General features: G+C 40.5%; 2 protein-coding genes across 2 annotated transcripts; one reads left to right on the top strand and one right to left on the bottom strand.

Moving 5' to 3' along the window:
- The first annotated feature begins 14,299 nt into the window (after positions 1-14,299).
- lrfn5a (leucine rich repeat and fibronectin type III domain containing 5a) lies at positions 14,300-80,897 on the top strand. The gene is made up of 9 exons (XM_063908176.1): positions 14,300-14,392; positions 51,676-51,899; positions 54,162-54,290; positions 54,415-54,595; positions 55,671-55,826; positions 55,970-56,229; positions 58,634-59,101; positions 77,846-78,119; positions 78,979-80,897. Exons 2-9 carry the CDS (start codon positions 51,703-51,705, stop codon positions 79,900-79,902), a joined length of 2,589 nt encoding a protein of 862 aa, XP_063764246.1. The 5' UTR covers positions 14,300-14,392; positions 51,676-51,702; the 3' UTR covers positions 79,903-80,897.
- Positions 80,898-138,942: 58,045 nt separating this feature from the next.
- On the bottom strand, positions 138,943-140,892 carry LOC134880942 (zinc finger BED domain-containing protein 5-like). Its single transcript, XM_063907989.1, has 2 exons — positions 139,505-140,892; positions 138,943-139,366 (listed from the first exon to the last, which is right to left on the bottom strand). Exon 1 carries the CDS (start codon positions 140,816-140,818, stop codon positions 139,508-139,510), a length of 1,311 nt encoding a protein of 436 aa, XP_063764059.1. The 5' UTR covers positions 140,819-140,892; the 3' UTR covers positions 138,943-139,366; positions 139,505-139,507.
- Between the last annotated feature and the right edge of the window lie 3,287 nt (positions 140,893-144,179).

Genomic DNA, 144,179 nt, shown 5'->3' on the forward strand with positions numbered 1-144,179 from the left:
ATGTAATGAAACACAGTATAAAATCAAGAAGAAAATTCTATTTTTTTCTGGCATCAACTGCCAAGTAGATAATATATAAAACGAACATCTTAACTCCATCAGAATTTCAATAAAATACCAATAAATCATATTTCTTTGAACGTGGCGGACCTTACCTCCATAACACATGAGCTTTGTTCAATGAAAGGGTCAAAAGGCAGTATATATGCAGTAAAAACACAAATGATGACATGGATATGGAGAAGTGATTTACCAGTTACTAAGCAACGGCGTTGGGTTATGTTAATATCAAGCTGCCAACCAATATTCAAGGCCGGACTCTGCTCTGATCCGCAGTTAGCTGAATCCTTGAACCTGTCTGTAATGAGGAAGAAACACAAACCTTCTTGCAACTTAGACGAGACTGAACTCAGTTGCTAACAATGGACTAAATGAGACTAAACGGCAAATATTAGCTGCCTTTAGATTAGCCCTGTTGACGTAAAATCATTTGACTGTGGGGCAGTTTGTTTACAGCCTAAAGTTAGCTTTTAATTTCTGCCTATAGAGTGCTGCAGGAACGAGTCCTAAACCCCGGAAGTCATTTAGCATTTTACCACTTCCGGTTTCCTCGTTTCTGAGTCAGCAAGATTTCTCCGTAGGATTTTGGAAAATAGCTCGAAATAAGGTCTGTGGTTGGCACAAATGTAATAGACGGATCACGATTCATTCTGCGACATAAATCCATCGGCAGTGACCTTAAGTTTGCGTGACGTTGAAGTCGTGCGACCCTGCTGTACCCTGTCTGTAGTTCGTTTATAGCATGGCGTTAGCGTTTTGCTTGTGGCGATTAGATTTATGCTTGGGAAATTCTAAAAGTAGGGTAGCCATCTTGAGATTATCCGGCTGAACAAAACGTGCATTTATCAAACAGGTCCGTTTTCTACAGATCTTATTTTTTACAATATTCCAAAATCCTCTGGAGAAATCGCATTGCTTTTTTGTCGAAGGAACCCATGCGCATTTTTCTTTTTCGGGTCGGCTTACGAAAATACGTCATCCCTGCACCACCCTATTGCAGTTATGCTTTAAAAATCACAGAAGGGTGTTAATATTATCCTGCTGAACAAAACAAGTAAGTACCATATGCGTTGTTTGCCACAGGTCTTATTTTCTCTCGATATTAAAAAATTCAATGAAAAATTCTCAATGCTTTTCTCGAAGGAGTCCTAGTTATGTGAACTTCTGGTGAGTAGGACAAAAATACATCATAATTGCAGCACTCCTCTTTCAAGCAACACATCTAGCAAAAGGTGGGAAAAACAAATACAAATAGAACTTGTCTTTCTTTTGGTTCAAGCACATCTGCATCTTTTCTATACGGTGTGGAAGCAAATAGAAATAAAGAGAAAAACAAGCTGTGTGAACTTTGCACTCATGGCGTTATACAATTATCCTTTGTGTTCCAAATCCTCCTCGGTGTGTTCACATGCAACACCGACATCTACATGTGTAGTTTTTACTTTAAATGTACTTCTAGTGTTATACTTCACAGGTTGTGACCAAAAGGTGTGTTTTAGGTTTGCAATGGATCTGTGAAAGTCTGTAAAGCCAGCGCGTTGGCTTCTTGCTGTGTGTCTCCGGCTGCCTGTGCTTGTGTGGAAGGGGCTTGAGTGAATTTAAGTCGCTCGCAATGGGATTTCAGAAGAAGCCCTGGAACTTCACTGTGTGTCGGCGCTGAATGTGCATGTGTGGGAGTGATGCTGAAGTTTTTAAAGAGTTGGGCGCCCACTTTCTTAAGACTCCTTACATTCTCAGATTCAGTTTGTGTAGGACTTGCCAGGAATGGCATGAATCTAATTCCCAGTGTCCACATAGCCTCTTCCTCTGGCTTAAGGGCAGAACCTCCTCCCTAAGTTTCATCAATAAAGACACTTTAAAATTCTTCTGTGACAACGACATCTTGAGTTCATAATACACAGTAGCTTTGGCCCTTGATTTTACCTATGTATATTGTGGTGGAAACTTCTGAAGCAATGGAGACGAAACTCAGTGAGACACTGAGAGCAGGAACTTGATGGCAAAACACTGTTGGGTTTATTCGGAGTTACGGCCGAAGAATTGACAAGACAGTTACTGTAGACACGAGTTGCCACAGCTGTTGCCAAACCAATTCTGAAGATCTCGACAATAGGAAGAGGTTTTAACTAGTTCCAAATGGATAATCAACATTCTTCAAACGCCAGACTAAACAAGCTCAGACAATTCGTTTAACTTAAACTGTCCTCCAGGTCACAGATAAGGTGTTTACCGGAGCATCTGTGTCCAGATAAAGTGGCGCTAGCTGTCCTAAACAATAAAGCCAATCTTAGGTTAGCTTGAGCTTGTACGAACTGTGGGAACAACAAGGCTTTGGAAGCCCAGGCTGCCCCTCCTTAATCAAAATAACAGCACCTGCAAGGCCGTAAAGCCAGGTCAGAGGAGGACAGAGAGAAAGATGCAAATGAGTTAAAGATTTACAATCTTACACAAACTATTCCTTCACATATATGGGCTTTATACTTATTTGACCATGTTTTCTCACCACAAACACCAACAGGAAGGTTCTTGCTTTAACACTTTGTATTGCCTGACAGCCATGGAGCAATAGAACGTTACTAGAAAAGTGCAATGCACATTTTAGCAACATCTAGGGGCCAATCTGTTAAAACAAAAAACATGCTTTTGGTCATTGTTGTTGTTGTTGTCCTCCAATTTCTACAGTGAGGGCACTTCTCTGAAACATTGAAACATTTGTAACTTGAAGAGTTACAAGTGTTTGCTAAATTCTCGCAAATTGTCCGCATGCGACGGTACGCCCACACATCTCCCTAGAAGCCATTGTAAAAAAGACCAAGGCGCTCTGTGGACCCGGGTCTTAAGAAGGTATGGCTCCATGGCTTTGACTCTCATGTGAGCAAAAACCCTGCATACCATTGTTTCTCATCAGGACTATATTGTAGGATTATGTGCTTAGAGGGACGCTGGCGGCTCTGAGATTATTCGTCTGCTGGTAGACAATCCCTCGCTCAATTCACCACAATATGTACACTTACACAGCCTCAAGGCTTAGTGCAGTTACTGGCCTATATGTTGGGTCAAAAGGACCTGAATCGGCCTTTTGACTTCTGTTTTTCTGAATACAAATGATTATTCCATAAAAGAACAGACGGTAGCAAATGTTGCTTTGAACATTGGAACCCTCTTTTTCTGTCATCAGTTATATAAATGTAATTTGTGGTTTTGTAAGATTGCTGCTTGACTGCCCTCTTAATAGATGCCTGGCACAATTTTGGAATGCTAACCACCGACAAATATGGATTGAAAAATAATATTTCTTTACGTAAAACCATGTTGAGAAATATGTATGTTACTAAATCTATGAAACAATGCTACGTGTCGACCACTAGAGTCACACACAGATATAAACTATCCATTTATGTATATTTTCTGGGACAATACGAAGTATCCATTATCCAAACCCAGCCTGACTGCACTGACGCTGTTCCAGTTGACCCTGTTGCTTTGTCTAGCAGCTCGGGCAGCAGTTACTGCACTTTGGCTCGGTAATCCAAAGATCCCTTACTTTCACCCCCACGTCCCTGTCACAGAAACAGGCTGGCTAGCCTTAGCTAAAGCTTTCTGTTTTTTAAAACAACACTTTTTGTAAACTTGCTACACTTTATTGCCAACTTTTTATTATTATTTTTTATTATTTTGTGGATGTGTGTTAAATCAGTTAAATATACAGATTACCATCCAGATTCAAATAATTGTTTAACCCCTCCCCTTCATTTAAATCTCCATCCCTTATGTCTCATTTATTCCTCTTTGTTGCACTGAAAGGATACATCAGATCTACAACTTGTCAAACCCTTTAAGCGCAATTGTGATTAACTTTAGACAAACGGTAACATGGATAACGTTGGACACTGTTCAAAATAAACGTGGAAATAAAATAGCACTACATGTTCTATAGTTATATTTTCACTACAGTTTCAAATCTTGACACATGGAATACAAAGAGGGGTTTGATCTTCCTCCGCTTCCCACCATGACAGGGGGTGGATGGAGCCCGATGCACTGAGGGATGATGGGAAGGGAGAGGGAGTGTGGTGGGCAGAGATGGATGGATAGAAGGATATAAAGAGAAAGAGAGGAGGGGGGGGCAGTAGTCATAGGAATAGAGGGATGAGGGATGACAAACACAGAGATGAAAGATGTTCCAACTGGAGAGACCCCCACCACACACACACACACACACACACACACACACACAATATGCTGTCATCTGGTGTTTACATTTCTACACAGAGCTATGGGATATAAAAAGCATGATGTAAGGCTGGGAATGATGGGAAATGATTATTGTTTTCTCATGGGAGACGGCTGTCAGAAAAACCCAACCCAACATCTCTACTATGACATTTAAAAACATACACATTATATACAAGATTGAAAAGATATACAGCTGTGTTCCCATGTATTGGTCAATTGTTGGAAACATTTATTTAACAAGAAAAAAAAAGGGAAACGTTTAAACAGTCAATCTCATTTACCAGCCCACGGAAAGGTGGGTGTCAGGAAAAACCAAACATAGTTTTTCTAACATTTAAATACAAACTCAATGCAACATTGAAAGATATAAAGCCAGGTTGCAATCTCGGGTAACATTTATTTGTGTAAGTTATTTTGGTAATTTTTGGAGTAATTTATTTCAATAAAATGCGGTAGCACATTGTAAACAATGTCATTTATCGATTAGGGGCCACTCTTACGATCCATTAATCATTAATAGGTTATTTTATTAAAGTATTTATGAAATAAGGAGATAGAATACTTGCGTCCAATCAGCCAAGAGATTGTGTCAAAACAATATAATCTCACAGGTTTTATATAACATAATAATAAGGCAAATAATAATAAGTAATACTTTTCCTTTTTATTTTGGAACTAAATCCAAGTCTGTTTCTTTCCAAGTCAGTCAGTAATGCATGTTCACACTTCTGCAGTCTGATAATATGTAAATGAGCACTCAGGCAGTCGCTGTGTAAGTGCACTACATTCAAACAGCTGGTGTTTGTTGTTTGATCTTAGTAAGACGTACTTTTATTCATCCCCCTGGGGAAATTCAGGAGTTTATGCAGCAACAGTTAGAGAAAAAAAAAACAGATTCTCACAACGATCAAATATATATATATATACAAGTAAGTAACGATTTTAAAACAAACTGTTAGAACAAAAAATAGTTAAGTGGCCCCGTCCCGCAACTGGCTGGGGCACCTGCACCGTACGCCGGCGACCCGGGTTCAATTCCCCACCCGTAGTCCTTTCCGGATCCCACCCTAACTCTCTCCCCCACCTTCCTGTCACTCTCCACTGTCCTATCTGAATAAAGGCAAAAAGCCACCAAGAAAATAACATAGTTAAGTATTAAGAGGGCATATAAGCGTTTCGTATTGTTCAACATGTTTATGTGTGCAGAACAAAGTTCAGGTCAAAATTATTGATACTGCTGTCAATGGTTTAAAATCCTCTATGAACTAGTGATTAAACCTACAGAAAGGCTTGCAACTACTTATTGTTATATGTTTTAATAGTGCTGCACCATTCTTAAAAGATGACTCACTGTTTGGTCTGATAGTGCAACTGCGACTGATTCATGATAATGGAGATATTCACATTATTCATTTGCTTCACCTAAAGTACATTAAAACGATCAATCAATTTAAAGAGGATCTGTACCAATGAAGGAGTGTATAATACATGTTTGGAATACTGTGTATGTTTGTAAGCCAGGATATCTTTGCATCTCCGCAATACTTCATTTCAAATTGTACATTTAGCCTTTAAATAAGGAAAAGGATTAGGGCCAGATGTGAAAGCATATTGGGATCTGAACAAAAGTTCATTTCTTTCAGATCTGACATCAACTCTATGTCTAAGATCTAAGAAACAACTCAGAACCCTGAAACTCAAGTAAGAATTCTGACCTTAATCTCAGAATGTTTACTTTCCCAGAATTCTGATTTAAATTTAGGATTCTGATTTTTTTTTCTCAAAGTCAGAATTCTAAATCTTCTTTAATCTCAGAATTATGACTTCGATTCATAATTAAATGAAATGAATCATTAGAAATCTGGGGAAAAATTCAGAGTTCTAAGTTTGAGTCAGAACTCTCTGGGATTAAAGTCAGAATTCTTTTGTTTAACAATTCTCGTGCCTTCTTGGATTTGAGTATTGCACTAGTCTAATAACATTTTGTTTATTTAAGCAGACGGAGCCCCTACATTATTTGCATTGACTCCAGAAAGTTGCAGCTTTGGAGCTACGCTACACCCACGCCAGAAATCCAGTCATATTATTCTGGTTCACACTCTCCTGCACACTCTGAGTTGTGTAACTTCCATTGGTCACCACACCTCAGTATTATACATTGAGTGCATGTGTGGGAGCAGTGGCAGCACTAATGACCCTTACTCTTTCCAGTTGACTGTATATTATTAAAACCTGTAGTGTTTCTCTCTCGATGTGTAAAGATAACACAGATTGCAGTTTAAAGATAAACTGAGTCAGTGCCTTCTTTAATGTCCCTGCTGCAGTAAAGAATAAAGGGGTAAATGGTGATAATAAAATAAAGGCTTCCAGGCCAAGAGTAGTAAAGTAAAGTAGTACCGCTATTGCCTTTAAACAACAAAAACTCTTCTTCCAAATTGTTCCATTTCTGCCCCGTAGGCTTCAGGAGATATGTCATATCACTTCTTGTATTTAAACTGTGACACTGGATATAAATAACGCAGAAATATGTATAAAATGCTGTCACAGATGATGAAGATGATCCAAAAACAGATCAAACATGTGAGGAATGCCTCAGGTTTAGATGTCACAACACGTTTGTTGACTTAACCGGGCTCAACTTTTCCCTGATAGCTAATGCGCTACATGTTAGAAATATAGTGAAATGCTTCACATCCTCTTTTATTAAGTGTCTCTTAATGTTTTATGTTTCTCTTCATGTATGACTCACACACCATTACATCACATTACATGTCATTTAGACAATGCTTTCATCCAAAGCAACTTACATTCACTTCAATACCGTACAGGAACAATTTGGGGTTCAGAATCCTGCCCAACTCTTCGACATGTTGACTGCAGTGCCTGGGGATTGGACTGGTGGAGCCCATTTACTCCAGAGTAATAATATCATATTAATCGGTTACTGTCATATAACTGTTCTTAACAAATAATATATTTCAAGCGAATTCAAGCAATTTCCGAAAGATTTCCGGTTCCAATTTGTATGTTCTGCTTCTCCTGGGACATGTATCCATTCTTTAATGTTCAGAAAGCTCTGTATTCTTCTCTTACTGCCTGTGCAGCAGCACCTTTCTGCTCTGATTGGTTAGCTCTGTTGTGATTGGTCAACGGCATAGCAATGTTACGCCCTTTAGACTATCACATACAATGTGTTGGAGCGCTAGCCAATAGAAGTGAGTGTTACATAGTGATGTCACAATGTTTCAGAAATAAACAAATGAGTCCAATGGAGGGGTGGGTGGCTGGAGCTTTTGGATTTTAGCCTTTGCAGACAATTTACATGCATTAAAACCTATATAACACACACAGGAAAGGGAAAACCCCAAAAAGCAGAATAGGTCATCTTTATGTATTAAGAGAATATTCAATATTTTGTTATTCGGACACTGAGAAGTTGAACTAGTAAGCCAAATGTATATAAACTCCTATGCATTTATTTAATCTCAGAACACTGGTCACCTTTGGTTTGTATTCTGCAGAAATATTTATTCGAGCCCCTGTTTGGATAAAACAACAACGCTGAAGCTCCCTGCAACTTCTTTGAAGGATCCTTTGAAGAACTATTAAAGATGGTGATATTTTCTACACCTGATATTTTTCTTTACACCTGTACAAATATGTACTTGACTTTGCTCCTGTTTGTTTTGATAAGCTCTGAAATGAATAAAAGACGTGGCCATTAATTCCCTCCGTACAGTCCTGCATAGAATAGGAAGATTAAGCAGGGAATCTGCAGTACAGTGCACATTCAATGCAAACACACACACACACGCACGCACACACACACACACACACACACACACACACACACACACACACACACACACACACACACACTCACACACACAAACACATAGAGACACTATTCTCCTGCTTACTGACCTGTTTCAATAATTCAAAAGAGTGACTCGCTGGCTGCCTGGCAATGGGCTCTATCCATGGATCCGGTCAACTGTTTCACACACACACACACACACACACACACACACACACACACACACACACACACACACACACACACACACACACACACACACACACACACACACACACACACACACACGTACAAACTCTCACATATGCATACTGTTTGTACTGCTCTGCAGTTTTACATCCAAGCAGCTATACACACTGAAGAAGCTTTGATTCCATCAGGAGAATGTGTGTTTGTAGCTGTGCGGCATATTTTCATATCCAATGTTCCATACATTGCAGTTTTAAAACCAATGAGCAAATTGTGTTAGCCAGTGGCAGATAATTGGCTTTGTTCAGGCGCGCGTGCAAACTCAGTTTTGTATTGTCTTTGCACCTCTGGCAGGATTTACAGTGTGTGTTTGAGTGTGTGGCTGTCAGGTGATCAGTATAGTGTATGGCAGGTGTTATTATTTAAAGACTGGATTAAAAAAACTAAGTGCTTTCCATACGAAGGACACAAGCACATGGTTAACGTAGATAACACATGATACTGTATCCCCTTTTGGTTTAAATTAAAGATAGTATTTAGGAACACCATTTTTGTGGCCAACCATGATTTTTTGGGAAAGATAGAAACATGCTTCATCGGGCCCGATTAAAACCTCCCAAGCGGCGACTGAACCCCAGTAAGTGGGCTCTACGAATACAAATAACTGGTGGACATGTACCCAGATTTACGGCTGTAAGAACTTTTTCGTGCAATATCAACAGTTTCTTGCTCCTTGGCAAGGCAATTGTATTTATCTGGCAGCTCCCCTGTTACACGGTTTGGACTAAACCCTGTACAGTTCATTTCAACACGAGGCAATTCAAAGTGGTTTACAAGAATATAAGAAACAAGACAAAGTGAAACAGTATAGAACAGTCAAGAAAACACACACAAATAAAAAAAACTTGAATAGACTAAAACCCGTAATAAATACAAGAAGAGTTACAATACAGTGTCAGGCGTGCATAATTATTTGATTGGATTATAGCCAGCGGCAGACCTCCATATAAAATAAGTAAGCGTTGCAGTGGACCTATATTTTTTCTGGGATTTTTTTTTCAGATATATATGGAACATAATAACAGAACGCTGAATCTCTATGTTTAGTTTGAACTCTGGGAACGCTGTCTTGCAAAGCCTTTAATGTGATGCAGCAACAACAGAAGGTTAATGCAGTTCCGATACGGATGGAAGCATTATAAAGGCTGGAAGTACAAACTGGAACGCAGCAGTGAAACTAAATTGCAAATCCCACAGATTCTTTGAAATCAGAGTATTCTCTACCGTCTCCAGTGAAGACACACATTAGTTTATCCTCTGAGGACACAGCTAAGGGGATCACTGTTTGAGCGTGGTCCCCCCCTGCTGCTATCATAGTAGGACCCCTGCAGCACAGCATGGTTAATACTGCCGACCCTGGCCCGTGGAAAAATCTCATCAGTACCTCGACTTAAAACATTCACTAGCAAAATATGGTTGGATCGTTACAACCCTATGACTGATGTCATGTCGCTTTAATTGGTTGGTATAAAACATGTGTGTATCCAAACACTATCCATGCTGTGGGCTTTAAACTAAAGAACACACAATCCAGCAGATGTCCTGCGGCTCTGCAGCCTACTTAGAGCCTCTCATAGTTTGGAGTTACATAACACATTAAATAATTGAACGTGATTCTTTTTTGGGAGACATTTTCCCATGGACGCAATTGTCATTCCTGTTTCACGTGGGGATTCTTTGAAGCTTTTAACTTTATAAAGAACCCATGTTGAGTCAAGTGACTGCGGCATGCACCCCAGGTACCAGGACTCATTAAAAAATACAAGCGTCCCGGCAAAGTCCAGACTATTACTGAGTGTTTTCACCCTTAAGACGTAGGCTCATTACACAGCACCGGCTTTGTCTTCCCATTGGGATTCCAGCACAACATATATATGTAGAGATGTGGTGTGGTTTGTGCTCTCATGAATTTAATCAAGTTTTTCATTCTGCTGCCGTTGTCAGAAACAGCAGTTTGATGCTGACTGCACACAAATGGTTTCAAATAACAGCAGACATAGACGGTACATTTAAAGCATGGACAGGTGGAGTGGACGATATGGAGCAAGTAAAATATCACAACGATTTTATTTTAACCATATACCTTGATATCAATATGGCAACGATATAAGAAAGTTGACTATTAGTGCTTTTATAAAATATTTACGCATTGACATTTTAGAGAACATTTGTTGGTAATTAGATAAGATAATATTTACTTTACTGAACCCAATGTGGGACATTTTTCATCACAGCAGCTGTTAAAATCAAAACATTGCACATAATGAGAGTAAACAATAAACAAACACTAAATACAAACATCTCAAAATAGAAAGTAACATAGTGAAATCTGTAGACTATCGGTCAAATAAAAACTATGATGGGCCAAATTACAGCAAACAAACTATAACAGCAGGACCTTATTACATTAAGTGTGCAACACATAGCATTTTCAATATAAATGTAAATGTTCAATGTACAGTGGGAAGAAACATGATCAAATACCAATATTATAGTATATACTGTACATATAATATAATAATGTGGAAATAATGACTCGTGGTTCAAAGATTTTGGAATGGTAATCATTTTATAATAAGATCTTCGGAAAAAAACACTAATGCTAGACCGTTTGTTCAGCAGGGTAATCTCTATAGATTAATACCACTTTTGTTACTTCTGAAACATGAATGCAATGTATACAAGTTAAAAGCTAACGTGAGGTTATAAAGAACTACATTGCAATCGCATGGCTTGGCATGACCACCTCGAAGCTAAAAGCGACTCCTGTTAGCTGTGATGATGTTCACTCGTCTCATTTAGCCGCTTGTTAGCAACCACTCTTTTCTAATAGCCTACAAGGTTTGGAAATTCACTCAGGAAAGCTGTCAGATAAATAGAATTGCCTTGCCAAGTAGCAACATACGGAAGCGTATCGCTGCCACACACAAAAAACCGGAAAAGGCTCAGTATCACGTTATTTTGTGATAATGAAACAAAACCAAACGAGAGGCATAAACTAAATGCACTATGGCTTGTTTGTACGATTCGATTAAACTGTACTTTAAGCTTGGTTTGAGACATGGTGAGATCCTAAACTTATTGAGCACAATGTATGATATTAATATCAGTATGCATACTTTGAGGAGGATTTTGAAATGCTTGGGGTCATAGGCGGTGCGTGAGGCTCAAGTTTGGGAAGGCTAACCGACTGTTTCACCTGACGCTGCCTGGAGGACAACGTCATTATGAAGGCTACGCATACACACACACACACACACACACACACACACACACACACACACACACACACACACACACACACACACACACACACACACACACACACACAGACGTGATATTGTCACGTAATAACGTGAAAATAATATGGTAAAAACGTGAACATTTTCACGTAATTACGTGATACTGAGCCTTTTTTGTGTGTGTGTGGCAGCAATACGCTTCCGTAGCAACAAACTCTTGACGGTGCACGAAAAAAAGTCGTTACAGCAAGAAATCTGCGTTATTTGTATTCGTAGAGCCCATTTACTTACTAGTACTATCTTCAATTTAAACAAAAAGGGGACACAGCATCATGTGTTATCTACTTAACCATGTGCTTGTGTCCTTTGTATGGAAAACACTTAGTTTTTTTTTTATCCAGTCTTTACATGATAACACCTGCCATACACTATACTGATCACCTGACAGCCACACACTCAAACACACACTGTAATAACTAACCACAGACCTTATTTCAGGCATCTAACTAAAAACATTTGAGGGATTGGAACCTCAAGTGATATGAATGCTAACTCATTTATGGGTTTTAGGACTCATTCCTGTACCACTAATTGTAATTGATCTTTACTGTAGCCTATTACTTTAGACAGGTGAGACACCGTATGTCACAGGAGATTGACTTCTATTTTTCTGTTTGTGTCCATAAATAGCTGCCGCAACACAAATAGGGTGTAGAGTTACATAACGGCCTTGGACCAGTTTCTGCTGTGCCTGCAAATCCGTAGACCACTTTATCCACGTCTGTCGTCGTACTATGCTCTATCAGGTTCATATTCAGGGTGGAACATCATTTAAAATCTTGAAGGAGTTCATAAATAAACAACTGTTTGGAGAAGGCATAGACAATAATTAATTCAATAGATCAATATTTCAGGAAGCTGCGTTATTTGGCTGCCATGCATGTTAGAAACTGGGTTGTTTTCTTTTTGTTTCTTGTGGAGTTATAGTGGAAGTTATGCTCATGGCCTTGCTTGCAGTAAAGGGTGTGGCCCTCCATATGAACACCAATCAATCATTAGGCTGTCTTGGCAGGTTTGCTGACATACACGGTCTATTTTACCTCCATACACTTTTAGTTATGGCTTTCCCCGTGTCGCCAAGGTCATGTTGAGAGTGAATACTTTATAAATCATAGACTTTACCCACTTCATGTCAACTATCCATCTTTCTGTCTGGTGTTCAAAGTCAACTATGCTGTCTGATCAATCCAAGCATTACAGGCTTAAAATAACTTGTTGTACTCATGCCTTAATGCCAATTGAGAATAGTAATCCAATAGAAAGATTTAGGAAAGGTTACTTTTTCTGCACAGGATCAAACGGAGTGCATCTGATTGTGTTGCTCTCACCAGATTCCATCATCGGCTGACTGTGATAACTCTTTGTGTGTGTGTGTGTGTGTGTGTGTGTGTGTGTGTGTGTGTGTGTGTGTGTGTGTGTGTGTGTGTGTGTGTGTGTGTGTGTCTGAAAGTCGACACCACCACACTATTGATGTGAGAGCAATCTCCAACTCCCCTCTGCATCTATCTTTATCTCCTTCCGTCTTTCTCTTTTTCACTCTCACATCCATCCCTCTCTTCCTCTATCTGCTTTTTATTAATTTGCTAACAACCCTTCCTGTCTCCCCCCCTCTGCCTTTCACTGTTTCAATCCCAATGCTCCTTCTTCATTTCATTACCCGCCCTGTCCTGCCTGCTCACCCTCCCTTCCACCTTACTCTTTGCCCTCATTCTTTTCCTCCTTGCCTCATTTTGATCCCTCCATCCTGCTGGCTCAGCTGGTATAGAAGCACCCTTTGTTTCAACCGTGTCCTCTATCCTTTGAAGGAGAAAAGCTAGCGACTGGAGGGAGGGAGGGATGCGGAGAAGACGTGAAGCATGGACAGGGTAGGAAAGCAGAACATCCAACTGGGCAAATGGAATAAAAAGAAAGAAACTGGTGGGAGGAGGTATGGAAATGGGGAATAGGACAGAGGAAGGAAGGAAGAGGGTTGTCTTTGGATCAATGGGAGGGGTTGTTCAATTCATCACATCACATCCACTACAACAGCATGTGAGGCCTGTGTGTGGGGGATCACCTCAATTTGGTTCAATAATGCTTAGTTGAAGCGACTTTGTTCTCAACCAAAGGAAAGAATATTTTAGCTTTCCAATTATATAGTCAGGATTAAGTTTACCCTAGCGAAGTTCACCTTTGATGTGCTGTTAAGTGAAAAGGTGCAAATACAATAAAAATGTAACAGGTTGTGGCATTGAGCCTCTGATGGAGAAGAATAGCATGGAAGGAGGAAGGAAGGTTATCTCTGGATCAATGGGAGTGGTTGTTTAATTCATTGACATCCAGTTGAACAGCATGTGTGGCTGATTCCCCACCACTTGGTTCAATGATGTACAGTTGCAGTGCTTTTGTTTTCAATTAAAGGCCCAAAGAAGTTTACTTAAGAACAAATCAAGCAGTACAACTATAAAGTTAGGGTTAAGCTAACCCTAACCGTAGCAGAACACTTTTACTGTGAGGCAGTCCAAGTTCAAAACACTAAAAATGTAACACGTCTTGGCATGAAGAAAGGGATTGACATTGTGTGTTGACTGATTGCTTTCTGAATCCAACAATAACACATTTTCTTCTTTATGTCCTATCCTTTAGTTGAAAACAGAGATTCTGGACCTTTACCCTCATCTATGATGTTATAGCCGTGGTAACATGTGAATCCTGAAGCAGAGTGCTATCCGCTTTTACATCTCTGAAGGTAAGGTCCTTTTAATTCCTTTATTTTTCTTGAAATGAATGTGATTAAAGGATCGTTAAATCACACTCTCTTGATGTCTGTATGCTAAGTACAATACTTTAACTCTGCTGGCTTAGATTAGCATAAAGTCTGGAAACAGGTGGGAAGAGCTAGCATAGCTGCCCAGACTAAACTAAATCCAACTTCCACACCCCTAAAACTAACTGAATGAACACATTGTGTTTTTTATCTACACAAGTAACCAAAAGGCTAGTTGTTTCATGGGAAGTTTTTTGTACCGAACCAAGAAACTGTTTCAGGACACAAACCCTTATAAAACCACACAAGGTATTTCTGTAAATGTAAACTTATTTCTTACAGTATTCTGCTCAGGGTTCTTGTATTAAAGGTTTCCTCGTGGGACTAAACTCTTTTAGACGGCACTCTGGCACTCACTGGAGTTTTGAGTTCATGTTGTCAAGGGAAACCGGTCAGTCTGGGTCAAAGCAGGCTACCTTAATGGAACCAGAGATCTATTGGAAAAAGGAGATGTAGTGGAAACTACGTTAGCATTTGGCTCTGCTGACATTGTTTACTTGTGGAAACCTGATAAGTGTAATTCAGTTCTCTGTGAGTTTGGCATGCAGATTGGAGCAGTCTGATTCTGCATCTCTTAACTCCCCCTGAATGTTTTCAGGCAGAAATATGTTAGCTTGAAGAATTCACATAGAATTTTTCTTCTGGCAGAAATCCAACACTATCCTCCTTAGCCCCCGACACTCTCTGCTGACTTTTCCCTATTCCTCTCTTCAGCAAGCTGATCTACACTTCTAACCTCTATGTCCCTCTGGGCTGTGGCTGACAGCTGAACTCAGCTGTAAGAGACAGCTGCAAAGTAAAGATGGGCAAGGTGAAGGGTGGAGGGATAGGGGGAAATGAGAAGGTAGAAGTTGGTTTTCCAGAGAAAGGTGTCCGTCCAAAATCCTTTTATTTGTTTGTTTTTTTAAGAAAAGACCAAACTGAAGCATTCTTAGACTGAACAAAAGTAGTCCGAGTACAGATCTTTGTGGAACTCCAGATTCAGTGTCCATGTATGGACCTCTTTCTGTCTGTCTTTCTGTCTTTCTTTCTGTCTTTCTTTCTGTCTTTCTGTCTTTCTTTCTGTCTTTCTTTCTGTCTTTCTTTCTTTCTTTCTGTCTTTCTGTCTTTCTTTCTTTCTTTCTGTCTTTCTGTCTTTCTTTCTGTCTTTCTTTCTTTCTGTCTTTCTTTCTGTCTTTCTTTCTGTCTTTCTTTCTTTCTGTCTTTCTTTCTTTCTGTCTTTCTGTCTTTCTGTCTTTCTGTCTTTCTGTCTTTCTTTCTTTCTTTCTGTCTTTCTTTCTTTCTTTCTTTCTTTCTTTCTTTCTGTCTTTCTTTCTGTCTTTCTTTCTGTCTTTCTTTCTTTCTTTCTTTCTTTCTTTCTGTCTTTCTTTCTTTCTTTCTTTCTTTCTTTCTTTCTTTCTGTCTTTCTTTCTTTCTTTCTTTCTGTCTTTCTTTCTTTCTTCTTTCTGTCTTTCTTTCTTCTCTCTTCTTTCTTTCTTTCTTTCTGTCTTTCTTTCTTTCTTTCTTTCTGTCTTTCTTTCTTTCTTTCTTTCTTTCTGTCTTTCTTTCTTTCTTTCTGTCTTTCTTTCTTTCTTTCTTTCTTTCTTTCTTTCTGTCTTTCTTTCTGTCTTTCTTTCTTTCTGTCTTTCTTTCTTTCTTTCTGTCTTTCTTTCTCTCTTTCTTTCTTTCTTTCTTTCTGTCTTTCTTTCTTTCTTTCTGTCTTCTTTCTTTCTTTCTCTCTTTCTTTCTTTCTTTCTTTCTTTTTTTTATCAGACCAAACAAAACATTTATAGACAGAACAAAAGTGTTCTGAGTACAAAGCTTCTATGTACAATTGTGATACATGGTGTTAATTACAGATACATCTGTAATCTCTGAATCTTCCTCACATTTTTTAAAAACCCAGTGGATTACTTAAAGGGAAAATTGATGATAAGATACATGCGATATTGTTAGTGTGTTTGTGTGTGAGTTTTATACATTTATAACAAGGCCTCAGGCACATTAGAAATCGGCTCTGACCCTAACAAATCTCACACTTCTGCATATAAAGGCTGTTTGCTGAGATATAATCATGGCTGGAGGTGGAAGCTTCTCACAACATATAATCCAGTGCTCAAAGGGTTAGACAAATCAATGAGCTGGGTGTGTGAGTTTTTTATTCAAGCCTTCCTCATTGGTTATGATCATCATCAACAGCTTTAGCTCTTCATTAGAGTATTTTCACAATAAAATTAAAAATCGCAAATATAAAACGGTTTATAGTTCTGTGGGTTGTATTATCCTTTAGTCCACCACAGGCTTGTCTTCACTATACTTCCTCATATTGTCACCACATGTCCCAACTAGACCTGCCATGAACTGTTACATTTGTGACTTGTAAACATTGGGAAATCATCAGCTCTAAGAACACTCAAAAGGACAGTTACAATAAGCAGGCAGATAGGAAGTAAGGCGTGGAGAGAGTCACAAAGGTCTTACATGGTATTGAACACTAGCTTTCATTCGATCTATAGATGTATTGATTATTCAAATCAATAGGAAAATATTCAACTACTATTTTAACAGTTGATTAAGAGTTAAATGAGTTTTTTAGGCAGAAATGACAACCATATTAAACTACATTTCTCATGAGTTTAGCACCATTAGTAAGACACAACATGGTCATTTGTTTATCATGTTCTGCTATTCTAACAACTAGGTGAGTAAAGAATCAACGTGAAATGAATCAGCAGATCAATGACATCATCAGGATTGTTCGTTAAAGCTTTGGAAATCTAGTTTGACAGGCAAACTGGTAAAGGCACTTATTATCCACCAGTTTGTGCAGCAACATACAGATCAATCCAATAGCCAGGGCTCTAAAAAAGTACACATTTGATGGTGCTAAAATATATAAAGCATGTATTTATTAGTGTGTTTCTTGGCTGATAATCATCCGTCCTGTGAATGTGCAGACACCGAGAGTGAGTGAGGGATAGTAGCTTCAGGGAAAAAGAGAAAAAGAGAGATGGGAGATCAAACACTAGCCTCTGTTTGTTTTATCTCCTCTAATGAACAAAGTGCCACACTTGCAATGCTTTGGAGTTCACTCAGAGCCCTGCACGCCGACAGGGGAATTCAACCCGCAACCCTTACAACTTCTGAGAACTTGAGCTAATGCTCTCATTAGAGCTATGTCACCCTCGTGTGTATGAATGTGTGTGTGTGTGTGTGTGTGTGTGTGTGTGTGTGTGTGTGTGTGTGTGTGTGTGTGTGTGTGTGTATGTCTGCTGAAACCTTCAACTTCTACGCTAAACACATCAAAGTCATGTCTCCTGTCCCCTTCTCTCTTTGATGGATGGAGAGAAAAAAGGAAGGATGGATAAAAAGGGTGAATACGGAGAAAGGGATGAATGGAAGTTGTAAGGAGTTCAGAATGGATTTCCGGAGGTGGGGGTGGAGGGCATACGTGAAGTGGAAGTAGACGGATGAAAGGGGAAGATGGATGGGTTGAACTTTCCGTCACCTTCTGCAGAGATGGCCCTTTAAGGTGCAGATTTAGTCACATTTTCACAGCACTTCTAATCCTTTTTTCTTCTGTCCCTGCACTTTGAAGAGAGCCATCCCTTTCTATGTTTTCTCCCTCTCATGCACTTTTAACATTTTCCTTCTGCTTCCATGGTTTCTCCTTCTCTCCGATCTCAAAATACCTTCAGTTTTTTTGATACATCTCTGCAGGCTCTAGCTCTTTTTGAGTTGTTTGTCCAATTTTCATGAATGTGAATCTCTGGTACCCCCTCAGGAAATAGCCTCAAATTTGGTTAAAAAAATGCCAACAGGATCGCTTACCTATTAGAGCTGGTGACTCATGTGGTTTCCAACCTGGAGGCTATCTCTTGTGGCATCCCCTTAAACTTCTCCTTTCAAATCTGTCACTCTGATAAAGCATATTAAAATATCTAAAAAACACTTTTTAAGGTACACAAAGTGTTTTGTCCTTCACATGTGGGGTGTTGACTGTTGTGTTGTAAAGCAACATGTGAAAACCTCTCAAGTTTGTGTTAACCACTCATGTTATTTCAGGCATCCAACCACAAACCTGTTCTTAAAGAATCTTGACTTCACCAGAAGTGTTAAAATGCTGACTCATTGTCTGATTAAAGGACCTCCAGCACCACTACCACTTAAGAATGAATTGATTAGAATGTGGTTGCCCAAGGTCAAGGACAAGGTGACCTTCAATACCATTTTTTGGTCCATAAATCAAAGATTAATGAGGTAATTATAACGTAACACAAGTCTGTAACAGGCTGAAGTAGGCATACAACCGAAAGGTGGCCATTTTAGTTTTTTCTTTTGACGCTAGCCTGTTTCCCCTTTAAAGGTATTTTCCATTTCACATTCAGCCTCACATTCATCTCATCCTCTGTTCCATTTCCATCATTTGCCCACTTTCAACCTCCTCATTACCTCATTCTCTGGCACTCTATCAGTGTGTGTGTGTGTGTGTGTGTGTGTGTGTGTGTGTGTGTGTGTGTGTGTGTGTGTTCTCTCCCAGAGAGTTGAAAGACTGGAAATCCCTTGGGGGCAGTTTGGCAGTTGACACCCGCTGAGCGGAAATCCAGGGTCTGGGTCACCAAGCTCAACCCCACCACCATCCTCTGCTTCCCCCCCTGTGGGAGAACAGGTGTGATTTAGCTGGGAGGGGGTGAGGAGAGATAAAAGGGAAGGAAACAAGGGGAGAAAATATGGAAATGTGAATACATAAGACTCACACCCCAAGGTATTCAGTTAGTCACGCTTAAATCTCGCTCTCGTTCACTTCAGTTGCCTCTGTGCAGGTGTTAGTCATGCTTAACACTCCCACAGTGCCTCCTCTCTTTCTCTTTGTTTTCCTTACACACCAGCCCCAGCATGACACCTGATATAAGATGAACACAATCACACAGAGATGCAATTGTAATGCGGAATCAGACATTTGTCCACTAAATGCAATAAATTAAGATTTGAGATGTCTAAAAATGCTCCATCCTGTTGTCCCCTCTGGTTCCAAAAATCCAAATGGCGACGGCCAATATGCTAAAATAGAGGCATCAATATCGTACCCCGCAACTGGTGGTGTCACATCCACATCTTTACAGTCAATGAACATTAGTTTTGTTTACACAGCCAGACATACTAGATGTTGAACCTATTATGCCTATATTTACAGCTTGCTTTGTGCAAACGCATGGAGTGTGCTTTTATATGTCCAGGTAACTGATACCCCTCTGCTTTATTAGGGCTTTTTCTTCTTGTTTAAGAGATTTTCTGAAAGTATTTCACACAAAACCCCCCTCAGTATTTCGTTATGTTTTGTATAGGAGGTGAGCTTCTGTCTCTATCACTTCCCAATCACACCGCACACAGTCATATTATTTCTGACTTCCTCTCTAAAATTCCCCCTATCTCTCCCATTGTTCCCTAGCCAGTGGCAGTGGGGGGAAATGGAGTGTGTGAAATAGGATGTGAGGGTAGCCATACTTGTTTATTTTATCCTGAAAGCCCACAGTCTGGCTGGAAACCACTGATGGGTGACAGAAATGGACAGAGACATTGAGGTTAGGGACACAGACGGAGGCTGGTTTTCATTTCAGTTCGTTTCTTTTATCCTGCTGATGACAATTCGAGCTACAGAAGGTTTTGGACTGGATGACTCAGGCACTCGAGAAAATACAGACAAAAATAAGGGCGTAATATATTGTGTGAAAGGCCTTCTCAAACTGCATCACAACATTTTATAATTGCTGGTCAATTGCCTACTTTTTTGCAAGGATCATAGTGTTCTATAATTCTATGTTTTTAATTCATTACAATCTCTTTTAAAATGCCATTGTAAATATATGAATACACAAGAATATGACTAGTTAGTTGTGCCTGATTTAAAGTATGTTATTAAGCCATGTTTAGAATTGTCATATGAGACAAAAAAGAGTAAATGTGTGGACGGCTAGTTTTCCAAGTCAAATATTGAACTGCTATACATACTGTTTGATTGAAATGTAAACATAGCGTTTTCAGGATTGATTGTAATTTGCAATTAAGTATTCAATTGCTTGAAACATGTTTTTATTATAGCCTATATTTGGCAGCATAAACACAGTTTTTCATGTTTCTTCGACTTCTCAAATACTGCGGTCCATAAGTAAGAATCGCAATGCTCCCTCGTCAAAAGCAATGTGATTTTTCCATTGGATTTAAGAGTATTGCAGAAAATAAGACCTTTGGCAAACACATGGTTATGATACTTCCATGTTTGGTTCTCCACCTATCAACACCACCGTCATTTTGATGCATAAATGCAATCCCAAGAAGTAACAAGGTAAGACCCTCGTTAATCTAAAGGCAGCCAATGTTCTGCATGATGACGTCAAGCAGTCTTATTTGTTCCCATGTTGGAAACCGTTTTTATGAAACATGGAAGCTTGAGCATTCACAGCCCGGGGATTCACTGAACAAAATGCTCATAACAAAACATGAAAATCTCCTTAGCTTGTGTTAACCACAGACCTTATTTGAGGCATCCTAAAAAATGGTTGACTTCAATACGAAGGAACCTGAAGTGGTGAAATAACTCCAGGTTTTAACACTCTGCAGTTCCCCCCTACACTCTGTGAAGTAGAGATTACATGTTGAACTCTTACTGATCCGGCACATTTCTTAGAAAGACTTTCTCAAAGTGTATCTTCCCTCTCCAGTCGCCTCCCTCGCTCCAGCTCTGCCTCTGTTTCCATCTCTTACGCCTATCTCTCTTTCTATTCCTGTCTCTATCATCCCAGCTTTACCTCCCTCTGCTTCCGTCAGCGTCAGATCCATCACTTGGTCTTCTCTGTTGTCCTCACCTGTCTGACAGTGTGCTGCTGGTGACGTGACTACGTCTGCATCCATCTTTATCAGCGGCACGACCCTAAGTGACTCAGCTGCATTCTCTGTATGGGTGTGCAGTGCAAAGTCTGTTACAATCGTATGTGCATTTTCAATGTGTGCATAAAAAAAGGTTTACAATTGGAAAAAATATTTAACGCTTGGCTAAGGCTGAAAAGTTGGGCTATCATTCAAAGTAAAATGCTACAAAATGCAATTAAAAGACGAAAAAGTAATGTCATCGCCAACACAGATCATCGAGTTTTGAGGTTTAAAAAAAAAAAAAGTTTGTTCAAATTTGAAATTGAACCTGGCTACAGTGGCAGTGATACTATGACATATATGTAGAACTTCATAAAGCCCCTATCATAAACTTTAGACCCCACATCGTTCTGTTTTCACACAATGGGCATCACAATCACACCTCATACTTCCTCTGCAGTTGATAAACAACTAACACATTTTTTGTGCACCAATTGAATTCAATGAATCTGTAACTGTTCTATTCCCCCCTGGCTCAAAGTCAGTGTTCTTTTAAAATCAGATTTTGGTTAGCACAGGCTCACAAGATGTTCACGCTTTGTTATACCAAATATAATAGGGCAGTAAACATCCCGCTAAGCTTTGCTAATTACATTGTTGGAACAGTTTCACAATCATACCCAGTAGTTTCACCTCATTTGCGATTGACTGGTGCAGGAATTCTATTTATTTCATTATTTAAGTATTCTTGCAGGTCCAAAATCCTATTTAGCATCTCCCTCGACAAAACGCCCATGGGATTTTCCCGTTGGATTTTTTATTGTAGTGGAAAATAAGATTTGTGAATAATACACATGTATGATTCTTACACGTCTTGTTCGGCAGGATAATCTCCACATATTCACTTTTTTAATTTAATTTCAAACTGAAATGTTATGGTAAATATAGGTCAATATTGGCTGGAGTTCAGTATGGGGACATGTAAAAGCTTCAGACATTCACCAGTGGGGTTTAACTGAAGTATACCGAAACGTGAAAATCTTGTGAGCCTGTATTTTATATTCATAATGTCGTTATACAGCAACAAGAGGAATGTGCTGTATTTATTACCTGTTGGGATCTTTAGCTTGGCTGTTTCAGTAATGCACTTCAAATCCTCAACATTTGTGTTACTCAGCTGCCCCCATTTCCCTATTGAGAACTGATGTGTAGATCTGGACAGCTTGCAGATGCTATCCTTCCTTCCCTAAAGCTAAAAGCATCTCGACCAACATGTCTGCCGCTTTTATATACCTCTTTGGTGACTCACACTCTTTTTCTCTTCTTAGATCGCTTCGTTTTCCTCCTGCTCGGTCAATCCTACCTCTGATTGTTTTCTTGGGTTCATCTCTTCATCACCCTCTCTTTCTTTATTTTTTACCTGTTCGTTTACTGGAACTTTTATGTTCAACATTACAAGCTTTCTTTCTTTCCTTCTTATTCATCTTTTTGTATCTCTGCGTTCTACTTCTTGGTTTTCCTACTCAATGTGAGTCGGTATACCTTCTCCTCCTTCTCTACCCCTTTAGTGTTTATCTTCTCATCGCTGTCTTTCCGCGTGTAAAAATAGATGCTCCTGCACATCCCCAATTCCGCACTGAAAACATGTGTTGTGCTGGATTCAGCACATCTTCGGTGGAGATGTGTTCACTTATGGAGATTAGAGGATAACACTGGTGTTTTCTGGGTTCATTTGGTGGTCATTTCGCCCTAATTAAATTTGCATTTTACCTAGCATACTGCTAAAATATGGCCCTAATTATTTGTAGTGTTTTTTATTTATTTTAGCTGCAGTACCTTTTAGTGGTTGAAAAGCTGTTCCGGAGGCTTTCTCTACACCGCCACTGTGTGAAAAGCTGGCCTGAGCTAAGTAGATAATGCTCATCTCTGTATCTGTACCCATTTCCACAGGGCACCCCTAAACAAACCTTCACACACAGCCTACACACAACACAGAGAGACAGAAGGCTGATGTATTCTGAATGGTTGTTAAGGAAAAGTAGGAGTGTAATAATTTGCTTAGTCATTTTCCAAAACAGCGTTAGCTTTGATTACTCCATATGTTGGAACAGCGTACAAATGTCTGTAGAAAAGAGGATACCTGGCATCTAAAGAGTTTAAAGGGCATACTAAATATAACATAACATAACATATACATATATCATTTTGATTTTAGCTTCAACAAAATATTGAAACAATACTGCTCTTTATTTGTATGTCTTTTGAATAAACAGAACTGGATACAGTGTTCCTCAGTGGCACATAAAGCCAAAATAGCCTGACAAGTATAAAAAACACCCAAATACTCGAGGGCAAGAATACCTGGATCTTGTCTCAACTCAAATTAACAGAGAAAATATAACTTAGAATTTGGATTTCAAAGCATTTAACAACTTGTAGGAATTATCTAAATAAGGGCTATAGTGTAGTGCTTGTACTGGGTGGTCGATTTCGCAAAAACAAAAAGTTACCTGCTGACTTGCAGATATCTCTTTCCCAATGTAAGTGAATGGCCAAATGTTAATTTGTTCAGCCAATGACGTTACGTTATGAACGTGTAGTACCAAAGTTTGGCCACTACAACCATACCCGACTTTATTTTTGTAAAGAAGTCAGGTGGTTGCAGGCTAATGGGGGACAGGTGAAACAAATAAGTTCAGGACAATCAAAAAAGGCGGGAAAACACACACGAGCAGGAATTAAAGCCAACGTAACTTTTCAAAAATATATCAGGATACAGATACTCCAACAAGTAAACATAACGTAGGATTGTTTCTGACTCGTCAAATCCAAACGTGTCCAATAACGCTAGAACTTTGTAAATTCAAAAACCTATTTAAAGGTATTTGATAAAATATTCAGTTTCAATCCAATTTTTGTTGGTGTTTAGCATTTCTTATTTTTTTTAGAATACCCCTGGTGGAAAAGGGTTAGATAGCAATTGTAAATATAAAGTTGATATTTAATCAGAAATGGATGGACACAAAGAGATGTTGAATAAGAAATTGCTCCACTGCATCTCTAATTTGTCCTCACTCTCCCTTTTCTTGTGTTTCTCTTCATCTATCGGTCCCATTACGCCTTTGTTAAACGCTGATGTATGTGGAACACTAAGACAGGAAGTGCTCTGCGGTTGTCCAAATATGGACGGAGATGACTGTACTCATTTGAGAAATATGATGTCAATTCTCTCTGCAGGAAATATGCTGCCTACGCTTTCTTAATGACTTGTGTTTGCGTGTGTGTGTGTGTGTGTGTGTGTGTGTGTGTGTGTGTGTGTGTGTTTTCTGTAAAAACCCAGCACTTAGCAAACAGACTATTTGTCAGCATTCACCAAAAGAGTTGAAGTACTACTTTATGTCAAAGCAGATATGAATGCATTACAGTATAAAGATGAGCAGCTTCTTAAATCCCATCATTATCCTAAAGGGCTCGATGTATGCAAAGCTGCTTTTGTTTTACTCATATGTTGACTTATCTATGCATTCCAGAAAAAAAGACCTTGCAGTATGATTATTTCATCTGGTAAACAAACATGTCTAACTGATGCAGTGGGTGGTAAGAGCCGAGAGATGAGGTGTGAAGTTTCATTTCAGGTAATTAGAGGTAATATCACATTATTTTGTTTTGATACCACAAAGCTCTGCATGCTAACCAGGAATAATGAGGCGAAGAATCACTGTAGGTGTTTTGATAAGATCCTTAGGTAGATCATTCCACGATACAAATAATCAACTTCTCGTTAATTTACCATTGATGAGTCACATTGTTTTTTCCTAAGGGAAGATATTTCCTTACATCCAGCTATCTAGTTTTGTGACTTTAAGCTGAAAGAATAATCACGTATCATCACGTATTACCTGCTAGAGGTCTGTGGTGGTGTTGATATCTGAGACATTGCCTGGATTTACTTTTTTTTGCAGTTTTTTGGGACATTTTTGGGCGACAACCTCTATTATCACTTAGCCAGGAAGAAGCTTAAGAAAAAAAAAAGATGAAATGCCAAGCAGACAAAGCTTGTTCCAGAAAAGAGTGAATGTGGGGTGAAGGAGAACTTCTGACCCTAACCATAGTCAGGGGCCGACTGTTTCTGGTGTCATTGAGCTCGAGGAAGGGGCATACTTTAAATGTTGTGTTGACAAGATGTACTCATCTACTAGAAAATGTAAACATGCAGTTGCCCTAAATTATGAGCTTTAATTGAATAAAAAAAAGCCTTGTTTGGTACGGATCCACTTAAAAAACAACGATTTGATTTAAGTTGCAATGGTTACTAGAATAATGTACCAAAGAAAGGTCACCCCCTTTCATAACGGGAATTGCTTTCATCCCTAAAGTAATAGCAATAACTACATTATTTCAAATTGTGCAGCCCTATTTGTAAGGTAACACAACATTACATTTGCAAGTTGACTTAATGTGTGCTTTCTAACTGTTTTCAACTGTAAGTAAATATATAAGTTTAGGTCAGGAGTCAGCAGGTATCCTCCACCACCAGTTGGTGATGCATCATTGGCTCCATTGCACTTCCTTCTGCACATTTTCCCTTTGCTTTCCCACAGGCACAAGGCTTACCATAACCGCCTGAAGGCAACCTCAGTGGTCCGTAGGGTACTGCTCAGTCTGAGATGCCAGAGGCCCTTTTGAACTGGGCACATTAACAGCAGTTCCACTGTAGCAGCCTTGACTAACATCATGAGGCCTAGGAGACAGAGCTTGATCTTCACCGCTAAACTGAGTCGTCTAGTCCCTGAGTGGCACCTCAAGAACTCAGTCTAAGAATCCACCACTGCTTCTGGTGCATCTGCAGTGCACAGCTTAATGTTGCAGTAGTTCCACAAGAGATACCCCTCAAGCTTTGTTGACATGGCAACAACTCGTGGTCAATGTCATTCAAAATCCAGATTATATTGCAAAACTGGGAGAAATGACCACTACCATGAACCTGAGAAAAGTTGAAAGGCCAGAACATTTAATTCCTTACATTTTCGAAATAGATTTTGAAAATACCCAATAACATTCTGCATAAGATAATGCCTTGAAGCACCGTTCAGCAGTGCAACCTGTTAATATAACTCTGAAACGGTTACAAGTGAGTGCTCGCTCAAAGTTAAACACTTTTCCTTTCCAAGAACAATTAGAGAGTGGAACTTGAGGAAGTGTCAACGCAGAGTCCATTGAATGCTGCTGGCAAGAGTTAAGAAATCCCTCGCTGAGCTTGATACCTTTTGGTTCTGCTCAGTATTCATCTATCCATATAGAAGTATGGTCAAAGATTTGTGTTCGGTTCCAAATTAGAAGTATATAAATACCATCATTCTTGAAGATATGAGATCAGATCTTAGCCCTGTTTGTCGCCTAGGGCACTGTTTCCATTAAAAAAAGTGTGGAATGAATCAGTATTGATAGCTCTAAATGTCTTTTAGCCAGTCGGTGTTCGTGTGTGTGTGCTGTGTTGCTTTTAATGTGTTAGAGACTTATCTTATCAATAGCCACTGGCTAATCACCAGAGTATCTAGGTTAAATACAGATCACCACTGTATAGTGTGTGTGTGTGTGTGTCTGTGTGTCTGTGTGCGTGCGTGCATATGTGCGTGCGTGCGTGTGTGTTTTAGCTCCTGTATAAAAGTGCCTTCACTCCACTGTGTTTGATCGCTTCATAATACCTGGGAGTGTGACTAATCTAAATGTATCCATCCAAAGCTACTTGTCACTTCATAGTCATAGAGTCACTCACAGACTACTGTCAAAGATTATGTGTGTGTGTGTGTGTGTGTGTGTGTGTGTGTGTGTGTGTGTGTGTGTGTGTGTGTGTGTGTGTGTGTGTGTGTGTGTGTGTGTGTGTGTGTGTGTGTGTGTGTGTGTGTGTGTGTGTGTGTGTGACAGCAGCAGGATTGAAGTCACCGCCGTTATTTCTGGAAAGCGTTTCAGTTTATCTATAAATAATCCCGTTGGAACTTGTCACAGTTATTATTATGATGAGAGTAATTAGCCATTTTAGCATCAACGGGCATTCCTCTACTCCGGGGAGAAGAGTGTTTGAACACTTTCAGCACTCATCTTTGCAGTGAATTTACCTCAAATATAACTTTCCAACAGGGCTGTGTGATTTTCAGTACCTCAAGATTATACTTTTGCGCTGTACTTGAGTACATGTCTGTGGCTACAGCGTGCAGGTCGAAAACCTTCAATTAAATTGTTGATATAATAATAACGTACATTTTGTATCAAGCAATCATATGGGTCCCCTCCCATATTCATAAGATTGTTAAAATATTTGTTTTAAATATCCCTTTTAAGATACATTTAAAATATATAACAATTGTGTGACTCATTTCTGATTCATTGTGAGTTACAGTAACCATGGATTTATCGTATTGTAAAAATATATTACAATATATACATTATCGCCATAAATGGAAAATAAATGCTGGCACAGTTTGGTTTGGGAAACAAGAATATATATATACCAAACACCATCAAACTTCTGCTATTGTTTTTTTTTTAAGGAAGCAGAACAATCTTTTAGCATAATCTCAATAACATTTATTTGGAGGAAACTTTTATAAATAGAATAAAAACACCTTAGAACCAAAACATTATAAGGGCTTTAACCTTAACCTCACTTGCACTTAAACCACATGTTTATGCTTTCTTCTATTTCTATCTGTTTTTTCTAATTGATTAAATCATGTTTTAGCAGCATTTTACTTTTAGAGTTCTACAAGAGTACACGTTCTTTTGAAATCATATATTTATGCATGTACGCTCTTTTCCATCATCTAATTGAGTCTTGCTCAAAGGATCCTTGGCTGCAGCTGGGGACAGAAAAGAGTTTGTTCGCTTGTAGGTTCTCTATCTATATTTAAAAACATGTTGCCGTTTTGCGGTGGGCTTTTGGGGGAAGAAACAACTGGAAAACAGCAGTTGACCCGACCAAAACCCCAGTCTGTTCACTTTGAAGCACTCCGTCTATTTTTATTGCTATGACACGATGGGACCAGTGAGCAAGGTAAACATTGAGAGGAAGCTTTATGCAACTTTAATACGCCTTTTATTATTCCTCATCTCTCTTGCTGTGATTCACCTTTTCCCCCTTACCCTTTTCCATGTCCTTTCCTTTGTCCGTGTGCACATTTCTTAAACATTAATGGTAGTGCTTTCTTTTTTTAATGCTTTAAACGTGGCATTTGTGTGTATGTGAATGCGTGTTAAATGTACTGCCTGTAAATAATGAAAGAGAGCGTTCTTGTTTGGATCCGCGTGAATTATTAAAGTGAGTCTGCACGCACACAAACGCACCGCTGCGATGCCACAGTTGCACCTGTCTCTTTCCGTCCGTCTATGAGACTCTTCTCTTTCGCTCCATGTGTCTCATTTCTTATTGAATACCTCCGTTTGAGAATGACGAGGTCAAGACCGCTTTTGTCAGGAAGTAAACATCTCAGTGGGTTGGCTTGGAACCAGCAGTTTTGGAATCTGTTTCAAACTCGACCAAGTCGAAAGTGCATCCTCCAAAGAGAAAAGTCTTTATTTAGTAACTGTGAGAATAGGAGGGGGGGTAAAGTTCCTGTGGAGGAGTCAACACATACTAGTGTTCTGTTCTTTTTATACATTTTCAAGTTGTCTTTTATACTTGTCACAAATCCGGGCCCTGCTTTTATTTGACAATCTTTTTCGGGTAGCATTTTGAATACTCCTATTTGTTCTTTGCTCACCGTGAGGCACAGAGCCTTGCGGTAAAAAACAGCCAGTTAAGTTTAGTTCCTATGGTTACCTCCTCTGCTAGCTTGAGGTACTACATACAGCTGCCATCAGATAGGTTGTGCTTCCGAAGGTCAGCGCTAACAAGGTCAAAGTTGAAATTACTTGACGCAAGCAGTAGCTTTACTTGGGCCGTGTGCGACGCGGAGGGTAGCCCCCTCTGACTAGAACATGCTTCAATGTTCAAAAAGTCTTTATGTTCTTTATCTTTTCACCCTCTGTCTGAAAACCATAGCCCAGTCTACTCTGATTGGTTTGCTGACCGACTCTGTTGTGATTGGTCAACCGCTTATAGATGTGTCAGAAATGTCCCGCGCCTTAGCCAATGATGTATAATGTGTTGGCTTGCTAGCCAATAGAAGCGTGACTGTTATATAGTGATGACATTTTGTTAGGAAAGTAAATAAAGTGGTCCACTGGAGCTGTTTCAGGCAGGGGGGGAGAGTGTGTGGGAGAGAAACTTCCTCTGGAGGGAACACAGGGATTTTAGCCTTTGCAGACCATTTAAATGCACTAAAACCGAAATAACACACACATATTAAAAACATTATTAAAAAACAGTCTGTGTACCCTTTGGCGTTGTAGAGTCATTGTTAATTACCAGCAGTTCTTATATAAAAGAACAATCTGTCAATCATGAGAGTCCCCATGTTTCTAACATTGCTGTTTGTTTCCAAATATGGAGAACATAATGGTGCGCCTTAGAGCACAATGAGATGTAATAGTATTGTGTGGACCAAAATATGCTTTATCTTTTCTAAATTGCAATCTAACATCTTGACTATTACGTTATTTGGCTACATTCCTAGATGTACCTGCACTGCTTTGTGATTAAATAACCTCATGAAAATGTGTATTTTTGAATATATCTCAGGATGATGACCGTTCAATTGGGTTTTTATCTCATTCAGGAACTGTTGAATGAAATATGAATGGGTAATGTCGCAAATAACCAGGTTGTTGGCCTTGTGCAAATTCAAAGCCTGTTGGAATTGATGATGAAATCTAGTTAGACGGAAATAGAACATTAAAGTAATTCACATTCAAGGTAACAGTCAGAACTAGAGGGGGCTGTAGGGGATTGTCTGGATGCTTGTTAGAGTCTGTATCTGTTTGATTGCGTCTGCACCAACACAGGAAAAAGTCAATAATCGACATGTGAGGGGTGGAAGAAGCTGCTCTTCCTGTAAGAAATATCCTTTCTGTGGGATATCCCTTTGAGAATTCATCCGTTTTATTCTTAATTGTTTGGAAGATGAAACATGGCTGCTTCTCGGTTATCATTTCAGCCTGTCTCTCCGCCTAGAAAAACAAGACTATTTTCAGACGCCACACACACACACACAAACTGACAATGTCTCATTACAAGCAAATGGCATAATGTGTTTCCCCATGCCCTCCCACAATGCTTTGCTCTGTTGGCCAACCTCATTTACCGATCTGCATACAAACAATCAAAAAACAAGGTCTTTGTGAAAGGTTTGTGCGGATATGCATATGTGCGCTGTGCTTTGTGTATTCTTATGTAAGCATGCGGCCTCCTCTAGCCTGGAGGTGATAATGATGGAAACTGTTTGTCATCCTCCCACCTATCTTTCTCTATCTCTCCTTTCTCCTTGTCTATATCCTGTTCTTTTTTTCCTCCATTAAATTTTAAATGTGCTTTATTGGCAAAACAGAGGCATTTCCAGACTTAAATATACACACAAGAAGATTCATTTGTGTATGACTATCCAACACATGTATAAAATGTGTATGAAGTGGCCTTGTTGGTATAACAGTGACACCATGTCAGCTGTTTAGCTTACATATAGTGGGGGCGGGCGAATGATCACCACAATGCGTGCAACAGAAACTTGGAGAAAATGCCTTGATGTGTCTGAATGAGGACTGCAACTATTTGGTTCAGAAAGAAAAGGAAAAGAAAGGAGGAGAAAATATCTACGTCATTTCAAATCCAACGTAATGTCTTTAAATGTGTTGTTTTCAAACCCCAAAGACACCTATACATGTTTTATGTTGTCTTTATTTTCTAAGTGCAACTTAAGATAGACACTGAAGGTGGAATGAGTGACGACAATGTACAGCTCGGATTTGAACCTGGGACGCTGCTAACGACTCTTTTATTGAAAGTTTTATCTTCTCAATCACTAGTTTTAAACAGCATGATGTTCATGATTGAAATGGACAATAAAGATGGGTGGGGCTACCTTCCGATTGAAAGGTTACTACCACGTAGTTGATTGGGTGTTGTTCAATTTTTCAACTAGTTTATAAAAGTTACTTCCATTATGTTGGTCGCCTAAAAGTGTTCAACAGTGGAACATATTTAGCTTCAGCATTTTGTGTCATCTCTGGTTCCAAAAAAAAGATTGCCATCTTGTTAGTTTTGGGGACCAGAAGTGACACGTTGAGCTAAACTAACTGAATGCTTGAACATGTTTTAAAGTGACCAAAGTGTTAGCATTGACATTCATTAGCAGAAAACATGTTGTAAAAAGGGTTTAAGTTCTAAGACACATGGAGAACCCCTTAACCTAACAGTAGTAACCCAACAACCAAAGGTAGCCACGCCCTAAAGCATACCCTTCTTTATCATTATCATAATTATATGTATTTATTATTTATATTTAAAACTTAATGGGAACATGTTTTAAAAAATGTAGTGTCAAAGAAGACTAAAAACCATAAATTAAGACCTTTTGAAAACTCAAATTGTTCATGATACCAATGTATGCTAACTGATGATGTTTGGTGCGTCTAGTGACAAATGTGTGGCTAACAACATCCATCCTAAACGAGGAATCTCGTTAAGTTCAGACACTTTGAAGTAGTTATTCGTCAGTTATCATTTGTATGAGTTGCCAATATTGCTTTTGTTTGAGACATTTCAAAAGTTGGCTCAAATGTCCTCGACACGATGAACAAAGATGGACAAAGCATCCTCTCTCATCTCCATCAGTATTTGGTTTCTTGCTTTGCCTACTACTTCCCTCCATTACTGTCACTGCCTGTCTCTGAAATATTCTATTATAAAAGAGCCTGACCCAATTTAGACTGCTTGAATAAAATATTCATTGCCCATTCCCAATTCATGATTAATACTTTACTGTTTCACCCCAGGGAGCCCATTATGAAAATGCATCTGTCTGTCTCTTATTTTCAACTAGTTTTGGGTAGTTTTTCTGATCTTATCCATAGTAATCTCAGTTTGGAAGCTTCTTTTTTCAATGTTATGAATATTCTTTCAAATCTTACTGAACTTGAAGAAATCTCTGTTGACATGTCTGGATTTTGATTTTTTTGGACAAACATGAATCCATTTGACTTTATGCAATAAAGCTCAATGTCAAAGCTCCGGAAATGTACTGAACATATGTATTGAATCATAAACACACTGTGGAGTTTATTGAACTGGATCCACCACCAAACGGAATGCTGGGTACTAAGGATGGCTATTGCGTTATTCCTCGCCCAAATACTCCATTGATACATGTATGCCAAGAAGGTCAGGAGGATTGGCAGGAGGTTGGTTGAACAAAGATGAACACATGAGAGGATAATATAAAATTGATGTTGACTAACTGCATAATTCACTGTTAGAATTCTTTTTTTTAAAGTATCATATCTCAGGCTTCTGGTGATTGGCAGGCTTACTGGATACAGCTTGCACTCGTTTTTATGAAATAGATTTGTTTTTATGAACTACTGTACATTCTGTATGTAAAACATGTCTACTGATTAAGCCCATCATCCCTTATGGTATGTCCTAATTTGTTCATATGGAACACTCACTCACTGTTCCTAGGACATGGACTTCAAACAGCTTAAAATACTTCAAACACATACATTTACTGTACACGGTATTTTTAGCAGAGTCTGTTACTTTTGAAGTCATTTACGGGTCAACCAACTGCAAAGCGCCATGTTCATTATTACAAATTCAGTAAAAGATGTTCTGAAGTAAACATTACTGTGTCTCTACAACATCTAATGGCATATTAAAACGAATGGAAACAAATCATAGAATGCCTGTTTGAGCTAAATCATGTTTTTTAATGGTGTAAATAATGCACCCAAAATTCTTACTTTTCGCTGATATGATGCAATTACTATCTTGAGATGTTGTTTGTGTGTGAATTAGGGTTAGGGTTGTGTGTGTGTGTGTGTGTGTGTGTGTGTGTGTGTGTGTGTGTGTGTGTGTGTGTGTGTGTGTGTGTGTGTGTGTGTGTGTGTGTGTGTGTGTGTGTGTGTGTGTGTGTGTGTGTGTATGAATGAATGAATGTCTGCCACATTTGCTCTCAGTAGGGACCCGGACTCTGATTGCTTGAATCCGAATATCTATACACACAACAAGTATATGAAAACCAGCAAAGTGCTTTCCCTCGTATAAATGTCGAAGAGAGAAAGGTACATTTGTTTCTGACAAGATAAATGAATGGGATGTATTTTGCACAGAACACATCTCACTCACTCTTTGTGCTTGTGGCAGGGGAATGTTTCCATGTGCTTTGTCAGTTGGGATGACCGGGCGAAATAAATGGTGTCATTGTATTAACATCAAACACTTCTTTGCCTGTTAGGTGATGAAAACATATACTACAGTGAAGAATGAATCATTACTGGTGACAGTATTATCTCATCGGCGCTGTATCCCATGGTAGATGTAGAAGTAGATTCTTGGATGTCTTACAAAGGACACCGAAACCAAAATTTGTGGATTCAAATCTGTTTATTTGCACTAAAATAGACACAGGTCAGATATTCTTCATGTTGCAACATCGGTAGCTATTTCTTTATTGAAGTGGACCAAAGAGTTCTTCCTATTATGGTTATGTATCATCTGTTACAGTGTGGACTAATATAATGAACTTTAGGTTTTAGGCACCGTTCAAGTCCCTACAATGCCTGCAAATGCCTGTTGTAGACAGATATATGTTTGACTGAATCAAACAACACTTAATAATACATCCTATGAAAAAGACAAATTCAGCTAGTACTACCTATGATATTGATCTGTATTTTAAAATGTACAGTACCATAGTAATCCTGCTTGTAGTACCCTTATTTTTAAAATACCACTGTTACTTTTCCTTTGTATAATGATTACTTTACATCTTATCTTTTTCACTCCCCAAGCCTGTCCCTCTGTCCTTTACACATAGATTTAATATATATATATATATATATATATATATATATATTAATATGAGATACATGTGTAGTTTAAAATACATTATATATGTAATGTAGGCATGGCAAAACACATCAAGGTTGTCTGGGATGAAAAGAGAAGAAAATCGTTGGCTTTTTCAGTGTAGTCTCATGGAGGACATTGCACTATGCATATAACACCTTTGAAGACATTTTCACACCTATTTGCTTTGCAGCAGCGGCTCTGACCCTGGAGTGGTTTGCTTGCTGTAGCTGTAATCACAGTGAGACCTTGCTGACCGGCTGCTGGTGTGTCTGTACATTTCCATACAAACCTTGAAGCTATGCTGGAGTGAGAGAATGAATGGATAAAAAGAACACCTGCAGGAAGCTGATAGGCTGCATTTTTCGTTATCCACAGATTGTGTGAATATCCTCACATGAACAAAAATCTTGCTATCATGGGAGAAAAGTAAAAAGTACATCATGATTCAAACAAAAACAGGAAATAAATACATCATTTTTTATTAATTTATAGTTTATTTACATTCTGTTCATTTCAATACTTTGATTTCGGGGGACTTTGACGGTTGGCTGAGTAGCTGGGAACATGGAAGATAAGTCACAATCAAAGTTATTTATTTGTAAGTGGCTTACTGTATAGCAGTGCAGATATTTACAATGAATATGAATTTTATCGTAATATACTTATTATTATATTACACTGTCTGATTTTGCACCGGAACGGCAATATTGGGTAAATAGGGTTGGTGTGTGTGTGTGTTTATCTTTGGACCTTGTGTGGGCTAACGCTTGACAAACGACCTTTGCTGTGAGAGTGTTTTGTCTTGTGAAGACATTTTGGCCAGTCCACATAAAGAAAATGCTAGGACTAGCTCCTTTGGTCTTAATGAACATTTGTATGAATTGTCCCTATGTCCCTATTGACATAGAACACTCAAAAGAGTATGTGTGTGTGTCCTCTGTGGCAGGGACCCTATAATTACCTCATACAATGCAGGATGGGATTGGATGTTTTTGCTATCATGAATCTCAATTATTTTGGCCACGATGATATATTGTTAAAAAAAAATCCCGTACCTTATTGAAATTGTGATGAACTACAGCGGCAGAAAATATGAAGTGTTTTTAATAAGCTGGGAACTATTAGTAAATGACATACTGCCCAAGTTCCTTACAGCTCCTAATAGAGCCTTTAAATCCTATTATTTCCTGCTTTCATGTTTTGAAACACAGTGGGAACAGTTTGTACAATATTTAGTTATCTGTGAGGCTTCTTTCTGTGCTCTGGCAAATACAACAACTGAACAAAAAATATATATATTTTTAAATGTATCCACAAACAGCCAGTAGACATGTTCCTCTGACAGTACAGACAATCGCTTTAACAAAACACATACTGTGTGTGTCTGTGTGTTTGTGTCATGGCGCAAACCATCTGCTTTGGGAAGTTAGCTCTTACTACTTCTCCAAGTCCTCTTCTTTTTGCTTGAGCTAACAGAATATAATCCCCATCTTTCTATTGAACGCATTACACATGCATGCACAGAGCCTGCATGTTTTGCTTTGCTTGATATCAGAAAGCACCTTAAGGCTCATATGTTGTAGTTACTTCCTGTTTGTGCGCTGCTGCCAGAATTTGGGAGTAGCTGATTACATGTAATGTTGTATCTCCTTTCTGTAAGCTGTGAATCTATACGCCTTCTGCCTGAATCTGCTTTATGGTTTTCACTCTCTTTAGCTAATTTGTTATTTTTTTAATTCAATAGATTAACCTATATGTTCATAATCTAAAATGAAGGATTTTCTGTCAGCTCTACAAGTAAACCTCCCAACCCTGCGCTTTAAGCTAATGCTAATTGCTAAAATCCATTTTATGTTCACATTAAAAGAATGCTGTCATTCTATACTGCAGTAAGGCTAAATACTTCTTTTATGCAACTGTTTTGTGCGCCCAACTAAAACACGGATGCCCGGCCTTGAAAGCATTGAAGAGGAATTCTGCACTGCCTACAGTTGCACTAAATCTCTTTATTTTTTATCAGCTTTACATGTAACATGCTACAGCTGTGTACACTTGAGTAGTGTGTCGGTACATTAGCTATGGGAAATTATCGATTCAGTCTACCATGGCAAGTAAATAGGGCAGCACAGAAGGGATTACACCAATAATTTGCTTTTTTATAGCTTCTTTAACAGCTTTCACAAGGCCTAAGTCGCCTGAAATGTACAGAAAAATAATAAAAGGTGAAAATGGAAAAAGAAAAAACAAAGACTCCTTGAGGATTGTGCTATACAGAAAAAAAGCTTTGTGTGAGTAGGGAAACAAGCTTATAGTGGAAGCTCAATTTGAGGTGTTGATAGATAGACACCATTAATAGGATAATGATTGTGTGGTCTGAAAAGCTGCCTGTGGAGACTGCGCTTTATTAAGCTTGCCAGAGAGAAGGGAGTGATGCACTTGCACATTCATGTCTTGGAAATGGTGTGGCTTCACACATTTAGTTAGATGGTACTTATTTGGGGCCTTTAATAGAAATGTTAAAAAAAGAACAAAAACCTGAAACTCTACCTCTTCTTTGCTGGCCAGATGAGTCTGTACTGAAGTACACATTGTAATGTTCCTAGTGACAATGTCAACATAGAGATGTCTTACTGGTTAGAACTACTCAAAAAGTACACCTTATGAACAACATCAACATTTTATTCGTTCTACAGGTTTTTGGTGAGAAACCAAACATGTTGACCTTGTGATGGCACTCACCAAAGTTATTACAATCTAATCTAAGTGGAACACACATATCCAAACTAAATGTGAACGTTTCCTAAGAATACTTTTACATTTCAAACTATCCAGTCATCACTAGTTTGATATTTTGGCTTAGAAAAAAAAACAAGGGGAAAACTTACGTCAGAATCACTATAAATCTTCTGTTAGCATAACAAAAAGTATGTTGCATTAACTATGGATGCTGCGATTGATAGGCCCTTAACCATTATTTGCAGATTTTAAGTTAGAATATGTGATTGGGGATTCTCAACGACTGAGTTTAGGTCTCTGTAATCAATAATTCCACGTTGAGGATAGCTAGTTAACGTTAGCTGTTAGCAGCTGGTGGGCAGAAGAGTCCAAAATGGCTAAATAAAATAATAAAAGCTCGTAGCTAATACTCTCTTTAGCTTTTATTGAGTTACAATATGATGCGTTGAAGCTCTTTTCAGTAAAAAGGAGAATTCGGTAAAGGTAAGTTATAACATCATTTTAATATGTTGATATGTATTCTTGCAAATTGTACCTTTTGACGAGAAGCTTGAAGAAATGCACTTGTTTTATTCACAGCAATATAAAATACACATTGAAAAGTACATTGTAACCTCTTTAACTTCCTAACACTAGCTTTAAGCAGCTTATAATACATGCTTTAAACTACTAACACCTACATTTTCCAATATTGAAATAAAAATACAATCATATATTTGCTATTCATTTGAAATATGCGCAAATACCCACCGTAGATGACAGTAAGAAAGTAACAAAATAACAGTACGAATTTTACAGTACGATTTGATTTTATAGGACGGTTCCAAGGCGGTAAAAAAAAAATACTGCAGCTGTGTACCAGCTGTTCCAACAAAAAACAGTATTGTCTCATCAACAATCGGTATAGGAGGCATATAAAGTGAATCTAATCCTATGAATTACACATGTATCTGTTTCCTATATTAAAGTGTATGTCACGTTATGGTTAGGGTTATGCAGTTGAAATAGCATTTATCTAGGCCAAATGATCGACTGCACACAACATAATCTGATAGGTAGTAATGGATGGATTCAGACATGTTTTGAAAAATAGTCACGTGATGTAATGGTGCGGAAATATCGTTGTAGACCAGATATTACACAGGACCGCCATGATTCAGGCCCTTAACGCACCGCTCTTAGTTTCTCGCCACCAAGATCTCATATTACAAACCTCCCTTTCTCTTTCCCTTTCCCTCCTCTACTGCTTTTGAGCCAGTCATACTCATAATGCTTATGAGTATGACTGGGTAAGTGTTTATAACTTGATCCAAAATCAATACTCAAGTGGTATCTCCGTTCGTCTGGTGTTCTGCGTGTGCATCAAGCATGTTTTTGTGTGTAAGGTTTGAGTTTGTGTGTGTGTGTGTGTGTGTCCATCTGTGTGTTCTCTCATTCTGCAGTTATTAGTCTGACCTTGGCGGTGATGGTCTCATATTCCTGGCAGCTCATGTACCCATCCAGCTGGCTGTTTCTGCCTTTGATTGGTTTGATTTCATCCATTAAGTCCAATTCAGTCATGGAGAGGATATATTGATGAAACATGCTTTGCAGGTCGATATTAGCAGAGTGGATGGAGTGGTATTGCCTTTTTTTATAGACCCCTCCACTGGATAGCAATGTTCCAATGTGCAACTACGACAGGTATTACTAAGATGGTCAGATGAATACTTTGCATTTAGATTCGGAAGGTTGCTGCATTTAGCCTTTTGAAAACAAAAAATGTAAGAGTAATTGGGTAAGAAATGGATTAAAGATGTGTTTCTCTGCTGCAATTGTTAGCGTAACAAGCTAGCTTGCGTACTATATCTACAACAAAAAAACTACCAAAGTCAGTTAAAAAATTGTTCAAGGCAGCATATAAGGTATATAAGCAGCTCATGGATGATTTCAGTTTTGAAGATTAAGTTAGTCCTTCTCTTTATTTAGGAAATGTACAGTTTAGCAACCCAAGCCACCATCCAATCAAAGGCCACAAGGCTTATGTAAGGATAGTATAACTAAACAAAGTACATTCTTCCTGGAAAATAGGTTGAATAGAACGACTCCATGTATTTGTTCATTAATTAGTGCATATTTGAGACTCATTTTACATGATTCTCACCTTTTAAAACAAATAATGTCATAACATAAAAGCCAGTTTGTGTTTTTTACAAAAGAATCTGCTAACTTTAGCTTTATAAGCTAACCAAATTAGCCTGCCAGCTACAGCTGATGACATTTGAAAGCAATGGTAGACAGATAGAAAGGAGATACTGCATTTTGTTATTCTAACAAGATTTGTGAGTGGAGAATACGCCCCTTAAATCATTTTAAATTGCATATCTGTTTTCCCTGGGTCTTTTGGAGCAATTTTCCAGAATTGTGTTCGTCTGTTACAAGCTTTTGCATGCACAAAATGTATTTGGCTTCTGGTTTGAAACCAAAAAACACATTTTTGCTGTTGCCTGTGTGTTGGTAGCTCATGTCCTTACTTAGGTGTGTATGGGATTTCAAAAGCTTGCCCATTTGTGGTTGTGTGTATTTGGTCTTGCTCAGTGCAGCGTTGTCAAAGTGCACTAATTGAATAAAGAGTAATTGTGATGCATTTAGGCAGCTGCTGACCCCTGTTGTTGTAGTGGGTAAAGCTATTAGCTTGAGTGTAAGGTTTACTCCAGTGGACACACACAAAAACAAAACCAACGAGTGGAAGCAAGAGAACAGGAAGGCGGCCGGTTAGTTAAGTGGATCAGGTGCTTTTTTCCAATGCATTAGATGCCAGTACAAACAAACAAAGGTACAAGCTGAAAGGCAAAGAAGAACATGTTTACCATTAATTCACTTGAGAAAATGAAAAACAGCAGCTTGGAGGTTTCTCCAGCAGCAAAACAATATACTATTTCCTCCATGCTTTGAATTGAAATCAGTGCAACGACTAAGTGTACTCGCGCTTTGCAAAACCTTTGACTTGATTGTCTCAAATCTTTCCTAAATGTCTGCTGTATTTCAATTGCATCTCCTGAAAACACTGAATTGCATTATTGAGGTTTTTTTGTTTTTTACAAAGAAACACAACCAACAGGTTCCACTAGAAATACGGGGCAGCAGTTCCCCTCTTCAACTAGGTCTATACCATCTAAAAATCCCACAACTATCTAATATTTCAACACGATTTACAAGCTATCACTTCTGTACATCCTGTTGATAATGTCTTTGAAAGTATGAAGCTTTCAAGGTTAGGGTTGGGTCCCAAATAGCTGTCAGTTTCCTTTAATGAAATAATAATACATTTAATTTTTATAGCGGATTTTATAGCGTTTTCAAGGACTCAAAGTCACTTTACAATATAAGGAATGGTTGGGGTGGGGGGAGTAGGACAAACAAAGACGACATGCTACATTCGGGTTGTAAAGCACATGTTCTTTTTCTAATTCTGGCTAACTGACTCTTAGGTTAATGCCATTGGGTTGTTGGGTAATGTACACATTTATCTGCAATCAACAATCCTATAATCTACAATAACATTAAGGTCTATATTATCTTTCTCTTTCGCATGCTATATTTCATATTAGGTGATTGAGTACAACAGAGCACATAACATGACTTGAGTTATCCATTACATTAATGTGATATTACTATAATCTGCTTTAGCCTGCAGTCATATGACAGATGAAGTAGAATGCAAAAAGAACCTTTCTATATTGGACCCATCATACTGTAGCTTGAAAAAAGCACATTACAGAGTTCAGTTATGTAATTTTCTGTCACTCATCTTTTAGCTCTGTGTTGGAACAGCGTGTTGCAGTAAACAACGTTGCTCCTCTCAACAAGTGCCCGTCACTCTGAGACTGTTGGAGAACACTTCAACATTTTAAGTGTTTGCCTAACTCTGACATGACTAATGCATTTTAACAACACAAGCATCATAATAAAGTAGCTGACACTCCTCAACAAAGAGCCCTGCAAACCGCTGGAGGACACTTGAGGATGACAGTGTAGCTTCCTGCTTCTAAAGCCACGTCATGTGCTGAAGATTGGGGTTACGAGCTCTTAGCTCAACAATGCGGTTCGCCCAGGTCAGGCAGGAAAGGGTACTTTTCAGCTCTTACTTGCAAAAACGATTAGGAAAGTATTGTAGTCCTTTGTCACCTTGTTGACACCCAAACATTCAAAGTTCCCCTTCTTTCCTCTACGGTAGCTATGATTTTTTTTTAAGTATTGTATCAATTAGTTTATCTTGTATACCTATACAAAGCTATATGATGTTTAAACTTACTGAAATATTGAAACCCAAAAACATGTTTTTTTCTCAGGGCTGTACCATTACCTCATATTGAACTACTCTAGGTGTTTTAAACTTGACTTTTTACATATTAGTCACATTTTGGAATGGTTTGAACAAAGACTGGTGCCCCAGAATGACTATAGTGAGTTGACCCACCATTGGGTCTATGCCCAATTCCTTTTCTAAAGACTAGGCATCATGGAGCTGGTGCTGTGTCTTTGAGCATCTGATTAGCTTATATGCAACTACAATGGAATTTGTACAGGGATAATTAAATCCAAGCTGCATGCTAAATAAGATTAAATTGCCAAAACGTTAAGAGGCCAAAGTTCAGCTGAAATGCTGCCAAACTGATGAAGAATGAACTTACTCTATAGGTTATTTCCCACAGTTGATTTAGAAATGCAGATAGTAACTCATGGTAGTGTTGCCTTCATAAAACCATTCATGATGAGTTTCAGAAATGAATAAGGTGATCTAAGAGGTAATAATCTGCCATTATACCAAAGTTCATGACCTTAGATCTAAGATAAAATGACATCTAGTGACATTTAGTTACTGGACACCCACTGGGTTTATCCTAAACACAAGTTTAAACCTGATTTTTTTTTGTGTGCAGAAACTAAATGTAAGAGATTACATGATTTGGTTTTAGACATTGAAGCTTTAAACCCATCATACACAACAGCTAAGCAGCAGCCCCAATTATATTTAGATGTGTAGGTGCCTTCACCATAGCCCTGACCCTAAACAACTCTTTACCTTAAATGTCAGGAGAAACTAAAACATTGAAAATTGAGGTTTTGAACTTCCCAAAAAAAATGCAGTTGCAATTTTTTCCTTTACACTGAAGGTATAGTTCACTCTAAGACATATGACCCTCTGGCATATTCGATGTGCATGTGTGGAAAAGCTGATCAGCAGCAACAAAAGTCTACAGAAATATTCAATCATAGCTTCAAAGGTATTTGAGTGTGTAAATACTTCCAAGTCGTCGCATTTTACTGCCAAGTCGTTCTGCCAGTTACCCCGTGAGATGTGGATGCTGTCTAAGATCAGTTTCGGTATATGGAGTGTGTGTGTGGAGAATCCATTGAAGCTGTCCGGAAGCCAGTTGTTCATCAGTGAGCAACCCGGGCCTGAAACTGGCCTTATGGAAGCCCTTTAGGGAACTGGGGTGTCAGTGTGAAAGGCTTTCAAAAGAAGAAGATAGAGCGGGCTGCACACTTGTGTGAGACTGAATCGCATTTTACACACCAATACAAACAGAGTTTAATTTGTCCGTGTTACCCATAATCCCCTTGGTACATTTTGGTTGTAGCGGTCTGACATGTCGCCTTAAGCTACCCTGAGTCTTCGGATATATTCCAAACACGTATATTGTTGTACAGATTTAAACACTTGAAGGTGACATTGTATTGTTATCTTTTGTATTAACTTTTACATATATGCCTGTGTTTAGTTGAGAGCCTACAGATATAAAATGAATAATAATAGGAACAGATGTATACCAAAGGCAGGAATACATTTACCAATTAAACAATTAAAACTAACTTAATATCGAAATGAGGGCACTAGAAATACATATTCATTAACCCTCTGAGACCCACATTAGGACATTTCCGTTTTTGTATATTCTTGTTTTTTGCCTTGTAAATTATCATTTTACAGTATAATCACGTTTTACACATCCCAGAAATCAGCAGAACTTCAGGTAATGTTATATTTCACTCCTTAAAGACTTCTATACACTATAATAGGGGATATAAAACAAACAAAATCTAAAAACGCTCCTTGAATTTTTAACTTATTTCACAAAAACAGACTGCTAACCATAATATTGTAAAAAACATTCAGCACAGAAAGTTGCCCACATTTGTTGGGATTGTGCCAGAAGTGATTAGAAGCTTTTAACTTATTCTATTCATGAGTTAGGCCCATTCTCATGAACAGTGTCAATGGGCATTCTTTTGACAGGATTTTTTCTCCTGCTCATTATGTCTAAACTTGATGCATATCATGGCCACAGTCACACACAGGGGCATGTAGCATGATTTGAACCATAATGGGGTATTCAATGTAGTCTTGTGTCTCACAGCACACATTTCCCTGTGGAAAATGTACTGTCGATAGTGCTTTACACCAACCAACTGCATCAGACACTCCGATTGGCTGTGAATTCATCCAATCGGAGTGTCAGATTCAGAAACGGGACTCCTGCACTCTATGTCACCAACAAAGATGGTGGATGAGAATATAGTGATAAAACACACATAAAACGCCAGGGAAAAAAAGGTGAAACTATCCCCATCTTTTCAAACTTTACGCATGTTTTACCAACGCAAGTAAACGGCTCACAATGACAAGCGCTGTTTCTGTAGTTTAAGAGGACAAAAGCTATTTCTTTGCTAGGCATGTCTGTAGCTCAAACTGCTGAGAAGTAGTGATAAGTACTGCGCCGAGGCTTCGGAGCATGTGTCGAGTAATCCAGGAAGTTTCTTTGTGAAGCGCGTATCGAGGCTTGTATCCTTTGAGGCCAGTGATGTCATCGATGACAAACAAAGCCTCGCTGCCCGTCAATACCACGTGACTGCTTCAGATAGTGCTTCAGATCGGTTGAACCACGGACACTTTACAGTTTCACTGATATCCCCCCGCCTGTACCCGGCCCCAGTGCGCCGATGGGATTAGGAGGACTCAAACCCTCACTTAAACCTCTCTGAGGATTGTTTGTTTCACTTATTGATGTGCTGTGTCGGGCTGGGGGTGTGTGTGCAGTTGTGGAGCTGAAGCGAAGCGCAGCGAACTAGATAGACACAACACATAACTTGGTTTGGGTTCCTAACCTGCTTATCTTTCCTGGTTTTGAATAAAAGTTTTGCAACAAATGACACATCCCCATTGAAGCCATCCCCAGACGGGATACGACGAGTGAGAACTAGAAATGCATTAAAGTGTTGATTGGCAGAGGATCTACAAAGTATATTAACTGGAATTTACAGAGTTTTCAGAGTATTTCAACATGTAGGCTGTGGCTCGGCTGGAAAGCAGCTGACTATCAACGACCAGATACATATTCATTTTGTTTATAAAAGCGTAAGTTTAATGTGATAATGTAGTTAATAAATGTATACTTTGATGTTGTTTACCTTTTCTGAGGCTATAACATGGATAAGTTTACGAATATTATTAAGAATAAAAATCCCTCTTTGCAATGTTTACCAGCCTCCTTGGACTTTTCAATCACAACCATTCAACAGGAATATCAACTATATTGATACGAATTGATTACATGAAAATGTGATATTCATGTTCATTTTTAAGGTTTATTGTTAAAGTATTGGGAACTTTGCATAAAGAGATCATACTGTGGAGATGTCATATCTGCCTGTTTACAAACTTTGACCAACAGGGGGGTTTGTGTGCAAATGAAGCCTCATGAAACGAACACTTTTGCGAACCAATTGGCTGGAAAGCTTCAAAGCTTCATAAGGCTTAAGGTCATCTCGCCATTACTACTGAGAAGTTATCGCACTCTGAATACGACGTGTCTAGTGTGTGTCAACGCCACTACCAAAGTCTAGCGGTCCACTTCAATTTGATTTAAAAAGTATCATAGGTTCTGTTAGGAAATATTTTGTGTAAGCTTATACATCTTTAGCTCATTTACATCTCTTCTCTCTGTCTTCCTCTGACCTGTCTCTACGGCCTTGCAGGTGCTGTTATCTTCATTAAGGAGGGGCAGCCTGGGCTTTCGAAGCCTTGTTGTCCCCACAGTGGGTACAAGCTCACGCTGACCTAAGGCTTTACTGTTTAGGGACAGCTAGCTCCAGTTTATCTGGCCCACTATGCTCCGGCAAACACCTTATTTGTGATCTAGAGGACAGTTTAAGTTAAACATATTGTCCAAGCTTATTTAGTCTCCTGCTCTGAGAATGTTGATTATCCATTTGGAACTAGTTAAAACCAATTTCTATCTCTGAGATCTTCAGAATTGGTTTCGCAACCACTGTGGCAACTCGTGTCTACAGTAACTGTCTTGACAATTCTCCGGCGGTAACTCCGAATAAACCCAACAGTGTTTTGCCATCAAGCTCCTGCTCTCCAGTGTCTCTCTGAGTTTCATCTCTATTGATTCAGAAGTTTCCACCACAGGTTCTAAAGCATAGTTCACTAACAGGCGGAACGCGGTCCGGGTCCGGAACCTGGCGCCGTCCTATACGGACCCAGGACCTATAATCAATACATTAATAAGGGATTTTCAATTTGACAGGGCAATTCCATTTTAACCGACGCCTACAGGGGGCGAAAGAGACGAGTGAGCGATACAGGGAGATAAACACAAGAAGAAGAGACAAATTAGTGAGAGAGAGAGAAGACGGAGAGAAGAGTGAGTGGAGAGACGAGTTAGCGGGAGAGAGAAGACGGAGAGAAGAGTGAGGGGAGAGACGAGTTAGCGGGAGAGAGAAGACGGAGAGAAGAGTGAGGGGAGAGACGAGTTAGCGGGAGAGAGAAGACGGAGAGAAGAGTGAGGGCAGAGACGAGTTAGCAGGAGAAAGAAGACGGGAGAAGAGTGAGGGGAAAGACGAGTTAGCAGGAGAGAGAAGACGGAGAAAAGAGTGAGGGGAGAGACGAGTTAGCAGGAGAGAGAAGACGGAGAGAAGAGTGAGGGGAGAGGGGAGTTAGCAGGAGAGAGAAGACGGAGAGAAGAGTGAGGGGAGAGGGGAGTTAGCGGGAGAGAGAAGACGGAAAGAAAAGTGAGGGCAGAGATGAGTTAGCAGGAGAGAGAAGACGGAGAGAAGAGTGAGGGGAAAGGGGAGTTAGCGGGAGAGAGAAGACAGAAAGAAAAGTGAGGGCAGAGATGAGTTAGCAGGAGAGAGAAGACGAAGAGAAGAGTGAGGGGAGAGGGGAGTTAGCGGGAGGCAGAGAGAGAAGGCAGAGAGTGGAGCAACAATGAGCACCTTCACGTGTGTATGAGAAAGGCCCTGACACCATTTCAGCCCCGATTTAAAATCCTTTCTCAGTTCTCTCACTGAACAAAAGACAGTCGGTGAGGGAGTGGAATATAAGAGGGACAGAAAGACAAACCTTAAAACTGCTCAATTGTTATGATGTGTTCGGACTGATATGTTATATAATTGGCTGAAACTGTTTAGATATATAGATGCACACATTTTCAAAAGCTATTTTATTTATTTTCTCTATTTTATTTTGAATGCAGCCCGAGTGGAACATTAAACACATCTACAGTATTATTCTGTATATCTGTGTAGTTCAAGTGACAATAAATATTGTTGTTTTTGAGTTGTACTTTGTTTGTTTGATGAGACCGGAGTCAGTTGTTGATTACATGCAGACGTTGATACAGCTACTAGATCACAGCTAATGTATATCACACTCATTCATAATGCGAGTTAGACATTTTGATGTTCAGGACCTTTGCTTGAGGACATTTTCTCTAACTGGACCTCGTTTAATTTTAGTTGAATACCCCTGTTCTAACGTATCTTAATAAGTATACATTAGAGTTAACTGTATTTCAGTTTTCATAATTGAATGACTTACAAGTACTTTATTTGCAATGCAAGCATTTTACAGGCTTTTCTTTGATAATAAATGACCATTATATACTATTTATTTTTATTTGAATCCCAGAAAACTGCAATTAATCGCCTCCACATAGTCAGCATCTTGGGAAGTTGCATTATTTTTTGCACATGCACAGAACAAATCAGGTTTCCGTTACAGATCGGGTAGTGATATCCCCCCGCTTAATGAAATTCCTTCCCCACTTTTCCTTTCACGGCTTATTTTAATTAGCTCGCTCTCTGATCTCTGTCTTTTTTTCCCCTCTCCCTCTCTGATAACTCTCCTTTGCATTGCCTCTGTCTCACTCACTCATTCGCTCTAATTACAGTCATTTCTCGGAGTAATTAATGAGCTGATATCTGCTTTGGTGTCACGAGGGTCATGAGCTTTCTGTCTTCTACTTTTTCTCTCAGCGTATGAGTCATCCCGCGCTCTATTTAGCCACGGTTCTGTCTTTCTGCTTCTCTTCCTGAAAGAAAAAAAAAAACAAAGGTTGTATGATCTCAGACGTCGCGACAGATCTCGGTTCAGTAATTACAAAGAGATGACTGAGATATCTACCGCACAACGAGAGTAGAGAAAGGTGAACGGCTTCTTTGTCAGACCTGGGTTTTTTATTCCATATATGAATAAGCAACATTTATATTAACCTGCAGTAGTTTTTTTTTAACACAGGCTTGATTCATCCAGCCATAGATAAGGTGTCCATTACAGAAATAGAGACTGAATTGATTTCCAAAACACTTCCCTGTAATTGTCCTGCTACACTAGCAGTCAATGTGAAGTATAATGTTGCTGGTTTGCAGTTTCAGGGCCAATCAAGGATAAGATTGCTGTTATTCTATATTTTCTTCTTCTCCTTTATATCGTAGATCTGAATTACATAGGCTACATAGCAGTCATGTCTCCACTAAACAACCCCTATTGTGCTTTTTTGTGGGTTTTCCCTTCCCTGTAGTGTGTTATATAGGTTTGTGTGCATGTAAATTGTCTGCAAAGGATAAAATCCCCGTGTTCCCACCAGAGGGAGTTTCTCTTATTTTTGCATCTTAAGGAACATCTTGTTTTGCATAGTGTAAACGATCACAGAACTCCGCTGGATACAATGCTTATTGAAACCAAATGTAAATGCAAATGTGTGGGGTTTCATTTTAAAAAACATATCCAGATACCGTTAACATTTGAATAGCATGTGCAAAATGGGCAAGAAATAATGGAAAATTGGGTAAGTTGTGGGTAAGTTATTCACTCTGTTTTGAATGACTAACAGCTCTGCAGGGTTAGCACGAGTGCCAAAACACCATATAAAATATAAAAAAAACACCACAGCAAGGTGCACTTCTAATAAACTTATTAATAAGCACTTAGATTTTAACAATTTAACTGTGTGTTTTTAATGAGGGGGGATTACAGCTCTCTGATCTGTTTTCTCATTACACTTTTTGATCAATTCATTAAGTGAACGGCAGATAACATTAATTAGAAAACCTGCTTTAGGTGATGCAGTTTTTTTTGCAAATATTATATTTCTTCTGTGTCTTATCTTGTTTCTGTTGTTAAAGTGTCCGCCAAAGCTGATGTATGTTCTCTGAATGAAAGCAAAGGGTCTAGTGTAATTACAAACGGTGAACCATATTCCAACAGGGAAGCCTTATAAGTTATAATTAATGGCTTTGGTTAAGGTTAATACCTCATATACTAACGCTTTATAGATCCGTTTGAAGTCATTAATATGAAAAGCTGACCTTTATTATTTCAATTTGCAAAGTACATCAATGGGTGTCTCCCTTCTAATTTATTAAGTCCACGCTTCTAATTGCCACTGATTCATTAATACAGGGTTTGTTCTTTTACAATAGTTAATTAAATGTATGGTAGCCTTCCACTTAAAATATCCAGATCTATGTTATATCATTTGTTAAGTTGTGTACTTGCATTATACCAAATGTTTCCAGCTTAAAGATGAACTGAACTGAAACAAATCAACACTGATAAAGTGTTGATTATGACAATTAAAAATAAGTTACACAAAAAAAAAATGTTTTTTTTAAGCAACACAAACATTAGCCACAGAGTAGCTTACCATGCCAGTGACGTGGCCGATTGTTGAAATCCAACATGGCGGTGCCCATGTAACAAAAACAACACTTTCACCATACCATTGTATCCCTTTTAACAAATTCAGTCATGTTAATCATTCCACCAATGATAAGAGATAAAATACATCTGTTATATCAGCTTTACTTCAAATTCAAGTTCAGTTCATCTTCAAGGGTTAGGGCTGACATACATTTACTTTATATCCAGTGTTAAGCAAACATTTTGTGATCCCTTTTAGATTTTGGTTGTTTTTACCTCTATATATTAACTCGAGGTCAGTCATTTTAGTCATCTGAAGTCAGGGTCTTTCTTTATCAAAGAAACAAGCTGCGCAAACACTAGCCTTAGCGGTAATGAAACGCTCATTTCAAAAGTGAAACTTCTTTTTTTGGTTTCTTTGTTATGGAGGGTAGGAGACCTCTCATGCATATTCTGGTTAAAACAATGAATAATAAGAAAAGGCTCAACAGAACGATTAGATGCGATTGATGAAGACAACTGCAGGTGCAAAACACAGCCGTCTCCACCTACAAAAAGGGTCATTGCGATTTCACACAAAACCATACATTATTTATTTATAAAAAAGTGTGAGAAAGGTCCACTGAGGTGAAACATCTACTGCTTGTGTGTGTGGCGTGTGTGTGGTGTATTGGTGTGTGTATTTGCTCTGTAATTCCTTTAATCCTGACTCGCCCATGTCCTTCAAACCCCAATCAAGGTTGGCATTAATGAGCGTTTTTTGTATCTGCGTGCCTCACCCGTCTCTCGCTTTCTCTAAACCTTCCCTAATTAACAAGCACTGCTGCCTACTAATGATGGCTGTGTGTGTGTGTGTGTGTGTGTGTGTGTGTGTGTGTGTGTGTGTGTGTGTGTGTGTGTGTGTGTGTGTGTGTGTGTGCCCATAGCAACACTGCTGAGCAATAAATGACTCTAATAAATATCCCCTCCAGTTTTGATTAGTGATGCCTAGAAGTTGGAGGTGATTCAACTCTCTGAGGCTTCGGGGTTGATCTACTCATGTCTGATCATAAAGATTTTTCAACTTCATCTGAATCTGATTCACTCCAGTAGCCAATTTTAATAAGTGTGGAGAAGTTAGTCAACGATGTGTACAAATACTTAAAGTATTGATGCATACTGACACAATACATTGACAACAACTTGCAAATTGCAAGGTCATCCCTTTCCTTCATATCTTACCTTCAATGTTCACACTCAATTTTTTTATCCTGATGGAAATAGTTCTGTGGTGGCATGCAGGGGGTGAGACTCGTCCAGAATGCTGAGAAGTTTCCTCTGCATTCTCCTCTCAGACACCGCGACACCTGCTCCATTCTCAGGACAGAGCCAGCTCTCCTGATGACTTTGTTAAGTATGTTGGCATCAGCGGTCTTCACCCTGCTGCCCCAGCACACTACCGCATAGAAGATGACACTGGAGACCACTGAGTCATAAAAAAAGTCTGCAACAGAGAGCTGCAGCAGTTATGGGACCTGGGTTTTCTGGGGAAATACAGGCAACTCTGGCCTTTATTGAAAAGGGCGTCTGTATTTTTAATCCGGTCCAGCTAATTGTCTATGTGGTCACCCAGAAATGCGTAGCTGTCCACAATGTCCACTTCCATGCACATTACGGTAATTGGACTTGGGGCATTCCTCTGTTTCCTGAAGTCCACCACCAGCTCCTTCGTCTTAGTGACGTTGAGCTGCAGGTGGTTCTGACTGCACCACTCCACAAACCTGTCCACCACAATCCTGTACTCAGCTTCCTGATCTCTGCTGATACAGCCCGCAATGGCAGACTCATCTGAGGACTTCTGCAGATGGCAGGACTGTGAGCAGTGTCTGAAATCTAATGTGTAGAGTGTGAACAGGAAGGGAGAGAAGACCGTCCCCTGGGGAGCCCCTACACTGCTTGATATAGTGTCAGAGATGATGTTCTGCAGCCTCACGTACTGTGGCCAAGCTGTGAGGTTGTTTGTAATCGGAGCACCAGTGGAGCATCCACCTGCATGTCCAGTAGCCTACTGCTACTCTCTGTAGCTCTCTGCATTCAGAATGGCAAACAGTCATGTTAGTTTAGACGGAAATGTTTTCAATACTACATTTTTTTAAGAAACAATATAACTTAACTCTGAAAATAACATCTTAAGATGACACTTTAGGTCAATTGGTACTTTAGGTCAATTGGTGATGTGTTGCTGGAGTTTGTTAAAGCACTGTAAAAAGCCGCATACAATTCAAAATGGCCAAGTTCCTGTTGGGTTTACCGTCTAGCTCTAAAAGACTCTTTTTGCCGTCTCCATGTGATAAATAATCCCACCAAATATCGTAGATAGTGCAGACTGCAGGTTCATGGTTATGCCCTTGAAAAATCTGAGCGTTTTTTTGTGAAGTGTAGCAAATTGTATTGTATAAAAAATAAAATTAATTCAAAGATTAAAAAAAAACACCATGTCAGTAAATGGGCTATAATGCCAGTTATTTAAGTGATGAAATACCATTGTTGCTCATTCAATTTAATGACTTGTCTTTTTATTTCCAGTCGCAATTCTATGATTCTAAATTCCTGTTGAGCAAAAAAGTGTCTAATGTCTAATCTCTATTTTTCTCCCGCTTTGTGTCCAAGGTTTCATCATCAGGTGAGGTGGAAACCATGGAGAGACTGTTGCTGTGTCTGATGCTGGCAGTTGCCATGGCCGTCCGGGCACAGATCTGCCCAAAGCGTTGTGTGTGTCAGATCCTGTCACCCAACCTTGCGACCCTTTGCGCCAAGAAAGGTCTTCTGTTCGTTCCGCCCAACATTGACAGGCACACGGTGGAACTCCGGCTGGCCGACAACTTTGTCACAAGGTAAAAGTCCCATCACTGATACCACTACCAAGAGTTCTGGGAAACAACAGCTTCATTCATTTCAATGAGACCACCGTTTGAGACCACCGGATGAACATTGCTACACATGTTACTAAACATTGCAGTTTTAAAGGACACAAGAATAAAATAATATGAAATATTTTTGGTTAATATACTGCGTCAAAAGGTATTACACATTACATATGAAATGTATAATATGTGTAAGCCACCTTTTACCAATGGTAAAAGAACCTCAACAATTTCCCTTAAAGTGTGGCTACATAATAATAAATAGTCCAAAATGTTCTCCAAAAATTCACTAGGTGAAATGTATTACTTCTTTATCGGTTACTATTTTCAGTTGTGTTAGTGAATCCAGTTTTATTAGCAAGTAGATTTAACTAGCTATTAGCAAATAGGTTGCTACTACCTGGTAGCAACTAGCTTGTTACTAGCTAGTAGCAAGTAGCCATTAGCATGCTAACTACTAGCAGCTATCTAGTAACAATATCCCCCATTTCCCATTTCTTTTTGGAGCAGATGCTTGGGTGCTTGTGACTTCTAGGTCTTAAAAACTTTTAAAGAATCTTTATTCTTTACTTAGAATGTCATTTCAATATTTTTTAATTTCTATAAGCAAACCCTCTACGGATTACAGACCGTTGGTCACAGAACACTCTGATATGTCTTCTACTTTGCCTACTTGCTAGCCACATTCTGAAAGGGGGAGTGTAATATTTAAATACATTTAAAGGTAAATGATTGAAAATATAAATTATAAAATTAGAAGAGGAATTTTTTAACAATTTGGAATGCAGTTAGTTTTATCCAAGACTCTCACACTGAGCTAAGCCTTCAAACTCATGGTTGTATTACTCTAACAGGCTTGTAAAGGCAGTGCTACGTTTTGTTTGGCCACCTGCCAATGCTATGCTGCTTCTTGTAAATACCTCTAATAGGCCTAGTACTAGTTAATTGTATTGTTCCTACCTTAAGGGATGCTCTGCTAATGCCTTTCACCAAACGACGCTAACAAACTACAACTTTGTGACTACAAAACTACTGAAACTAGTGAAAGCAGGAAAAGCTTCAATAGTTACTAGAATACTGGTATTATTATAACACCTATAACCCCTTACTATTTAAAATCCTACATGTCATGTAGTAAAGAGTTAAAAATACTAGTTCTTGGAAAGTTACTTTTTATTGTGTGAGAATGAAAACATTTTCCCCCAAGCTGGAAACACAAACATTGCTCTATGACATCAAGCGGGAAAGCCCTGAGCTGCTTTGGCGAAGATGAATAAGTTGCTGAATTTTTGGACAGAGCGGCATCGCCCAGGGCGCTTTTTATGACGATACAAGCACATTACCCACCAGCACTACAATGAAATAAAACTAATTTAGGTGTGAAAAAAGCACTTCCCCCAGAGGAAGTCGTAGTGGGTTCATAGTCAATGGAGCAGCTCAAGGCTGTCTCTTGATAGCAGTGCAGTTTCAAGCCTCAGTTCTCTGGATTGTTGCCTTTGGAGAGAGTTGTTCACGCTCACAAATATTGAATGAACTGCACAGGATCAAAGGAGTACTATATGGGAATTAGGTTTCACTGAATTTTGCTTTTGAGTATTAAAACAGTTTTCCCATAGAGCTGCTCTTGCAGTACAACGCGATTCAAAGACAAAAATGCATTACCACCCTTTAAAATAATACTACAAATGAAAACTACTTTGATTATACTTGATGTGACAATTCCCCATTAAAATGTCTGGTCCTATGTTATACATGTTGTTGATTGGTGTACTTACATCATCCCAATTTCAACAGTTTAACCTAGAAAAATGTGTTATTGAACAAGGTTGTGGTCTGTAATATAAGGTCTCCTGAAATGGTGGCATATAACTTTTCAGAACTGAAGGTTATCTACCAAAACCCCCAAAAACAGTGATAAATTAACTTTTTATCTAGTTTTAAGACCAATTTGTTATGATGCTCTTTTGGATCTCGGTCTTATTGAACTCTGAAATGGCTTTTAGTCAATTGACATCTGAATATTAAGTTTGAAAGAAGCTCAGCAACGTTAGCTTGAAACACACTGCATCAGAACAACATGAGCATGAAACATTTGTTTTGTGTTAAGGCTATCTGAGATGACGGCTGGGGACGTTACCAAACTGTTGTTCACACAAAAGTTGTTATAATACTTGAGTACAAATCAAACATGATATATGCATTATGTCTAACTGTGCTGCTCTGTGTCCACAGTGTGAAGAGGAAAGATTTTGCAAACATGACGCGGCTCGTAGACCTAACATTATCTAGAAACACCATCTCCTACATCACTTCTCACGCCTTTGCCGATCTGGAGAACCTCAGAGCTTTACACCTTAACAGGTATGTGTATAAACCTAGATGTGTTTGCGATATTGCAGGTAATTCGCCTAAGAAATCAGAGTTTTTCAAAGCTAGAGAGTTCTGTTTTTCTCCATTTCTACATTCTCTTTTCTCTCTCTTTTAGTAACCGGCTGACTAGGATAGCCAATGATACATTCAGCGGCATGTCGAAGCTCCACCACTTGATCCTGAACAACAACCAGCTGGTGATAATCCACCAGGAAGCGTTCAACGACCTGCTGGCACTGGAAGAGTTGGACCTCAGCTACAATAACCTGGACTCTATTCCTTGGGAGGCCATCCAGGTGAGCATCTCTTTAAACTGCCACAGCCTTTCAAAACCCTGCCTGGCTGGAGGCCATTGGAAAAATCCAATCATAAGCACAATGGGATAAAAGGCCATAAAACCTTTTTGCCCATTATTTGAAAGTAAAATAAAGAGATCTTTTGGGCTTTTGGATTGAACTGGGGCCATTATGAGGGACAATTCATTAAGCTCCACTGAAGCTTAATTTGTAAGCATTTTCAGCGCTAACACTTTCAATTTGCTCTTGTGCCAGGCAACAGGCAAAATGTCAGGGTCTCTGTGGATCACATGCTTTGCAATTTAGGATGATTACAAAAAAAAGTGACGGTAAATAAATAAGTGCTGTAGTCAGTGTTGAGGAGTAACACAATAAAGAGGTAGTTGCACACTAAATAGCAAAAAAATGAAATCACAAAATCAAGGTAATTGTAATTAGATACTGTAAAATCTAAATAAATTACAGTTGCTGATCAAATTGCCTGTGATTACAACGGGGTTGCATTGGATTATATATATATTTTTTTTTTGGGGGGGTAATAATACGTAGTATGTAGATAACACATGTGTGGCTGAAGAAGATACACTTTTTTTTGGCTCTTTTCCAAACGTTTTACTTGTATTACACATCTTTTCAATTGTTTTGCAGTTATCGGTGTACTGTTACAATGCCTGGTTGTAACAGAACAAAAAGGAGTCAAAAGCAATGTGTGACACAACTCTGAAATAATTCAAAATAGCATCATTACTCATCGCATTGATAACTTGGTAGGCAGTAAATCTCTGACCTATTCAATTTTAAAATGAAACTTCCTAACAATGTAAGTAATTGAGAACCCACAACAGCTTTGTTGTTTTCAGTTTAACTTTACGCATATGCATGTTAGCATTGTTTACTGTAGTACAACATTCCTATCACCACTGTCAAGGAATGGACAAATGTAAAGTTTAGTCACAATAACCAGGATTGTTCTGTCTCAAACCATGTTCCTCTATATCGCTATATTCTTAACTTATTCCACTTTCTCATTTCAAAGGATATTATAGTTAAATTTAGCTCCCTTTTCTTTCTGCAGAGAATGATTAGCCTCCATACGTTGAGTTTAGACCACAACATGTTGGACTTCATCCCAGAGGGAACATTTTCCCTGCTTCAGAAACTCAACCGGCTGGACGTCACCTCTAATAAACTCCAAAAGCTGCCACCGGACCCGCTTTTTCAACGAGCACAGGTATTATCAAATTCTGGAAAGCAGCAGGCCAAAACATTTGTTTTCAATCCCTATTCTTTTTATGTTAATAGAACTGCTTGAATTAGACAACTCCCAGTGAATATGGCTAATCTGACTCCATTGCGATCATGTCACACTTCCAGGTCCTGGCAACATCAGGGATCATGACTGCCACTTCTTTTGCGTTGTCATTCGGGGGGAACCCTCTCCATTGTAACTGTGAACTGCTGTGGCTGCGGAGGCTGAACAGAGAGGACGACCTGGAGACATGTGCCTCACCACAACAACTTTCCGGGCGGTATTTCTGGTCCATCCCTGAGGAGGAGTTCCTCTGCGAACCTCCACTCATCACAAGATACTCCCACGAGATGAGGGTGCTTGAAGGCCAGAGGGTTACTCTCAGGTACGTTTTTATGCTGTCCATGTTAAAAATCCTGGTCTTGGGCCAGTTGAAAATAAGAACATTCTCACCAAAACCTTAAATGTGTTCAATTTTGAAGAAGTAGACTCTTGAAGGGGCTCTATTATGCTTTTCCCTCTCCTGTAGTAGTTTTTGGTGCATGTAAATGGTCTGCCAAGGCTAAAATCCAGGTGTTCCCTCCCCGTGCCTTAAACGCCTCCATTGTACTCTGTTGTTTACTTCCCTAACAATGTGACATCACTATGTAACATTTGCAGCTCTATTGGCCAGCGGGACATTTCCGACACATCTTTAAAAGATTGACCAATCACAACAGAACCGACCAGCTAACAAATCAGAGCAGACTGGGCTCTGATTTCAGAAAAAGGGCAAAAAGTGCACAACCAATGCAGACCCAGGAATCACACTGACTAAACAGTGGTTGTTCTTTTGTTCTTATAGCCAACACCCTTGTTTCCATTTCTTGATATTGGACCAACGACTTCCTTATTTCCTTTCATTTTTCTCCAGAACGTTTTGCATGTTTTCTATTGGTTTCAATATCTTGTAATGGATTCATTAGTTTTTTAAAGTCATGAATAGTTGTGCTCTTTGTATATCTGGAGGGGCCCCTTGCTTAAAACTCTGAAACAGTTATTTTTGGTGTCCTTCAGGCCTAACTTGTGTATACGTTTAACATTGGGTACAACCTTAACCCTAACCCTAACCCTAACCCTCATATTTGTTGGGTACATTCTAATGCAGTGTTCATAATATTATGTGAAAATATAGGAACAATATAAGAATACAGCGAAACAAAATTCACGCTGTACATTTGTATTCCCATAGTTGAGCATTATGTTTACAAGCCTCTCTAAATGCCCGACTGTTCAACGAAGTACAGGGACAGGGACATCAGGATAACATTTTAGGGAGGATGAAACTAAATCAAGAGCAGGTTGGGGAGACGATGATTACTTCATTTGCATATATATTGGTCACACGCTTCCAATCATGAGAGATGTTGTGTTTTTCAAATATGGAATTATAGGGGGGGAAAAGGGGCCAAAGGAAATCAACGAGGTGCTATAATTCTCTTTCCCTTATTGGGTCTCCTCTTCGGGTTCATATATAAAGGTACAAGTTGAGGGTCAGAGGTCAACCCACCCAACATTTCTCATCTTGTACAGCTTCCATTTTAATGTATTCAAGTGCAAAATGGAGGTGTTTTTTTTTTTCTATCATCTGGTAATAACATGATGATAGTTTACCCATGCAGCCTTTATTTTTACATTTCATGACTTGAGGTTGCTTTCATTTGTCTCTACCATACCACTTTACGTAATTTGGAGCCATAATAATGTGAACTTCATGTAATTTGGGGTTTGCTTGAGTTGATAACAGACATTGTCAGAGTGAGCCTGTACTGTAGCTGAGTTGCAAGAAAAAATAATGACTCCCCTTCATTAATTTTTCATTGCACTTCACTGTAATAACAGTAAGCGAGCAGGGTCACAGTGACCATGAATCTCCTTATTTTTGATTGCTTATAATTCTAATGAGTTAAAATATATTTCTTCCCATTTCAATTTAGTCAAGCACTTTTTCAAAGATCATGGTATTGAGTGTGAATAGGCACATTACTTTCTAGCTTCTTAATATCGTTAAGAATATCGTACAGTTTGCCTCTTCTGAAGCACCAGAGTGGTAGAGAAAACAACTAGATCTGCCCATTTCCTGTCCTGTTAATATTCTTACTTATGAGCATTTAGTAGCCAACATATACATCCACCAGTGTTATTTATAGGCTGTTAAATGTAGTGCATTATAACTTGAAATGGCTCTGCCATCATTCGTTCCACTCCAATTTAATTCCAATAGGAAGTTAATTCAGAAACCACTGTAAAGTAGGGAAGATAATGCTCATTTTCAGGTTCATATTCATATTTTCTTCTCTACTGTGACATGTCTCCATGCTTTAATGTTTCAAAAAGCTCTGTATTTTTCTCATACTGCCTGAATGCAGCACCTCTTTTCACCCTCTGTCTGAAACCAGAGCCCCAGGTTGTTGTGATTGGTCCTCTGCCTACAGATGTGCCATCACTATCTCGTAGAATGTATCCAATAGGATGTTGGGTGTTCCGTAGTGGTGTTACTATGTTACAGTACTAATCAACAAAGTCCAATGGAGGCGTTTCAGGCGAAAAAAATGTTGAGGGTAATTTGGCATTTTAGCCTTTGGAGACCACTTACAGTACATGCACATAAACCTATAACACACACTACAGGAAATGGAAAATCCCCAAAAGCACAATAGGGCTTGTTGAAGCATTTGTTCCACTGTACAGTTAACCCCATCCTGACTTGTTTCTAATAAAATTAACTTGATTGGTTTTCTCTCCTAAAGGTGTAAGGCCAGAGGTGACCCGGAGCCAGCCATCCATTGGATCTCTCCGGAGGGCAAACTGGTGTCTAACTCCTCCAGAACGTTGGTCTACAACAACGGGACTCTGGACATCCTCATCAGCACGGTGAAAGACACTGGCTCCTTCACCTGCATCTCCTCCAACCCGGCCGGCGAAGCCCACCAGACTATAGAGCTCATTATAATAAAGCTCCCCCACATCTCTAACAACACCAACAACATCCAGGAGCCCGACCCGGGATCGTCAGACATTTCCACGTCGACTCGAGGCGGGGCAAACGGGAGCAACGTTACGGGCGACGTGAAGGGCGGTGTGGACAAGAGGGTGGTGACGGCCGAGGCCACTTCATCAACGGCGCTGATCAAGTTCAACTTTCAGAGGAATATTCCCGGCATCAGGATGTTCCAGATACAGTACAACGGGAGCCAAGATGACTCACTGGTTTACAGGTAAGACTGACAGAATCCTCACGCTCATCACGGCAGAGTCAGACAGTTTACGCAACGGAAACCGAACCATGATATGGTCAATGTGGGAGGAAGAGAATTACCTGAGCTGTATAGATTACATTACAGTAGATTAGATGCAGCTTTAATGATACTGTTGAGAGGAAATGCTACCAGGGTGCTAGAATACTTTGTTAATGAAAGATAGACTCGGAATAAGCACCGAAAACGTGAAATCGTGAAAGATACCCAAAGGAAAAAAAAGCATTAAGGGCTATTTAATGTGCGGATTCTTCAGTATGAGGTACATTTGCATAAGCATAATGAATGTTATCTTGTCAAGAACAGAAAGAAAGGCATTATTTTTATCAGAGTACATGCACAGACGGCTTTATTACATTAGAGCACAGACGGTTTATATCAGGGCACATTAGACAAACACGGAGCTGAAATCAGGATGGACAGCAAGGAAAATGCAAAGTGAGAAAGTTCACGATCCGGGGAAAATAATGCTGCTGACTCACCAGCCCGGCCTTGACGGTGAGAGCTCTGCGAGGCCCCTTCTTAACTTTTGCTGTGTGCTCAGGATTACACAGATTAGATCGATCTTGCAGGGAATGATTGTTGTTTGAGCTAAATATTTACTCCAGTGAAATGGGGGAGAGGGAATTAACCAACACCTAAAGCTTTTGTAGGGAAATCTGCCAGTATTATCTGCCTTTCATATCTGCTGCTAATCCCTATACATACTTCATCTGTATGTATCATCAAGAGCTTGTGGGTAGGGGGAGGCGCATTGATGTGACAGTCTGGGTCATGATGATGACACTAGGTTGGATGATTTTTGTTGTGATCCTTGATCCATTACACTCTTTATCTCTCTGTGACTACACCAATGTGATGAACCAACAGATCATTTATAGGACAATCTGACAGTATTATCTGCCGTACATATTATTCCTAATCTCTGTAACATGATTCATCAGCACTCAACTCCATTCGTCACGCAACATGGAGAGATGCCATAGATAGGATTTATGGTGTCGGCCTTGCTAAAGAACTCATTTTCCACATCAAGAAAGCTGTTCTTCCTCTCTGTCTATCTCTTTTATTCTCAAAAGCTTTGGTGTTTAGGATTGTCCTTTGACAAAAGGCTGTGTTTATACTTTTATTCCCTTTAAAATACTTGCTGGAAAGTATTACGTTGGAGAGCATAGACAAAGAGCCTCCTCTTTGGGGACTGTAAGTGAAACCTAGAGAAACTACATACCTTTCTTAAAGTTGGATGTGCACCTTTTTGCTTACTTGTGGTTGCAGGTGCAGTTTGCCCCTTCTGAAACAACAGAGTTGTACTGAAAACATCTGATTGCCACCCTTTTAACACTATTTAATAACCTGATAACAACTGTAGTAAGGACAAGGGTTAGGGTGAAGCATCCAACATGTAACTCCACCCTTTCTTGACGCTGGATATGCATCTATTTCACCTAACGTCAGGGGACAGTGTCGATAAGATTGATGGCTTTCTTTCTTGTTAAAGATTTCGCTCTCAATGTCAAGATGGCTGCTCTTCCAATCCGTTATTTATATTCAAAAGGCTTTTGTTGCTTGTAGAGTTGTTATTTAATAAAAGGCTGCGTTTCTACTTTTGAGTCCAAGACTTTTGAGTACCTGGTGGCATAGACAAAGTGTTTCCTGTTTGTGGATGAACCACCAAACAACGATCATTATCTTTTTTCCTCCAATATCAGGTGCCAAACTGATTTGCGTTTCTCCGTGCTATTTTGCAGCTCTCCTGTCTTTAGGTAGCGGATTGATTTCCAATCAACATCACATCTTGCACAAAGCAGCACCCCATTGATCCTGTTTTTCTTCATTACCCAACTGCAGAAGAAAGAGAAAAGGAGAAAAACAAAAGAGGGAGAATGAAAAAGGACGCGTTGAAAACATAGGGGAGGGGGGGTGGGGGTGGCGAGGATAGGAGAGAAAGACGGACATGGAGAGACTGGGACTGTTGTCACTGACAGTGCGCTGACTTTTCAGGTTCAATGAGAGCTTATTGATTTGCCGCATGATGACATTTCTGCTTTTTTACTCCCCACCTGCTCCACATAAAGGTGCATCAGTGTCTTCCCTTTAGTGAGTTCGGCAAAGCGAAAACAGATGGGTAAGGAAGTAGTGGTTTAGAGTCGACACAGGCACATCCTCCCGGCAATGTTAACCTCCTACACATGCAATAGGCAGCAGATCTAAAAATGTAACAGTTCTTACAGTTGATGCTGTATTGATCCCTGCAAGAAAGCCCCACCCCCCGAGGTCAGGGTCAGCTGCAGAACAGCTCTCCCGACAGGGATTCAGTGTCTCGCTCAAGGACACTTGAGACAGCCAAATGTTTACAGATACAGTACTGCTGTTTTAACGCCACTGCTCCTGCTTCAGTATTATATTTCTATTCCGGTGGCAGGACTGCTGCCCAGCCAGTCACACAGCAAACTCCCGCACAAACTCAGCCATTCGGGTCCGGATCGTTGGACTTCTTTTGGACAGTATAATGTCCCGGAAATATTTGCGATAAACACTGTTATGTTCATTTACAAAAGTTTGTATGACTTTTGATATTATGATATCATAATAGTGCAAGTACAACCTTTGAAATATCTTCATTAAATAAAACTAAGTAAGCAAGTAGTAATCAATTCCAAAATTCCCGATATCAGGTACACAACAAAAAAGAGGAATTTGGTCCTTTGTTTGTTCCCTAACAAGCACGTTGTGTGAGGAATGTGACACAAAGACTTGGATTCAAATGAAACAACTTGAGACAAAGTTTAAAAAAACTAAAATTCTCTACGTAAACTAGAAAAACAGAAAACGAGGCAAATGCAGAACCATAAGACAAAAAAATGGTTTTAGTAAAAAACAACAATTGGCCGGTTATTGGCTTGAAAATGATGGCTCCTTGGCATAACATGGAAAAAGACAAACTGGCACAGGACAACGGAAGGACTATAGATAGAATAGTTAATGGGACACAGGTGGCTACAATTAAGGGTGGTGAAAAATGTACAGTGTCTATTATATACCCAGCAAGAGTATATTTCGCACAAACCTATATTGTGTTTTAAATGAAGGCCTTTAGTTTCATTTTTAGTTCAGAGTCCTAAGACTAACTTCAATTTAATAATCAGCTTAGTTTTAAAAACACTACTTTAACAAGGCAGATTTGTTTTATTTGGGCATTTTCCACCCTAAAATGTCACTATACACCTCCTCCACTCTGGTCAAGGAACATTTTAATTGCAGTTTTCAGACTTTATAGAGAGGTACTCTTTAATATAACCTTTCTTTTACCAGAGGTTGGAGTTCAGGAGTTCAATTTAAGCTTGGCTTGTAACCAATAAGACATGGCTACCAAAAACAAAACACAAGTTTTTTCGTAAATCTAAGGACCTTTGGTGTCTCTTTTCTTTTCTTTCTTGAATGCAAACTGTAAGGACCTAAATTGAATCATCCACAAAGCATTTATTCAAGCCTAAGCGGTTAACCCCTTAAGCCTGGGTCAAGGGAAAGCTGATGTCAGAATAATGTTCTGACCTTTTACACATGACCTCTCTCAGCACAGAGGCACATGCAGTTTTACACCTTGCTGGTTTTATTGAGCGGTCCACAGCAGCGTCGATGATGACCCTAAACTCACAGCCAGCATAGACAAGACAACCGTAAAACTGCCAGAAAGCACAATGGGCTCTTATTCAGAAGTGGAGCCAATTATTGCTTTTAATTAAGGGCTTGAATGAATGCAAGCCACACTGGGATAATTGAAAGAATGAATTCACAAATTATAGGATAATTAGATGTAGTGCTTAGTGAAAAATTAGATTAAGATGATGATGGTACTAATGCTGTTATGTGCCCTTAACGAGTAATAAAGATACACAGAATACTGCTTTTTATTAAGGAATATATGTATGAAATATGATATATGTGTGATACCTTTATACAACCCAGTACCCTTATATTCTCTTTTCACAGGTTGTGTGTCTGAGTTGAGAGCAGCTCAAATAAAGGGTAATCTCGTCTCTTTACTAGTGTATGGGAGGTATAACTGTAGGATTAGTTTATTTTTCCCAAAAACAAGTATAAAGTAACTAGGTTAATTCTTGTTTCCTACTGATACTCTCTAAATCAGTGATATGCAGCTTATGATGTTGTCTCAATAAGGTGCCAGATGGCACACCAACTATTTCTTACTTCAAAATGACCTTTTTATTTTTGTTATGCCAGTGGAGGATCCCCCATTGCCCCTCAGCAGAGGTGTGGGCTTTAGATGTTGTTTAATTTTATAAAAAGTGCTCCCCGGGGAAAGAACCCCATTTCACTGGCCAGGCCCTCTGCTTGGTAACCAATGGTCTTCGTTGTCTTTTGTTGTTTCATTTGATTGCATTAGCTTAAGAGTTGTCTAATTTAAACATTTCATATCTATAAGCTTAGACATTCATACAGATGTGGCCAGAAAGCAATAATAATAGTTACAATAGAAGCAATAATACAAAGTGTAGGGTGTATCTTGGCCTGTGTGTCACAGTCTGTATAATATTCCTTGGTAGGGGAATCAATGATAAAGGAATATCCCATTTTGGAGCAGACATTTTCATCAGGAAGGAGAACGTTAGCATCAGAGCTAAGAGCTAAAGCAAGCTGAGGTTTAAAGATGAGTCTGCCCTCCAAAAACGCATATCCTAATTTAGACACTAAATGAATTGTCTGAAGGCTGTGTACTTAGAAGTGATCTTAAACTAGGTACAGACCCAAAAAGGGCTCAAAATACTTCAAGTGGGGCCAAAATTATTTGTTACACAGGCACAAACTCACTGTTACATCACTAGTTGTAAACCTTAAAAAAAAAATTCCTAAGTACATGTAAATCCGCCTTTTTACTCAATTCCTCAAGCTGTACAGAGGGTGGATGATTTGCACGAAAAAAAAAAAACAATTGTGCGCAAGCTTTTGACACACGCAGGGGATATTGAATCAGCTTTAAAATGTAGTCTCTTATATCGCTTACAAATGTACCAAAGTCCTGCGCCCAGTATACAACCTCTCACTGTGCTTCAGGGTGACAAAAACCGCCTATTATCGCCAATGTTCAATGCCGTTTTATGACATAAAGTTTGCCATAACAGTTTATTGTCGCAAGTAGTCAAAGTTTCAACAACACAATGACAGGGTCTACCAAAAAATGTATTTGAGTAGAAGATGGAAACTACTCAGAGTGAGACCATAACTCCGCAGACATAAATGGTACAATTATGGCGTCGGTGGTGGTGAGGATACAAAAGACCACAGGAGGGTACGCAGAAACTGAAGAATTTCTAAAATGGATTAGGCAGTAAAAACCAATGAAGCTCGGGAACACTACAGTGTATTGCGGCGATGTTAGGACCATGAAAAGTTTAGATAAGATAAAAAATGAGATGACACAAAGCCACATTCAATGAAGAAAATAAAAGTCCATAACATTTTTTTAGATGACAGAAAAAGGAGGCAGGAGCAAAAGACTTAGAAACATTGAGAAGAAAACAAAGGGACCAAAGCATGCAAGGACAACAAAAGGTGAGAACTGTTAGCAAAAGCAAAAAGCCAGACAACTGTAAATAAGCAATTTCATGAGCAATGTAAGAGATCCAAAACTAAAAAGACAAGTGAAAAAATCAAATTAAAAATACTCTCATGATAATGCTCCACACGCATTAAGAGATCTTAGCTAATGATATGAGAATGAGCTGAATCGAGATAGAGTGATCCAAAACCGTTTCTTGCAGTGTTAGAAAGATCTCCATCTGGACGACTTGGTGCCCTGGATTTCATTCGTACAGTCTGCGTCTGCAGTGGACACTGAGCTCCAGCAGTGAACGAGATTACTAATGGTGAGCCTTTTCTTTTAGTGGTTGGAATTGAGAGAATTGACCAGATGGATAAATGCCTTGCAAGAATAAGCATGGACAGTGCCATGGTATGAGGAAAACAACAAAGGCTGTCATGCTAGTTTCCATTGGTAAATGAAGTTCATATACGCTTTATCCACTAGGACCCTCACAAGCACTTAACACGTACAGTACATTAGCTTCAAACGAGCATACAATAGTTGATTAGTCAATCCGCTTTACACATATTCTACACCGTTCGCCTGCATCAGGAGAAATTGAGAGGTATCTGCAATGAATCCTTGTCTTATTTTCTCTTGGTTAGTGTGCTTTCCACGGGGCACATTCTTCTGACGTTGTTCATGTTGCGATCGCTAGTGCCCTCCTTTCAACTGCTTCCTGCTTTGCATACATTTCACTGCGGTTGGAAAGGACTCAAGTGCATTTGATAGGGGTGCATATTTGAACAAAATTAATATTAACTGTCAACTACAAGGCCCCAGCACAAACATCCTGACCCTCTCAGACAAAGTGAATGCTTTCACAAAAAAATTGCAGCGTTGGGCAGCCCGTGCAGAGAGTGGGGACTTTGAAATGTTCTCGGAGCTGCACGACTTTTTGGAGAGTGACATGAATGCCAATTCATTGAAAGAGTCAATAACCTGTCATCTTCGTAGTCTCCTCGACAAATTCAATAAGTATTTCCTCACGGAGAATGTAGAGCCTTTTGACTGGGTACGACAACCATTCACCAACTGCTCCTCAAACAACCTGCCATCTGAGCTCGAGGATGCGCTGATTGAGCTGTCCAGCGACCGCACATTGCAGGCGTCGTTTGCCTCAAAAACTCTAGATGAATTCTGGCTGTCAGTTGTGCAGGAATACCCCGGGTTGTCCAAGGCTGCCATGGACATCCTCACGCCGTTTGGATCAACCTATCTGTGCGAAAAGACATTTTCGTCCCTGGCCTACATAAAGAACAAATACAGATGTCGTCTCAACAGCATGGAGGAGAATCTTCGTGTTGCTGTGAGCAGCATCGATCCCCGAATTGACCTGCTATGCTCGCGGAAGCAGGCCCATCCTTCTCATTGACATGGCGTCCGTATAAGAGGAAGTGAGATCGTTCCAATCATACACACTCTCTGTTGACTCTTGACTCCCGTTTGATTTGGACATTTGTTTCATTGCTTTGTTTGTTCCAGTTCTTGTTTGCGTTAATAAATTGTTGCCGCCCAGGCCTTTTCTTACACATTGCCTATTTGTTTTTGCTTGATTGACAGTCGTTACCATGGGTTTGCAATGCATAACGTTGTCCTGGCAACGCGATTTACAGCCCGCCCCCAAACAACCAAACTGCAGATGGCATTGCTGTTTCTTTCAAAATGTATGACTATCACTCAAATCATTGGAGACGCAAACTCGTAAATTAATTCACACAAAATCGTTCCTTTTCCATAAAATAATCGTCATACATTGTTAATTTGTTTGGATTGGAACAAAAAATCGGTTGCTACGGAAACGTGACGTCACACTTACACACTTTTGGGAAAGTGGGGTCACCAAACCTCTCCAGTTTTTTTTGTGGGGTCGTCAGACAAAAAGTTTAAGAACCACTGCTGTAGAATGTACTTCAACCACTCAGGATACAGACATAAAAGGCTTCAAAATATCTTTCAAAACTGGGGCCATATTTATTGTTAAGAGGCACAAACTCCACTTTGACATTCACTAAGTTGCTTAAGATCGCTTACAAAAACCATTCTCCTGTTGTCAATCCAGCGGCTTTTTTCCACTCCGCAAATCCATCAAGCTACAGGGGCTGGATGCTATTTGCCACGAAAAAAATACACATTAACCAAATTGTGTAGCAAGCTTCTTTTTTATGAGGCTACACAGCAGGGGATGGGAGGTGAATCCAGGCTTTTAAAAAGGCATACTCTCCTCTTTTATCTCGCTCCTTAGCAGGAAGTAGTTAGGTGCCTATGGTCCCTGCAGCTCAGGTATAACACCTTGCTCAGCTGTGCTTAAGGCGTGACAAAACAACCGCCTTTATCCTGCCGTAATGTTCAAATGCTGTTTTTATAGGACCATAAAGTTATCGCAGTAACAGTGTTATTGTCGTAAGAAGTCAAAGGGGTTTCAAACAGGGACACGTTATATAAAGGGAACTACCACAGCAATAAGGGTCATTCTGATGGGAAGACTGAGTGGGAAAAGAAACGGAATACTCAAGGAGGGTAAGAAGGACATAATCAGAACATAAAGTAGATTTATGTGAGCGTTCAAAGAGATGGGGGGGAATGAACGGGTGGACAAGTGAAAGGGAGGGACAGAAAAAGCTGAAGGAATTCAAAAAGGGAGGAAAAATAGAGAAAAAAGCCAATGAAAGTAAGGAAATAATGAGAGTAGTAGGGAGTTTTGGGAGAAAGACCATAGAAGAAGACTTTGGAGGATCAATGGATAAAAAAGAGATTGGACAAAAGCAGGCATATAATAGAAGAATAAATAAAAGGGTAATAACCGGAGGAGGAGTGGTAAAAAGTTAGAATGAAGAGATAAAATGGGAGGAAAGAGACAGCAAAAGACTTAAAGAAACATTTGAAGGAAGGAAAGACAAAAGAGGATGGCAAAATGGCAGACCGGGAAGGACTAACAGAAAGGATGGAAGAACGTTTACGAAAAGAAAGAAAGCCAGAAAACTTAAATAAGCAATTAACAGAGGAAGATGTAAAGAGATTCAAAACTAAAAAGAAAGTAAAAAGTAAAAAAATAAATTAAAAAAAACTGCAGTGTGGAAAGTGCTGACCACAGCATTTAAGAGGAATCTTAATGACTCAGCTGGATTGGAGGAATGGAGCTGAAGTCGGCAGATAGAGGTCCACACCCGTCTGCAGATGGTGCTGAAACGATTCCCCACATCTGGGACGACTTTGGCTGCCCGGCACTTTAACATATACTCTGCTCTGCAGTTTGCACTGAGCTCAGCAGTAACGAGATCTCACTAAGTGGTGAGCCCTTTTCTTTAGTGTTGGAATTAAGAATTGACCAGAGTGAAAAACTGGTCATCTCCTGCAAGAGAACATAACAGACTGGTCATCAGTGATCACATTGTTGAGGAAAACTATGACTAAATATGTCTGTCATGGACTACTTTCCATGGTAAATGAACTTGTTCTTAAATAGCGCTTTATCCAGTCTTTTCGACCCCTCAAAGCACTTTACATACTACATGTCATTCAGCCCAATCATACGGAGCAGTACACTTTTTGCTCTAGGTAACTACCTTTCACACATATTCATACACCGTTGGCCATGCCATCGGGAGCAAATCGGAGTTAGGTATCTTGCCAAATGCATTCAGTCTTGTCTTTGATTGTTACTCCTTGTTCGTTGTTGCTTTTCCCTCGTCACTCTTCTCATGAGTTGGTCTTCATGTCATGTCTGGATTGCTATCGTCTGCCCTCCCTTGTCCAACTTCGCCTTTGTGGTTTGTTATACTTTTACTGTCAGGGTTGGGGGAAACAGGACCCAAGTGCAGTAAGGAGGAGGGATTCAGGGTTTAACAAAAAGCGAGCTTTATTCTAATATAATACTGTTAACAAAACACAAACAAAAGGAAAAGTATCAAAACAAAACTATAACAAACCAAAAAGGCGAAGTTGGACAAGGGAGGGCAGACATAGAGATCCAGACATAACATGAAGTCCAACTCATGGGAAGAGTTACGGGGGAAAAGCGACGACGAACGAACAAGGAGTAAAAAAGGAAGACAAGACTAAATACACAGAAGGGTAATCACAGGACAACACACAGCTGGGGAGGGGAGGAGAAACACAAGTGCAACAGGTGATCACAATGAGACAATCAGACACGGGAGGGCAAACCAGGAAGAGACACCAGACAAGAAACAAGGAGGACGATACATTTCAAAATAAAGCTAACAAAAACCCTGTAACCATGACAAATGCAGCATTTCTATTCCTAGTGATGAGCACAATAGAGTGGTGCAGGAATGGGTCCTAAAATCCAGAAATGAGTTAGCATTTACATCACTAAATAACTTCTAAAGCCTGTATGTGTCTTAATAATGGCGGTTGCACACAACTGACTAAATGAGACTCTGTAAAGTCATCACAACACATATTAGCTGCCTTTAGCTTTAAGTGGTGGTGGTGCGCCAACAAAAATAACTTTTTACTTCTCATGATTCTATTAACACTTCAAAAATCCCAACAGTGGTGTCAATATGCGGAGATTTTCCTGCTGAACACCTTTTTTTATTGTAATATTCCAAACTTTCCGGTAATTCCAAACTTCCATGATCAACATAACTACACCACTCTTTATGAAGAGCAGCAGCACACAATGGGCACAGTCAGAAACACTCCGAGTAACTTTCCAACTATGTTATAGTTATAAAAATAAAAATGTTCATACAAGATGCAGCTCAAAGTGCTTTACAGAGTAGTGACTTAAAAAATAATACAATTCCATCTGAAATAAATAATATTAAACTATACTAAATATGAACAAAACTTACAAGGACATTTGACTCAGTATAAATGGCTGACACGATGAACACACATAAATATCACATGGTATTTACTGATTCATTTTGATTCAGTCCATGCTTTAGCACACTTATGTTCATGAATCAAGTTATGATTTGCATGTAACCTTGAAAACAAAAAGGTGCCATCTCTGTTCATTGAGAAGAGAAGAATATTATTTCCACACAAAGGAGCAAAGCAATTCTTCCATTCAGTTATGTTGAGGATGAAATGAAAGTAATTACAGTTTTTAGAAACTGCTGTTCCACTCTTAAACAAAATGTGTTTAAGTGGGAAGAATAATATTATGACTTTTATTAGAACGCAAATTTCAAGTGTTAATTAGTGGGGAAATATAATCCTGATCTACTGGAAGTTATTGCCAACCACTGTTCCACTCCATTGCTACACTGATAAAACGCTGCGCTTGCTATGTGGCTAACGCTAACTTTATCTGACTCCGAACACGGTTAATGAATAAAAATGGATGGGGAGGTGTTAGCAAAGCCCACCTGGTCTAGGCTCAAAATCCCTGTTCCACCTCTGACTACAAGCTGTGGGGCTGCTTGTTAACCATTAGCTCTGGCATCAGGGGCATTATACACTGTAAAACGGGAGATAAGAAGTTAGCTTCTGCAATGTTTCTGCCTGCCTGAGAGCCTCAGATCTATTAGCATGGCAAGGTGCCATCTGCTGTGTAAGCCAAATTAGCCCGGAGGTCAACAGTAATGGGGCAGGAGTCGAACTACCATTAATCCTCTCCTCTTTGCTTAACTTGGTTGTATGTGCCTGAGAGGTGGGTTGTTGTTTGCTTAATTGTTGAGAGAATTAACAACAAAAAAATAAAGTTGAATTGCAAAGTGTTGCCCTTAAGGTTTGGTTGCACCAATATGGATTGATATAATACAACATAAATCATCAGGGTTTTGGAAAACTAGGTTTGGAATAACTAAATCCAGGTTGAAAATCAAGCGCATTGTACATTATCGCATTAAAATACAAGTTTGATCAACGTTCTGTAATTTCCTTTGTATCAGCAACCAATCAAGAAAGTACAAAGGGGGCTTTAGACCAAAAAACGAAATCTCATTGGCTGTTGTCATTTTCTGACAACGTGATTCGTTCGGATGCGTCACGTGGTATGCCATGACACTTCCTGATTTAGCTTTCCTTGGGACATGTCAATCTCAAAATGGCAAAAGAACAGCGAAAAAACTTTCAGAGAGAAGACGACAACAATTGTCACTTGCACGAAGCAAATTAAAACTAAAAACCAATGACCAGCTATCATCCAAACAACAGGAGGGTTTAGATAGCGCCACACAGCAGTGATAACTCATGTAGCGCGGTTGAATAAACTGCTCATTTTTTCCTTGAGAAAAATGTTTGGAACATTGTATGGTTAAATACCAGTGTCTGTTATTAAGTGGTATCTTGACAGAAATGTAGTCGCAACATAAAACACAGTTAGGTTGTATCTGTCTTCAAAAAACTTGATTATTTTTGCTCAATCCATCGAAAAAAAATATATAAAACCACCTCAAGTTAAGAAGTGAAGTTAATACTGGACATGATTTTAAATTGGTGCAACTGAATTGTATTTAATCTAGATGAAAACTTTCAGAGAGACATTTAGACATTTAAATGTAATATTGTATGTTGGTTTTAAAGTGTATTGCAACATGGTTTAATGATTTGAATCAGATTTGCAAAATAATTCCTTGTTGGCGCAACCCAGCCTTATGTATACAATTATAGATATGAAGGTGTGGTACATGTTTAAAAAGTGCAGTGCAAAGAAAAGGTTTTTTAAACACATATCTGCTTATGTGTGCTGTTTTGTTTGGCTTATCTGACAAGTTGCCAGGGAATTTAATTTCGACTTGTTTGCCTTGCAGAAGCATGGGGAGGCTTTAGCCAGAAGCACTTCTCTGAAATAATTGGACACCCTACTTTCAGATATCTATGACCCAGACTCTGGAACACTGCTGTGCATTTTTACAATGTTTTTCTGTTCAACACTGCTTATGAGAGTATGTATACTACAGCAGCCCACATTTGCACCATTAAAGCTCCTCTACTATTTACGGAGAAAATGTAACAGGTGAAACAGCTGTTTTGTCAGTGGGTTGGGGTTTGATTTTATTTTTTAACCGAAGCAAATGTTAGGATATAATGAAAATGTTGCCTTGTGTTTTGTATTGTCCCTGAATTTAAGGCAAAAAGACCTCCAGCATTAAGTTATGAAAATAACAGTAACTCAGTTGTAATGGTGATGCTCCAAAAAAAATTCCCAAGCACCATTAAGAGTTGTCCATGTTAGCTTGAAAGCTAAAGGTTCATGCATATTCTTAACCTTTGGGAAAAACATTATCTGTCACACTCGTAACTCTTCTTTTACTCCGGTTCTGACCAGGATCTAACTTCAGTTGTTCATATTTCCTCATCAATACAGTTCTTTGGATGTAGCCAACCAAACATCCTCTTACCTAACCATTTTCCCCACGTCCACAATTTCTTTAGTTGTCCCTACAGTCAGCCCTAGTCTCCTCATTTTATCCATCATGACTTTCCTCTCAGATTTCTATATTCTGCAGCTCAGAATTGCGTGCTCCAAAACCTTAACTTAAAGGCTTGGTCTGAGGCGAAGCAAGGCAAAACAGGACGGCAGGTACATGGGGATCAGGTGGAACTAAAATATACTTGTAAGACAATACAACTAGGTGGGAAAATACAGGAAGTAAAAACAGACATGAGAACAGATTGAGAAAAATGTATCTTTGAATCATCTGTGGCACAGATTGGTTCTTAAATGGGCCGGGCAGGTGCTAGTGACTAATGAGCGCAGTCAGGATGACACTCTTAGACTCTTGAAAATCATATTAAATAATAAAGTCTTATGTAAAAGCAGATTGACTGAAGTGTTCAATACAATCTGATATCTTCAAAGTTGACATTTGGCACGTGTAAATTGACTTTTTGACTCAAAGCAATCCAACAAATAAGTTGTCTTTCACTAAAATGAACTGAAGACCTAAGATGATGCATTTGTGTCTTACAAGAGGGTCAAACTAATATAAAATAGCTGACAAAATGAGCCCTGCTAATGACTAGCCAGCGTCAGAAAACTCAAACAGCACACAAAACTGGACAGCTTCCAATCCACTTCTGAAATCCAAAAAACATTACCCCGCCCCCCCCGCAGCTACATGGAACCACTGATGAACTAGCCCATGTCGGTGAATATCATTGGAAAACATGGGCGTCACATGTCGTCCTATGGGACTCTGGTTCCATGGGAGAGCAGCCGAGTTATTCCCAGCCTCTGCCTTATCGTGCGGCTCCAGCTCGACCTGGAAGCATGTGTGTTGATTCATAGCTTTGGACGCCTTTTTTTTTCTCCCTGCCTTCTCCTGAAATAATGCGTGTTTGTGGCCTGCAGGCATTGTCCAATATTTAATCAAGTGAAATGGCCTGAAAATAGAACAATATGGTATCACAGTTCACTGTTCCGTGCACGGCGGCAGTCATTTGTCTCGAGTCAAAAAAGATGAGAGTGTCTAATGGAGATCGCATTGTCCTCCAGGCTTTGTCTCCGGCTCAAGTGAGGAAAACCTAGAGTTGATTAACGTGCAAACTGACACCCGTGCATGCTTTTTCGCGCTAAGATTTACCAGCGTGCATTGCTGTATCTGTGGTGAACGCTGGCCGAGAGCCAGACACAGCGACAGCCACTGGTAAGAGGAAGCTGCCATGGGAGGAGAAGATTACTGTAATGGAACTTTCACACACATGTATACATACTGCAGACACATATAGACGTACATACTTAAATGCATACTCATAGAGGACCATGAAGACTTTCCCTCTTGTAATGAAAGCGTAATGAAACCCAGATACACACAGACGCTAACACACACTCACAGGCGCCCTGGGCTGAGGGTTTGGCAGAGCAAATTACATAGATTAGTGTAATAGTCTCGGCCAAGGCAATCATCGGCCCACTGTAGAGCTTCAAATACTGGCAGCAAGATCCAGCTCAGACACAAAGAAATTAGCCACAATGAATGAGTCAGTTTGGATGAGTTCACCATGCTAACGGCTCACGCACAGTCAAGAAAAAATTGCATGCAAGACAGCAAAAAATAAAACACAGATTTTTGAACTCAGCATGTAGCAAAACAGGGTCCAAACACACATTATCAATATCTCAATTGTTCGTTGTATTTATGAATTATAAATGACGACAGGTCGGATTACACGCTCACTATGAAAACCAACTATGCAATGTGAGTGTCATTGGCCGGAGCGTTTGGTTGGCTGGATGTTGTTTAGAAACTCGTTTGGGCTGTGTCCAGGAGGAGTCATGTAGCTAATGGTTTCTTGGCAGCGATGGTTTCTAAGAATGTTTTAATGTTGGCAGAAACATGACAAAGTAGCAAACAATCAATAGAGCAAGGTGCATAATTGCCACCCATTCATAGATGTTTAACCAAAACCAAATTTGAAGTGACTCTCAATCCACAAAGACAACCCAGTCCCTTTTTGACGGCTTTCTTTATCACAACAAATATAATATATATCACAATAACAATAAACCTGTAAATGCATCTTTAAAGTTTGCTTAGCATACATATTATTCTTGTTTATAACAATAACCATAATATAGTGTTTTCTGACTTTATTTTACTAAATCAACATGTTTCTGTACTAAGAAATCCTTGTATCTATGAATTGAGATCAGTAATTCAATAACAAAGATGTTATTGAGGTAATTAATCAAGTCACAAGTAAGGTCATTTTCTTGTGGACTTCTATACAACTAAACTTCTGTTTCCAACCAGTGGAGTGACGCGCTGCTACCCCTAGAAAAAATGGAAGTTGCATACATTACCACATAGGCTTTATTTCTCAGACTGGAGGTTGCCATTTAGTTTTGAAGACAAACTTTACATTTAACTTAGGGTCATGATACAACCAAAACTATACTACATATAGTGGCAAAAGTCTCCCTCCTATACTGTCCAAAATCAAAAGGGTCAGGCATTAAATGTCAGAAAATCCACAGTATTTTTATGTTTACTATCGCTCTTATCTAAATATATACAGTGTGTATAAATGCATGTCGTAGAGACATACAGTATTAATGAGGTACACAGTGCTATCTGTGTTAGAACGTTATAGCCTGCAAGAACAAAAGATGATGAAAGTCAGGCCAACCCGAGTCATGAAAAACAAACACTTATATAAATGCTTTGCTGGCTAATGTGACACACAACCACACACATATCCAACCACAGAAATGACGCCCAAGGCCACGGCAATAATAGGAGAATTAATCTCTGTCTGTGTATGTATGTGTATACAAATGTAGCTGTTCATCAAAGCTTATAGAAGTCAGCGACTTTCGCTCCAATCATTAACCTGCACACTTCAATGTCACTTTATGTGTCCCAACACAGAAATAATGGCATTGTGAGTGTGTGTGTGCGACCAAGGTTCACCACCCTAGTGATGAAAACATCAAGAGGAGCAAAGAGGAGGACACTCATGGTCAGCCGGTGTTCGGATGCACCGATTAGTATTCATAGGGTCATATAGATGCTCACACACACACACACACACACACACACACACACACACACACACACACACACACACACACACACACACACACACACACACACACACACACACACACACACACACACACACACACACACACACACTTTACAGCCTTGTGCTGTTATTCCAGAGGGCACGCTAATGACCTACCGCCACTTTTATTCCCTAGCTCTTAATGCTAACCATTAAAGCTCACCATGTCTCCTAACCTTCACTTAACTCAAGCTTAAAACCAGATGCTTAACCTGGCCGAAGCAGCACTTTGCTCCTTTCGGTGCACACAAGGCCGCGAGCTGTGAACTAGCCACCCTCTTTGCTTTTAATGAGGAATATGATTAGCATTTTAATGAGCAAACCCAGGAAAGCTGACACGGCCTTTAAGGGAAACTGAAGGACAAATGTGCAAATCCTCTAGTCAAAGTGTCCAGTGAAGAATTACCAACTTCAGTGAAAGCGACAAAGTACCTTCGTAAGTGTCCTCAAGAATATTTGGGTTTTTTCATTGTAAGCAGAAAACTATTACCCAGGTATGTTTTATTGTGAAACCTTAGCCAGGATGATTTGGGAAAGGAAGGTCATCTCCCCTGATCCGTGCAATAATAAATCATCTTAAGTTCCTGTTTTGCTGATCACTTCTTTAGTTTTTGAAGAATCAGCACCTAGCTACACACAGTAGGGCTGAGAGCATTCATTCTTTATCATTACCATTCCCTGTGAAGTATTTTATTTTATATAGATATAATAAAATAGATAAGTATGTATATAGTTGAGGGGAGTGTTTTTGAACATTAGCAACAGAAGCAGAAGGTAAATGCATTATCCAGGTTGTACAGAAGGCATTTGTGTTTGCTTTTATCACATGCTCAAGTCTTTTGTCCTGCCTGTCCTCGAACTGTTACATAACATTGTGTGACATTATTCAAAGTCAAATGATAACAAATGTTTCCATGAGTTTTTAAAGCTGCTTTCTCACCACTTTGGATCACCATTTTGTAAGTGACGGTAGAAGTGACAAAGGAATTATAACCATACTTAGCTGTTTTTAGCATCTTTTAACGTGTGTTTTGGAGCCTGTAACTTCACTTCCTTCAAACTGATTGTTTTCAGTTCAAGTACTGTTTGCTACCTACTCAGTAAATTAGCTGGTAGCAGTGGAACAATATGCAGTTACCGGGCCAGACTTGCCTCGGGACTTGGTGGAGACCAAAGCGGAGCTAAATGGAGAAGGAATATGTGAGCTATATTTCTCAGGAGGACCGAACAGAAATGAAATAATAATGCTAATATTTATACCTATTTTAGCTTGGTGTTTGAATATGCAACTGTTTGCTTACAAGTTCAGTATATCAACTAATAATGTAATACTGTGTAAAATTCAAGCCTTTTTTGGCTGCCCGAAAGTTCAGAAGACAGTGGATGGGAGGGAAGGTTGTCAGATAATTGCTTAGGGACATCAAATTGTCTCTTTTCTGGCATGTCCCAGAACATACTCACCTAACTGCTCATTCTTTAAGCTAATACCAATTAAAAGCCTTATGTAAACGTTTTTTGTTTGAGGAGCGCCAAAAGCTTATAGGTGACATACCGGACTAACGTGATTGGTCCAAGTGGTAATCAAAACCCCTAACTTTTCAGTGCATTCATCTACATGTTGTGCATTGTTCTTCCTTAAATGGCTGTGAACCTCTCAAAGACTCAACCTTTATAATTGCTGCCTTTTTCTAAAAAGATGTAACCAAACATAATCCTTATTCCTTGGATGTAGAACTCCATAATCCTCTTCCATATGCTTACTTGTCTGTCTAGCTATACTTGTTAGTGAATCTTTGGCTTTGGTAGTTAACCTTTGACACAGTTCATCATTTTCTCCTTCCTCTGTCTGCGTTCCCATGGCATAGGTCTTCGGCCTTGCGGTTGCTGTAATCTCCCTTGAGGAGGAGCAGCTTGGGCGCTTTGTTGATGCCAGTCTATGACCGAGCACAAGCTGACATGAGATAGTGATTGTTCAGGGACGTCTAGAAGCCCCTCTTATCTGGATTTTAGGTTCCATGGTGCACATTCTTTTCCATGGACGAAAACTTTAGTTAGATTCAGGGTCCATATTTGTCTAGTCTCACTGATAAGGAATGTTGATTATACACTCTGAACTAGTTAAAACCTCGGACTGTAGTAGAGACCTTCAGAATTGGTCGGGCAACCGCTTTGTCAACTCGTGGCTGGAGCAACTGTCTTGTCAATTATCCTGCCGCTAACTTCATAATAAACCTTCAGTGTTTGCCATCAAAGTTCCAGCTCTCCTGTGTCTCTCTGAGTTTTGTCTCCATTGCTCCAGAAGTTTCCATCACAATACTAAACAAATGTTCAACACAAACAATTATACCACTACTTGTGGTCTTTAGTATTATCAAGAGAAACAATGCTACAGAACTGGAAAAGTAGGAACAAATCTAAAACGGTAGATATCAGTTGTACATCAAATAATATCTCCTTATACTTATCTCTGTCATTTTTAAAGTATTCTTAATCGATGAGTCTATCAGTGCCTTTGTGTTTGTTTGAAAGTACACATATGCAGGAATTGGTGAATAAAGGTAAAAACACAGTGTCTTTATTTCCTGTCTCCCCGTCCCTCTGTTTTGTCACAGAATGATCCCGCCATCCAGCAAAAACTTCCTGGTCAACAACCTGGCGGCGGGGACGCAGTACGACCTCTGCGTGCTGGCCATCTACGATGACATCATCACCTCCCTGACGGCGACGCGCGTGGTGGGCTGCGTTCAGTTTAGCACTGAGTCTGAGTACATGAGGTGTCATTTCATGCAGTCTCAGTTCCTCGGCGGCACCATGATTATCATCATCGGAGGGATCATCGTGGCCTCGGTGCTCGTTTTCATCATCATCCTGATGATACGCTACAAGGTGGGTCTCTGTCTGTCCCCATTAATCCACTCTGCTCAGAAAGGACAGAGATTGAGAGGAGAGACATTTTTATTACAGGGGCGTTGTCACATGCTGGCCTGGAGATGACAACACTTCTCTTTCAGATAGGATAAATACATGGTGTCATATGTTTTTATACTTATGTAGCATGTTTTATTGGCTTTTGTGGAAGCCCCCACCAACCCCTGAAATTCAAAATGATGGGTACAAAATATTGTCAACATCTATAGGTTATAAAACTGACCCAAGCTCCTTGCTGTTTCATCCTGCAGAGTTAATACTAAATATACTATTCAATAGATTATCTTTTTGCAACTCATATTTCATGTTTCAAAAGGACATTTCCAGCTTGTTGACATTGGCGGTTCTGGGGGGGGCAGTGTAACATTGAGTTTTCACCCCGCTGTGGCTCCCCTCCGAACAAACGTTTGTGATAGTGTTGCAGCACTGTGACTTTAGCCTAACTTAACAGTAATGTATGTTCTTAAATAACAATAATGTCATCTAATTGAATTGGCAAGTTTTTTACGAAGTAATACTGAACTAGAAATGTTTTTCACTGAAAGTTAAACCCTGCTTTGTCCCTTTCGTCGCGAATGTATAGCCCCTCATAAAATAAATGGCCCCAACAAGTTACATTTCAGTTGTTTTTCTGCACAAATGGTCTTCTGTCATAAAAGAGTAGTAGTAGAATTGGTCTCGAACTCCCACTGCTTATTACATTCATGTAATGATGAAAACAAAAATGTTTAAACTATACATAAAAGTTAGGCTGTCGATATTTCAGAATGACGAAAAAGAATCAACGCCTCATTGTGTTCCTCTCCTGTTTCCTCAGGTGTGTAACCCCGGTGAGGGAGGTAAAGGGGTTTCCTTGTCGATGACCAACGTTCACTCGCAGACCAACGGGCAGCAGTCTCAGGGATGCACTGTCACCCCCAGCTCCTCCAAACATGGCTCCATCGGATTGGATGATCTCTCAGGAGGCTCAAAGAAGAGGAGCGGCGGAGAAAGAGGCGGCAAGGATACCATAACTCAGTCGTCCGACTCTTCCCTTCCCGACTGCTCCACCGCCACGTCAGCCCTCAGCCAGTCTTGGGCTGCCAGGAGCCCGACAGCCGGAGCCGAGGATCGGGAGAAGGCAGCTGAGGAGAGGGCTCAGGATAGTGTCTCATCGCCCAACGGCACCTCCGGCACCCTCAACAGGCCGAAGCGTAAACCTGCTCCAGGTAAGCCGGGCAGCTCCAGCACCTCGGCCGCCCCTGAAAACCCGGCATCCGCCTCCCCTCGCCCACCTTCCTCCACTTACTCCAACGCCTCCTCCGTTCTCCTCCCCTCCACCCCTCTGGAGAACCTCAACACCAACCGCAACAACTCCACCTCGCTCAACCAAACCCCGCCTCCTTATGTCGCTTCGCCTTACCCCACACTGCCAGCCAAACCGAGCCCCGTCCCCTCCATCCGGTTCAGTGAGACGCCCATCCTGCGCCGTGCCCCCCGCGCCTCCGCCTCCAGCAAGTACCAGACTCTCCCCACAGAGGAGCTAGGGAGGAGCCGGGCGAGGAGGAGGAACTCACTCTGTGAAGTAGGCTCAAAGACTCACCCCGCCCATCAGGCAGCAGCAGCACCACCTAAAATAGGGCGGATAATGCGCAACAAAAGGAGCCAATCAATGAGCGGGATTCTGCTCCCCAAAGACGGGGAAGGAGAATCGGACAAAGGGCGGTGCGATTCGGACTGGATCCTAGAAAGCACGGTTTGAACTGGAGCGAGACAGCAACCATTAAAATAAACTTTGGTTTAACCATTTTTTGTATGTCGGAGGTCTGGGTGAGTTTGTTGAGAGGTGTATAAGTGACAATCGTGTGTGTGTGTGTGTGTGTGTGTGTGTGTGTGTGTGTGTGTGTGTGTGTGTTGCTGTTAAGGATGTGTGTTTTAGCTGTGTACAGTGTGTGTGTGTTCATGTTGGAACCTTTTGTTGTGTGATTGTGTTTCTGGGTGAGCTTTTTCTGTTTTCTGCCTGTTTCTTTTTTATTTATTATTATTTTCATACTGTTTTCACAACAAATCTCAGTTTACAGGTTTTTTATTCACTTTGAAAGATTCCTGTCGGTTTTCCGGCTGTTCGGCGAAGGGTGTAGCTCGCCTTGTCTCGTAGCGTCTTTGAATCTCGTCGGTTCCACTTTATAGCACAAAACAAAAACAAGACAATGCCCTCGCCACGTCATTTTCCCGATTCACATTCACCTTATCTGAAAATACCACGAAAAGGGATTTACTACAGGAAAAAAAAAGAGGAATAAAAAACTATACAAGAACTGCAAAGCACACCATTCTCACGTTCACACGCACACAGGAAGTGTGTCTATACCGTGGCAAGAGAATAGCAGTCGGTGCCTTCTTTTGCACTAACCGACGGATGACACAACCGGATTTAAGACGATCCCTAACCGAGGGGATTAGGATGGAGGGAACAAAAAAGGAAGAGATTTCACACATAGCCTTTCTTACCTACCGAGGAGTAAAGACCTTTTCTCGAGATATAAACACAAACTATGATGAACAGATGAAGACTTTACCTCTTATGAAATTGATATTTTTTAAAGGGAAGAATACAAAAAAAAAGGATAACATGAAAACCCTGAGAGCTTTTCACTGACATTGGTATATACAGCCTGTGTTGGTCACGAGCTCCTGGAAAGCTTCTGTACAGAAAAAGGCAACATGTACTGTGTTGTTATGTTGTGTAAAATAAAAAGGGATAAAATGAAAACTGGACATGTGAAAAGTGTGTTTTTATGTTAAATCCGTACTTAATTGTTCAATATTTCCATTCAAACACCACATTAAAGGTCTCCTATTATACTATATTTGAACAATATATTGTAGGGCCATATCTATACAAAACTTGTCTGTGAAGTGTTTTGCTCAAAATACCAAACAGATCATCTAGTGTAGCATGCCTCATACCCCTCTATTTCAGCCCTGTTCCTGAAGTGCTGATTCTGTGACTGTCACTTTAAATTTGAGCTGAGCTGAAGCTGGAGCGTCATGCAGCTCTCTGTCTGAAGAGAAAAGTTTATAACTTAGAAACTCAGCTAAACGCTGCCGTGATTAAACCCCATATTATGTTCAAACCACATCCAGCATTATTTCTGAAACACTTCTTAGTGTTTACCACTAGAACAGAGACATTATATGTATTATATAAACAACAACTCTAAATCCCTCCTGCAGACATCCTGCTGAATACACAGACACACAGAGGTGCTGCGGAGGGGATTCAGCTCGTGTCTGTATATTGTGGACGATAGTTTGGGACGTGTCACATATGCAGGACGTTGCCAGGAGTTCAATATAAAGCCAGCCCACATTTCCCTTATTACGTCATATCGGCAGCAAATCTGGATCAGCTCGTTTGTACCCCCATTTTTAGAGATGTGGGTAAGGAAGGAAGGCTGTATTTTCTGACACTTTGTGAGTCTACTTACACACCAGGGACCAGAGTTGGTTGTAACGCGTTACAAAGGTAACGGAGTTACAGTAATGTATTACTTTTTGCTGTACCGCAGTAATATAACGCATTACTTCTGAAATGTGGGTAATATAATACCCGTTACAATTCTCAGTAACGCAGTTACAACACATTTTAACCCGAAATGATGTGGTGTGTTGTTTCTAAGAATTCACAAACATTGCGAGACATTCCGACACGAGAGAAATTGTGCAGGTAGAATAGTAACTCAGTCAGCCTGTTTACTGTTGGTTCAGAGGGCTGCAGAAACAGATTCGCAATGCAGAGTTTCAGGCTCTGAGAAAAGAAAAGAGAAACACAAGAGTGCATGCAGGCCAAAGCAACAGAAGGTAACTGTCTCTCTGTCTGCTGCTTGAACCCCGAGAAGTTGAGAGACTCGTGGCGGAGTGTTGAAGATATGCAGTCTCTGTCCTCTGTGGAATCGCCAGCTTGTCAGCAAAATCCCCGTTAACACACCAATGATAAGGTGAGCTAACGCTGCCATAGAGACTCGATCATATACAGCAGGTCACAGGGCCGTGCAGAGGCTCCACTAACATGTTATTAATGACACACAGAGACGTCATGGTACCGGTATCACATATTATCCAGCCCACTTAAACGGAGCATGAGTTTAATTTCAGCATTCTGCCATAGATACCTTTAATTAATGAGCTGCAATAAACTACTACATTTTAACATTTAAAGCCCTACCTTTGCAGTTATTTTGGTGAAAGTAACTCAAAATAACGCAAAAGTAGTGTAACGCATCACATTTCAGAGACATTAATAATGTAATGTAAGTTATTACTTTAAAACATGGCTGCCCAAATTGGGGCCCGCGGGCCAAACGCGGGCCAAACGTGCCTTCCCGCACTGTCCCACCATAAACGATCGGAAGTTCTCGTTGAAAATTATTTATTGGCGCACTACCAAATAATGCCATAGGATGGCGCTGTTGAGCTCCAGTCAGCTCCTAGCTACCCGATAACGCCCAAGACCAGTGAGTGAGAGGATTCAAGGATGGAGCGTAGTAGGCTGTGGCACACAGACAAACGAAAATTTAAAAAAACTTGGGAACAGGACTATTTTTTTACCGAGGTAGATTCCAATGCAGTGTGTCTGGTATGTAAGCAGAGGGTCGCTGTTTCAAAGGAATACAACATTCGCCGTCACTATCTAACTAAGCATGCGGCTGAGTTCGCAAAGTACACTGGAGAACATTGCAAGGTCAAGTTAGCAGACTTGCTAACAAAGCTAACCACCCAGCAGCGAACTCTACTTCAGCCGTCGACTGCACAAGAAAATGCCACTCGGGCTAGTTATCGCATTAGCAATGCAATCGTGAGAAGTGGGAGAGCTTTTGCAGCGGGTGATTTCGTCAAGGAGTGTTTGACAATTGCTGCCCAAGATGTGTGTCCAAATCAGATGCGTGTGTTTTCTCAAATTAGCCTGTCACGGAACACTGTCACCCGCCGCGTTGAGGACATGGCCGAAGACGTTCGAGGTCAGATAGCCCAAAGAGCAAGTCACTTTTCTGCCTTCTCCATTGCGTGCGATGAAAGCACCGACATGTCCGACTCAGCACAGTTGCTGGTGTTTTTGCGAGGCGTCAATGAGGACTTTGAAGTGTGTCAAGAACTAGCGGGCCTTGAAACATTGAAAGGGACAACAAAAGGTGTGGATATTTTTATGGCAGTGGAGCGAGTTCTGGACAAGAACGGTTTGAACTGGGAAACCCTATCTGGCATCATGACTGATGGAGCCCCCGCCATGGTCGGTAAGCGAGCAGGGCTAACTGCACTTGTGTCGGACAAGGTCTCCGAGTTTGGTGGCTCGATTTTAAAGTACCATTGTATTTTGCATCAGGAGCAACTGTGCGCTAAAAACATGGGCTTGAAAAACGTCATGCAGGATGTCGTCGCCATTGTCAACAATATTCGCTCAAAGGCCCTCTCACACCGTCAATTCAAAGCTCTGCTTGATGAGATGGATGCCCAGTATGGTGATGTATTGTACCATCAGGAGGTGCGGTGGTTGAGCCGTGGGAAAGTTTTGCGGGGTTTCTTTGATCTGCGCGAGGAAATAAGAGAGTTTCAAGCCATGAAGACGAACAACATCCAAGTGCCCACGGACAGTCACTGGCTTGCAGACCTGGCTTTTCTTGTGGACATCACAGAGCTGCTGAATATCCTCAATCTTCAGCTCCAAGGGAGAGACCAGATGATCACGCAGATGTATGACCATCTTACATTGCTGCTTTTGTCTTTGTGTCTGTATTTTCAGGAAATTTGGCACATTTCCCCAGCCTCAGAGAAGTTGGGTTGATGGAGGAAGACACACCAAAATACCTCAACATTCTCAACAATCTTGAGGTGGAGTTCGACCATCGCTTTGAAGATTTTCGTGGAAATACAACAGCATTTGAGCTGTTTGCTCAACCTTTTTCTGTGAATGTGGATGCAGTCAGTGAGGAGCTTCAAATGGAACTTTTGGAACTTCAGTCTGATTCAGACCTCCATAGCAGGTTCAGAGAGCTTTCCTTACAAGATTTTTACAGGTCTATTCCCGCACACAGATATGGCAAGATACGCAAACATGCCCAGGTTATGTTATCCCTCTTTGGAAGTACTTATGTCTGTGAGCAGGCTTTCAGCCTTATGAATCTTAACAAGTCCAAACTGAGGAATGCTTTATCTGACTCTCACCTACATGACATTCTCACTTTGTCAGTTAGTCAGCTTGAACCTGATATTGAGAGGCTTTTAAAAACCAAGAACAGGCTTCATGTTTCCCACTGATTGGACTACTACAGGCAGAATATGTAGGCCTGCCCTAGGCCCCCATTGTGTCACCTGGGAGTATGGTAGGCCCAAGGACTGGTAATGTTCCACACCTGTCCACAAATATTTCATAGTGCTTCAGTTATTTTTTTAATTTAAAGAAGCCAGATCGATGTTATGAAATGTTATTGACCTAAATGTGAAGCACAATAAACAGTGCAATTCATTTTTCAAAATGACTTTGTGATATAGTGTTTATTTTGCACACGTATGCTTAACTTACACACGTAATGTACTGCACTCATATATTTACCGTACACTTAATGTACTGCAAAATGATCATTTTGGCCCTCGGCCCTCCCCTCACGTTCAATTTTGGCCCTCCATCGGGAAGTATTTGGGCACCCCTGCTTTAAAAAGACAGTAATAAGTAATATGTACTGTATTACATTTTGGAAGTAACTTTCCCATCACTACCGGGGACACATATTTATGTATAAAAGACAGCTAAAAGCATTTTGCATGATAGGGGACCTTTAATGGGACGTCACAGTCACTCTTCATCTTTTCACCAACGTTTGTGCCATCAACTGTTCTTCCCATTATTGCACCATCTCAGTTGGAACAAACAATTTCCCCTGTGCAAATCACAACAGACGTGTGGTAGTTTTTAATTGAAACCCTTGAAGTTTCTCGATTTTCATTCATCTTTTCTGTGATTTGATGCCTAAGTGTTTTGCCAGAAACCCTGTGCTTACACACAGTCACACAGAAACATTGTGCAGCTCTTAATATACTGTAGAGAGTCTTATTTCCCAAACCTCTCACATTTCAGAGTGTGACAATTCAGAAACAGTGCTCCCACGAGGCCTTGACAATATGCCAACAACAGAGTGCTTGAATAATCTTATGTTCATTGAGCTAATGAGATAATCAAACTTTAACATGTAGGTTTACTTGTTGAAATAGAAGCTCGTTGAGAAGAGGCAGGTCTTACAAATTAACATAACTGCTTTTCATTCTAAAGGACACATGCTTTTGAAGATACAGTATATACATACAGTATACACAATGAAGAAAAGACATATTTATTCATCGTAAAGAAAGTAGCAACAGTGCAGAAATTAGTTAGAAATGAAAGAGCAACGTATACTTAAAGGGGACATAGTATGCTGTGTTCAGCGTTCACACTTTTATTTTGGGTACATTCTTCCATATTCAAAAGACACTGTTTTTTTTTCCTTCTAGTTTCTGTCTGAAAATATCAGTTTTCACCCTATCTGAAATGCTCCGTTTTGGTGACTGTTCCTTTAAGAACGCCCTGGAAAAGCCTGAAGTGCTCTGATTGGCTGCTAATAAAAACAGCATTGGTAGTTCAGATGGGCTGTTTTTTTAATAATATTTTCCTTTTTACTGCCAAACTCAAGTAGTCATTATGCAGACTGGATGAGTATTATAACTGTATAATGTACTACTGGATTATAATTAGTCATGCATTAATGTGCAGGTGGGGATAATTGTGGCTTCTTTTTTTTATACTGCCGGAAAGCAATGCATCATTATTTCTGATTGTTTTAATTTTTTTATTGAGAATCTTAATCTTTAATTAGTAGCCAAGCTAGCCAAATAAATGTAATACAAATGGTATTATATTATAGTTACAAAGTGCTTTGGAAAGACATAAAAAGCAAGAGAAATTAATAAATGAACGAAAAAAGAAACACACAATATCAACCTCCAAAATGTAAAACAAATATTTAAAAAGAAAATCGAAAGTAGATTGCTTTACTAAATTAGTTTAATTCCACCTCTACAAGAAGGACATAGCATGGTGCTCATGATCCCAGCTGGCACATAATGTGTCATAACTCAGTGTTAATGTGAAGATACAGCATCAAACACATCATCATCATTACTATTTTCAGCTACGATATATTACATGGTAATGTCTTCAATGTTCATCTCTATCAGAATCAACAAACAGTACCAAACATCCAGGATTGGAGCAAAGTAAAAACATATACATTGGCCGGTTAGTTCTGCTCTGTCTCATGTTGACTGACGTCTTGCATAAGAAAGAGGTGACTCATTTATTGGACAGTTTTGGTGCCTGTCATCTCGCATCATCAGCACTACTTGGGTTCATGTGGAGAAGGACAAGTCCTGCAGCGCCTCGCTGCACTTTATGTTCTTATTTATGTTCCCTGGTGAGTGTGAGCATTATTACTTCAGAGTGAAGTGGACCATATGTCATAAATAATGATGGACGGGTTCTGTACTGCAATATAAGCTGACAAATACACACAAAAAGCACCCTTTTTTCTTTAACTTTTTTTCACTTTTCTGATTGTTTTTCTCTCGCTTACTGTCATAGGGTACTTCTCACTTCTCTTAACTTGCATCCCTGCGTCCCTTACTTGCGTCTTTTCCTTGCGCGTTAGCCGCTCCCGCCAGGGATGCATGGAGAGACGCGAAGGAAGAGGAAGCAAGGAAATGAGCTTTAAGAGCAATGGGACGTCCTTTCCTCGGAGCCTCACGTGAAGCGATCGTCTGACAGCAGCCAGCTCTGTCCCCGTTTCATACAAACACACAATCAGGGCTTTTTTCAGGGCTAATAACACAAACGACAACACGGTTGTGTACTAACCTTTATGATACCAATTGGAGGCAATCACATGAGCCGTGTAATAACATATGCAGGTGAATTCATTTGAATGACATCGGGAAAGGGAAGGAACCGGAAAGGAATGATATTACCATATCTAATTTAAGTGATAAATCAAGAAAAAGCAGTGCTTGAATCAATGTATTTAATTCCTAAGTACCACCTTCTCATATCAATACTTTGTGATCACAGGAATAAAAATGTGAGTTCAAAGTGCTTTCCATAATGTAGATACTGCGCCTCCCCCGATTCGTTTATGAACCACCATTCAAAAGCCTAACCTTTGGTTTTTTGACCATCACTATCTTGGTTTAACAAAGTACAACCAAACGCTGAGCAAGACATTTTTAATTGACCAAAATGTTAATGTTCACCAAATGTCTTAAAACTGAAAACACATTGAAAGGGTCAAAGTTCAAGACAACAACACAGACAACAACCCAATGAACACCATTGTGAGGATCCACAGTACTGTCTCCCTGTTTGTTTCTGTGTTTGTGTTTGTGTCTGTTTTTCTATGTCTCCCTGGCTGGGCATGGCTCACCTACTTTTGGATTCCCGCCTCTACACCTCCTCAGCTGCGGCTCATCGATTGCCACTACTTATCTGCATCTGTATAAAATGTGGGTTCCATCCCCAGTCTTCGCCAGCTCGTTAATAAACCTGCACTACTTTGCTACAAGATGGCTTCTTGTTAGTGGTTTTCCAAGAGTTTTTTCGCCAAACTAACCTTGTGCTCTCCCTGTCTAGATCCATCTACCTGCTAGTCTGCCAGCCACGTCCAGACATTCACCTCTTTGACCTTGATCCTCTGCCGTTGCTCTCCAAGTTTAATTCTCTGGGCCATCTTTCCTTGCTCCCTTATGCTCCATCCACTGGATTTCCCCGTCTGCTCCTTCCCTCCCCTCCCAAACACGGCCACAACTCCCAGACCCGGTCCTGTTTCTAGCAATAAACCATTTAATTTACTTAACTCTACTCTCCGTCTTCTGTGATTGAATTGTGGGTTCAATGTAGTTCAGAGCCTAACAACCATGCTTTATTCTAGAAGAATTGCAATTCAGATTGAGAACATTATGAAATGTGTGGCTGAGGTAATGAATAAAGTGAGCCATTCTGACCATGACCATCTTGGTTTAACTAAATACAACGAACACTGAATTATACATGTCTTGGTGACCAAAATGTTAATGTTGACTAGATAGCTTAATCTTAAACACCCTAAAGCACCTTGTCATGATCCTTTTTTTTTTTTTTGCGTTTCATGTTTTATATGAAATACGTTTCCTCCATGGGTGTATAATAAGAACTGGATACAGCGTTGGAGGCGGGCCTTCATTCCTATTAGAGCTGCTCATTGGCGCATGAAGATAAAAATGGCCTGAGATTCTCGAAAGCAAAACATCACAAATTACCCGTCATGCCTGGCTGTCAGAGTAGAAGTACCATAGACAATATATACAGTCTATGAGAAGTACCCATATGTGGTGCAATTGAGCATGCGCAGTTGAGTTTCCCCTTAAGCCCCGCCCCCGATCTCCCGCTCTCGGCTCAGTAGAATGAATGGAGAGAGAAAATAAATCTGGATATACTTTTTAGAGCATTTTAAAATTTTAAGGAACTAATGATTTAACTAAGGACAATAAAAGGGTTCATAATGGGTTATTTTTTTATTTTTTTAATGATCCGCTGACTTACTGATGTCTCTTTCCCAATGTAAGTCAATGGGAAATTGTTTTTCTAGGCCCGGTGACGCCACGGACTGATACGGAAGTTTTAGTACCACCGTTTGGCCAATACGAATATTTCCCTTCCTGGAGGCTTGGTTTTCTCTTTGTGCGTTCTTTTTGGTTACTTCCTGTCTTGTGTTTTTTTCCCGGCACTTGACAGACACCATAAACAGCATAACATATGTCATCACAGTCCAGCAGCTCCTACAGCAACGAGGCAACCCGTGGGCCATCGCCAGTATGGGTGAAGTCATTATTGGTTAACATCAATGCAGGAAATTGATTCACTATGCAATTAAATCACTGAAAATCGTTTGACATTAAACACTTCTGACAGGCAATCGCAAATGGATGTTCTCAATTCAATTATCAGACATTGCCGTTTTAATGGAGAAAATTGAATTGACTGAACTGGTGGAAAATCATTACTGACCTTTTGTGAGCATATTTTTTGTTTTCCCTGCCGTCAGTTTAGGTCAAATTATTAATAATTAAGTCAATAAAGCTGACGTCTCTTGTCCCGCAAAGTTATTTAATTAAAGAGAGTGAGATACAAACTCCAACTCGAGGGATTAAAACCAAAATTACCCCCACTAGCGCACTCCGGTTCTTTCCCTGGTTTTGAATAACAATAGCCAATGACGCCAGCAGACATCAGGTAAATATTTAAACAGGAACCCGAGTCGCTGGAGGGTCACACGATAGGCTAAGAGAGGAAACGATTGTCCTTGTTTAATTTGTGTAAAGAGCACATTGACTCCATTACAGCCACAGATGTCCCACAATCCTCCTCTCCATAAAACTGTGTCAGTAATGCCTAGGTTCATGCGTCTTTCAATGACCTTCCTATGACTTTCTTAAGCTGTAAATGCTAAGAGGCTTTGGAGGCTAGAATCCCTCTCTATATGCTTCTTCCTCATTTTTCCCTACCTCCTTCAGTTTCTATGATTTATCAGTTTTATTTCTATAGTAGAAGCTCAAAGTAATAATAACACTCACACACAAATTATAATTAAGGTGCAAATATGTAGGAATAAGGGTTAGGGCCTTTTTTCTGAGCTCAGCTGTCTGTTTGAAAGGTCCATATTATACTAATTTCCAGTATTTTTTAATATTTGTATTTTGTGGCTCTACTTGGCTCTCTATTGTTCAAAAAGCTTTATTTTTCTCATACTGCCTGTGCTGCCTTCTGTCTGAAAACAGAGCTGAGTCTGCTCTGATTGGTTAGCTGGCCAGCTCTGTTGTGATTTGTCAACCACTTAGAGATGACCTATCCCTTCCAGGCACTTGGAGTTAAAAATATTTCAATTTCAAGTTTGTCAAGAAAAAATAATAAAAGCCTGCCAGTGTTTTTTCCGCCAGAAAAAGGCGCTATGTGGACAAATGATCTGAGGGATAGGGTTAGACTTCCGAGTCACATGATTCATGACTCTGGAGCAGAACCTGGCAAAGCGCTCTAATGGAGGACTCCGGATCAAGCCCCAGCAGAAGTTTGAGTCATCTGGTGGAAGCATGTGGTGGGCGGCAGAGCGGCGCCTGAGAGACAAAAGAGCTTATTGCAAGAATGTGAGAAACAGTTGGAAAGACTGATGAAGTTATGATTAGAAGAGAATGGACAGGAGCAGAAAAGCTTTTCTGCAGAACTCCAGTTCAAAAAGTTCTAATGAAAAACTACAAACGTTTTTGAAAAACTTTAAACTTGAAAATGTGAGTGATAATCGACATCTGGTCTTTGGCTCCAGGTGAGGTCGCCATCTGTTGGTTAGGAAAGGCACAGTCATACAATTAAAACTCTGACGTCAATTCATTTCATTGGGAATAATTGAAAGGAATAGTCATGAATTGAACTTTTTTCTGCGAACGTCTGTTTATGTTAATATCCTTGAGCATGAAAGCAGGGGGAAAAAATCATTGTAGGATAGAGGAAGGGAAAGAAAAGACCACAAGGTCCCATTCCCCGCCTTTGACTGACAACTAATGTAAAGGAAAAACCATCACAGCATTGACAAGGCGACAAGACAAAAAATATGAGGAACTTGCTGACTCAAGGTGTTTTCTGAGCAGCAGTGCATTACATTAGGACAGAATTTTCTCTTGCCCATGATTACTCATGTTCTCCATAATCGCAGTCTCTCTGAATTTGTCATTTTGCAGTTTGGGAATTTGTCTGATGCTCTCTTCCAGTGTGAACAACACTGAATGCACAAGAAGAGCAAGAAACTGTCTGCTATTCCTTCAGCATCTCTCATTTCCATCTAATCTGTGATCAACCTTATGAGTAGATGATAACATCTTTTGGAAACTAGTAGTAGGTGTAGCATGACCCTGATATCTGCATATCAAATGGCTGCTAACATTCGAAGCAGCTGGCTTAATGTTGGGCTTAGGGATGGGAGGTTGGAGTTGGAAGGCATGGAAGCCTGTCAAAGTGTTAAGTGAGACCGGTGGATCAGGCTGATTGTATTCTCATTTACAGGAGAGTAATCAAGGCTTAAGGAAGCCATTCTAACCCTCCTGAACAACCTGGTTCATGACAATTTAAAGGGGCCCTATCCTGCTTCATTGGGTTTTTCCCTTTCCTGTAGTGTGCTATAGGTTGTTGTACATGTAAGTGGTCTGCAAAGGCCATAGTTCTCCCCCCTGCCTAACACTCCTCTAGTGGACTTTTTTGTTTATCTCTGTAACGTTGTGACCTCGCTATGTAATACTTGTGCTTCTATTGTATATATTTAGTGCTCCAAAACTTTGTATAAAGGCTAGGATGCGAAACATTTCTAAGTGGTTGACCAATCACAATAGAGCCAGCTACCCAATCAGAGCAGACTGAGCTCTGGTTTCAAACAGAGGGTGAAAAGAGGTGCTGCTGCAGCAGTGATGTCGCCAGTCTGTGCAGCGCCAGGGAGCAGTTGGGGGTTCAGTGCTAGAGGGGACAGGAGGTCAACTGGCACCTTTCAGCTATCAGTCCACACGTAGTATTTATGGTCCGATCGGGACATGAACCGGCAACACTTCGTGTTCAAGGCCAAGTCCCTACAGACTGAGCCACTGTAGGCAGTATGAGAAACATAAAGAGCTGTTTGAACATTAATGCATGGAAACATGTCATACTAGAGGAATAAATACATATATAATAAAAATAAATAAAAAGCATAATATGTCCACTTTGAAGACATTTATTTTATTTTAGTTGGGATAAAGTTAACTTTCTAAACAGCTGTTGATTCCTGGAGGAAGTACCTAGCTGCTTCCTGTAAACATCTCTAACAGTTTACTCAGAGTATATTTCTTATGGAAACTAAAATACAAACACTCCTTTGCTCTGGCTTTTGATAAATATTTGCAATTATTGCAATAAACTAAAATATAATTGTGTGTGTGTGTGTGTGTGTGTGTGTGTGTGTGTGTGTGTGTGTGTGTGTGTGTGTGTGTGTGTGTGTGTGTGTGTGTGTGTTTGTGTGTGTGTTTGAGCGTATTGAGTTCCTTAGCCAAAGTATCAGATACCCTCACTTTCTTTCAGAACCCCAACCCCCCTGCGTAATCCATATAGTTATAAACGCATCAGAGCAGGTGAGTCATGTCTTGTACACTTACACGTACACACACACACACACACACACACACACACACACACACACACACACACACACACACACACACACACACACACACACACACACAATACCCTGTGGCTTTGCGGGAGATTTCCCATTCGGAATTATCTTTGCCTTCAGGGATTGTAGTGCTCTATAATGAGCCGAGCACTAATTATTCTTGTGTGTGTGTGTGTGTGTGTGTGTGTGTGTGTGTGTGTGTGTGTGTGTGTGTGTGTGTGTGTGTGTGTGTGTGTGTGTGTGTGTGTGTGTGTGTGTGTGTGTGTATGGGTGTGTGTGATGAAGTTATTTTCATTTTAAAATCTACTTTCTTTTGCTTTATTTTTAGAAGATCAAATTTCAAACTCAGGGTTTAAGATGCTATAACTCGGGACACGATAAAAGTAAATGCACCACTCTGAAAATAACAGTGTGTGTGTGTGTGTGTGTGTGTGTGTGTGTGTGTGTGTGTGTGTGTGTGTGTGTGTGTAAGATGATGCTGCCATCTTGCTTTTGCTCATGTAGCCAGAAGGAATGCTTAATGAGTGTGTCAGCATGTGCCAGCCAACTGTGGTGATGTGTTTGTGTTCCAGAGAAAGAGAGCGTCAGCATGTACGTGAATCAGGAAGTGTGTGTGTGTGTGTGTGTGTGTGTATGTGTGTGTGTGTGTGTGTGTGTGTGTGTGTGTGTGTGTGTGTGCGTGCATGCGTGCGTGCGTGTGAGTGAGAGTGTGTTTGTGTGTGTGTGGTCTGAACGTCTGTGTCAATGTGCAGTGAGTGATAGGAGCATCACCGCGACATCACCTCAAAGGAAAATAACGAGGTTCGTTTCTGAGCAGCATCCTATTAAATGAGTGCAAAGTGTCAAGTTTAGCAACGTCATTTTGTGTTAAGCAAATGGAGCGCACCGGCAACGAATGAGGCACTGCATCTTGTTTTCCTCTGAGCACACAGTTGCCGACTGAGGGCATGAGGTTCAGAGTCTGCCGGAAAGAAATGAAACATAGTTAATGAACTCATCATGTAAGGCAAAAAACACATTTATGCAGTAAAAGCCAAAATTGGATTAGCATTGGATTTGTTGGTCTAAATACACACTGTACAGTAAGTCCAAACAACTGAAATTCTCTAACATTGAGTGATGTGAGTCACATAAAGAGATTTTTATTCTGTTTGCTGTTTTATTTTTTAAAGTACTTTTTCTTTGACTTCTTGTTACTGCCTGTCTGATTTTTTTCACCTGCTGCCCTTGTGTTGTTGCCTGCCCTCCCCAGCTCTGTCTTGTCTTTGTGATTATTCTTGTGTGTATGTATGCCTGTCTTCCCTTTTGTTTTTTGTGTGTTCAGTCTGTTGAAGTTCCTGGTTTCCTCTCATTGTCCAATTCTGGATTTGGATCCCATTGTGTTCCTTCTTGTGTCAGGATCTCAGTTTCTGTATTTATAGTTTACGGTTTTATTTTGAAATTTTTCTTGTTTTGTCTCTTCCTGTCTTGGCTTGTTCACTTCCTGTCTTTAGTTTCCCTTCTGTCTGATTGTCTGATCATGCTCACCTGTTGCCCCTGTGTGTCTCCTCCCCCTTCCCAGCTGTTTATTGTCTTGTGATTACCCTCCTCTGGATTTAGTCTGTGCTTTCCTTTGTGTTATTTGTCGTGTCGTCGTCGTTGTTTACCTGTTCCCTGTAGAGATTTGGATCTCCCTAGTTAGCCCTCCATTTTCCACCGGTTTGTCTGTGTTTTTATTGTGATACCTTTGCCTTGGACTTTTTTTGTATTTTTGTTAACTGCTTTTTCATAAATAAAAGCTCGCCTTTTGTTATCCGTTTGTACCCCGGCCTCCTCTATTGGCTTCTGCACTTGGGTCCTTCCCCCAATCCTGACAGTACGACACGACCAAAAGATGGACCCAGCAGACAGCCTCTATGAGGTAACTTATAATCTAACTTGCCTAAAGAATGACTGTCGGTACGCCTCCAGTACAGAGGAGAGGCATGCCATCATGGCCGAGGCACGCATGGAGATGTGTTCGAGGCCGTGGCTAAGAGACTTATTACCCGAGTGGGTGGAGGAGTTTTTTGGAAGCTGTGAGGCAAAACTTGTTTCCCGGCCTGCTAGCCCCAGGCATGCTACAGTCTGCAACAGTCCACTAAGGGAAGCAAAGCCAGGCGAGCAGCTAAGCCTCCTGCAGCCAAGCCTCCTGCAGCCAAGCCTCCTGCAGCCAAGCCTCCTGCAGTCATGCTTCTGGCTCAAGTTTTGGCCGCGTTCCCGGCTGCAGTTCCGGCCCTAGCAGCCATGTTTCCAGGCCAAGCCCTGGCCGCCATGCTCCCAGCTGCAGTCCGGCCCACCCCAGCTACTCCTGTCTTATCGGCGGCCCGGCCGACTCCAGCCCCTGCTGTCCTGTCGGTGGCCCGGCCGACTCCAGCTTTGCCTTTCCTGTCGGTGGCCCGGCCGACTCCAGCTTTGCCTTTCCTGTCGGCTCTGGCCCCGCCTGTCCTGTCGACTCCGGCCCCGTCTTCGCCCCTGTCTCCGGCCCCCAGTGTTCCCTCGCCGTGACCTACGCCCCTGTTATTGGGGCCTCACGGTCTCTTCCTTGCTCCTGGGCCGACTGTATATTGCGGACGATAGGTTGGGACGTGTCATGTGGGGGGGACGTTGCCAGGAGTTCAATGTAAAGCCAGCCCACATTTCCCTTATTACGTCATATTGGCAGCAAATCTGGATCAGCTCGTTTGTACCCCCATTTTTAGAGATGTGGGTAAGGAAAAAAAGAGAGAGGGTTGTATTTTTTGACACATTTATGTATAAAATCCGATGTGTTCCTTCAGTTTAACTTTAAGGGCCAAAAACTCTGCAAGCAATAATTGACTTGCTTTTTGATGTACATCAAATGATATATCAGTGCTGACTGCAGGCTATACAGTATATTAGAAGAAATTGAAATATATCAGAAAAGGTTGTTATTTAGACAACGTTTTCTATATATTACAGACGCCTCTAAACACCTTGTATTTTGTATCACTGATATGAATGAAAATAAAATGAACATCATGCAGGGTGATATTCTGTTGAAGATGAAGCTGGTGGTTTGTTTATTTTTATCATTGAAAGCAACATTATCTGGCATTTCTTTTTTTTCTAAAACATTTCTTGATGAAAAATCCCTTGCTTTCATTCCTTTTAGCTCTTTTCAAACATATAATGTGGCTGCAGGAAACAGCTTTGTTTGCTAGATCCTTATATGCCTCTCCAAAAAAAAAATCAATATTCGGATGTCATCGGAGTTTGCCATAAGACTTAATGCTTTCAGTGCATGTTCAGCCATTTCAAACCGTTGGTGTTAATGGTCAAATTTGGCATTTTGGTTTAAGTGGGAAATGTAATATTAAAACTGGGCGTGGCATGGCTCATTTCTTTCATGCCCATACACTAGATCTTTTTGTATCGCAGTTTTGACAAACCAGATGTATGTGAAAAACTTTTTTCAAGCATCCCAAGTAAGTTCAAATATCAGTTATGGACCGTTAAAAGGAGATTATGAAGTCCTACAGTCTAAGAGGCTACTGACCTGGTCGTTTTATTTTTGGTTCCTCATGAATTTGTCTTTTTTTTGGTTATGTGGTGTGGTAACATCCTGAATCATAACACAAGCAAGATCGGTTTGAGGTTACATGCTTTTAATCTGTTTAGAAATTTACTTTTCAATGTAGTTGTTAGGTTCAGCTACTGTAACAGCACTCTCACCGCCTTTTACAACCAGACCTGACAAGCCCTTGATTGCTCTCAAATCATCATGCACATGTAGACAGCATTTTGAAACACGTGGAACACCTTGAAAATTAAATTCCAAACAAATGGTCTAAGAGATGCTTATTCTGAACAATGGCTTAGAATGAAGGAGGCTGAGGCGCAGCGACACTCCTGTTCCCAAACCAGGTCCATACAAATTGAGCAACTGCTGCCCGTTACTCTACTGAAATTAAATATGTTGCATTAACAACTTTGTACGGAAAGTATTTACAAGTAAGCAATCTGACATACATGACATATTTAGTGCATTTCACCACTTGTAGCTGGAAGCCAATTCCTTCTCCTCACTTCTGTTCCAAATCATCAGCGGTGTTAAAAAGCTAGGAGTAAGCCAAAGAAGTGAAGATAGAAGAGGCTGGCTCATAACAGAAAGATGTTTGCTGTGTCCCTGACAACAAAACGCACACAGTTGCTCTGCGTTGCCCTTACCTCTTGAATTTGCCGACCGATTAGTCACACAGCAGAAGCCTTTAACAGAGTTTGGATTGGTGAAATAAGAGAGCAAACACCTTTCCCTATCATCATGCAGAGCAGAGGATGTCCGGCTTACTCTTACACTGGCGAAACGGAACTGAGCGCCAAAAACACTTGAGAGGCTTTGAGGGGTGAGGGACAAGAAAGGAAGGATGGGTTTGTACAACCTGTGTGCCACCTTTTCATCCATTTCTCCACCCACTTCACAAAGCACCTTAAGAGTACACTCTCCTGCAACACTCCCCAGAGAACCAGACTGATTTGAATACTACATGCTTTTTGAACAGTGTGCCACTCCCTTTCTCTTTTTAAGAAGGTGAGGAAGGGGTGAAAAAAGGGAGGCATGAAGGGAAAAAGTAAGTAGGTTTGAATTTATAAATATCCGAGCTGGAGAAGGTCAGCACTGCGGAAACGCACCATTCCCAACCCATCCGCGGTAAGTATAGTGTTTTCAACACAGCATGTGTCAAAGATGTAGCATTACCTATGCATTCTAACAAAACTTGTCTTTCTCTGTTTGAAAGCTACTGCATATGGAGAGCTGGTATGTTATTATGTTTTTCTATATGTGAAGATGACAACATTTCTAACCTCCCGAAGGCAGACACTTCAATCTGAGTAATCACCATAGCGTGGGGTCCTGGAAATGGTCAATGGAAAAGTTACACTGTTTTGGATAAATATGTACACTTTCTTGCCAATAATTGGATAAGAAGATTGATGATTCTATTTCAACTATAATGTAATTCAGTAACTAAAGCCAGGAGATGGTTAGTATAATATTTAGCAGTAAACACAAGCTTAAACTGCTAGGATGTAAAATGGTGAGGCATCCAAAAAGAAATACTTGGTAGGTTATGCTCCTAGTACTAGGATGGGTTAAATGCAGAGGACTAATTTCACTGTGTGTGCTCTGCTGTGTGCATGTGTGTGACAAATAAAGAGGGTTTCTATCTATAAACCATCCGTCAGTCATTGTCTATCACAGGTTAACTTCCTCATATCAGTGTTGGGGTCTTAATACTGACCTTTTCCCCCTCAAGTTCACCAATAGCTGCCAGAAATTCCTAACAGGACACTGATGTCATACTTGAAGCCTGACAAGATACATTTTTGAGTTGTTCTTGTGATTCTGCAACAGCTGACATGGAAGGAAAGGGAACTGGCCTTAGGGGAAACATCAGGGTATAACGTCTTTTTATATCTTTACACCTTTCTATAAAAGTTTAATTGAAATATAATTGATTCAGAGACATTTTCATCAGAATCAAAATTGGTGGATTGACAGGTCAGCATGAACCAAACAGTCAAAACTCAAGGGTTAATCTTATGAATATATCATATGCGAGTCCTAACAGAGTTTAAAAGCCACTCTTTGGTACATCTTTCAACTGTAATTGCATGGTTGACAACTCCAGTGAAATAATTGTATGCCTTTTATATTGTATAAGCATTTATTCAATTTGAGCAGTGAAAGGACCATTTATTGTTGCTTAGAATTACATAACTCTCTTTTCCACTTTTCTAAAGTGCTGTCTAGACCGTCTGACCAACTTTCATATCTCTCGAGAATGACATGTTTTGTATTTGTGTTGGTGAGAAAACCTAAAGCAAAAAACCATTTGGGGGTTCTAAATTCTATGGTAGGAATAGGCTTACAGAATCCCAGAGACTTCTCATCTAAATTTAACGGGATTTATTAACACAATGATATGATACGTTTACAATGGATACAAGGCCGAGGTCTCCTCCTATTTAACTGGTCCACAGGCCACTTTCCAGTCATTAGACTACAGCGTAGTAGGAAGAAGCGCTGTTTTCAAACATTTCAAATTGTTTTCTACTCTAAGGTTCTTCCGGTCTCGTCTTCTTTTATTGGTTAGTAGCAATGGGGCCGGTCTTCGGCACATCTGAGTTTGTCATCTTCTTCTGTCTTCTTCTATTGGCTGACGTCGTAGGACGCGGGTCCAGGGCACGTTCTGCTTATCCCTCTTATGAAGTCACCGTCGCCATCTGTTGATGACGTGATGCTTCCACCTATGATATTCTATTGTACAATTCTTCTGAGGTTTATTGGTTATTAAACACGTAATAGTATCAATGCAGCGTCAATGAATGAGCGTTAGAGGCGGTGTGTTTAGTATGTAACTCCCAGCGTCATTCTCCCTCCACTCATATACACAATATACTATTAGCTACATGCTAACTGAGGCTAAAAACAATAACAGTCAATTATCTCCTTTAATGTTCCGTTTCACTATATTGATTTATTCTCACAGGGTCAAATACTTCTTATCGTTACCAATGCAGTTTAATGTGTTTATTAAGTGTATTTATTATAATCAAGCCTCAAGGCAGTAAAAAAAAAACACTTTGAAGAAAATGATCCCACAACGCTGGCAGCTTTTTACAACATGTATACTCAAACCTCTGAGGGAATTATTGGGGGAGTAATTTAGAGAAAAGAGGAAGAATGAGGGTGTGGTAGAAGAGGAAGGAAACATGGGTAAACATACTGGATTGTCGGCCGAATGCGTAAAAGCAGGAGTGAAATTCATGGCGAGGCGTGGAAGATGGAATAAAAAATGTAGAGGTCAACCGAGGCAGTTTCTCTCTTTCCCTTCTAGAAGCTCTCCATTTAATCCTCCTCCACTTCCACCCCTTTTCCCCCTACCCATCCCTCCTTCCCAGTAGTGCAGGCGTTTGCCAATTTACTCCACTCTGCACTGTGACCACGCTCTTCAATCCCTCTCTGTGGATAGATGGATGAAAGGTATGTGAAGAGATGTTTAAATTGTGAGAGGACCCAGGAGAGGAGGGCAGGAACACTGATAGAGTGACAAGGAGAAGGAGAGAGGCGTGAAACAGACACATGAATACATGTTTTTTTAAGTAGAGGGGCGGAGGGGGTTGTGGATGGGAGACAGGAAAGATGAAAGGGGTAATACATTTTTTTTTTTCTACATGGAAAACACTAAGCAAGAGAGAGGGGAGTTAAGAGACAAGACAAAGAAAATGTTGAACATTCAGGGGCTCTGAGAGGTTTACTGCTTTACTGGGAATTGTATCATGGGAGCTGACAAGGTATGAGTTGGGCTACGTATACACTATATTAATATTAGGCCCTATTATGCTTTATGTGGTTATCCGTTTCGTGTACTGTTTTATATAGGTTTTCTTTTTTTTGCATGTAAATGGTCTCCAAAGGCTCAAATCCCAGAGTTTTTCTCCAACACACACACTTTTTGGGGGTTTGCCAAAGGAACTGTGGTTTACGCTTACCACTGCATAATCTGAGCCTATTAGCCAAGCACAAATATACCGTATGTGATTCAACACACACTAAAGGTGAATTAGTATTAATGTAGGTTTAGGAAACACATTATTGAACACAATTGTCTCTTTCACCTGTATTGTTTGGGTTTGCTTGGTTAATGGCCCTAATAAAACACTTTTCTATAATGATTACAATGCATTTCTCTTTTTTTCTCAGGAACATAGAGTGCTAGTTCTTTGAAAAACACTTCCTATCACTGTAAATCGGATATTGATTCTTACTTACATGACTTACAGAATACCAAATTCTATTTCCATTATACTAGAATATAATCACTTTAACTCTTTTAAACCAAAGCAGTTCCAATGCGGGTCTGGAGCTGGTGCCTGATTACGTTTTTTTTCACCAAAGTGCGCAGGGCCAACAAGGGCCCCTACAATTTGCTCACCAAGAACTGAGATCCTCATACTGTATATCTGAGGCTTTCTGTTCTATTGTCGCTTTTTATAAACTTATTTCATTGCATCATTTATTTTCACTAATTTATTTACTATGAACTTGTTTGTCAGGGTTATTAAGGCATGGAGATATGGAGTCCATTTTGTGAGTTTAGTTTAGCAATGTTTCTTTTAGTACATTACATGTCACTTATTAGAGGCTTTTTTCCCAAAGCGACTTGCACTCAATACTGTGGACAATCCCCTCAGGACCATTTGTGGTGAAGTGCCCGGATATCGAGATGGGATTGAACCAGTGCTCCTCTGATCTGAAGATGAGCGCAATATCCCATTGAGCCACAGTCTCCCTTTTTAGTTTGTGGTGGGGGGTAGTACCAGATCCTACAGCCCAAGAGGTGGCTGGCCTCCCTCATTTTGTTGTTTTTGCTGGTCCTCCATAGTTTGTTTTAATGTTCTACTTTCTACTCAAGTATATGCTGCTAAGCCACAAAGGTTTTGTGGGGGTTCATCAAGGATTTGTTTCGGCATGTTCTGGTTTGGTCATTTAGTTTTACTATGTTTTTGCGCTGAGCTTATCGGTTATTGTGATATATAGAGTTAGGGTTATGGTTCATCTTGGAGCACTTTGTGTATGCAGTGCCTTGTGTTCGGCTGCAATGTGTTGAAAATAATGGGAGTTTTTGATGCCTGTGAGGTATATTAATCTCTCAGCAGCAGACAGTGGAAGCTTGTTGGTAAATACAGCAGTGGTTTAAACTGTTTATAGGCTTAGCTGCATGAAAAAAAGGTACACCAGTATGATGCTTTAAACCAGGTCATCTACTGTATTAAATAGCTGTGTGTGCTCATTTGTGCATGACTATATGTGCAGTGACAGCGGAGCCACAATGAAGTAATTACTGCTGTTGGAGAATGAACAGAGAAGAACAGGGCCCAGATAGATGCAAGAACACACAGGAGAAGGAACTGAAGCAAGCAACACACAATCCTGGCTGAGAAAGCCTGACTAATGCAGATCAGAGTATCAAACACCTACTAACCCACAGCTGAACCCATTATTGTGTTTCTCTTTATAAAGTAATATTCTTTTATATTGGATTGGGTTTGGTCACTTCTTTGTATATCGACCAAATAAGAGAAAGGACTTCAATCAAATGATACCTTCATTTTAGATTTTATCAAATATACTTTTATTGATCCCAAGTTTGGGAATTATTTTTGTCACAGCAGCATGTAGACAAGGCATTGCACATAAATAAATAATAACATAGAAAATAAACTTAAACAGTAAATTCAAAAAAAGATTAGCATTTAAGACTTAACGAGGACATATCATGCTTTGTGTTTGTATATGTTCCTCAACTGTGACATGATTCCAAAGCTCTATATTTGTCTCATAATGCCTGTGCTGCAGCACCTCTTTTCACCCTCTGTCTGAAACCGGAGCCCAGTCTGCTCTGATTGGTTAGCAGGACGGCCCTGTTGTGATTGTGCAACCATATAGATATGTCCCGCCCCTTAGCCTATCACGTACAATGTGTTGGAGCGTTAGCCAATAGAAGCGTGGGTGTTCCATAGTGATGTCACTTTGTTCTTGAAGTGAACAAATGAGTCCAATGGAGGCGTTTCAGACAGGGGGGAAATGTGTGGGAGGGAAACTCCCTTTGGAGGGAGCTTTGGGATGTTAGCCTTTTGCAGACCGTTTATATGCACAACAACCTATAAAAACAAAGTACAGGATGGGAAACCCCCAAAAAAGCCTCAAAATAGAGCCCCTTTAAAGCTTGAAAAACAAAGTTCCATGTGTCATGGGACGATCCGAAGAGCATGTTAATGCATCATTGGCCTTGGCCGGAGTCTGTGCTCTCTAATAACCATTCTAATTCCAATTGCTGTTCTCTTGTTCTCTTAGATTGCTTTTTAACCAAAATAATAACAGAAGCAAATGTTTACTGTAGCCTAGAGGTGATGCAAATAATACATTTGTAATAAAAGCATACTATAAACCCCAGTGTATTTGTTTGGTTTTGTTACATCACATTAAATACAGTCTGTGAAAAAAGTGCTTTTTTGTTGTTCAAGAAAGTACAAACGCCTCCAAAGCGTCAATAAGGCTTTTATCAGAATGTGAAGTCTCACCCTTCATCTCTCATTTCATCTTCCTCCCCTCTACCCATCCTTTTGTCTAGGTAAGGCTTTCGTATTTCAAAACAGGTAATACGTCCTCTTAACCTTTTGTGGTTTTGCTGGGTGGCAAGGCTGATCCTGAAAGACAGCACCCTCTTCTCTGTTCTCAGCTCTACTTTCTTTTTTAATCTTTTTGATTATTTGTGCTTCAGAGTTTAGGTTCAATCCTTATTTCCTAAAGATAGGAATCTTATACTTTAACTGTTTGAACACTTTACAGCTGTACCCGAGGTGTTTGTGAACAGTGTCAGTTATTACTGATGTAAACTCAACATTCCTGTTGTTTCTGTTCCTGTGTCATCTTAAACATTTTGCACAAAGTGTATTGATGCAAAATGCAATTGACTTACATGTATACCAACAACAGATTTTGCCACACAATATATGTTCACATATTCTAAAGAATTAAGTCAGTGGTAAAGTACGAAACCAAATGACAGTTTAACTGAGGGAAAAAATACACGATTAGTGGCATCATTTCTTAAATGGTTACTAATGGGCAATTTTTAAAGAGGCCCTTTTGTGCTTTTTGGGCTTTTTGTGATGATCCTTGTTTTGTGTCTGTTGTTTCCAGTTTTATTTTGAAATGTTTTCCCCTCTTGTGTCATGTTTAGTTTCACTTCCTGTCTGCGTTTCCCTCCTGTGTCTGATTGTGTCATTGTGTTCACCTGTTGCCCTTGTGTTTCTCCTCCCTTCTCCAGCTGTGTCTTGTGTTGTGATTACCCTTGTGTATTTAGTCTCTGTTCCCCTTTTGTCTGGTGTTCGGTTGTCGTCGTTTCCAACCTGGTCTTGTCCATGTTGCCTGTCTGTTTGTGCCCATTTGTCAGTCTGCTCCTGTTCCTGGTGTCCCTGTGTCCCCTGGTTAGTGTAGGTGAGGTTTTTCTTTGTTTGATTGTAGCCTACAGCTTTAATTTGAAAACATGTTGCCTTTTATTTGGACCCATACCTGCCTCCTTTTGTTCACTCTGCGCTTGGGTCCTGTCACCCAACTCTGACACTTTGCCCTTTCCTGTAGTGTGTTATATAGGATTTTTGTGCATATAAATGGTCTGCAAAGGCTAAACATCCCTGAGGGAGCTTCTCTCCCACTCCCCCACTGCCTGAAATACCTCCATTGGACTTATTTGTTTACTTCCATAACATCACTGGCTAGCTAGGGCTTCAACACATTGTATGTCATTTGCTAAAGGGCAGGACAATTCTAAGCAGTTGACCAATCAAAACATAGATGGCCAACTAAACAATAGAGTTTTATTTTTCAGGTAGTTTACATATTTTTATCTTCACAATCAACTTTTATATCTTTATTTTTATTTGTTCTTTGTTATCTTCTATTCCAAGAAGTTTGTATTGTCCATCCATCCATCCATCCATCTTCTCCCGCTTTTCCGTCAGGGTCGCGGAGGTAACAGCTCCAGCAGAGAGCCCCAAACTTTCCTTTCCCTGGCCACATCAACCAGCTCTGACTGGGGGATTCCAAGGCGCTCCCAGGCCAGTGAAGAGATATAATCCCTCCACCTGGTCCTAGGTCTACCCCTCGGTCTCTTCCCAGCTGGACGTGCCTGGAACACCTCCCTAGGGAGGCGCCCAGGTGGCATCCTCACTAGGTGCCCGAACCACCTCAACTGGCTCCTTTCAACGCGAAGGAGCAGCGGTTCTACTCCGAGTCCCTCCCGGATGACTGAACTTCTCACCTTATCCCTAAGGGAGATGCCAGCCACCCTGCGGAGAAATCCCATTTCGGCCGCTTGTATCCGCGATCTCGTTCTTTCGGTCATGACCCATCCTTCATGACCATAGGTGAGGGTAGGAACGAAGATGGCCCGGTAGACAGAGAGTTTTGCCTTCTGGCTCAGCTCTCTTTTCGTCACAACGGTGCGGTAAAGCGACTGCAGTACCGCTCCCGCTGCTCCGATTCTCCGGCCCATCTCACGCTCCATTGTTCCCTCACTCGAGAACAAGACCCCGAGATACTTGAACTCCTTCACTTGGGGTAAGGCTTCATTCCCTACCTGGAGTGGACAATCCATCGGTTTCCTGCTGAGAACCATGGCCTCAGATTTGGAGGTGCTGATCCTCATCCCAGCCGCTTCACACTCGGCCGCGAACCGATCCAGTGAGTGCTGAAGGTCACAGACCGATGAAGCCATTAGGACCACATCATCTGCAAAAAGCAGTGGTGCAATCCTTAGCCCACCGAACTGCAAACCCCCTCCCCCACGACTACGCCTCGAAATCCTGTCCATGAATATCACAAACAGGATTGGTGACAAAGCGCAACCCTGGCGGAGGCCAACCCTCACCGGAAAACGGTCCAACGTGCTGCCGAGGACCCGGACACAGCTCTCGCTTTGGGAGTACAGAGATTGGATGGCCCTAAGCAAAGACCCCCTCACCCCATACTCCCGCAGCACCTCCCACAGTATCTCCCTGGGAACCCGGTCATACGCCTTCTCCAAATCCACAAAGCACATGTAGACCGGATGAGCGTACTCCCAGGCCCCCTCCAGGATCCTTGCGAGAGTGAAAAGCTGGTCCGTCGTTCCACGACCAGGACGAAAACCGCATTGTTCCTCTTCAATCTGAGGTTCGACAATCGGCCGGACCCTCCTTTCCAGCACCTTAGAGTAAACTTTCCCGGGGAGGCTGAGTAATGTGATGCCTCTGTAATTGGCACACACCCTCTGATCCCCCTTTTTAAAGAGAGGAACCACCACCCCGGTCTGCCACTCCTTCGGTACTGTTTCCGACTTCCACGCAATGTTGACAAGACGTGTCAACCATGACAGTCCCTCAACACCCAGAGCCTTCAGCATTTCTGGGCGGATCTCATCCACCCCCGGGGCTTTGCCACTGTGGAGCTGTTTAACTACCTCAGTGACTTCCCCCCGTGAGATTGGAATTGATCCCCCTTCATACTCCAGCTCTGCCTCTAACATAGAGTGCGGAGTTGTCGGATTCAGGAGTTCCTCAAAGTGTTCCTTCCACCGCCCTAACACACTATCAGTTGAGGTCAACAGCGCCCCATCCTTACTGTACACAGCTTGGATGGTACCCTGCTTCCCCCTCCTGAGGTGCCGGACGGTTTTCCAGAACAACTTTGGTGCCGACCGAAAGTCCTTCTCCATGGCTTCTCCGAACTTCTCCCACACCCGCTGCTTTGCGTCGGCCACGGCTGAGGCTGCTGCCCTTCGGGCCTGTCGATACCTTGCAACTGCGTCAGGAGTACCCAGGGATAACATATCCCGGAAGGCCTCCTTCTTCAGTCGGACGGCTTCCCTAACCACCGGTGTCCACCACGAGGTTCGCGGGTTACCGCCCCTTGAGGCACCTAAGACCTTGAGACCGCAGCTCCCCACCGCAGCTTCGGCAATAGAAGCTTTGAACACCGCCCACTCTGGTTCAATGTCCCCAGCCTCCACAGGGATGCCTGAAAAGCTCCGCCGGAGGTGTGAGTTGAAGGCTTCCTGGACATGGGACTCCTCCAGACGTTCCCAGTTCACCCGCAGTACACGTTTGGGCTTACCAGGTCTGTCCAGAGGCTTCCCCCGCCACTCGACCCAACTCACCACCAGATGGTGATCAGTTGACAACTCCGCCCCTCTCTTCACCCGAGTGTCCAAAACATGCGGCCTCAGATCCGATGATACGATTACAAAATCGATCATGGACCTTCTGCCTAGGGTGCTCTGGTACCACGTACACTTATGAGCATCCTTATGTTCGAACATGGTGTTTGTTATGGCCAATCCATGACTAGCACAGAAGTCCAGTAACAAACCACCACTCCGGTTCAGATCAGGGGGGCCGTTCCTCCCAATCACGCCCCTCCAAGTGTCTCCATCATTGCCCACGTGTGCGTTGAAGTCTCCCAGCAAGACTAAGGAGTCCCCTTCAGGAGCCCCATACAGGACTTCTTTCAGGGTCTCCAAGAAGGCCGAATACTCTGAACTGCTGTTTGGTGCATAAGCACACACAACAGTCAGAGTTTTCCCCCCCATGACCCGCAGGCGTAGGGAGGCGACCCTCTCGTCCACTGGGGTAAACTCCAACAAAGCGGCACTCAACCGGGGGCTTGTGAGTATCCCCACACCCGCTCGGCGCCTCACACCTTGGGCAACTCCGGAGAAGAATAGAGTCCAACCCTTATCCAGAAGTAAGGTTCCAGAGCCGACGCTGTGCGTAGAGGTGAGCCCCACCAGATCCAACTGGTAACGCTCCACCTCCCGCACAAGCTCCGGCTCCTTCCCCCCCAGAGAGGTGACATTCCACGTCCCCAAAGCCAACTTCTGTCGCCTGAGTCTGGTCCGTCGAGACCCTCTGCTTTCACTGCCACCCTTCTGGCAGCGCACCCGACCCCATCGTTGTTTCCCGTAGGTGGTGGGCCCGCGGGACGGAGAAGCGGAGGTGTTGCCCACGTTGCTTTTTCGGGCTGTGCCCGGCCGGGCTCCGTGGCAAGCCCGGCCACCAGACGCTCGCTGACGAGTCCTCCTTCTGGGCCTGGCTCCAGAAGGGGACCCCGGGCTTCCTCCGGGCCGGGTATCCTCGCTTCCAAGTGTGTTCATTCATGAAGTCTTTTTGAACCAATCTTAGTCTGGCCCCTTACCTGAGACCAATTTGCCATGGGAGACCCTACCAGGAACACCAGGTTCCAGACAACACAGCCCCCAGGTTCATCGGGGCACACAAACCTCTCCACCACGATAAGGTGCTGGTTCTCGGAAAGGAATGTGTATTTGTATTGTCTAATTTGTTTATTTTCTACTTCTACTTTATTTCTAATTATGTGCAATACTTTGTTTTAAATGTTCTGCAACGAAAACATTTCCCTATTTGAGTTCAATAAAGTATATCTGATCTCATCCCAACCAATCAGAGCAGACTGGGCTCTGGTCTCAGACAGAGGGTGAAAAGAGGTGCTGCAGCACAGGCAGGATCAGAAAAATAAAGAGCTTTTTATTATTATTAATAATAACAATAATAATAATAATAATAATAATAATAATAATAATAATAATAATAATAATAATAATAATAATACATTTTATTTAAAGGCGCCTTTCTCTGCACTCAAGGACACCATACAAAGATACAAAAAAAATACATTAAAAGGAATCAACAATAAAAATATAGAATACATTTTAAAATATAGTAAGAGACAGAGCAATTGGCATCAAATGGAATAGGCCGTTTTAAACAGATGTGTTTTGAGTTTTGATTTGAAATGGGGAAGTTAATCGATGTTTCTGAGTTGGGGTGGTAATGAATTCCAGAGAACTTTTTTTTTTTTTTTGAACATTAAAGCATGGAGACATGTCACAGTAGAGACACAACATACAAATATGAACCTGAAAATGAGCTCTGCCCTTTAATATGTTGTAGGTCAAGGCTCATTACTGATCATGATTAATCTTTTCCAAATACCAGAGAGCATTTGGGCTTTGCATTAGAATGTTGGGTAAAGACCTTTATTGCGTTCACTTTGGTTCATGTCATATTCACAAACAATCAAACCCTTGTTGTTTGCCTCCCAGTTCTCTTTATTCTATTCTTTAGACCCATGCTGTTCTCGGAGTGAAGTATACTGACTGTCTATGCAAAAAAACAGTGAACACCACAGCATTCAAAACCAGTTATCACTCTAGGAATACTTTTATGAATATTTTTTCTTGGCTGGAATGACATGCATACAATATCCTTACTCGCCACTTGTTATTTTTCAAAGCTGAAAAAACATATCTTGAACAAGAAGTGTGTTGTTTTCTTTCTGTTGCTCCAGTTTCCCAGCCTTTTTTCTCTCTGAATTTCATCAGTGAGTCTACACGCTTGCTGCACATGTAAGTGTGTGTGACATTTTCTTATTGCCTTGCTTTTTGACTTCATTAGTTTGCCGTGGTGAAAATAAAATGTTTGCCCTGCATATTTGTTTGTGCAGTCAGTACTCAGGATTTGAGGTAGAATCAGAAATATGAGTGAGAAAGCAGCTTTAGGGATTACCGGATAAAAAATGAGGGATTACAGTAATGGTGATTATTATGGGGATTATGAAGAAAACATACCTGTATTCAATATGAAATGATGAATAGGTGAATAGGTGAACAGATTTGTTTTTAAAAAGGGTTGCACTTAATATGCAAGGTTAAATGTGTGCCTTATTGAGAACTGATGTAGGCGAAATGAATAGCAGCATTCTAACTGTCTACTGCAGTGTTTTTTGATGGGGAACATGAATATTTTTGACATTTTGGGAAATTAACTATGGCCAAAATGATAAATCAAGGCATACATTTTGTCAATTAATCTAAAATTAATCAAAATTCTTTTCACTACATTGTCAAAATTTGTTGTATTTTAGTGTGTTAAAGAAGTCTATGTTTTTATTTATTTATTTTATTTAAAAGGGGAACTAGCTTCGTAAATACTGTTAAAGTAACAAAGCCTTCAATCAATGGTGTAATGAACTAAGTCCATTTTCAGAAACTGTGCTTTAAGAAAAGTCATTAGGATGTTTTGGCTTAATGCCTCACACCTTGTGGAATCATTGCAGAAGAAATGGATTGCTACAACCATACTGCAGGCATACTCTGTTGGAGGAGTATGGCATACACATTTACACATTATTGATCATTACTGCTCATGTGAATTTTCCCCAGCTTTATTGGTGAAACGTTGTTACCAGTGTTGGGAAGGATACTTTCAAAACGTAATCCGTTACAGAATACAGAAAACATGCCCAAAAATGTAATCTGTAACGCATTCCGTTACATTACCCAATCTGAGTAACGTATTCTGAATACTTGGACTACTTCCACATTGAATTGCATTTTATAAGTGAAGCATTTAAACACATAAACGCGTCCACATTAGTGTTACTAACAAGTACCTGAACTAGCAGATACATTTTTGTGTTTGTAGTCCCAAACTGCATACTACAAAAATCTAACTGCGGTCTAAGCTAACACAAGCTAATTTTAGCTAACGTTAGCTACCAGGTCAAACAGGGCTAGTCAGAATCTTTCAATGGCTCCGAAGCTAGTAAATCAGCACATAGGATACAGATACTGATACAACTATGAAATAGCAAGGTGACCAGTAAAACTACAGCAGAGGACTATCCTGGCCAATAAAAAATAAAAATAAATACTAGAAGATGCTTCTTCAGGTTGGAGGTGGAGTCTTTGGATGCGGAAAGGAGGTTGGTGGCTGGCAAGCAGAGGTTGCACTGCAGTTATATTTGGTTCTCCCTTCTCTTTCTTTAATGTGAAATGCTGTTTGAATTTCGAAGATAGAAACATATTCCTACCCTGGCTCTGTTGTGCTGGCTCCGGCTCCAGCGTTACCTCTAGCTGCTCCTCTTCCGACTCCATTGTAGGCAACTGATCACGCAATTCAAATAGTTCATTTTCATTAGTTTTCATGTTGGGGCTTCTGGGAAATGCATGAACCTGCCTCAATTTATTTAGAGGGTGAATAAACTCATGAAATAGAGAAGTACCGTCATGTAATTCATTGATTTCAACAATGTAAGTGTATTCTGAATACCATCTATTTTAATTGTAACTGTGACAGAACACAGTTACTCATAATTTGTATTCCACATACGTAACGCCGGTACATGTATTCCGTCAATCCCATCCAGCACAGATTGAGGCCAGGTTAAAAAATGTTACTTGATATATCCTCATTTCCTCATAAAAAAGTTGCCAACAACGCCACCTAGGTTTAAAAGGAGACTATGACTCTGCTTAAAAAGGCTACACAGGTTCTTTAAAATCAGGGGTGAGCAGAGAAACCACAAATCCAATCAATCTTAACAACTGTTTATTATGTTTGAAAAGGTGAATAAAAAGCCCAAGCCCCTCAGGAGGTCCCTGTGTCTCGGTGTTGTCCCCCTTGGAGGGACGCGGTCCAGGATACCCTGAGGTGGTATAAAAACACTACAATCCCTTCACTGTGAGAGACACACTCTGTTAAAAAGCTACCCCACACAACAGTCCATGAAACTGCACACCTAAATGATTAAGGAGTGTGTCTCCAGGGTCCAGTGGTCTGTGTTAAAAAGTCTTTAGATACGGCTAAAAACCTAGGCTAAAATGTTCTACTTAAAAGTGTTGAAAGGCCATTCAAAAGCAAAGCTTAAAATGATCCAAGTAAAAAGGGTTAAACAGTCGTTCAAAAACAAGGCTTGAAAATGATGTGAAGGTAACAGAAGGGTACTTAGCTCGAAAAGGGGTGAATCGCAATTACACCCCTCTGTTACTCAATGTCGCTTCCCCTTACTGGAGCTGCACGGGACGATCCACCTCTGCTGTTTCTGGTTTGCTGTGCCGCTCACATCTGCTGTCTCAGCCACGCCGCTTCATCCTTCCTGGATATCGCGGTTATCAACTTCCGCATATGCATCTGTTTTCTGGAATTTATTGATACGGTCTCTCTTTCTTCCATTTTTAACAGACATAAGTGTCATTAACCTTGTTTTGTGTCTGTTGTTTCCTGTTTTATTTTGAAATGTATCTTGTCTGGTTACTTCCTGTCTTTAGTTTCCTTCCTGTCGATTGTCTGATCGCTTTCACCTGTTGCCCCTGTGTTTCACTTCCCCCTTCCCAGCTGTGACTAGTCCTGTGATTACCCTGGTGTATTTCGTCCTGTCTTCCCTTTGTGTTCCTTGTGGTGTCGTCGTCATTCCTGAATGTTCCAGTCCTGTGATCCCCAGTCTGTCCCGCCTGTCTGCCTCCCTTGACCCGGTTTATTCAGTTATTTGTTGCTTTTATTCTCTGCTTACACTGCTGCACTTGGGTCCTGTTGCCGAACCTTGACAAAACCGTGACAGAACGACACCACCAGAATGGACCCAGCAGTGTTTTCCACGCACCAAGAGTTGTATGATCTTAGATACACTCTTGAGTGCACTTTTGGGGATTGGAGCCTACAGGGACAAGGAGACTGACCAAATAGAGGCACGTTTGGAGGTGGCCAACAAGCCTTGGCTAAAAAGCTTGTTGCCAAAATGGCTGAGAGAGCTCGAATCTGCCGTCTCAGCCACGCCGCTTCGTCCTTCCTGGATATCGCGGTACTCCTGGCCTTGCTGTGGCTTCCTGCCTCCTCCTCAGTTGAACTGCGTTCTCCTGCGTTCTCTCCTGCCTTATTTGCTTCCTGCCTTGTTCTGTCTGCCTGCCTCCCCTCTTGTTGTTTTATGTAGTGCGCTCCTCACACACACCTGTCGCGCATCCCGCTGATTGCTGCCGTTTCGTGGAGGGTAGCTCAGGGGCAGTAGGGCATTTAAAATACATACAATATTTAATAAAACACATATAAGATCCCTTAAAACTGACCCTGTCACATTTAATCTTTCTGAGACTTTAGATTCAGACATGGCTAGACAGTGGTAGCTTTACCATTTTGTAAGTGAATTGGTTTAAGAAACTTCATTAAATGGCAGACGTCACACAGCTCAGAGCTTTTCATACTTATACATACTCATACAGACTAACCATGGAAAGTATGAAAAGCTTTGAGCTGTGTGACACAAAACCTCTTCAGAATGAACACCATATTGCCTGCTGTCCTTCCATTTCTGACCAAAGGCTCTTCTTAAAAAGTTATTTCAGAGTTCTTTCTTAGACTCTCTTCTAAATCTCTCTTCATCTATGATAATAATGTGGTGGCTGAAATTACATTGTAGTGTTTCTGTTCTCAATTTCTGTCATTTCTGCATTTCTCTCCGTCCCATCTGCTATACACTTATGGTTAGCAACAGCTAACGTGCTAACAGCTCACTGTTTCTTGCTATTTCATTTATATTTAACAAGTGCTCCTGAGTGTTAAGGACATATATTGACGGTGCTGTTTGCAGCTGTAATCTGAAGCTGATGTCTGAAACACAAGCTTTGCAAAACAAGTGTGTTTAGTAAATATCTCAAGTTTGACGATGGCGATGAGGGAACTGTTGATATTTGATGGAAGTGATCTTTAATAAATTGGCACTGGGTTTTCATTTTTTTTTCTTTCTCTCTTTTAGGTGTCTTTTGTGCGATGTTTTTCCTTTTCCCACAGTTCACCTCCTCATCTTTCTTATAATTTTCAGGTCCTCATTTATGGATCTTTTATTCTCCCTTTTCTTATCTTTGTCAATTATTTGTAAAGAGCTTTGTACAGTAAGGTAAAGTATGAGGGCAATCCGTTTGGCACTGGGCAGATCAATATACATAAAAGTACTGTCTCTTTTCATACTGTTTATGAAAAGAGACAGTTATTTTTTTATGATTTACCAAGGCTGCACCCAATGGGTTGGAAAGCAAATATAATGTGAAAGTTTCTGCAACTTGCATGCCCTGATCGGAAGTATATGAGACAATGACGCTGCTTCTTACTTGATTTATTACCTATTTAAACATGTTTTCAGTCTTCTCATTACAGAATTATGTTTATTTTTGTAAAATATGGTCCAATATAGAGTAAAATAGACATGCAACTGTGAACTTTATGGTGGGGCAGACCATAAAATTCACAGCCTTAAGATAATCGCTTCAATATGGATTGACAGATATGTCATACCTCGTTAGTGTAGCTCTACTACGATTGGACAATTACCTAGCCAATCATTTTAAGTTAAAGTGACGATGATGCATAGGCAAAGCATTGTTTCCTTCAAGACTGGGCTACCCTGTGATTGAGAGGTCTCATCCAGAGAGTTGCCTGTTTGCGTTTTTGTCTCAAAATGTTCACAATTTCTGTTCATGAAAATATTAATGTAACTGGTTGCTCAAAAAAAAATCTTTCTTAGAGTTCTTGTGAACCTAGCACCTCTCATGTCACTTCTGATCCAAAAAACAAAGATGGTGACGGCCAAAAATGATCAGCCTGTGCTTGTTTTACATGTCATTTGTAAGATGCTTTTATCCAAAGTGACTTACATTCATTCAATACTGTGGGCAAACAATTATTTGTAGTGCATTTGGTTCTACCCTGCTCTGCTCTCACCTGACCAATCTAAGATGAATGCCGAAAGCTTTGAAATGGCACTCCTATAACTGTGTGACATCAAGTGACTGATGTCCATTTCTTACGTACAGCCTTCCTCTGTTCGTTAAACATATATGAAAATCGATACAAACAATAACCGTTCCACATCTGCAATAATGCACATTTAAATTGCTGAACATTTAAAGAGATCGATCTCTTCCCTCATGAATGTTTTCTCTTCCTCTGTTAGATAATGATTACAACAACATTAATGCCCTTGTCTTATTTTCAGATTGGCTTAATACACCTATTGGGGAAAATTGCCATTACATTGTTTTACAATAATTCATTCATTCATTCTAAAACTTTGGTGATCCATTGACTTATCCTCTAAAGACATTGATATTTTTGGACTAGGGAAATATCTTATCAATTGGAAAATGGATTGCAACGAAATTGGATACAGACCATCATGGTGCCTGGAGGTTGACCCTTTTTGAATTTGGTGATCCTCTGTTTTCACATATCCTTAAATATCTCAACATCTTCTTGACGGATCACCCAAGGTTTTACCAGTCATGCATGGTCACTATAAAATGAATCCAACTTTTTCCGGTGATAATTAATAATGAATGACTTATTATTTTGGTAATCCTTTAGCTGTTCATCAAATGTAATCATAAGGGTCAGAAAATCGACAAATCGACAACAGCATTGTTTTCACTCTTCATTATCCCTCTGGACTTTTCTCCATTTCCTAAATGTCTTCCCTCCAAACTCATCTAGTGTTATTTATCTGTCTGGCATTCATCTATTGATTAATCTCTGTTGCTAGCTAATGTAGTCATTATCTCGCTCCTGCATTTGTTTAATTGTTTTTCTTCCCTCCATTGCCTGTTCATATGGCCCTTGGTGAGTAGGCCTATTGCTTCAGTATCCTCAGGTAATGAGGATAAGGCTAGCACAGTGCTAATGTTTTCTGTCTCACTCCTCTATCCCAGTGATTCTTAACCATTGGGCCGCGGCCCAAACTTGGGCCGCCAGCGCCACCTAGAGGGCCGCAAAAAACTTTCAGTTTGGCACCTGTAGGCCGCAAGGGCCGCGGGACTGCATAGGTTATCAACTGAAGACACCAGAGATATGTTATCCATGAGAAGCTCAGTTACAATGCAGCTTTCGACCACGTGGTGGCGGTAATGCATCAGTCAGTTGTTTAACAAGCTGCAATAGACTACGCTAGATATATAGCGATATATATAAAATATATATATATCTATTTTATAGATATATAAAATTATGGAGAAGTTTTTAAAATGGAAAAATGACGAACATCGTGCCAACCCCCCACAAAAGAGTACATTTTTGCGTCGGTACAATCCCGATTATATAAAATACGGCTTCGTAAACGGGGGTACGGAGGCAGTGCCGAGAGCCCAGTGTGTGGAGTGTGGGCTAACGCTGTCAAATGAGGCACTAAAGCCCGTAAAACTACAGCGGCATCTACAGACCAAGCACCCGACGCTCGTGGGAAAGCCGGTGGAATTTCTCAAAAGAAAAGAAAATGGGCTGCAGATGCAGAAAAGGTCGGTCGTGTCACTGACTGGCAGCTCCAAATGTGCACTGAAAGCCAGCTACCTCGTAGCCAGAGTGTGGCACAGAGCAAGAAGGCGTTTACCATAGCGGAGGAGTTGGTTCTGCCTGCCGCTGTTGATATGTGCCGTGAGATGATCGGAGAGGCCACTGCAAAGAAGCTGCTGACCATCCCACTGCCAAACGACACTGTGAGTCACCGTATCGCGGACATGGCCTCAGACATACAGCATCAACTTCTTGAAAGAATAAAAAGTAGCCAGTTTTTCTCTTTACAACTAGACGAGTCCACGGATGTCACGAATGCTGCACTGCTGCTGGTTTTTGTTTGCTATCGCTGGGACAGTAGTTTGCACGAAGACATACTGTTTTGTGGAGAGCTACCAACACGTACCATGGCTCAGGAATGTTTCCACTGCATGGATAACTACTCCACTGAGAACGGCCTAGACTGGCAGAACTGTGTCGGGGTGTGCAGTGACGGTACAGCACCAATGACTGGCAGGCATCAGGGTGTCATCAGACAGATACTCGATCGTGCACCAGAAGCTAAATGGACACACTGTTTTCTCCACCGTGAAAGCCTTGCAGCAAAAAAAGATGTCACCAGATTTCCACCAGGTGATGGATGTAAGTGCGAAAACCATAAACTTTATTAAAAACAATGCTGCGAACTCCAGATGTTTTGCTAAGATTTGCGAGGACATAGAAGCAGATCACATCCAGCTGCTGTATCACAGTGAAGTGAGATGGCTTTCAAGAGGACTAGTCCTCAAGCGTTTGTTTGAACTGAGGAATGAGGTCTTCTCTTTTCTCACTGAGAAAAACAATCATCTTGCACAGTACTATGCCAACACAATGTTCACAGCAAAACTTGCCTACCTCCACCTTACCACCATTTTTTCACTGCTGAACCAACTGAACATCTCACTTCAAGGAAGAAACAGCAACATATTTTTTGTTGCAGACTAAGTTCAAGCTTTCAAGAGGAAACTTGCTTTGTGGACCAGGAGGGCCCAGGAAAAGAGGATGGACATGTTTCCACTTTTGTCTGACATTTTGGAAAACTCCCCTCAGGTGAATATCAGTGACTCAGTCTCTCAGCACCTCTCACAACTGGCAGAGAAATTTGATATCTACTTTCCTGAGGATCCCAGAGAGGGAAACATGTGGATTTTGGACCCATTTTCAGTGGATCCCACTAAAAATGATGTTGTTTTGCCCTCACATCTGGAATCCCAGCTTCTGGAAGTTTCCACTGACAGCACTTTAAAGTTGCAGTGGGGCAAACTGGACCTGGGCTCCTTCTGGATTGCTGTCTCAAAGGAGTACCCATGTCTTGCACTGAGGGCCGTGAAAGTCCTTCTCCCATTCACGACTACATACAGTGGGGCAAAAAAGTATTTAGTCAGCCACCAATTTTGCAAGTTCTCCCATTTAAAAAGATGAGAGAGGCCTGTAATTTTTATCATAGGTATACCTCAACTATGAGAGACAGAATGAGAAAAAAAAATCCAGAAAATCACATTGTAGGATTTTTAAAGAATTTATTTCAAATGATTGTGGAAAATAAGTATTTGGTCAATAACAAAAGTTCATCTCAATACTTTGTTATATACCCTTTGTTGGCAATGACAGAGGTCAAACGTTTTCTGTAAGTCTTCACAAGGTTTCCACACACTGTTGCTGGTATTTTGGCCCATTCCTCCATGCAGATCTCCTCTAAAGCAGTGATGTTTTGGGGCTGTCGCTGGGCAACACGGACTTTCTCCCTCCAAAGATTTTCTATGGGGTTGAGATCTGGAGACTGGCTAGGCCACTCCAGGACCTTGAAATGCACGACGAGTTGAGTTTTTACCAAAAAGTTCTATTTTGGTTTCATCTGACCATATGACATTCTCCCAATCCTCTTCTGGATCATCCAAATGCCCTCTAGCAAACTTCAGACGGGCCAAGACATGTACTGGCTTAAGCAGGCGGACACGTCTGGAAGTGCAGGATTTAAGTCCCTGGCGGCGTAGTGTGTTACTGATGGTAGCCTCTGTTACTTTGGTCCCAGCTCTCTGCAGGTCATTCACTAGGTCCCCCCGTGTGGTTCTGGGATTTATGCTCACCGTTCTTGTGATCATTTTGACCCCACGGGGTGAGATCTTGCGTGGAGCCCCAGATGGAGGGAGATTAGCAGTGGTCTTGTTTGTCTTCCATTTTCTAATAATTGCTCCCACAGTTGATTTCTTCACACCAAGCTGCTTACCTATTGCAGATTCAGTTTTCCCAGCCTGGTGCAGGTCTACAATTTTTTCTCTGGTCTCCTTTGACAGCTCTTTGGTCTTGGCCATAGTGGAGTTTGGAGTATGACTGTTTGAGGTTGTGGACAGGTGTCTTTTATACTGATAACGAGTTCAAAAAGGTGCCATTAATACAGGTAACGAGTGGAGGACAGAGGAGCCTCTTAAAGAAGAAGTTACAGGTCTGTGAGAGCCAGAAATCTTGCTTGTTTGTAGGTGACCAAATACTTATTTTACCGAGGAATTTACCAATTAATTCATTAAAAATCCTACAATGTGATTTCCTGGATTTTTTTTCCTCATTCTGTCTCTCATAGTTGAGGTATACCTATGATAAAAATTACCGGCCTCTCTCATCTTTTTAAATAGGAGAACTTGCACAATTGGTGGCTGACCAAATATTTTTTTGCCTCACTGTACCTGTGTGAATCAGGATTCTCCATTGTGGCCACAACCAAGACCAAAGCCTGAAACAGACTCAGAGCAATGCTGGAGGCTACTCTGAGAGTGAGCCTTTCCCCCATTCCACCCAGACTGGATCTGATTATGTCTCAGAGGCAGGCCCAAATGTCTCATTAAGAGGTGAAGATAAAAAAGGGAGTTGTATTACTGTTGTTCATTGTTGTTATTATTGTTGTTATTGTTGATTTGTCAGATATAAAGATTCTTCTGGTTCTGCATGCCTGCTGAAGCAATTGTCAAATGACTTCGCAGATTATAAGGCTATAGTTTCATTTGCACTTTATTTCAATTTTATTTACAGTTTATTTCATTAAGAAAATATTCATATTATTTGAATGTATTTATTTTGTCACCTTTTTATTGATTGATTGATTTATATATATACAGTGGTATGCAAAAGTTTGGGCACCCCTCTGAGATTTCATGACAATTTGCTTTTCCTTTATAATAGAAGATCACAGCAACAACATTTGTTTTCCTACAAAGATGTAGACGTTTTAGTGTTTTCCAGACCAAAATTCTTAGGGTAGCATTACATAGTTTTATTATAATAAAATAAAATGCAAAAAATGGGATGTGCAAAAGTTTGGGCACCCTTATAAATAGCATTCATTTCAACACCTGTACGGATTTATAGCTGACAGGTTGCTGCACAAAATTGCTTTGATTAGCTCATTAGACCTTCAATTACAAAGACAGGTGGAACCAATCATGAAAAAGGCTATTTAACATAGGTAATAGCTGGCTGTGCCTGGCCTAGGTTCTTTCTTAGGGAGTGGCAAGATGGGGACCTCAAAACAACTCTCCACTGACCTGAAAGCTAAGATAATCCAACATTATAAATTAGGAGAAGGGTACAAAAAATTATCTGACAGGTTTAAACTGTCTGTCTCCACAGTCAGAAACGTAGTTGTGAAATGGAAGGCCACAGGAACAGTCCGTGTGAAGGAAAGATGTGGTAGGCCGACAAAAATAGGGGAAAGGCACAGGCGAAGGATGGTGAAAATGGTCACAGAGAAGCCACAGACCACCTCCAGAGAACTACAACAACATCTGGCTGCTGATGGTGTAGTTGTTCACCGTTCCACAATCCAGCGTACTTTGCACCAGGAAGAGCTCATTGGAAGGGTGATGTGCAAAAAGCCTTTCCTGAGTGTTAATCACAAGAAGAGTCGCATGAGGTATGCAAAAGCACATCTGGACAAGCCAGAAGCATTTTGGAACAAAATACTGTGGTCAGATGAGACCAAGATTGAGTTATTTGGTCATAACATGAACAGGTATGCATGGCGAAAAAAACACACTGCATTCAATGAAAAGAACTTGTTGCCCACTGTAAAATTTGGTGGAGGATCTATCATGTTATGGGGCTGTGTGGCTAGCACAGGTACTGGAAAACTTGTTAAAGTTGAGGGCCACATGAATTCCTTACAGTACCAGGAGATTCTTGACAAGAATGTTCTAGAGTCAGTCACAAAGTTGAAGCTACGCCGGGGTTGGATTTTTCAGCAGGACAATGATCCTAAGCACCGATCAAAATCCACCAAGGAATTCATGCAGAAGCACAGGTACAATGTTCTGGAATGGCCATCCCAGTCCCCAGACCTTAACATCATTGAAAATGTATGGATTTATTTGAAGAAGGCTGTCCATGCACGGAGGCCAAGAAACCTGACTGAACTGGAGACGTTTTGTGTGGAAGAATGGGCCAAAATACCACCTGCCAGGCTTAAGGGACTTGTCTGTGGCTACAGGAGGCGTCTACAGGCCGTTATTGCAGCAAAAGGAGGCAATACTAAATATTAATGGAATTATTTCTTAGGGGTGCCCAAATTTATGCACATGCCTATTTTTGTTTGAATGCACATAAACATGTTTCTGTTTGACCAATAAAAGTTATTTCACTACTGAGATGTTTCTGTTACCATAAGGTATAACATATGTTAAAATGAAGTTGCTGCTTCAAAAGCTCAGCAAGTGACAAACTGATGCAGTGGTTTTCCTAAGGGGTGCCCAAACTTTTGCATACCACTGTATTTGTAATTTTTTTATTATAAGTAAAATCTAAATATTGGTCCTTTTTTAATTAAAAAGCCTGACTTGATCCTTTAAAAAAATGTCTTGTCCCGCCTTGATTTGTGCCAGGAATTATCAGCCTGTTCAGTGGCTTGATGTGTGTGCAGGTTTACATAGACATGTCTAATAAAAGTCTTTGTGATGATCCCATTTTATCATGTCATTTTATTTGACAAGGTTTTTGCTTGTTAAACTGTAAGTGGATTTGGTTTATTATTGAATACAAATCAAACCGTGAGTGAGGTCAATTAAACATATACAGTGTAAATATTTAATGGGCCCCGGGCCACTTTGTACCATAAAAATTGGGCCTCAAGGTCAAAAAGGTTAAGAACCCCTGCTCTATCCTACTCTTTTCCCTACAGCTAACAATAGCTGACTAAAGGGGTTATTAAAGGTGATCCCCTCTTTAATTATCTTTATTTGTTCAGGTTTTAGTAAATTAACGGAATCTTGAGCAGCTTGAGTAGGGCTGTCACTTTGCGTTCGAGAATCAATTGTACAATCGAATGGACCGACCAAATAACTTTTTTTTTTTAAAGATATTTTTGGGGGTCTTTTTGCCTTTAATCGGATAGGACATTGGAGAGTGACGGGAAAGTGGGAGAAAGAGTCGGGGTGGGATCCGAACCCGGGTCGCCGGCGTACGGTGCAGGTGCCCTAAGTTGCGCCACGGCTGGGGCAAATAACTTATTTTTTAACGAATTAAACAAACAAAAAATATTTAATTTCATTATGATTATTATTAACATAACTCACAAACAAGCAGAAAAGAAAATAATTCCAAAAGTGCAGTAGGCATTGCGAGGGCTAAAAAGTAAATTCCCACCAATTTTACGCACCGGAAACAGCCTGATAGTGTCAATCGGCTGCCGTGGCTTAGTGTTTTGCCAAAAAATGGACATGACATGAGAGACGAGTGATAACCCCTAATCAAATGAAGAATTCGATATGGAAGCACTTCGGATTTTGGGCAGAAGGCAAAACTATGGAGAAGGACAAAGTGGTATGCAAACTGTGATCGTGAGTTCCCATATCACAGCAGCACTACAACTATGAGGGGGCATATGCAGACTCAGTATGTTCTGGTCCACTGTCTGTTGTGGGGAATGTAGCGATCCTGTGTGTTGGCTAAGTGAAATATTTTCAACCTATTTTTATGTTGGCTAGTCCTCAAGTGAATTTTAACTTTTATTTTCAAACTATTTAACAATCACCTGCCTATGCGAAATTGGTTTCATATTTATAATGGTAAACAGCCAGAAGCCTGCAGTAATGTTTTCCGTCATTGATGTTATGGCAGTCCATACTGCTTATTGTTTTTCGAGAATGCTCCTGTTTGTTATACACAAACTTCACGCAATAAATAATCAGAAATGCTGACCTGTACGTCTCTTGCGCCCTCTTTACGTTCGTCCTAATGGCAGTGTGTTGGCCTTTATTTTGAAAATTGAAACGTAGACATGGATAATCGATTCTACAATCGATTCAATGAAAATGTAAGCCTAAAAAATGTATTGTGATTTTTTCAAAAAGTGACAGCCCTACTTGAGAGTTTCAGGTCTGACTAGTTATGAAATATCCTTTGAATGGAAAAAAGGCAAAATATGTATTATAAAATGCCTTGGATTCTAAATAAATGCTTTTTAAATAAGAGTAATTTGCTTTTTGATGAGTCTTCATTGTTTTGAAGTGTCTAAGCTTGGTTTTATAGGTCTGGGTTATGACGAGTAAAGCCAAACTTAGGGCATATAGACAAATGTTTCTCTTGGGTCTGTCGGAAACTAAATCCTAGAGTAATGAGTTTAAGTTTGTGCAGAGGAAACAACAAAAAAAAGGATAGAGATGACATTAAAAATCGTAAAAACTAGCAAAAGGATGGGAAATTCAGTACTTAAAAATAAATATCCCATTGTGATGAATCACAATTACATCCCATTCTATATTCTCATCAGATTGATTATAAGAGTATAATTTATACATTTAACGGAGGGGTTTGAGTCCATGTAATATTCAAGTCTACTAAGAAGCTTTGGATTTTTCATCCTTTGCATGCTCAGTTCAGGACTGTGTACCATAATGTCCCCTGTGACCTGGGCTGATGTAGAGCAAACATACACCGGATGATCCCCTTCATCATCCTGTCATCTGGTCCTTTGAGGATCGGGATGCAACCGCCCGAACCTCCAATGTTTTCTCTCGGCGGAACGGTGGACGTTTGATAAGTGACTCTTGGCCCTGCCACAGTAAATCCTGCCAAACATGGCTGGCGATGTAGCTCTTACTACCACTGTCTACTACTGTCCTGTCTACTTAAAATGGGATTGCTGTGTAAGACATGTGTAGTTGCTACAACCATTAGAATGCATGTGCACTTTGCCCTGAATTGGCCAATGTGGTTGAATGGTTACACCAGTTTGCTGGCGGATTGTTTTCATGCTATGTGCCTTACTTTTCTGATGTTTTTGTATCTTCGCCTGCCTGTGTTCAACTCATGGTTTGACCTTTGCCATTTTTTCCCCTGAACTCTGATTTTGCCTTGCCTTACACTTTGTTTTCCCGACTTGCTCTACGTTTTGCAAGTAAATACTTTTTGCCCCTGCCTTTGTTGAGTCATGCTTTTGTGGTTTTGTCCTTGCGTTGTGTTTTATATTTGTAAAACCTGTGACATAAAGCAGGAACTCATATCCAGCATAATAGATCAAGGGCAGGGACAGCTTTATAAGTGGTAACCGCAAATGCTCTGAATTTGAATCTTCAATCCTTTTTAAAAAGGCATGTGACAACCACAGAGAGAACAATGTGGCTTGAGCAGAAGAAAATGAGTAATGTTAACTTCCAGTTCAGTTCAATGTGTTCCTCACCAACAAAAGAGATGTGCGGAAAAGCTGAGAGAAAGTAAATAATAAAAAACAGGACTTCAGTATGGCATGAAAACAGAAGAATAGGGGGAACAAAAATAATCGAGATAGAAATATACACTCAGTATTTGTATACAAGATGCAATATCTTCCTGGAAGCTTGAAAAGAAAATGTCAAATCATTTTCTGTGAAACTAACATTATTGCATAAAAACTGTGTTCTGAATGTGTTTTTAGTTTAAAAGAAAAGAAGTGAGAACAGGACATGATAAGCCAAGGGAGGACAATGAAAAGGAAGAAGACAGTTCCTGCATTCCAGTCAATTGACCACAACTGACAAGGTCTTCCATCAGATGGGCAATATGCTGATCCAGCCAACTGTTCTGGGATCTATGAAAGGGTTTTAAGCCCTATGACTAAATAACAAAGAAGTCACAGTTTGGGAGAGAAACATGAAATTAAATGAGGTGAAGTAAAGATGACATTTTACGTTAAATGAGCCTAATCCAGGCCATATTTTACTTTTAGACTTCACCCCTTTTCACACTTTGCATTATAATGTGAACTTTTCACCTAGCCCCAACTGCCAGAAGAGTAGACAAGGGCCCACAGTGTTGAAATGTATAAAAACAGTGTACCAGGACACCACATAACATTAACCTGTGTCCTACACAGCTAGCCAATGTTAGCTATCAATCTAAAAGTTAAATAGCGAACATTAGATATCTATCTAACAAGCTGGCTAGCGTAAGTTAGCTTTAAAAGCTAGCTTAAAGTTGTTATCTATCTAACTAGTTAAAGACCTTAGGTTAGCTACCCGTCTAACAATCTAGCTAGCCAAAGTTACTTATTTACCTAGCTGGCGGCAAATAGTTGAATCCCATATTTAAAATTAGAATATTAGTTAATACCATTAACTTGCAGAGCGGACCTGTGACTACTGATCTGGCTGTGAGAGTATGAAAGTACATTTAGCTCTGTCTCTTTACAAAACTGATGGAGTGTTATCCGAATATATTGAATAAATATTCTTTCTCTGTTCAACTTCTCAAAAAGGGTCATGCTATGATCTTGTTGTGTTCATAGAGCACATCCATACAACTCAGTGTATACATTTGCATTGGCATATGCAATTGTGAATATCTAGTTCCAATGCGGGACCAAACAAAGCACAGAGACCAAAACATTTCCTTTAACTTTAGCTATTACACTTTTGGTAAAAGGCCTGTAATCACAAATTAGTGATAAAATGGCTCTATCAACAAGTATAATTGGGCAGTTTTTGGTCAAAATGTCTGCCAACTTAGTAAAGCATTTTCCAGATGTCACAGTTTTGTTTTCAGCTTTTCGGTTATTACGGGTTTAACTAAGACTGCAAACCTTCCTCAAACCAAAGTTTATTTGTCAAATTGTGATAGTGTAGCCCAATTATTCCCTAGTTTAGTCAGGGAAGGGCCCGGAGTTCTTTAAGTCAATATATTTCATTTACAATGAACAATTTTTGAACTAGATATTTAAAACACACATATAACTATACCAAGTGTTTGTATTTGAACCAGATTACATATTTATCATCTTACTTTAGTTTCACTGTATGGGTTATTTTCAACCGACAAAATATACCTCTTTAATTACCAAATCGGTGAATATTGAAGCTTTTACATGATTTAAAAAAGGTGATCAATAAAAAGTGGCTAATAAAAACTGCTAAACATTATTGTGTCAAACACTACTATGCCTTTAGCTTTGTGATTGTAACGTAAATCATTTGGCCGTGATGTGAACCAAACATTTAAGTATCATTAATGTTTGTTTGCCACAGAGCCTATATAATGCAAAATCCAATGGAAAAGTCCTATTTGATTAAACATAAGAGGCTTTTAATATAAACATGTATCTATTATATTGATTGTGTTATGTTAAGCAACTATTGATCCAATAATCTCATACTTTTTCGGAAAGAAACTTGATGGTGCCACATTGCAGAGAGTACAGACAGCAATGCATATTCAAGTCACGTGTAAATGCAAGGGTGTGATTGCTCAATATCCACAGAGCATATCCTCATGCAAATCACATCTTAATAGCAGGTGTAAACGAAGTCTGCATCCATCTCGCTCTTTTATCTTTCCCTCCCCTGCGACTGGATAAGTGCTGAAGTGGACTCCTCATCTAAAGCTGCTTGTGCACCCCTGCATTAGCCGTGGCATTTCCATTCAACCGGGTGACATTAATAGGTCTTCGGATTATTAAAAGGTGGATGGTAAAGTAAGAGAGGAGGAAAGCTTAGAGGCAAATCAAGCACTAAACAGTAGATGAGATAAGAGGATGAAAAATGCCAGCACCTCTTTCAATCTCTGTCTCATGTAATTTCCACCGAGAATTGAATCAAAGGTGTATTGATCTACAAAGGTAAACATCACAACACACATCTATTCAGTGATGATAACAGAACTCGGTCTGTCAGTAGCCTATAGCTGATTTTCGACCAAAGTATTGATTGACAAAGGTGGTATGAAAAATGGCCGGTTTGTTCTCGAATGTTAAACTAAGTTTAGGCATATCAGTTTTTGTCAGTGAAGAAATGATCCAATAAATACAAATGAACCCATCGATTGAAAAGATAATGATATAGGCCTGGCATGACAACCCTGATGAATAGTTCACATTTCATGGAAAACAAACACATTCTTTCACATATGAGTCCATTATGACTACGCTGAAAGGATGTACTTTCAACCTCCCCAACAACACTAGGGCTGTTTCCAATTCTAAGATGGTCTGAATGGATTATCTGCCCAAATGATTATGTTGTGTGAAGGATTTACAGACATGATCTTATTTTTACCAACTTGTGTGAAATGTCTTGTAATGTCAAAGAATGGCAATAACCTGCGGACCAGGTTTTTTGTCTCGAGCTAATTCCAGCTCACCGCAAATTGAAACATGAAATATAATGCTAAATAAGACGGGCCACCTTCATCACTTATTATGAAACTTCAGATCTAAGGTAATACTTGCCCACAGAGCATGTGTATCAAATACTGGGTGTTAGCTACTTTTGTTTTTTGTGTCCCTTATGGGTCGGGATGAAAATGCTTTGATAGGCCCAACACGGACGGAACATATCCATCAAATTTATGATGATTGGATAATTTGTCTGCCATTCGCAGGACTTTTTTTTTTGCACTATGCACTTTGCACTGCTACCAGTCTCATCTGTCTGTCCCTTTTTTAAATACATGTACTGTGTATATATTCTTAGATATTTTTTAATACATTTATTTGTTGTTATTGCAACATTGGGGGTTGAGAGTAATGTAATTTTGATCCTCATTATGTCCTGTACATATTGCTGATTGACAGTGTTGTAGTCAAGTCACTATGCCTCGAGTCCAAGTTCACTGTGGCGGAGCGGATCACGGAGTGACTGACTCCGCCACTGACAGTGGGTGGCACATACACACACAAACACACACACACACACACACACACACACACACACACACACACACACACACACACACACACACACACACCAAACATTTCCTGCTCCCTTTCATTAGTCAGTAAATCATGGCTGCAACTCCACTAAACATCCCTTTTTTCCTCCCGTTTCTGAAGCGCGACCATGAGTGCACGCTTGTTCATCTACACTACGATTTGTGAGGGATCAGCTTCTACAATCATAATAATTTGTTAATAAATGTTGTTAAAACAAAGATGTGTGCTTAAGGGCGCCACTAGGGGGCGCCCCCCCCCCCCCGCCAATTTGGTGCCCTGGGCGGTCGCCTTGATGGCCTGTAGGAAGAACCGGCCCTGTCTACACTTATACAAACATACATTCACACTATGATTCGCTACTTACAAGGACAGGTGGCGAGCGGCGGTTTTTGCCGTCTCCCCAACAAGGGAGTATTTTGAAAAGACGGAGGGGCATCACTTCCGTTGTTTAAATATGATTAGTTAGTTTCTTTTTTTAATGAGAGCATGACGTGACGTCAAACTGAAGTGCGATGTATGACATAGAAGCAGAAAACTTTGCCTTGCACCGGAGCTGGAGGGCGAATAAGAGAGCTTGACACACACATCATTCAGAAAGATGTATGCGTCAAGCTCTATTATTGGCCCCCTAGCTCCGGCTGTGAATCACGTGGGAGAATGCATCGGAAAGAAGAGAGTCTACTGATTCCGGCAATATCTACGCCGTATTATGACATAAATATTAATCAAAACATATCGAAAAAGTTGCGAAAACGCGCCGGCACGTTCGTCGACCTCAGAGGGTTTTAATGGCAAAGTCGAGTCCTTTCGAGTCATCGCGAGGCCGAATGCACGAGTCCAAGTCCAAGTTCAAGTCATTAGTGCTCAAGTCCAATCAAGTCACGAGTCCCTAAATTTAGCTCACGTGTCGGACTCGAGTACTACAACACTGCTGATTGACAATAAAGCTGACTCTGACTTTGACTTGTGTACGAGTAATGACCATTTCTTACTAAGCTTCGCCTATTCTGGTGGTGATAAAAAGCTGCAATTTTTTGGGATTCATCTTTATCATTTCTCATGGGCATGTGTATGCCTCGCCGCCTTACACCTTACAGTATGTGGGGCGTGGCGTTTCAAAGATTGCTTTTTTAAGAGGACACTAGAGGAGCAGCCTGTAACTTTTGAGCCATTTTACTGCAGCTTTGCCAGTTTATGCCAGTCCTGACACCAGTGCAACCTTTTCAGGAGTATTTGAGCATCCTAAATGCTAGCCCAGCAGAATAATAATACACTTTTAAAGCCAGGTTTTTCAAGGTGGTTTATCATTTGTCATATGTTTCTGCCACCTGGTGGCCTATAATTGATTAATACAGTTTTAAAATTGGGGGGAAAGGAAAAGAGTCATCAGAAAATTACACAAGAAAATAGTTGAAATAGAAACTGAAAATGTGAGTATAAATAGAAGATATGAGAAGATAGGGTAAGTCATAGGTTTTGCCAATGGACTAAATCGACTTCTGTCTCTGTCCCATGTGACTTGTATCTGGATTAGTGCCAAAGGTGATTGACAGGCCCACTAATCCAACTGGGGGGTCGCCAATCTGGGATTTAACACTCGATAATTGGCCTATCAGCCCAGAGCTTTAGCTGTGCGATTTAAGTAAAGGGGGGAAAAATCCACTAATAACACATATGGGAGGGTGGTTTGGGGGGGATCTGTGTGTGGTTGGAGGTGTGTTGCATGTACTAAATGTGTTTGTGTGGTTTTTAGAGGGTAAAAAAGTACACTCATGACCTCTACATTAGCTAATGGGAGGTCTGAGCAGTATATTGAGTAGGACTTGTCGCGTATGTGTGTATGTGTGTGTGCGTGTGTGTGTGTGTGTGTGTGTGTGTGTGTGTGTGTGTGTGTGTGTGTGTGTGTGTGTGTGTGTGTGTGTGTGTGCCTGTGTACGCAGAGAGCTACAGAGAGTTGTAGGGATTGACAAAGACAAACCAAGAGTGAATGAAACAAAGTGACACACAGGCCAATCTGTTGTTCTTATGTTGAACATCTTCCACACTGTTCTTTCATGCTCGCTTTTATTACTGCAAATATATTTTCTAAGTGTTTGTTCAAGGGGTCACTTGATGAACCAGTACCCAAAACATGGCTACAATCCATAATGAGACAGACACACAAGCGTGAAAAATAAGGTGTTTGTGTGGGCGAATAAGCATGCGGGTGGGCATTTACTCTGTGTGTGTACTCGTGCATGCAAGCATTTGAGCATATCTTTGTGAGAGTGTGTGTGCGAGTGTGTCGGAAATGGATAATTTGCTGCATGACACCTGGGAATCAATCAGTCACATCTTAAACGAACCATCTGCATTATCATGGGGTGTTCAGCAGGGGGCTCTTAAATTGCAATCCCTGTCACATTGACAGGATGTCGATGGGCAAACTGACTTAAATCAATAGCTGAGATGTTTGTATTAAATAATAAAAGTCATTAAAAAAATTAAGTTATTGTTGGAATAAGTACTTATATTAAGTTAGAAATAGCTATGTGCTATTGTAACACATCTTTTGTATAAAATATAGATCCCTTTAATAAAGGTGGAATGGCAGAGATATATCAGTCCTATACAGATTATCATTATTACAAGTTTATTTAAGTGTAGGCAGCATTTTATTTTGTAGGTCAATGTGGAGCTGAAACGCTTTATATATTAAAGTCATATTCAAGCTTTTCATATTTTATAAGCTGATGTTATGCTTAAAGTAACAACTCTTAGACGGATGTAATTCAAAATGCTCCTGGTCATACATTTTACTGATTTTGGCATTCAATTTAAATATCTCATAATATAATAATAATAATAATAATAATAATAATAATAATAATAATAATAATAATAATAATAATAATAATAATAATAATATTGCACCACGCAATCCATCTGTTTTGAAGCCTCACTATTCACAATTTAATCTGTTTGAACTATATCAGAGTAGTATTGAGTCGCTGCCACTGCAAAAATCATAAATACAATTCACTGAATTTCCTTGGTTTTGGGTGTCAATGCACGGATGGACAGTTGCTATCATATTTCTGACACAGTAGCTGCAAAACGACTGTTGAGTGGTATAACTTTAGGAATAACAGGTCATAAAAAAAACAGCTAGGGAGGAACAAAACTTGCATATTCTGAGCATAAGTGCTCCTACTGGATGGCATCAATAAACATCAGCGAATTCCTTGACTTGATTAAAAAAATAAATCCTCTAGCACAGCTTGACTCATCCTTCCTTTCTAATTCATACTCAATATATTATTAATATACAATGTGACAGGATTTATTTTTAGCTTACTTTACCCTATAGCGTGGTAGAGATAGATAAAAAGTAGCGAGTGGGGGGCAAAGGGGTTAGAAAATACGTCAAAATGGAAACGGAGGAAGTCAAGGCTGGAGAGACAGGACACAGACAGAGAGAAGAACAGATTGACCCGCCAAAAAGCAAATAAAGTGACAAGACTTTGCTGTCTCGAAAAAAAATTGGACAGTCTGTGCCCAGAGGAGGGAAATTAACAATCTGTCTATCCGTTTAGTGACTTTGCTTTCCTGACGCCTCATCAGCGCCTGCTTGGAATCTTAAAAAGGAGAAGCGCTGGCATCAAGAGATGGAGAGCCAAAAAGAACACATAAAGCGAGAGAGATAGAGAGATATGCTGCATTCATTCAATTCAAAGCTGGCAGATAAAGTTTTCCTAGAGATGCAGGTAAGGTAGCAAATAAGTAGGGAATTGGAGTTTTAGGACATTAATGTGAATCCCTGAATTGTAAAAGTTTAAACAAGGAAACAGTTATATACTTCATTTCATATCAACAATTGACACATGAAAAATGTGTGTAAAAAGCTGTATTACAGGTAGCACCAGGCTGCTTGAAATTAAAGTGGTTATCAAAAAAAGGCTAGCGGGGTTGCCAAATTGGCATTACCTTACCCAAAAGGACTAGTCGGGTTACCCAATAGAGGGTGACCGTAACCAAAAAAGGCTTGCGGGGTTACCCAAAAATGGCTAATAGTGGTTTCTACTATCTCTTTACAGAAGGCTTATTCCCTTCAGTTTTTCTGAATCAACATTCTTTCGCTCGGGCATATGACAGAACACTTTTGACAGAACAGACATAATGCATTATGCAGCTTCACTGTTTGTGAGAAAAAAGCATATTTGAAGAAGCTGCAAGCTAAAGAACACTTTTTACCCATGTTTTCTCAAGAGCTTTAAATGAATGCTTCGGTGCTGTTTCTTTCAAGCACATATTCAGTTCCCCAGATATGTAATGTGAATACTGCAACAGAAAGCAGTGTGAAAAATGATGGGCTCATACTTTTTAAAGTCAATCTGCAGCCCATCAACTTTGTGCGAGCAAAGTAGGCCTTAGACCATCTCAAACACCGGAAACTCCTAAAGCAAAAAAATATAACTTTTTTCATGTTATTGTAACTACTGCTGTTTGGTACAACTGTGCCTTGAAGGCGTTGATCATTATTTATGTCTGTTGATTTCCATATGAACAAGAAGATTCATATTCTTGTATGTGTATTGTTAGCAACATGGCTACTATTGCAGCCTGTCTTACAAAGCAAATACGTTTTTAGTCTCGTTTTGGATACTCTCCTTACACCGCATGTCCTTCCTTCACCATGAACACTAATACAGTTGAATACATTTTACTGTGCAGGTATTGTCACAAATTGCACATACCTCACCGGAAGCGAACATCGTCATTGCAAGCTTACTAAATGGATTGTTTGCGGTACACAATTCTGAGTGATGTTTTTTTTGTTTGTTTTTTTGGGGGTAAAATTTAAATTTGTCATAGGTAGAGTTAAGATTTGTTATTTCTTCTTGCACAAGTATCATATTCTAGCTTAACCAACAGGATGAACTTTTTGACCACTTGAGGGTAGCGATCATATCTAACACATGATGTAATGACAAAAATGCTGCCATACAATCAAATCTATTTTAAATGGAAAGCTCTGCATGATGATGTAATACATAGAAACCCTTTAATTGGAGTTGTGTTTCTGCTCAACTTTGTGAATTTAGCCATGTTTATTCTTGTCATGTCTTGTTTAGTTTGTCTGTTGTCAGGTTTATTTGATGTGTTTCATGTTTAGTTTATAGTCCATGTTTAGATTTAGTAAATTCATTTTAGTCATGTCTCGTTGTTCACTTAGTTTACAGTTATTTAGGTCTCGGTCAAGCACCGTCCGTCATTGCACATCCTGTTTTATTCTTTACTTACTTATACCTCTCAGTCCTTGACATCCTGCCATTGTGTGTTTTCCCGCCATTGAGATTGTCTACCCCACCCTTGACTGTTGCCACCTTTGTCCCATTAACCCTTCTATAAATAGTCCTCCTCTACCTTGATCCTGTGCCAGTTTGTCTTGTTTCGTGCCATGGCAAGAAAGCCAGTGTTTTCCAAGCCATGTATTCAGTTTGTGCCAACAGTCAAGTTTATTTAACCTTCTATCTTTTGGCTTTGCAAAGTGTTTATTCTTGAAGAGTTTTCCTTAATTCAGTAATTTGTTGTCATACTTTTGTGTCCAGTTGTTGCATTTGAGTCCTAGTCATTGAGTCACATTCCTGACACATTTTCCTTGTAGCTCTGTTGTGATCTCTACCAACTCCTGATGAAAACGTCTTACTGTTTAGCTGCTAAATCTTCCACTATGTTCAATAGCTAGTTGTCCATTTTGTCTGGCTGCTTTTTGATATTTGACACATAGTTAAAACATGTAGCTAAAGCTGAAATAAGCTAAAAGTAAGACTTGAACTGCATCTGAAATACCATAATTATTTTCTAGATAAGGAAATCATGTGCAATCAAATTCATTTGTGAGTGTTTAATATGCGTGTGTGTGTTATCAATAACTAAAATGAATTCCTCAGTGCTAATCAGGCACAGCTTAGTGGTAATTCAGTTTTATCTTCAAGAGTTGGATGTAATGAGTACATAGCACACAATGCTCACCTGTCAGCCAATTGAGATGTTTTAAAGTGTGTTATTCCTCATTAAAGTAATTATGCTGGTTTTAAGGTGGACACACTTCATCATAGCTACTCACTTCACTGGCAGCCTGGAGAAACAAAATATAATAACATGGGAAAACAGATATGGAAGGATTTGGTTAAGACATTTTTAAGGAAATTTGCAGTTTGAGAGGTTTTGGAGAAATAAATCAAAGGAAAACCAGCCTTTAGTATCAACGCATACTCACAGTTGGTCAAGGGGAACCAGTAATACCGAATAGCGGTCAGTGGTGGTGGCAAACATCATAGGGACTTGGCTCGGGAACCGGAAGGACACCTGTTCAAGTCCCCAAAAGACCAATTGCTGCTGAGGTGTCCCTGAGCAAGGCACTCCCCGGGCGCCTTACATATGCTGCTCCTAACACAAGGATTGGGTCAAATTGGAAAAAAATCTATACTACCACAAAAAATTTGCGCCAATTTTGATATTTGGTGAGTGCAGAGTCCTAGAAAACAGTTTAAAATATTTTTTAAAACAATGGAAGATATTTTTCCGGACATTGTCTGTTCTATTAAAATGTGTGATCTTGGGGGTCCTCTCTGTTCCCTCAGGTGACGATCAATGAGAGCATTTAATAAGCAGCTAAAAGTTAACTAGTCAAAATACAGTATACACCTAATGCAAACACAAATTATATGTTTGTACTTTTTGTTTATGCTATTTAACAAAATTGTGATGTTAAATTTAAAAAATGCTGCGAACATTTTGTATTGGCTCTAGCTCTGATCTGATACATTTCCCTTAGACAATTGCACAGAGGGAAGTCCAAATTACTTGTAAAAGACAACAACACTTGACTGATGTTCAAACTGATCTGAAATGTCCCCCCACACTCTGTTCAAGTAAAACCAGGACCATTCAGAGTGTTTCTGCCTCTGCTTGTGTAAATCTCTTCTACTGACGTCACGTCAGCAGTGCCAGCCGATTCCCCACATGACATTGATTCATCCTGAACCACACTAATCAACTAATCAAAGAGTCCCAGATTGGCTGACCAGTTTCATTGGCTGTGACAACACACAGCTCAGTTTAGAGGCCTTGCAAATATACCACTAGGCAGACTTTCTGAGGGACAAGGCCAAAAAATAAGAAGGAAAAGCGGCTGCGTCATTGCATTAAAGGCATATTGGGCCACCATAGAGAGCACTTTATCATCTTCAGCCTGCCGAACTGGTATTTATGTTGGCACTCTTTTACTATCCCTGATTTGGTATTGGTACGGAGACAGAAATACAAAGCAGAGGTAAAGGAGAGCACATTTCTTTTCATATGCCAGCATAGAGAGAAGTTTATATACTACTCATTTTTAATAGATGTTTCGCCATAAATGTAAAGGCATGGCAGGAAAAGAATGTGGGATAATTTAGGTGCATTAATAGCATTTTAGGCTTAGGGTTAGACATTCAAGAGTAATGTAGGGGTGCCCCCCCAGAATAATTATAAATGTAATAATTGTGAAAATTAGTAGTTTAGAGTATTTTTCATATTATCAAACATTTAAAACCTAGAGTTGGAGAACTGCTGTTTTAAAGAGTTCTTGGTTCAACTATTTGTTATTGAGGCGGTAGATTGTTCTGTTTTTCTGAAAGGGGTTTATAATATTATTTTAATCCCATTTACTGTATATCAATAAGGGAAAACCCTTGTGTACTACACAATTTAGCATAAATTGACGCTATATGCTGTGGGATCAGACAAGCATGTGACTAAACAATGGCACTTACATTCATGATGTAGAGACAAAGATAAATCATGCTTTAAAGTTACGGGCAATTTCAACCATTAATGAAAAACACCTCCATGATAAAGTTACATATAATTCAGCAGGCTGTTATGTTGCAATCACTATCAAATATTCACACATAATGGGTTTTGTCAAGTTTCTAATGGGCTACCCTTACGTTTAACAATACATTTAGGGTGCAAAACCAAATATATGGTTATATATGATAAAAAGTAAAAAATGACTGGAAACACGAGATCAAAAACCATGATCATATCCTAACCCAGGTGCTTTGAATACCTTAAACGTACCCCACTTGGGGCAATGGATTTGAACCCCGGGCTCTGATGTCATAAAACAGAAGGGTTTTACTATTTTTTTTGTTCTTTACTGGCAAATAGGGCTGCACTGTTTCTTTCCAGCTCTCCCCTTGCTCCCTTGGCCAAATGAGTGATGTAATTCTCTCAGGGTGTCCTTGGTCTGCCCTAGAGTGTTTCAGATGAAGTGCTCAGAGTACTTCAACAGTAAGGCTGCTGAGGAGCATGCTTCGGCCAAGCAGCCCTGAAACAAAAGGATATTTTCTGAATCAGAATGTACCGACATGGTCACTATGGAGTTTTATCACCATCCCCCTGTTTGAAGGTTTCTGTTTAATTGCCATTATGTGCTCCTGATCTTGTCTCTGACATCCTGATTCTTTTCAGGCATGATTATTAATTGATAATTTTTTGTTTGTGTAAGGGGTCAAACAACTCAATTGTTTAGACGGAAATTGCACTGGATAATGTGATATGGTGTCAGATAAAACCAGATATAGCGGGGTGCCTAGTTTGTCTAGATGACTAAACTACTTCATAAGGATTCTGCTAGCTTAACTGAGCATTTACTCATCCTATTGGTCCTGTGTTACTGAGAGCAAAGAAAGACAAGGCTTCAGAAAATACTTTTATTGAAGGTTATCCTGGCAAACATGGCAAAACACAACAGAGCTCTCCAATGCTTGACAAACAAGGATCTGGCAAACACAAAAAGAAAACCAGAAGCGTGGCATTATTCATTGAATCTCGTGCATACTCACAGCCTGTAACGTAACTCATATTTTGGGGGATGAAGAACGGTAATGACAAACAATTTTATCAGTGATGATTATACAGCAGAGAAGACTAATGTCTGAAATTGATAATTAATACAGAATAATAACTTAATTTAATTTGGAAATATCTAGCCGCACCATGCTTGCAGGCGCCATGTTGAACCACAAACAGGGATATCTTATAACCCACCTACAGTAGGGGAGAGTGGGGTAATTTGTGCCAAGGGGCAAGTAGTGCCACCCCTGTTATCTAACAAATGGTGGGCTTGGGATAATTTGTGCCAGTGGCACAACTTACCCCAACTTATGATTATTTACTATAAATTACTTTATTGTATTTTATTGTTATTGTACATAGTATTCTTACATTTGATCACTAAAACTATGTGGCATTCTTAATTTTAGACCAAAATCCATCATGCCACGCAAATACAAACAGAAGACAGACAGGGTTTCAACTCCTCTTGAGGAGTTGGAAAGAGCAGTGAAAGAGGTGCAACAGGGGAAGACCATACGTCAGGTTGGAAAGGAGATGAAGATCTGCAGGATGACAATAAAAATATATATGGATAAGAAAAAAATAGGAGAAGTAACAAAGCCAGGCTATGAAAGAACAGCAGTCGCCAAACAAGTCTTCAATGAGAACATGGAGAAAGAGCTGGCTGACCATATTAAGACACTAGCAGCAATGTTTCATGGCATAGGTGTCATGAAATGCCGTGAACTGGCTTTTGAGTTCGCACAAAGAAATAGCATTGACATGCCTGCCAGCTGGACCAGAGACGAAAAAGCAGGTTGGATCAAGTATAGGCTATTGGATAGTTATTTGGAGCGGATAACTTATCTGAATGTAAACTGCAATGTGCTGATAAACTTTGAACCTTTTCTAGGACCTGATTGGTTCAACGCCTTTAAAGAACGCTACCATTTGGCATGCCGCGTTCCTGAAGCAACCTCTCTTGGAAGAGCTACTGCCTTTAATAAGCACAACGTGGGCGAGTTCTTTGATAACCTCTCTAAAGTGATGGACAGGTAACTTAATAATTATCTGGCTTTGACATGCTGATATAAGTCAGTGACAATTGCTAAAGAGAATGGGGTCATTATGCTCACCCTGCCACCTCACACCTCACACCGCTTGCAACCATTAGACAAAACTATGTCTATGGACCACTCAAAACCTACTATAACCGAGCGATGGATGGGTGGATGCGATCACATCCTGGACGAACCGTATCGATCTATGAGGTCCCGGAACTTGTGAAGCAAGCGTTCCTCACTGCAATGTCACCAACAAACATAACCTCAGGTTTCAGAGCAACAGGCATATACCCTTTCAACAGGGACACCTTCCCGGAAGAAGACTATGCACCATCAATGGTGACAGACAGGGCAAATCCAGAAGATGAACCCAGTGCCACTGCTGATCTGCCTGGAGAAGAGCCCTCCACCAGTGCAGCTGCTCACCTGCCTGGACCATCTCATGAGCCAACACATGTCACAGGTATTTTAAAAAAAAGTCTGGTAGGCCAATAGTGGTGGTGCGCATAGTGGCATGGCTCAGGCTTACCCTCCACCTGACCACGTAATCTTGTTGTTCCCTGTGTTCAATGACAATAAAGTTCCGTTCCTTTCCTTGAAGCAGATCCAGACCCAGGAGAGCCACCTGTCACTCTGACAAATCCCGAGCACTTATCAAGTGACGAATCTGGTTCTTCTGCTCACTTGGGTTATGTGTCTCCAGAAGTCATTCTTCCTTGCCAAAAGCCACAGAAAGAAAGAACAGAATTGTAAGAAAGAAAGTGAAAACAAGAATCGTGACCGACACACCTGAGAAGATGGAGTTGGAGAAGGCTCACAAAGGAAAAGAAGATAAAAAGGCTGAACAGGAAAAGAAAAAGAATGAAAGAGAGAAGAAAAGGGCTCTGAAAGCTGCAAATCAAACCAAAACCAAGAAGAAAACGGCGGTGTACAGTAGCTCAGAAGAAAGCTCCACCACCAATGATGAGGCAGAAGATGGCCTGGAGAAGACACACAGCAGAGAAAAGGAACGGGCTGAAAAGAAGAAAAGGAGTGGAAATAAGAAGGGGCTCTGAAAGGGTCAAAACCAACCAAGCCCAAAAAGAAAGTGCTCTCCAGTAGCTCAGAAGAGAGTGACTTTCCGATTCAACTTAGCGATGCCAAATCCTAAAACTATGTTGGATTGGTGGAGAATTTTGAAGGTGACGAGATCAGTGCAAAGTTTCGGGAGCAAAGTTGTAAGAGGTCTGTTGATGGAAAGCCCATCTTCACATTTAGAGAGAATGATGAAGGAGTCATCCCTAGAGGTGATGTGGTCAAGAAACTACCCACACCACAAAAACTTGGTGGGACAGCAAGAAGGGAGTATAAGTTCACATTCCCCTGCAGCATTGACAAGTGGGATGTTCAGTAGTAGGCCGAATCTGTGAAAAGATTCAGATGCAGATGATTTGCAGAGGATTAGGTGCTCATTTTGGAATTTTAATTTTGTTCTGAGTATGTGTTCATGTGGCGCTAGGCCTTGTTTAAGCAAATTGGCCACACCACAAAACTTGGTGGTACAGCCAGAAGGGAACAGAAGTTCATATTTCCCTGCAGCATTGGACAGGTAGGATGTTAGGTGTTCATAGGCCTTGTTATAGAAAAGTGGCCTTTGATGTTGTTAAAACTTTAAATAAACATTAAATAAATAATTTTGTATTGAATGTGTCTTGCTTTTATATAGCATTATTGTTTGTGAAATTAAAATGATCTGTTTTACTTCAATTATCAATGGCACAATTTACCACAGTGAATTTTCTCTACTGGCACAACTTACCCCGAAATAATTTCAACTTTGAGTGCAGTGCTCTGGACAAAATTGACCTGTCCATGAACCCCATGGTTGCACTTCCCCCTAGTCGGGGGGCACTGCTCTCTCCAAACAAATACAACAGGTACTGCAGCTTTTGGCTAGGAAATCCTAAATCAGGTTTTTTCTCAACATTTTAATCCTGCTTAAATGAAATTTGCATACAACACTACAGCATTGGGTATAGTAATAGTATTTTCAATCAGAGTTGAGGGCCAGGCTGTCAATCCATCCTAGAATTTAGATTACAGGACTGTTGCCAAGACAACTATTCTAATCGAAGTTCTGCAGCCTGATAACTATCAAAGGATTAATCAGAGCATGGAGACAGACGCACAGCAAAATATACTGTCTGTGAAGTGTTTGTGTGAGCGGTTCTATCTTTATTAGACAACGTCAAGATTATTGTCATTCTTCAAAAGCATCATTGACGTTGTACTGTATACACAATCATTATCTTGTGTGCCCCCATTCGAAAAACGTTTGAATCAGGCTTTTTCAAATGTGTGTGTATCCACGGAGGAGGGAGGTCATATCTACCACTGTATTAAACGAGTGCAAGGCCACGAAAACCAGGACGGAAAGAGAACATGCGTACTAATACCTGAAGGACAAGCTAAATAATATTAAACCTGAATTTAAACATTTGGTGCAAACCTCTGATTCACTGTGCAACTATATTTCTCACTTTTAGTTGGATAAAATACCACCTTTCCTGTTGCCAAGTACTACAGATTTCCATTGCCAGCGAAACCATAATAAAAATGGACAGGACCTTGGTTGAGTAAGCATGCACATCCTTTGCTTAAGGCAGGGGTTTTCAACTGGTTTTGTCCCAGGGACCACCATTCGGACTAGAAAGCAATCCGCGGCCCACTGATGTGCCTGCGCGTGCGCGTGTGTATTTGGTGTTACATGCATAGCTCAATGCATGAAACATGAAAGAGAGGCCACGCAGATTTTATAATAATAAAAGTAGATTTATTAAATTAAATTAAATTAAAGATTATTTTAAAGAAAGAATAAAGAATAATAAAGTGTTGTGCAATTCAGTATTGGGAAAAGTAACTAAAAATGTCATGCAAAGTCAGTCTAGGTGTGTGACAAAACAACAACGGAGAACAAAAATCCAACAACACCGGAGAACCAAAATCCAACAAATGAAGACCAAGGCAGCCTCAACTGCTGGCTGGTCAGGGCTTTTATAACCCAGCCAGGACAGACCTGTCACCAATCACCTGCTGTAGAGACAGAGAGATTGAGAAAAGCAGAGAGAGATTGAGAAAAGCAGGGAGAGAGAACAGGCTTACCATTAACACAGGGCGGGGCCTAAACCCGCCAGGGTCGTAACAGTGAAAACATGGGAGAATTAGGCCTACCTGTCAGTGTGATATCTGGGCGTGGTGAAGTCCACACAGCCTGTCTATTCGTGGCGAAATGGTAGACAGAGACAGTCTCATGTCATTCTCTGGATCAAGCCTAGCCCTGTACTTATTCTTTAAGTACGCCAGTGTAGAAAAACCACTCTCACACAGGTATGTGGTTGGAAAGGGCAAAAGACACCTCATTGCTTTTGCAGCAAGCTGTGGAAATTCTGTCTGGCAACTTATCCAGAATTTAACAAGGGGCTGTGTGTCGTACATATGCCTCCTGACAGAGTCTGTGGACATCTCAATCAGCTTATCCTCTTCCACAGCCGTCAGACTTGACCCTACTGATGCATCGTCACTGAATGGGAGCAGGATCCACTTGCTGTCACGGCGCCACTCTTCCGAATCAGTGAAGTACTTTGCGAATTGACGCACAAGCTTCCTCAAATGCTCACATATAGTGTCGTTGATGTCAGTGCTGTCAGGGTATTCCTCAACTGAAGGAAACATCGCCAAGTTATTGCTCTCCACTCGTTCGATCCACTTTGACATTTTTTTCACAAATGCGTCGAGCTTCTCGTAGAGCTGCATGACGTTTGCATCTCTCCCTTGCATGGAGCTGTTCAACTTGTTCAGCTCTGCAAAAACATCTGTGAGGTACGCCAGCTTAGTTAACCAGTAACTATCGTTGAAATTGGAAGCCAGATCAGAATGCTTCTCGCACAAGAACTCGTAGATAGCTCCGCGTAGTTCAAACACACGGGCGAGCACAGCGCCGCGAGACAGCCAACGCACCTCTGAATGATAAAGGAGAGAGCTGTGTTCACTTCCCAAGTCATGGCATAGGGATGAAAACAGGCGTGTATTCAATGCGTTTCGTTTTATGAAGTTGACCGTCTTGACAACGACATCAAACACACCACTGAGCTCAACACTGAGATCTTTGGAGGCGAGAGCCTCTCTATGAATCAGGCAGTGTGTCCAAATTACCCCCGGAGCCACCCTCCTTACATGCGCAAACAGTCCAGTCTTGCTGCCACTCATGGCTCGGGCCCCATCGCTGCATAATGCAACGCACCTCTGCCACGAGATATTGTGCTCCGTGAAAAAATCGTCCAGTGCTTTAAATATTTCTACACCGGTAGTTCGCCCGGGCAGTGGTTTGCAAAAAAGAAATTCCTCGCACATAGTGCCACTGTCCTCGTATCGCACAAATGTTAACAGTTGCGCATCATTAGTAACATCTGTCGTCTCGTCGATTTGAAGGGAAAACAGAACTGTCTGAAGTTTTGCCATCAGCTGGTCTTTGACATCATTTGCCATTTCCCCAATTCGTCTTCCGATTGTGTTGTCTGACAACGGAATAGTTTTTAATTTGTTGGCACATTCTTCGCCTACCATAGTGTGCTGGACTGGGTTTATTTTACAAGTGATTAATGTGCATTTCCTACTCCTGCCACTAGGTGGTGTCTTTGCTTTGGGGTTGGGTTTAACATTTGGGCAGTCATATTGAAATTCATGATAGTCATGTGACACTTACAGGAAGTCACCTGGAATGCTTTGTTTATCAGACCAGTTTTGGCATGGTAGTGTGAGCAGCAGCTACATCTTATTCCATCCTCTTTTGAATTCACTTTATAGGAGCATCGTCTGTGAGTATCTTTGCAGGATATTGTTAGTGTAATTACTTGATGTGTTTATTTCTGCATATTTTTGTAATTTCAGCGAAGTAAGAGCAATTAATGTTTGACATGCGGTTTCATATATCCAGCTAGTCACTGTAGTAACTTTCTAGGCTTGTTGTAGGCCTTATCTTTGGGGATGTGTATCTGATATCTTAGTTATTACATATTTTATGCTGATTGTGTATTTTCTTTCTTTCTTCATTTTAGTTTTACACCTTTTACATGCTGTCAGTTTGAATAAATCTACCAAATCTGACCGGTGTGTGATGGGAGTCATCTGTCTGTCTAATTGAAGAAGGGGAACTCTTTAGTGAGGGCAGAACAGTAAAAAGACGGACTCAACAGTGATTTCTACCGCAGTGAGTAAGATATCCAGCCTGTTCTGCATCTACCAGTATCAAGATGTCATTAAGAGAAGAAAAGAACTATGAAACAAGGTCAGAGTGCTCACGCACATCAAAATTATCAAAGCGCTCTGTGAGATCTTCAGCTAGCTTGCAGGCTGCATTGGAAGCACGCGCAAAGGCAGAAGGTGCACGGGCGAGAACGTTACATGCACAAAGGGAGATTGATGTTAAAGTAAAAAAGGCTCAGCTGAAAGTGGAGGAGACACGTCTTGATGCCACATTGGAAGCCATACAGCAAGAGAAGGATGCCGACGCCGCTTTTGCTGAAGCTAATGTATGGGAATCGGCAGTGGATCTGGCAGCTTTAGGGGAGCTCACTGTTCATGATGAATACCAAGGCTCATCCTATCATTCAGTTGAGAGAACAGAGAAATATGTTCAAGAACAGTATGCCTATGTGAAATCTAATGAGCGCACAGACGATCCAGAGCAGGATAAAAAGGTTGATTTTACTCCCTCAGCAGCTGTTAACCTCAACTCTAATGATGATTCTCAGAGACATCATGAGCTACCTAGGCAAAGTGAGAGGCAACGTTTATCTGTGACAGCCACAATGCCAACTGCAACAGCTGCTCATTCAAAACGGCCGCCAGTGCAATTCACACCAAAAAGAGAAAGTGAATTTATTGCACCACAACCAGCATCTGAACCAAGGAACCAATGGACACCCAGACACGATACAGCAGATTACAGCTATCCACGGGGAGGAGAATCCACTTCTAATGTATCAGTGCTAGCAAGGTTCTTAGCTCGCCGTGAGCTACTCGCAGCTGGACTCACGAAGTTCAATGACAAACCCGAAAACTACTGGGCCTGGAGGTCCGCCTTCTCTAACGCTACTGAAGATCTGGGTCTGAAGCCTAGTGAGGAACTTGACCTGCTGATTAAGTGGCTTGGACCGGAATCTGCAGAGCATGCAAGGAGAGTGAGGTCGGTTCGAATCAACTACCCTGGTGAGGCCCTCAGCATGGTCTGGAGAAGACTAGAGGAGGTTTATGGATCGCCAGAGGCCATGGAGACAGCACTCTTTAACAAGCTCGAACGGTTCCCCAAGTTCTCCAATAAAGAACCCAAGCGGCTACGTGAACTAGGTGATCTTCTCCTGGAGATACAGGCAGGCAAGGAGGATGGGTTCCTGCCTGGTTTGGCTTATCTGGACACGGCGCGAGGCATTCATCCGATCCTGGAGAAATTGCCATTCAACCTGCAGGAGAAGTGGATGGTGCAAGGTACAAGGTATAAAGAAAGACACCACACCATCTTCCCACCCTTCTCAGTGTTCGCCGACTTCATTCGTGCAGAAGCAAAGATGAGAAATGATCCAAGCTTCGCTGCTGCAGCGCCCAGCAACACGCCCAGCAACACGCCACCTAAGTGGGAGAAATTCCCAACAAAATCAGCTAAAACCCCTATAGCTGTGCATAAAACAGAGGTTGACAATCCTGCCAAGGGTGATGAGACCAAGGGTTCAGACAACCCGAAGAAAGAGTGTCCCATACACAAAAAGCCCCACCCCCTACCTAAGTGTAGAGCCTTTCGAGCCAAACTGCTGGACGAACGTAAGGCCTTGCTTAAGGAGAATGGCATATGCTTCCGTTGTTGTTCCTCAACCTCCCACCAAGCTAAGGACTGCAAGGCTATCATCCAGTGCTCTGAGTGCAACAGCGATAGGCACATTGCAGCCCTTCATGCCGGCCCTGCACCATGGACAACAAAGCCAGCTAGCGGCCCCTCTGAAGAGCATGGCGGGGAGGGAGAGGAATCTACTCCGGCTTCAGTCACTACCTCAATCTGCACTGAGGTCTGTGGTGACAGCGCGGCAACCAAATCCTGTGCCAAAATCTGTCTCGTCTATGTGTATCCTAAAAACCAACCCGAGAGGAAGACAAGAGCATACGCCATCATAGATGACCAGAGCAATAGGTCACTAGCCAGGTCATCATTCTTTGAGCTGTTCAGCATAGCTGACAACACTTCTCCCTACACACTCAAAACCTGTGCGGGTGTGTCAGAGGCTGCAGGCCGCAGGGCAAGGGGGTTCATAGTGGAGTCAGCTGATGAAAAGACCAGTCTAGCTCTGCCTACACTCATCGAGTGTGATCAACTGCCTGATAACAGGGCAGAGATTCCTACGCCAGCTGCTGTGAAGTACCATCCACACCTGAAATCCCTAACCTCCAAGATACCTCCCCTTGACCCGAGGGCCGAGATCTTACTTCTTTTAGGGAGAGACATTATTCAGGTCCACAAGGTCCTTGAACAGCGCAATGGCCCCCCACACGCTCCTTTCGCCCAGCGGCTAGCCCTCGGCTGGGTGATCGTAGGGGATGTGTGTATTAACGGTGCACACGTACCCTCACCTGTGAACACATACAGAACCTACATTCATGAGAATGGGCGTCCCAGCGTTCTGTGTCCCTGCCTCAACAAAATTGAAATCAAAGAAAAGCTCAACCACACTTGTCAGTTCCAAAGTCCTTCAGCCTCAGAGCGGCAGTCCTTACCAAGTGACAAATCGCAACTCATGGGGGAGTCCATCTTCTGCCACACAAAGGACGACGACAAGACAGCACCTTCTATGGAGGATCTTGC

Source organism: Eleginops maclovinus, chromosome 19 (assembly GCF_036324505.1).
Source record: "Eleginops maclovinus isolate JMC-PN-2008 ecotype Puerto Natales chromosome 19, JC_Emac_rtc_rv5, whole genome shotgun sequence".
Classification (NCBI taxonomy): Eukaryota; Metazoa; Chordata; class Actinopteri; order Perciformes; family Eleginopidae; genus Eleginops; species Eleginops maclovinus.

Excerpts from the sequence above, each read along its gene's own strand:
- LOC134880942 (XM_063907989.1), bottom strand. The coding sequence starts at position 140,818 with ATGGCAAATGATGTCAAAGACCAGCTGATGGCAAAACTTCAGACAGTT.
- lrfn5a (XM_063908176.1), top strand. The coding sequence starts at position 51,703 with ATGGAGAGACTGTTGCTGTGTCTGATGCTGGCAGTTGCCATGGCCGTC. Across the intron at positions 51,900-54,161 it reads GCCGACAACTTTGTCACAAG|TGTGAAGAGGAAAGATTTTG; the intron begins GTAAAAGTCCCA and ends CTGTGTCCACAG. Across the intron at positions 78,120-78,978 it reads TCCTGATGATACGCTACAAG|GTGTGTAACCCCGGTGAGGG; the intron begins GTGGGTCTCTGT and ends CTGTTTCCTCAG.